We start from the raw sequence: 138,687 nt of genomic DNA on the forward strand, positions 1-138,687 counted from the left end.
CCCAACAGGGAGCACAGAATTCACAGGGATTGAGGGATTCTGAACCACCTAAATCCCAGCAGAGGATCCTGACAGGGAACACAACAGAATTCCCGGGACTGAGGGGCTCTGAACCACCTGGAAAATCCAGGACAGCCCCTCCGAGCCTCAGGGTCCCCACTGGGACACCCCAGGTGCCACCGAGGTGACAGCAGGGAGGTGGCACGGCAGGGACAGCGGGGACAGAAGCTCCCACCTCCCACCTCGGGCTCCTGGCACGGCACATCCGCCTCGCAGCGCATCAAAGCAGGGAAAAGAAATGAAGATGGAGAGGATGCAGACACCCGGCCGCCTGAGGGGTTTGGGAGGTGAGATTTATGAGGCTCTGTCTTGCAGAACCTTCCAGGGAAGGGAAAAAAAGAAAGGAAAAAAAAAAAAAAAAGAAAAGAGAGTGAGGAAAAAACTCCTCCTTCAGGTGGCTGGAAATGTGAAATGTGTCTGAGAGCAGAGATCTGATCCTGCCACTCTGCACTCAGGAGGGTCTCCTCTCCTCCTCTCCCAGGATGGGCAGAGTCCTTGGGAAGGGCTGCAGGGCTGAGAGTGCTGGCTCTGCTCATTCCCTGCGAGTCCCAAATCATTCCCTGGGTGTCCCAAATCATTCCCTGGGTGTTCCAAACAATTCCCTGGGAGACCCAAATCATTCCCTGGGAGTCTCAAATCATTCTGTGGGAGTTCCAGCTCTCCCTGCTCATTCCCTGGGAGTCCCCAAATCATTCCCTGGGAGTCCTAAGGAGTCCCAAACAATTCCCTGGGAGTCCCAAATCACTCCCTGGGAGTTCCAGCTCTCCCTGCCCATTCCCTGGGAGTCCCAAATCACTCACTGGGAGTCCCAAATCATTTCCTGGGTGTCCCAAACAATTCCCTGGGAGTCCCAAATCATTCCCTGGGTGTCCCAAATCATTCCCTGGGAATCCCAGATCATTCCCTGGGAGTTCCAAACTCATTCCCTGAGTCCCAACTTATTCCCTGGGAGTTCCAGCTCTCCCTTTTCACTGTCTGTGCACCCCAGCTCTCCTTTCGCAATCCCTGTGACTCCCAGCTCATTCCCTGCGAGTCCCAACTCATTCCCTGTGAGTCCCAACAATCCCAACTCATTCCCTCTGAGTTCCAACATTCCCAGCTCATTCCCTGTGACTCCCAGCTCATTCCCTGTGACTCCCAGCTCGTTCCCTGGGCACCCCAGCTCTCCCTGCTCATTCCCCAGCTCACCAAGAATGGAAGGAAGAAAGAGCAAAGCCCGGAAAACTCCTTCCCCATCATATTTACTGAACTGCTCTGAGTTATGACTGGAGGCCAAGATCTGGCTTCAGGCGATTGCCTAAATCATTTAGGAGCTGACAAGGCAGGGAGGGGGGGAAATGTTCTTGTAATTCTTCAGTCTGAGGTACATTAAGGAGCCATAAGCCATGTCGAGAGCTTGAATTACATTAGAGAGATTATCCTGTTACAGTTCATAATCCTGGATAATATAGCATCCCGCAGCACACCTGCCAAGGATAAATCTCACCCTGTAATGGGGCAGTCGTGACCCAGAGCCCTCCTGGCACTCCCAGAGCCCTCCTGGCACGGAGCAGCAGCACCAGGCACACGGATGGAGTCAGCAGGGAGCAATAACAGCCTGGCACAGCGGGAAATTCATGGTTCTGCCTGGGCTGGGAGGCTCCAGGCTGCAGGTGTGGGATGGGAGGGATCTGTGGGGAAGGACAGCTGAGGTCTGAGCTCCTCTGAGGGGCTTTGCCCCACTCCAAACCCCAGGGAGCAAGGAGGGGAGCCTGGCAGGCAGGTGGGGAGCAGGATATCCCCCCAAAAGGGGATTTCTGGCACGGAGTATTTTCCAGTGAAAAATGGTCATGAGGGAATGGGGAGGGACAGGGTTGAGTCCCAAAGGGATCAAACAGCAAACCAGCCCTCAGAGCAGGGCCCAGCCCCTCTGAAAAGGGGAGCAGAGGGTGGGATTTGCAGCCTGGACACCCCAGGGGTGCTGGCTCTGGCAGGGCACTGCCTCTGAGCCTTTAACCTGGGAATGAGGAGCTGTGCCGGGGGCTGCTGCTCCAGAGGACATCCTAGGGCATCTTAGGGCATCCAAAGAGCATCCCAAGGACATCCTAGGGCATCCTAGGGCATCCAAAGGACATCCTAGGGCATCCCAAGGCATCCCAAGGGCATCCTAGGGCATCCAAAGGACATCCTAGGGCATCCCAAGGGCATCCAAAGGACATCCTAGGGCATCCTAGGGCATCTTAGGGCATCCAAAGGACATCCAAGGGCATCCTAGGGCATCCCAAGGGCATCCCAAGGACATCCTAGGGCATCCCAAGGGCATCTTAGGGCATCCTAGGGCATCCTAGGGCATCCTAGGGCATCCAAAGGACATCTTAGGGCATCCCAAGGGCATCTTAGGGCATCCCAAGGGCATCCTAGGGCACCCAAGGGCATCCAAAGGGCATCCTAGGGCATCCTAGGGCATTCCAACAGCATCCAAAGGACATCCTAGGGCATCCTAAAGCATCCTAGAGCATCCCAAGGGCATCCAAAGGACATCCTAGGGCATCTTAGGGCATCCTAGAGCATCCCAAGGGCATCCTAGGGCATCCTAGGGCATACCAAGGGCATCTCAAGGGCATCCTAGGGCATCCCAAGTGCATCCCAAGGGCATCCCAAGGGCATCCCAAGGGCATCCCAAGGGCATCCAGGGGGCTGTAGGTCCATGGGATTTTGAGCACTGGGTTCTCCAGCCCTGCTGCCTTTCTCCAGCCTGGATAACACAGAACTGTGGAGCCCAGAACCCATCCTCCTTTCTCTGTGCCAAAATCCTGCTGTAACCTTTCACAGGAAGCTCCAGGGCTCCTCAACCTCCCCTCCAACTCCTTGGCTTCCCCCCTGCTTGCTCCCAGCCCAGCCCCACAGCCCTGGCTGAACAAACCCCCATTGTTTCACCTCCCCTCCAGTCCCAGCTCCTCCTGCACCCTCGAGTCCATCAATCCTGGCATTCCCTTGATGTGAAGTGACCACACAAACGTGACCAGGCAGCTCCAGCCCCTCTGCCAGGCAGCCTCTCCCTCTCCCAGCCCTGCACTGGGGACTGCAACTGCTCCATTTCAGACTCCCAGCACATCCCAGGGGAAATTCCCAGGTAAATCCCACCTGCACTCCATCCCCAGAGCCCAAAACCTGCCCTGGCCCCAGCTCTGGGCACTGCACAGTGTAAAGAATCCTGCAGGGATTTGGGGTCTTCCTTAAGGAATGAGCCCCTCTGTCCCTCAGGGATTTGGGATATTACCCAAGGAATGAGCCCCTTTGTCCTGAAGGAATTTGGAGTTTTCCCTGAGGAATGAACCCCTTTCTCCCTCAGGGATGTGGGGTTTCCCCATAAGGAAAGAATCCCTCTATCCTGCAGGGATTTGCGTTATTCCCTAAGGAATTAACCCCTCTACCCAAAGGGATTTGGGGTATCCCCTAAGGAATGAAACCCTCTACCCTGTAGGGATTTGGGGTCTTCCTTAAGGAATGAGCCCCTCTGTCCTGCAGGGATTTGGAGTTTTCCTTGAGGAATGAACCCCTCTGTCCCTCAGGATTTGGGGTATCCCTTGAGGAATGAACCCCTCTGTCCTGTACGGATTTGGGATCTCCCCTAAGGAATGAGCCCCTCTGTCCCTCAGGGATTTTGGGCCCTTCCTTAAGGAATGAGCCCCTCCATCCTGCAGGGATTTGGGATATTACCCAAGGATTGAGCCCCTCTGTCCTGTAGGGATTTGGAGTTTTCCTTGAGGAATGAACCCCTTTCTCCATGGATTTGCGTTATTCCCTAAGGAATTAACCCCTATATCCCATAGGGATTTGAGGTATCCCCGAAGGAATGAACCCCACTACCTTGTAGGGATTTGGGGCCTTCCTTAAGGAATGAAACCCTCTGTCCCTCAGGGATTTGGGATATTACCCCAGGATTGAGCCCCTCTGTCCTGTAGGGATTTGGAGTTTGCCCTGAGGAATGAACCCATCTATCCCTCAGGAATTTGGGGTCCCCCCTAAGGAATGAACCCCTCTATCCTGCAGGGAATTGGGTTATTTACTAAGGAATTAAACCCTCTGTCCCTCAGGAATCCCCTGAGGAATGAACCCCTCTGTCCCTTGGGGATTTGGGGTTTCCCCATAAGGAATGAACCCCTCTATCCTGCATGGATTTGGGATCTCCCCTGAGGAATGAACCCCTCTGTCCCTCAGGATTTGGGGTATCCCCTAAGCAATGAACCCCTCTGTCCCTCAGGGATTTGGGGCCTTCCTTAAGGAATGAACCCCCTCTATCCCATAGGGATTTGGGTTATTCCCTAAGGAATGAACCCCTCTGTTCCTCAGTGATCCCCAAAGGAATGAACCCCTCTGTCCCTCAGGATTTGGGTCTCCCCTAAGGAATAAACCCCTCTACCCAAAGGGATTTGGGGTATCCCCTGAGCAATGAACCCCTCTGTCCCTCAGGATTTGGGGTCTCCCCTAAGGAATAAACCCCTCTGTCCCTCAGGATTTGGGGTCTCCCCTAAGGAATGAACCCCTCTGTCCCTCAGGATTTGGGGTATCCCCTAAGGAATGAACCCCTCTGTCCCTCAGGATTTGGGGTCTCCCCTGAGGAATGAACCCCTCTGTCCCTCAGGATTTGGGATCTCCCACGTGGCCCCTCTGGACACTTGACAGCGCCTCTTCTCCCGGGCTGTGTGTTTTGTTGAAGTGCTCTGAGATAAAGCCCTTTTATCCCGATAAGAGCCCGGTTGCCCTGGTTTCTTCCTCTGGCCTGAAGGCCATTCTTCTCCTCCCTCTTGTTTTTGACCTCAGGTTCAAGAGTGCCAGACCTCCCTGGTTTGGGGCAGACCTCGGCGGCCGCTGTGGGAAAAGGCAGGGCAGGGGTTGGAGAGGGCTCCAAAGGCTCAGGAGCAGCTCCCAAACCACTGAGGAAAGCTGGAAGGGAAGGAAACCCAGAGCAGAGCCCTCCCTTTTGTCTCATTCCCTCCCTACTCCCTTTTATTCACCCCTCCATCCTTCCTCAGCCCTTCTCCCTCTTTCCCCTCCTTTCCCCCTTTTTCTCACCCTTGTTTTGCTTTCCTTGCCTTCCCTCCTTTCTCCCTCTCCCCCTTCCCCTGCGGCTTTGCCAACTGCCAGCAGATGACATCTCCTTTCATGTTTGGGGCTGAGCGAGGCTCTGAATGTTCGTTTGATTCCGTTAAGATAATAGCTGGTTCACTGTCAGACGCAGACTGATCAGTTAAAACCTTAATCACTGCCTGTCTACTCACATGGCACTTATTTTTTAAGAGATTAATCCCCTAAGCACTGCACCAGCATACATTGAGGCTCAAAGAAAAGGGTGGGTTTTTATTATTATTATTTGATGCGTTTACTGTTTCTTTTTTTTTTTTTTCCCTCTCTTTTTTTGGCTCTTTTTGGAAAAGACGCCTCCTCCCCACCCCGCCACCTTTTTGGAGCTGATGCTTCAAAGACACCTGAGCTTTGTCCCCTCTCTGTGCCTGTCCCTGGCACCGGGGAGGGAGGGAGGGAGGTGATGGGAGCAGGTGGGAGATGGAGCTGGTGCCACTCGAGGGCTCTGGGAGCTGAGATGTGCAGGATGCCCTGGTGGGCTCTGGATTAAACCTGGTTGGGCTCTCAGGAGAGATGGGCTCCTTCCCGTTCTCGTTCCCCTTCCTTCCCCTTCCCCTTCCCGTTTCTCTTCCCCTTCCTTTTCCCTTCCCCTTCCCTTTCCCTTTCCCTTCCCTTTCCCTTTTCCCTTCCCTTTCCCTTTTCCCTTTTCCCTTCCCTTTTCCCTTTCCCCTTTCCCCTTCACCTTCCCCTTCCCCTTCCCCTTTCCTTTTCCCCTTCCCCGTGCAGGAAGCAGCTCTGGATAAAATCACCTCAAAGCCAGAGGGGAAGTTCCGTGCCCACCTTGCACTGGGATTTAGGCAAAGCTGCTTTAAATCCCCTCTTAGCCCCTTAGAAATGCAGGCTGAGCTGGCCCAGACGTGGGACATCACCCCAGGGTGTCACCGTGGGTGCCACCACAGCCCAGCCCTCCCAGCCACGTCCCAAAAGTGCTGCTGGCACTTCCAGCCCATCCTGGGGTGACAGCCAGCTCAGAACTCCTCCTGAGCCAGGTTTGAATGAATGGAGAGCAGCACATCAGCCCAAACCCTGGGATGGGGACACGGAGCATTTGGCATTCCCAAACTTCCAATCATCCCAGAGAGGAGCTCATCCCCAGCCCCACCTCCAAAGGAAGGGGAGAAACTCCTTTACCTCAGGTGAGGGCATCTCCTGCAGGGGAGGGCAGAGCTCTGTTTCACAAACCATCCACAGCACTGCCAGGTAAGAGGATCTTGGAGGTGCCCAAATTGCAAACCCAAACCATTCCAGGAGTCTGTGATGCTCCTTCCCTCCTGCTGCCAGCCCCAGGGCAGCCCTGGGAGGGGGGTTTGTTTTACTGCTTCCAGCACCAGAGTGCCCAAGGGTTGTGAAACTTCTCCTGCATGTTTGACTTGTGATCAAAGAAGGAAGAGCAGTCACATTCCGGGGCTCGGGGTTTGCTTTTGCACTTGTGAGGAAAGTTCCAGAAAAACCAATGTTTTATCACCTCCTGGTTAACACTTCCAGACTCCAGTTGTTTGTGATGGCCGTGAGAAATGAGAGATTCCTGCATCCCACCCACATCCCACTGATCCTGCATCCTGCATCCATCCCACTGATCCTGCATCCATCCCAGTGATCCTGCATCCATCCCAGTGATCCTGCATCCATCCCACAGATCCTGCATCCATCCCAGTGATCCTGCATCCATCCTATTGATCCTGCATCCATCCCATTGATCCTTCATCCATCCCACTGATCCTGCATCCATCCCACTGATCCTGCATCCATCCCATTAATCCTGCATCCATCCCAGTGATCCTTCATCCATCCCACTGATCCTGCATCCATCCCACTGATCCTGCATCCTGCATCCATCCCACTGATCCTGCATCCTGCATCCATCCTATTGATCCTGCATCCTGCATCCATCCCACTGATCCTGCATCCATCCCACTGATCCTGCATCCTTCCCACTGATCCTGCATCCTGAATCCATCCCACTGATCCTGCATCCTTCCCACTGATCCTGCATCCATCCCACTGATCCTGTATCCATCCCATTGATCCTGCATCCATCCCACTGATCCTGCATCCTTCATCCCACTGATCCTGTATCCATCCCACTGATCCTGTATCCATCCCATTGATCCTGTATCCATCCCACTGATCCTGCATCCTTCATCCCACTGATCCTGTATCCATCCCATTAATCCTGCATCCCACCACATCCCCGAGTCCCCAGGCCTTGGATCTGCCTCTCCCTGAGGTCCTGGCTCTGTTTAAGTGTGGGGAGCTCAGACCCAGCTCAGGGGGGGTTCCCATCCCTCACTGTCCCCTCCACAGCAGCTCAGCCAGGGGCTGTTGTGCTCTCCCTACAAAACTTCTCTCCCTGGCACAAATCAGCTCCCAGCAGCTCCTCTGGGAACACAGGTGAGGTTTTGCAGCCCCAACCTGTGCTGGACACCTGGACAGAGCCCTCAGTTCCCTGTCCTGCTCCTGACCCCACACCTGCAGCTCCAGCAGAGCAGCAGCAGCTCCTGGATGGAAGAGGAGGAGCTGGGACTCAGGGTTTGGTAAAAGAAAATCAGGAGAGTGTGAAAGGGGTTTTGTCAGCTGCTCTCAGAGTTTCCTATTGAAACTGAAAATGGAGTGAGAGAACAGGCCCTGAGTGTATTTTGGCAATTTTTTGGTGAAGTAAAACAAAGCTGTCAGAAAGATCTGGACTTGAATGGAGAAGCAGAGTTCACCTGCAGGCCTTGTTCTGCTCATTCCCCGAGCGATTCCCGAGGAGCTGGAACAAAAACAAAGACAACAAAACCACGGAAATTGAAATAAATGATCCCCAGAATCACGGGGATGGAGTTTTAAGCAAGCTCACAGAGGAAAGGGATGCAAAATTCCTCGCTGCAAAGGGATAAAGCAACTTCAAACTAATGGAGATCAGGAAGAGCCTTTCCCAAAGGATTGGTTATCCCATAAATTAATGGAATCTGTGGTGTCACAGCCCTCAGCCACACGGTCCTGAGTCATTGCCTTAAGTGCTGTGAGGGCAGAGCACCCTGTCCTGGAGCAGCTGGGGCTGGGCACTCCTGCAGATTGAATGAGATCCTTTTTATCCCACTGTTCTGTCCCAGAAATCCAGGGATCCTGACAGGGACGCCTTCCTCAGAGATCTCTGCTTTTCCAACATTAAACCTCACAATTTTAGTCAGCTTTTATGACAACAAGGGAACAATTATCCAATGGATTTGTTGTTATTTATTACTGGAGCTCTGGCTGTGCTTATTGCTCCACAGCAGCAGCTTTGTGGTGAGGGTTGATATTAATAAATGCTAGCCAGGAATTAACAACAATTCCTTAATTATGGATGTGATCTCCACTCCAGGGCCTTTCCTGGGCTGAGGAGCTGAAGGAAATTGCTGCCAAGCTTCCCAGGGCCATGGAAGTGTTTGAGTCCCACTGGAAATGCCAATGGCTGCAAGGCTTCAGCCTCAGAGCCCAAACTTGCCGTGGATTTGGGAATACAGCACTTCCTCAGGAGATCCTTCCTTCTCTATCCCAGCACCTCAAAACCATCTAAAAGCCTTGAAAATAAAACTGATGAAAGAAGGGGCTGTTGCTGCTTCTCACAGGGGCTCCAAGGGACACGAGGGAACCCCACAAGGTCCCGTTCGTTTTTTCTGAAATCCCAACGCCTGCCCCTCACTGCCACCCCAGAGCTTTGACCCCCAGCACCATCCCTGCTCTCTCAGCAAATGGAAAAGGGGGCAGGCTGTGACAGATTGAGCAGCAGAGCTTCCTGGATGGATTTCCCACAGATTGCTGCCGGGCCCTACAATGGGAAGCGATAAATATCCCAGCGGGAAATATACGGCACCTCACCTCCTGGAAAAGCCCTTTTCCCTTGCAGGGGATAAATCCTTCAGCCCAATCCTCTGCTGGGAAGCAGAGAAGGAGCAGCAAACCCTGTGACCCTGCCTGGAGTCAACAAGTGGTCAAGCAGAGGTCAAGGGGGCATTTTGTGCCCATCCCATGCGCGGGCAGAGCACCCCAAAGGTGCAGCACGGCTCCAGGCTTGCCTGCTCCTTCCCCCAGACAGTAGCAATTATCATAATCAAGCAGTTGACTCCAATTACGCCGTCCTCTCCTCGCAGCCCGGGGATGGACACAGCCCAGGGAAAGTTCGCAGCCGCGTCGCCTTTGCATATCTTAATCTGAAATGACAGGGTGTGACACGGGGGGCCGGTGACCCTGCCAGCCTTCAGCTGCTCGTGTGGCAACAATTTCCAGCCCCAAATTACTCCCAGGCAGGGCTTGATTGGAGGTTCAAGGCAGCAGGAGAGAGAAGCCATTTAGGGGACTGAAACATTCTTCACAGCCCTATTTAAATACAATTTACATTCCAGGCTCTGCTGTTGGTGCACTGTTAATTGCACCTTGTACCTCAGTTTATTTTGTACTTGAAGGGGGTTTTGCTTTGCTGTTGTTTTTCAAAGGCCTCCTTTGCCTGCTTTTTTCTCTTTTCCTAAGGGGCTGTTCTCAGAATACAGTTCCAGTTCTTGGAAGGGAAAATAGATTAGTGGATTTAAAGGCCAGAAGGGACAAACAGATCATCTCGGTGACCTCCTGCAGAAGACAGGCCAGGACATTTTGCTCAGTAATTCCTTTGTCTCCACTTGTCCAGACTTAACCCAATCCCCTGCAGTGACCAGAGCACCCTTCCAGAAAGGCTGGCTCCATCCAAAGCCAGGGAATCCCCGGGAATCAGGGGAATCTCCAGCTCCTGGGGCAGCTCCTGCAGTGCAGCATCACCTGGAGCACTCACAGGGGGAGATCTGGGCACTTTGATGGTGGCATCTCAAATCTGCTCTGAAATCAGGTCCCTGCTGTGCTTGGGGCTGGAGAGAGGGGACAGAGCCAGCCAGGAGTGTCACCAGCACGAAGGGACAAGGCAGGCAGGACAAAGCCAACTGTGGAGGCCAAGTCTCATTTTCCAGCATTTCTGTGGCACTGCTGTTTGTTGCCTCACCTGAGGTTAATTCCAAGTGTGGACAGAAAATCCTACACTGAATTCTGGGGGTGCAGACATTTATTTCTTCTCAGACCTGACCAAAGGCTGAATTCTAACAATGCAAAAATCCTTCCAAAATCCCTTTTCCTCAGCCATGCAGAAAGGGTGAGCAGAGAGATGGAAAATGGATTTGGAATTTCCCAACGTGGGTGGAATTTCAAACCTCAGCTCTGCTTGCAAAAGAAAAATCAAAACCCAAACAAAACATCTGCTGGGGAACAGAAGGGTAAAACACTTCAGAACTTCCCACTCCTCTTTTTTCCAACTTGTTCTGCTCTTGGGTTGGAAAAGCCAAAGTCTGTCCAAGTGCTCGGGATCATTTGTGACTGAGACTTCCCACCAGGCCAAAAGCCAACTTTGGATCCTGGCAGCTGGAGCTGGGATCCAGGAATTCTCACTTTAGGAATGCCCTGAGAGGTCCAAATGTAGTTTGACAAGTGAGATTGTTCAGTCTGGGGAAGAGAAGCTTCAGAGTGACCTGACTGTGGCTGGGGGAGCTGGGGGAAAGATGGAGAGGGAATATTTGAATATTTACAGGGGATGGAGAGACAGGACACAAGGAATGGCTTCAAAGTGCCAGAGGGCAGGGATGGATGGATGGATGGATGGATGATGGATGGATGGATGGATGGATGGATGGATGGATGGATGGATGGATGGATGGATGATGACCTGGTTTGGAGGACAGGTGTCTGCTGAGAAAGGCAGGAGCTTCTCTTTGAAATGGAGAATGTAAACCCCCTCCCTCCAAATTATTGTAATTTTGAAATCAAGGGGCTCTCAGGCAAAGATATGGGAATTAGGAATAACAGTTCTGTACTAGGGAAATTAAAATAGAAATACAGCACTACAAAGAACAAACCCCAAACCCTGACACAGTCAGAGTACAGCCTGACACCCGTCAGGCAGGGTGTTGGCAGCAGTCCCATCCCATGGTGGCTGCATCCTCCTGCAGTGACAGATGTGGCTCAGCTGGAGCAGTGCTCCTGGACAAGGTGCAGTTTCCCTCCGGAGCTCCAGTGGGGATGTGGAGAAATCCGGTTTTCCTCTGGAGTCCAGTGGAGAAAGGGGCTCCCTTAGTGTCCCAAACCCTCTGTTTTTATCTTGGTAAGAAATGTTGGGCTCTTCCCCCTGGCTGGAGCAACTCCCAATGGGATGCAGTAATTTTATCAGTCCCACAGTGGGACTCAATGGCTATGAGCAGAAAATGACTGGCTGGAGGAAGCATGGGTTGTGAAAAGATAAAGAACACTGCCCCAGCTGGTTTATAAACCATGGCCATGAACAGGAGATATCCCATGAGATAAAGAACACTGCCCCAGCTGGTTTATAAACCACGGCCATGAACAGGAGATATCCCATGAGATAAAGAACACTGCCCTGCCTGGTTTCCATGGATGCCCATTAGCAGAATATCTCCCACAGAGATCAGGATCACTGCCCCACCCTCAGCAGATGCTGATAGAACAGATACCTTTGATCACATCCTGTGTTGTAACCCAAGACAGATGGATGGATGATGGATGGATGGATGGATGGATGGATGATGGATGGATGGGTGGATGGATGGATGGGATATTGGGGATAAATCCTTCCCTGTGAGGGTGGACAAGCCCCAGCACAGGTTCCAGAGAAGCTGTGGCTGCCCCTGGATCCCTGGAAGTGTCCAAGGCCGGGTTGGACATTGGGGATTGGAGCAGCCTGGGACAGTGGGAGGTGTCCCCATGGCAGGGGATGGAAGGAGATGAACTTGAAGGTCTCTTCCAACCCAAACCATTCTGGGATTCTCTGAGTGCTGTGCAGGTGGCAGAAACCTTTCCCCTGAAACTCCTGCCCCCAGGACAGGTCTGGTTCCGCCCCAGTGACACCCAGCAGCACTGCCAGAGCTATTTTGGCATTCTTTTCTTTGAGCCCCATCTGCTGGAGTCCCACAATTTCGTGACACATTTGATCTTTCCCTCGGTTTTTTTCCCATTTCAAAATCCCCCTGTGAGCTTTGCAGCCAAGGGCAGAAGCCATAAACCCCAAGAAATGAAGTAAAACAATCAAACTGAGGAATTTCAGGACAGCCCCAGGACTCCTGAGTGCTGCTGGCTGGGAATCCCTGGTGCTGCCAGCGCTGGAAGGAACCTCCTGGGCCTGGTTCTCATTTCCATGGATCCCCTTCCCGTGGCTCTGGCCACGCCGGGAGCTGCTGTGACATAAAAAGGTGTCGGTGTAAATGACAGCTAAGCCCACTTGACCCCAGCCTAATTTACTCCAGCTCTGGGGAGGTCTGGCTCAAAACTGGACGTAGAGAGACAGACAAATGTTCTCCAGTGTTCTCCCCAAGCTGCTGCTGCTCCAGAGGCCTCGGATTATCCCGCTGATCTCACTCCTCCCTTCCTTCTCCTCTCTCCCCCTTTTCCCACCACGTGCGCTCTCGCAGCACACGCACGTCCTCCTGCGAGGGGGAGAAAAAGCAGAGGAATGTGGAGGGTTTGGGAGCCCCCTGAGAGCAGGTAGATCCATCTGAGCAGCGCCTGCCTCCTCCGAGGCGGGAGCAGATCGGTTTACATAAGTGCTTTGCCATATGAAGGAATAATTCAGCGGCATTAATAGAGGTTAAAGTTTCCCAGGAATCCCAGGCAGGCCCCGCAGACACAGGTGGGTTCTTTCACTGGCAGGGATGGTGGGCAGTAACACAATTCCTGCTGGCAGTGGGGCTGGGGGTGCCCATGGGTGGTGTGGGGGTGACACCAGAACCTCCACAGGGCTGTGGGGACACAGGGAAGGTGCTGGGTGCTCACAGAATTGGTTGGATCATCCCATTCCATCCCTGCTCCCACCATCCCAGGCTGCTCCAAACCCCGATGTCCAACCTGTCCTGGAACACTTGCAGGGATCCAGGGGCAGCCACAGCAATCCCAGGGCTTCACCTCCCTCACAGGGAGGAATTTCTTCCTTTTATCTGATCCAAACCCGCTCTCCTTCTTATCTGCAAGTTCCAGGTCAACCTTGGGATCAGGGAGGGCTCTGTGTGTGGGACTCTGGAGGGATGATGTTCATGGTGTGTCCCATGAATCCCAGAACCTCTGAGGATGGAAAAGCTCTTCAAGGCCGTCCAGTCCCCGCTGTGCCCAATCCCAGAGCACTGAGTGGACATTCCCACTTCCTCAGACACCTCCAGGATGGGCATTCAAACCTCCCTGGGCAGCCCCTTCCAGTACCTGACCACCCTTTCCATGAGGAAATTGGGAATTTATGCCAGGTGGAGCGGGCTGGGCCAGTGCCACACTGGGAAATTCACTTTTCCCAACCTGAAACCACATCCTGCCCCAGCTGGTGGCACGATCCAGCTCCTGGAGAGGTGGCTCCATCCTGACTAAGAGGATAAACCAGCATGGAGCACAGAGAGGGGGGTACAAGGAGAGCCCAAATCCCCCTTGGTCTGGATTAGGATCCTGGATAACAGAGCTTTTCACAGCCCAGCGAGTTTTACACCACCCCAAAACCAACCATCCCTCAGATCCCCAGTGATTCCAGAGCTTCCACCCTGCAAACACAGCCAGGACCAGGCTCCAGCCCACCCTACCTGCACTCTGCTGCCTTGCACGGATTTGGGATTTGGCCCAGAGCCTTGGGATCACAGCCCTGCCCGGAACATGTGGCGGCTGCTTTGCCCCAAAAGGGACTAACAAAGAAATAAGAATATTTGTTAATTTTTTTTTTTCCACTGCAAAGCAGTTAAACCTCCTAAGACACTTTTTCCAGACATCTAAATCCTTTAAAAATATTCTCTAGACTCCATAAAACTTACATTTTCCCTGGGTTCTCCTGTGAGTTATTAAAAAGCTGAAGTCCCTACCTTAAGAGCTTAGAGCTTGGTCATGAGCAGAAAACCAACAAGGTGGAGTGGCAGCTCCTGGTGCATTCAGAAACACGGCCCAGAGGTGGGGAAGAGCAGGGGATGCAGAGAACAGCCCAGCCTGGGCATTTTTGGGGTATCCAGGCTGAGGCAGGGAGGGATGAGTGTTTGGGATCAGTGATGGATACCCTGGGTGGGCACAGCAACGTTTGAGGCTGTTGGAAAATTGTTACCAGTGTTTGGTCTTTCCTCAACAAAGTTGGATTTTAATGGCATTTAATTTGATTTCTACCAAAATTAAGTCTTATTCTACCAAATTAAGTTTTATTCTCAGGAGCTCTTGATATGCAGGGCCAGAAGAAAGTTTTTGGATGTTGTTGTCTGTCCATCCATCCATCATCCCTCCATCCCTCCATCCATCCATCCATCATCCATCCCTCCATCCATCCATCCATCCATCCATCCATCATCCATCCATCCCCAGAGTGCTGTACTGACAGGACAAGGGGCAACAACTGAAAAACTGGAAGGGGGGAAATTTAAATCCATGGATGTTTAAATCCATGTATGTTTAAATCTATGGATGTTTAAATCTATGGATGTTTAAATCTGTGGGTATTTAAATCCATGGATATTTAAATCTATGGATAATTAAATATGTGGATATTTAAATTCATGGATATTTAAATCTCTGGGTGTTTAAATCCATGGATGTTTAAATCCATGGGTGTCCCTGTGAGGGTGGCAGCCCTGGCACAGGTTGTGGTTGTCCCATCCCTGGAATGGACAAGGATCCACCTGGGATATTGGAACATTTTAGGGGTGGGACTGGAAGAACTTTGAGGGGCTCACTCAGAGCAGGGTGAGTTTTCCATCACTGATTTCCCAGCCCTGAACTGTGCTGGGATCAAAGGGATCCAAACCCTCCCTGCTGGCCTTGAACATGGATTTGTCTGGGCCGTGAACTCTGCTTGAGCAGCTCCCTCCAAGTGCTCAGCTCTCACTTTTCCCTTCTTTTTCCTCCTTTTTAATTTTTTTTTTAATTTTTTAAATTTTTTTTTATTTTTTTTTAAGCTTTCCCTCCCTGCTCTTCCCTCCCAGAAGCTCCGGCGTGTTTTTAACCCAGGCATGAAACAAGCCCAGAGCCGCAGATTGTGATGTTTCAGATAACATACGGAGAATGTAAATCCTGTCAGCAAGTGCAACAGCCGTAAAAGGCTAAAATGGATTCCTGCGGATTAGAAATAAAGCACAGAAAGGGCCCTGTTCTCTCACTTTCCTCATCCCACAAACTCCTCCACCCCCCTCTCCTCACTCCCCTTAAAAAAAAATAAAAAAAAGAGAAAAATCGCCTGGAAATACAAGGGGCGGAGTTTAGTTTTTTTATTATTTTTATTGTTTTTCTTTTTTTTTTTTTTTTCATCAACTTAAAAGAAAAATAAAATACATTCCAGGAAAAGGACTGCTGCTAAGAAAACTCAAACCAGAAAATGCTTAAAGATGTTTTAATGACTTAAACACAGGGCCGGGATTGTGCCTAAAAGTTTCCACATTTAAAAACGAAAAAAAAAAAAAAAAAAGAAAGGAAAAAAAGGGGGGAAAATTGAACACGAAACGTCCCTCACTAGCAGTGCTGCCGGATTTCTTGCCGGATTTACCTCCCAAACCACCGGATTTAAGCCGGGTCTTGTTAAACGCGTCCTGTTTAAGCGCAGTTTACGCTTCTGTTCCAAACCCAAAAAAAAAGAAAAAAAAAGAAAAAAAAAAGAAAGAATAAAAATAATGAAGGCCACGTGAGCGCGGGTCCGAGAGCTGTTAACAAGCAGCTGACAAGTTTCTGCAGCAGGAATTAGCCCCTCATTTAGGAGGAGATTAGCAGAAATCTTCCTGCTCATTACGGAGCGAGCCGCGCTCGCTGCGCTCCGGGCTGGGGTCAAGGGCAGCTTCAAAGCCCGAGGGGTCCCCGCTGAAGCCACCGCGGGTAATTGGGCACGACTGGGCTGGGCAGGGCCCCGGGGGCTTGGAGGGCACGGCCGGGACCTGCGGCGGGGTCACGGCCCCGGGATGGGCTGGGATGGGACTGGGGCTAAACTGGGATGGGGCTGGGGATGGAGCTGGGATGGGACTGGGTTGGAACTGGGACTGGGGCTAAACTGGGCTGGGACTGAGCTGGGATGGGACTGGGACTGAGCTGGGATGGGACTGGGACTGGCTGGAATGGGACTGGGACTGAGCTGGAGCTGGGATGGAGGTGGGATGGGACTGGGGATGGAGCTGGGACTGGGACTGGGACTGGGGATGGAGCTGGGACTGGGACTGGGACTGAGCTGGGATGGAGCTGGAATGGGACTGGGCTAGGGCTAAACTGGACTGGGACTGAGCTGGGACTGGGACTGGGACTGGGGCTGGAATGGGGCTGGAATAGGGCCGGGATAGGGCTGGGTTGGGTTGAGTTGGTTTGGGCTGAGCTGGGATGGGTTGGTTTGAGCTGGGCTGAGCTGGGATGGGATGGTTTGGGCTGAGCTGGGACTGGGACTGGCCTGGACTGGATTGGTTTAGGCTGAGCTGGGCTGGGGCTACCGGAACCTGGGCGTGCTCGAAGGCACTTGGGGCAAGGACTGGGCTCCAGTGCAGGTGTGAGCAGGGGAGAGAGAAACTCTGCTCAAACGACCCCGAAAGAGAGACAAACTCGGCTAAAACAGCTCCAAAAGGGAGCGAGGAATCCATCTCGAACAGCCTCAAAAGGGAGAGACAGACCCAGTGTAAATGGCCCCAAAAGAGGGACAAACTCAGGCTTAATCAGCCCCAAACGGGAAAGACAAACCCAGGTCAAATGGCCCCAAAATAGAGCCAAATGTTGGCTCAAACGACCCGAAAAGGGAGAGACAAACCCGGTTTAAATGACTCCAAAAGAGAGACAGACACGGCTCAAATGGCCCCAAAAGAGGGACAAACTCAGGCTCAAAAGGGAGAGTTAAACCTTGCCTCAAACAGCCCCAAAATCAAGGGACAAACCCAGCTCAATCAGCCCCAAAAGACAGAGAAAAACCCTGCTAAAAGAGGGAGAGACAAATGTGCTCAAAGGGCTCCAAAAGGGAGAGACAAACCTGGCTTAAACAGCCCCAAAAGGGAGAGATAAACCCAGCTTAAACAGCCCAAAACCAGAGACAAACCCAGCTCAAACAGCCCAAAACCAGAGACAAACCCAGCTCAAACAGCCCAAAACCAGAGACAAACCCGGCTCAAACAGCCCAAAACCAGAGACAAACCCGGCTCAAACAGCCCTGAGCCATCCATGGCAGCTCCATCCACATGGCACAGTTTTGGCACAGCTCTGCCCCAGGGAGCAACTCCTGAAGTGTCCTGGGCAGAATGAAACCCCAAATCCTTTGACAAAAAATCAACCGGGGTGAGTTTTGCCTGTTCCTGATGGAATATCCCCTGTTCCTGGTGGGAATGTGGGCACACACAAACCCCACCCAGTGCCTGGGAATGCAGGATAGGGAACTCTGCAGTGCTCCAGAGCAAAAACATCACCTGGTGGGACCCAAAAAATTCCCCATGTCCTGGCTGGAGCCAAATGTCTCACCCTGCTCCCACATCCCCCCTGCACCACAGCACCTCTAAAGTCAAACTTTGTGAACCCAAAGCTCTTCCCATGGCTTTGAGTGGGGGAAAATTCCTCTCCTACAAGGATCCTCGGTGAAAATAAACTGCTGTGGGACAGGGGATGGACCAAACCTGAGCTGAGAGCGACCCCACTGCTCTCCACCCCTTCCCAAGCCCAGAACAACTCAGCAGCTGCTCTGCCACCTTCTCCCCTTCTTCATCCAAAAACCTCATTTCTCTTTTCCACTCCTTGTTGGGGAGGGCTGGGTGGTTGTTGGAGTATTATTGTTATTATTATATTATTATTATTGAACGTGCAATCGTGTTTCAAAGCCCAGATTTCCATCCAGAAGAGCAGGAGGCCGTAGTCAGACTTCCCAGACCACAAAGACTCGCAGCTCCGTGGCTTTTCCAGCCAGAGTTTCCATTGTATTCTTCCCAGCTGAACTTTTAAAATGTGTGTGTGTTATGTGTCAGTGTGTGCACAACTGTGCGTGGTTTTACCTCTCTTAAAAATAAAAAAAAAGACTGAAAAAGAGAAAAAAAAAAAGAGTGAGCAAGTGAGGCTTTCAGGAGGTTAATCACTGACCTGCTGCCAAGTTGGATATGTGCATGGAAGGGGGGAGTCAAGGGTTTAAATCCCAGTTTTTGATAAATAGAAGACATTCTAGTCATAATAAAACGTGTTTTACACTTGAGGGGAGGAATAAGGGGGAGAAAAAAGGAAAGTTTTGGCCAGGCACGGCGAGCTCCTGAGCCCAAACAATGAGCTTCAGAAACATAACTGTAACGCATTAGTAAATGGACAATGAAATTGCAGTTACTTCACCGGCTCTTTATTAAACAAACACAGCCCGAAAGGGACCTGTCTGCCCCGGAGGTATTTGCAGAGGGTTCACGTTACAAACCCAGCAAACACATTCCCTGCGAGGTGGGGCTGCCCTGCCTTCTCCCCCTGTCACTTTTTCCTTTTCGTGGCGATCTCGGCTTTTAGAGCGGCTGGAAATCCCTTTTTGGTGGGTTTTACAGTGGCTGGAAATCGCTTTTTGGTGGCTCAGGACGGGGTGGGCAGAGGGGGTTTGGGAATGGGGCATTGCTGGAGCAGCTCTGAATTTCCTTCCCATCCCATCCCAGCTCCTGGGGGTGTTCCCGACCCTTCCCACTGAATCCCAACAACAAAAATTCCCCCACCCCATTCAGTCAACCCCCCTTGTAGTGACAGCCCCAAGCAGGGACCAGCAGCACTTCCCACTCTGCAGCTGCACAAAAGGGGCTTCCAACAACTTCTGCATCCCTGTCCTGCTCTGGATGGGTCTCATCCACATTGCTGAATGTGGTGGTTTGCAAGGGTTTGTTGGAATTTCAAATTTCAAATTTGAATTTTTGAACGTTTTACAAACATTTTTTAATTTTTTGAAATTTCAATTTAATAAAAAACCCACTAGGTTTGCTTTGCCAGGGCTTTACCCACAGCCCTGGGATGCTGCAGCCATGAGTGGAACCGAGATCACCCAGCAGAAACTTTGGGAGGAGCAGCTGCAGCTCCCACACTGGGGTGAAGTGGTGAAGCCACTTTACAAACCCCTACAAACCCTAACCCTGATCCTTACAAACCTTACAAACCCTACAGACCTTACAAACCCTAACCCTAATTCTTACAAACCCCTACAAACTCTTATGAACCTTACAAACCCTTCACCTGCAGCTCCACCTGACCCTTCCAGCCAAATCCCAGCCCCACTCCAGCAGGGAACTCAGGGTAATTTATCCCCACATATTATACAAACCCTTCACCTGCAGCTCTGCCCAAATCTTGACCCCATTCCAGCAGGGAACCCAGGATAATCCATCCCCATACACACTTTACAAACCTTACAAACCGTTCACCTGCAGCTCCACCTGACCCTTCCAGCCAAATCCCGACCCCATTCCTGCAGGGAAGCTGGGATAATCCATCCTACAAACCCTTCACCTGCAGCTCTGCCCAAACCCCAGCCCCATTCCTGCAGGGAACCCGGGATAATCCATCCCCACCCACACACACACATCCTACAAACCCTTCACCTGTGGCTGTACCCAAATCCCAGCCCCACTCCTGCAGGGAACCTGGGGTAATCCATCCCCACATATTTTACAAACCCTTCACCTGCAGTTCTACCCAAATCCCAACCCCACTCCTGCAAGGAACTCAGGGTAATCCATCCTACAAACCCCTCACCTGCAGCTCTACTCAAATCCCAACCCCATTCCAGCAGGGAACCCGGGCAATCCATCCCCACACATCCTACAAACCCTTCACCTGCAGTTTTACCCAAACCCCAGCCCCATTCCTGCAGGGAACCCAGGATAATCCATCCCCACACATTTTACAAACCCTTCACCTGCAGTTCTACCCAAATCCCAACCCCACTCCTGCAAGGAACTCAGGGTAATCCATCCTACAAACCCTTCACCTGCAGCTCTGCCCAAATCTTGACCACATTCCAGCAGGGAACCCAGGATAATCCATCCCCACACATCCTACAAACCCTTCACCTGCAGTTCTACCCAAATCTTGACCCTATTCCAGCAGGGAACCCAGGATAATCCATCCCCATACACACCTTACAAACCTTACAAATCCTTCACCTGCAGCTCCACCTGACCCTTCCAGCTAAATCCTGACCCCATTCCTGCAGGAAACTCAGGATAATCCATCCCCACTCACACACACTTTACAAACCCTTCACCTGCGGCTCTGCCCAAATCTTGACCCCATTCCAGCAGGGAATCCAGGATAATCCATCCCCACACACACACACACATCCTACAAACCCTTCACCTGTGGCTGTACCCAAATCCCAGCCCCATTCCTGCAGGGAGCCCAGGATAATCCATCCCCACATATTTTACAAACCCTTCACCTGCAGTTTTACCCAAATCCCAGCCCGATTCCTGCAGGGAAGCCAGGATAATCCATCCCCCCACACACACACATTTTGTGAACCCTTCACCTGCAGTTTTACCCAAACCCAAGCCCCACTGCAGCAGGGAACCCAGGGTAATCCATCCAACAAACCCTTCACCTGCAGTTTTACCCAAACCCCAGCCCCATTCCTGCAGGGAGCCCAGGATAATCCATCCCCACACATCCTACAAACCCTTCACCTGCAGTTTTACCCAAACCCAGCCCCATCCCTGCAGGGAACCCGGGATAATCCATCCCCACACACACACACGCCGCAGACAAAGCAGCGTCGGCGCGCTCAGCACCTTGCGAGGCCTTGAATGGCTGCCAAGGGCGTTTGGAGAGGGGCCAAGGCCGTCCATGAGATGTGAGGGATCGGGATTCTCAGCAGCCCATGGGGTCTGGAGCAGGCTGTGCTACTGTTGGAGCCTGGTCACGACACGCTCGCCCTTGTTCTGGGATGTACCTCCTGTGGAGGCGGCTTTCCCCCGGCAGGAATTCCATCCCTGCCTGCCAGGAGCAGGGAAAAGCCTCTGCTCCTCTTCCCTGCAGCACCACAGCTCCAAGAAGGGGTGGGTGAAGTTTTCCTGCTCTGCTGTCATCGAGGGATTTGTGGGGAAGCATCAGACCCGCACGAAGGTGGGACACAGAGAGGGGAGGATGTGGAGCAGGGAATTTACCTGGCACCAATTCCACCCAGCCAGGCTCCACCTGGACTTCACATTTCCCCAGCTCGAGGCTCATGTTTCCAAACCTTCCTGCAGAAGTCTGAGGTGATGGAAAACCACACCAAAACTCCCTTTTTTTGGGGGTAATTTCTTCAGCACCTTCTCCTCAAAGCTGAGCCTTGGAACAAGGGTGAGGCATCCCTGACACCCCCAGGTGTGTTCCTGCAGGAGCAGCCAGGGGGATGAAGAGGAATCCCCAGCCAGAAATGGGAATTTCAGCACCATGGAAGATAAAATTGGCATTTTTTGGTTGGGGAAGTCAAGAGGTGAGAGCTCAGGGCACTAATGTGGCTTTACACAGCTCTGTATCAGGGGTGGGGATGCTCTGCACCTAAACTGGGTGTAAGGACCACTGGAGGGTGATTATCTGCTTCCCTCCTCTTTGTCCCATCCCCTCAGGTGTCTCACTGCTTTAAAATCCATCAGCATCAAGCTGACACCAAGTGTTTCCTTCTCCATCCTGTTTTTCCACAGGAGCCAATGTGGTGTTGGCACATGGAGCCTTTGGAAGGGCTCAGCGAGGGGGGAGGCAGCGAATTCCCGAGGATTTTGGGATCTCAGACAGGCTGGATGTCTGTCCCTGGGAAATGATGCTGTGGCTCCAGCAGGGAGTGCCTGGTGGGGATGGGCAGGGCTGAGCCCAGCTGCTCCAGGGGATTCCTTCAAGGATCACACACGGCCCCTTCCCTGCCAAAAGCAGCTTTTGTTTGGTGAGTGAGTGAAAAGCAGAGCCTTCCACTGAGTCCTTTCACTCCTACAGACTGGTGGAGTTTCAGACTTTTTTTTTTTGTTTTTTATTTCCTCCCAACTTGGTGCAGCCCCCGTGAAAATTCCATGGTTTTGTCTGGGAGTTGCCTTTTGCAGAGTGCTCAGGTGCAGCCTCTCTTCAAAGGGGTTCTGACCTTTTCCTACCTGGGACTGGGGTGAATTTCCTAATCCCACTTTAAGAAACCCACACTCACTGTGGATTTGCCCTTTGTGGGCCGGGCATGAGGCAGAGAGACTGCAAAACAAAATTCCCAGCGAGTTACACTCTGCAGTTCCCATCTTTCCCCATCCAGGTGGTTCCAAGCCTCGTCTCTCCTCTCAGAGATCTCTCCTGGATTTCAGAACCTTCCCCTGCCCCATTTTCCAACCCTTCCTTTGCCATCTGGCACAGAGGGCTCCAAGCCACCCTGCAATGAAACCTTACCCTGCCTCTTTTTCCAGAACCAGTCAGCTGTGGGACTCAGCACCAGCTTCAAACAACCCCCCAGTCCAGCAGGTCAGGCCATTTTAGCATCTGTACCTTTTATTTGTAGCAGACTGTTAATAATTAAGTGATGCCTTTCATACAGACATTTACAATAATTTAACCTTGCCCTTGCTGTGTAATTTATTCTTCGCAGAAGCCAATAAAAATAAAGGCCCCATATTTCGTCTCCCTCGCTCATTCTCTGTCCATATATATAAATATATACACACACACACAGCCAGGAGAGTGTAATAGGTTTCACATATTGTTCCATAGGTATCATTAGGGTACCAGAGCCAAGTGTCTCAGTTCATATGACTCTTTATAGGTGCCTTATAATCCACATAAAATTGAGTTTATGTTTCCTTTCCATCTGCTGATTCTAAAACAAGATGAGGAAGGGTTTTCTCGCTCTTTTTCTCTGTTTTTTTTTCTCTACTTCTTTCCAGTCCTCGCTGCACCAAATTCCAAATTTAAAGAGGAACAACAATCTCCAAACTGGGCATCCCTTACTGTGATGTCTTATCTCGGACCATGACAAGCATTAAAAGCTCCAGGAAAAAGGTTGGAGCAAAGACAAATATCAAAGCTCCTTCCCAGGGGGAAAACCCTTCCCAAGTTTGCCATGGAGTCATTTTTCCTGTTTCTAAATCCACAGAACAGAACCCAGCAGGTAGATGGAATAGAAGCAAGGGAAGGGACTAAAACCCGAGATTTATTTCTTCTCCAAAAAAAACAAAAAGAGAGGGGAAAAAAAAAAAAAAAGCACAGGACAGGGGAAAAAAAGAGCCAGAGCTCAAAGTATTGGCTGCACTTCCACAGCAAGTCCTAAAGAGGCTACGCAGAGAAACAAAAGAAAAATATTTTCCCCTAAAGAAACATTCGTAAAAACGCATTTATTAAAGGCCCAAAAATTCCACAACACTTCAGAGCCCCAGTGCTGGGCTGAGCACTGGGGCTGCCCTGCAGGGCCTCCCAGTCTGCCCAGTCCAACCCACCCAGAGCCTCCCAGTCTGCCCAGTCCAACCTGCAGGGCCTCCCAGTCTGCCCAGTTCAACCTGCAGGGTCTCCCAGTCTGCCCAGTCCAACCCACCCAAGGTCTCCCAGTCTGCCCAGTCCAACCCAGCACAGCACAGCCTGGCCTGAGCCCCATGGGAGAGACCCTGGAACCTCAGCTGGGCTGGTCCTGTGCTCCCAAAAATCCCTTTTGGTTCCTTCCTGCTCTCCAACCTCTGCTTCAGGGATTCCACCTTTGGAAGGGGAAACATGGCCTGGGACAGGTTGGACATTGGGTCTTGGAGCAAGATGGGAGAGTGGGAGGTGTCCCTGTCCATGGCTGGGATGGGATGGGATGGGATGGGATGGGATCCATGGGATGGGATCCATGGGATGGGATCCATGGGATCCATGGGATGGGCTCTGAGCAGCTCTGCCCAAATTCCCACCTGGAATTCCCATCCTGCTCCATTCTGCATCCTGCAGGATCCTGGCCTGGCTCTGCTTCAGAGCAGGACAATGGGAAAGTTTGGAAAGCTTGGGTTGTGTGCCAGGGGTTGCTGATCCCAGCTGGATTTGGGGCCCTTTCATGAGCAATTCCCAATTTCTGATGGATAAGGGGATTTATCCAGATTTTTCTGAGTCTCATCCATGGCTGCAAAAATCCTCCCAGGCTGGACTGGAGGGGTTTGGAGATGCTTCCCACAGTGGGGGGAGGAATCCTGCTGCTCCCTGGGATGGGATGGGATCTATGGAATGGGATGGGATGGGATGGGATGGGATGGGATGGGATGGGATGGGATGGGATGGGATGGGATGGGATGGGATGGGATGGGATGGGATGGGATCCATGGGATGGGATCCATGGGATGGGATCCATGGGATGGGATGGGATGGGATTTAAGGTCTCTCCCAACCCAAACCAGGCTGGGATTTCCTGTTGGAGAGCCCTGGAACCTCTGTGCCGCATGGAGGACCTGTTTCCCCTGGTAACACTGCCATCCCAACCACAACATTTTTCCCAGATCCTCTGGAGCAGCAGCTCCATGAAATCCCCCTCCCTTGCTCTTGCTGCTGTTTTCCAACAGGAGGGAAGGGAAGGACAGCCCAGACCCCATCCCTGGGGCTGTTCCATGGTCCCTGTGAGGTGATGGAAAACTTTCCCCACATCAGGTGTTGCTGCTGAGTGTGAGCTGCTCCAGTCCCACCCCGAGCAAGTGTTATAAACACACAGGCACAATCTAAATATTTATGGCACATGAAATCTCCCGTCTGCTGTTGCTCAGCAGAGGAGGGAGGGGGAGTTAAGAGGTGATTATTGTGCAGGGCCTGTAAACCCGAAATGTGGATTGAGCTGTGTCCAGTGCCCTGCAGTGGTCACTGCACAGGACCAGGTGTCAGCTCAGCTCTCAGGGGTTTGTCACTGCCTGGGCTAAGCCCCAGCCTGGCTTTGGTGGGGGAGCAGCAGATGGAAAACACGGCCCTGCCTTTGTGGGCTCCTTTTCCTCTCAAGCAGCTCCTGAGAGAGCTCCAGCTCGTAAAACCTTCCTGGGGCTGGGGAGGAGGAGCAGAGCACGCCGGGCAATTATTTCCCTGGCCTGGAGAAAAATTATGATAGAATTTGTTTTCTTATTCGTGCTGGTTTTTGCTCAGATCTCTGGGGGTTTTGTTAAAAGTTGAAATAAAATTTAAAAAAAGAAAACCCAATGAAAACATGAGACAACAGAAGGAGGGAGGCAGGCTGGGGGAGTTCCATGTGTTTCTGGAACAATTGCCCACTGATCCAGCCTGGAAAGGATCTGGAGGTGATAGGACTGGCTTGGCAGCAAGAAGCGGAGCTGCTGGAGGAAAAATTCTCCACTTAGCAAAGTTTGTGGAGCTGGTGTTGCCCAGAAAGGCCACAGCAACCCAAAAAAAAGTGATAAAATACTGGAATGTTCTGCCCAGGGAGGTGGTGGAGTCACCATCCCTGGATGTGTTTAAAAAATCCTGGATGTGGCACTGGGTGCCATGGTCTGGTTGAGGTGTTGGGATGGGTTGGACTTGATCAACTTGGGCGTCTCTTCCAACCCAAAATTCTGTGAATTCTGTGTGAATTCTGTGAATCCTGCCTGTGCTGCTCTCTGGGCCCACAGCAACTCCCTCAGGCCACCAGAGAGACCTGGCAGTGAGCGATGCCCCCAGCAAATCCTTCCTGTCCTGACATTGCTGCTGCTCCCAGGGATGTGGTGATGCCCACCAGGAAAGGTGGAGCAGTGGGAGTGATGGGATTGATGGGATTTCTGGGATTTTAACTCCTGGTTTTGGTTCCTGGCTGGCACAACCCAAGTGGGAATTCATTCACTGCTCTGCTTTCCAGGGAGTGGGGTCAGCTGAGCCCCCAGAGTAACTCAGCACCAGGGATGGAGCAGAAGGCTTTGATGATTTTTCTGAATGAATCCCAGGGCCAAATTATAAAATCCAGACAATTTCAGCTCCAGCTGGGAATTTATAGAGTTTCACTTTGATTTTTGTAGGTGATGTGAGCAAGGATCAGCAGGACAGGCGTGGGTCCCTCTGGGGTCAGCTCCACCAACCAAAACCTCCTTTCCCCAAAACCCAGCCTCGTTTTATTCCCAGCCCTGCTCTGCAAAGCCTCTCTCACTCCAAGGAAACCCTCCAGGACCTCAAAGGGAACAAAAAGGGCAAATTCCACATCCCCTGGGAATGGGAGTGGGCCATGGATCACTAAAGAGTGACTGTGGAGCACAGGCAGGGCACATTGGGCTTGGCACTGCTGGCTGGGCTTGGTCACTGGGTTTGGCACTCCTGGCTGGGTTTGGAACTCCTGTCTAGTTCTGGCACACTTGGCTGATTCTGGCACATCTGGAACATGCTGGGTTTGGCACACCTGGCTGGGTTTGGCACACTTGGCTGGTTCTGGCACACCTGGCTGATTCTGGCACACTTGGCTGGTTTTTCAATGCCTGTCTGAGTTTGTCACTCCTGGGTGGTTCTGGCACTCCTGGGGCACACTGGTTTTGACACACCTGGCTGGGTTTGGCACTCCTTTCTAGTTCTGGCACTTCTGGCTGGTTTTGGCACTCCTGTCTAGTTCTGGCACACTTGGCTGGTTCTGGCACATCTGGGGCATGCTGGGTTTGGCACACCTGGCTGAGTTTGGCACACCTGAGACAGGCTGGGTTTTGGCACACCTGGCTGCTTTTGGCACATCTGGCTGGTTTGGCACACCTGAGACAGGCTGGGTTTTGGCACTCCTGGCTGGGTTTTGGCACTCCTGGCTGTTTTTAGCACTCCTGCCTCTTGTTTACACCCACACCCACAGCTGTGCCAGCCCCACACCCCGGCCATGGCTCTGCTAGGGCTTCCCAGGCACAGCCCAGTGAGGGATTCTGCTGCCAGCAAGCTGAGAGTGTTTTCTACAGGAATAAAAAGGGCTCTGACCTCGGGAAATTGCTGGGTTTTGTGTTTTAAACAGGTAAAATTGGACATCAGCCTGTGCTTCCATGGCCTAACACACATTCATCCCTAGAATTCAGGGATTCACTGGGGTCAGCAGCGAGACAAGCAGCAGCTTTTGGGAATTTTTCCCTTACCCCATTTCCCAGATCTCTCATTTAAAGCTCTCCTACACCCCAACAAAGCAAATTCCTCCAGGAACAACAGCCCAGCCAAAGGTAAAGCTACTGTGGATGTCCAGAAGCCTCCAGGCTACACCAAGGCTGAGCTCAAGCCTCCCAAAAAGCCAAAACCCTCCAGCTCAAACTAATAGACACATCTGCCAACAACTTCTTTTCGTTTTTTTGGAACCACTCTCCAGATGACTTCATTGCCAAGAAAAAGAAGAGATATTTATGATAGCAACTGGAAAGCCTTGAAATTCCAAGTGAGATGCTCGGTGGTGTAAAGTGAGGCTGCTGCAGTGAGGCAGGGGGCCACTGCCAATTCCCACAGGTTGAAGTGGCTCCCTGCTCTCATCTCCTGCCTCCCCAGGGCAGGGACAACCCAAGGCAGCTCAGGCAGGCGCTGCATGAATATCTGCTGGAATAAATGGGGCAGGAAAGCAGCTCCTTTTGTAAGGCCTTTATTGAAAAATCAGCTTGGGTGGGGAGCCCGAGGGGTTGCGCATGCACCGCCGCTCCCGATGGCCAATCCAGAGGAGGAGGAGGAGGAGCAATGCAGCTTTGTCTTCTCAGGCAGAGCTGGGGCTTCCATGCTCACAAGAATCCCAAAAAAAAAAAACTTTATTCCTAGTCCAGGGGTGTCATGTTGGTAGGGTGCTGCTGAGGTCATGGTGATGGAATCAAAGCAGCTCAAGATAATAAATTCATGTTCTGCACTGTTTTCCCAACTTGAAAACACTGTTCTCAGTTCCAGATACTATCTGGACTCATTGTTTTAAGGGGTTTTTAACTCTGAATTGTGTCCCAGTATCCTTTGCACCCCTTCATTTGCATATAGCTCGATGACATCACCCTCCTCACAGCCACCATTTCAGGGGAGCAGCAGCGGCGTCACCCAACAGAAGGGAAAGGGCCCAGAGGTGAGACAACAAATGAGGCCAAACAGAATGAGGCCAACAATTTAACATTAATATTTTAACAATTAACATGGAAAACGAACAAACTTGGGAACTTGTTCCAACAGGAGCTGCAACTCCAGCAGGAAAACCAAAAGCTGAAGGGACACAGAACATCTGCTGAGGGTGTCCAGAAATCCCCTTGGATGTTTTGTTCTGTAAAGCAGGGGAAGAGATGCGGTTTTAGTTTGAAATGGGGGAAAAGATGCGGCTTTAGTTTGAAATATGTTCACCAGGTTTAGTTTGTGGCAGGGAGAGGTTTCAATAACAAAGGACACAGAGCCCTGAGCAGGTGCCTGGAACATTCTGGAACATTCAGCAGGTGCTGATGGGCAGCTCAGTGAATCCCAAACTTCCCTGTCCTGAGAAATGTTCTTTCCATCAAAAAAAAAAATCCTTTCCTGAGGTGGTTTGGTCCCCAGTCAGGGGTGGATGGGGTTGGTCTCTCTCACCTGGGTTCTGTGTGAGGAGATTTCTCTGTGGATCATCAAGGGTTAAAGAATGGACTTTCTTAGGCTTTGGCATTTAAAAAAAAAAAAAGCAGAATTTGGTCCACAGAAAAAGAAAATACAAACTGAGGTGTGCACCGAACACAGCAGACTGGGAGCAAACATAAACTGGGAGTAACTTTACTCATGGTACCTTAAACTACTCACACTGGTCAAGTCCTGCAGGACCCTACAGAGCATTTGAAAAATTATTTTTAAAATTTTAATTTTTTTAATGCCTTAAAAAAAATAAAAATAAAACACAAACCAGTGGTGAGCTCCTGTCACCCTGGGAGTTTGCACCAGGAAGGAGCTCTTTGTTAGATCTGAATTTAATCTCAGGATGGAATTTCATGGCCACAGCATCACCCAGTCCTGAGAAGGGAGTTTGTAAAGGACAGGATGACAAAATCTGAATTATGAATGGCAGAGTTTTAATTTTAAAGTCACCAGTCCCTCCCAGCAAAGGGTGCTGGAGCCACTGGGAGGTGGAAGGATCCTGGTGGGTGTCAGAAATCTTGATTTTTATCCTTTCACTCCTTGTCAGCCAGACATTTTAAAATGTGCTTAAATATCTGCCTTTTCCTAATCTCAAATTCCAGATTTTGCCTGGGTGTAACTGTTGTGCCAGCTGTGCTGGGTGAGCTCCTTGAAGAGGCTTTTCCTTGAATTTGGGATGGGATTTTCCTGCAATTTTGGTGACACCTTGGTTTTTTTTATCCCCTTTTGTTCCATCCCCACTGCAGTGTGGGGATTTCAATTGTGGGGATTAAAAAAAAAATACCCAAACTTTTCCAGTTATTTGGGATTTCATTTTCTTTTTTTTTTCAGGAAGAATAGACACAGAAAAAAATAATAAAGAGAAAATGGAAGGCTGGAAATTACTTGGTTTTGGGGGAAAATATATTTTTGGCATTGAAATGAGGAAAAGCACCAGGGTTAGGGAAAAAAACCTGAACTGAGCACTGAAACTTTACCTTCCTTTAATTATCCAGGTGACATTTCAGACATTTAGTCTGATTTTTTTTTTATCTGCATATTGAAAACACCCTTTTAAAAACACTTTAAAAAAACCCAACAAAAACCCAGCTGCTCCCGAACATTTATTTAGCGAAAAGTAAATCTTATAAAAATTCAATTGCAAAGTAGTTAAGGTATTTGAATTATATATATATATATATATTATTTTTTTTTTTAAGGAAAGAAGAATCCCAAGAAAGAAAGTATTTGATGGCTAATAATCTCATTTCAATATAATAGGACCTTTCTTTTGCAAAGAGCAAGACAGGTTAAAAGATATAATTATGACTTTGCAAACTCTCCCAAGTGCTACGAGATCATCTGACAGTTCTGATCCCGGGCTCAGCTCTCAGAGGGGAAAAGTCTTTGTCTAGTTCGAGAGTTAAAGAGACAGGATCCCTATTCCACCCTCTGCCTACATTGCAATTTAACTGTCAAAAAAATCCAAGCTGCAGAATTGTCTTATTCCAACACAGCGCAAGGAAAGAGAGGTTTGAGAGTGACCTGTCAAACGCGCCCTCTTTAAAAATGTATAATATATTTTAAACATTTTTTTCCAGAGGTACTTAAAGGTTAAAGATGTGCCAAAGAAGGAGGATGGATTTTTTTTTTTCATCCTTCTCCCCCCTTTTCGCTAAAGCTTTTTAAAACAATTAAAACCAAAAAAAAAAAAAAGAAGGAGAGAGGGGAGGAAAAAAAAAATTCGAAATTAGGGATCATCAGTGTAAAAAATCCCCTGAAGATCAAAAGGAACACATTAGAATCACATTAATTCTGATTTAAAAAAAAAAAAAAAAAAAAGAAGAGAGAATAAATCCCCTCTTTCAATGGGAAGAGAAACTTGGAGGACATTTAAATGGTGTTTCCATTGTCAGGATGTGCAGGAAGGTGGAGCAGAGTGTCAGGGAGAGACAGAGCCCAGCAGAGCCAGAGCTCTGACACTCCAGCCTAGTCCTGGGCTTTTTAAAGCTTGGCCTTTTTTTGTGTGTGTGTGTTTCAAAACAGGGAAAGAAGGAGAGGAAAATATTTTTCCCAAGTAACCAAACAAAAGGAGCCATTTCCACGGGGGGGGTGTTTCCAAGGAGCCACAAACAAACAATTCCCAGGCATTTTTTGACCAAATATAGATGGCAAAGGAGCAGCTGGACATGGCCAGAGGCTCGTCCTGGTGCCACCACTGGGCACGTGGCCGTGTCCCCACACAGCCCCTGGCACTGCAGGGACACTGGGAGCTGCAGGGATGCCAGCCTGGGATCTGGGAGCACAGGGTTGGGGTTGGACTGAGGGAATCCTTTCCTTTTAATCCCTTAAAAATCATTTTATGCCACCCCCCCTGCTAGGGCAGAGATATTTCCACCATCCCAGGCTGCTCCAAACCCTGCCCAAGCTGGCCTTGGGCACTTCAGGGATCCAGGGGCAGCCACAGCTTCCATGGACAATCTGTGCCAGGGCCTTAGTGGGAAAAAATCCCATTATTCATCGTGCAGCAAGTCAGGAGTGAGACCCCCCAGGTGATGAGTGAATTCCCTGGAGACAGAAACCAAGTTCAGGTCCATTGTCCTTCTCCATCCCACCCCAGCAAACTGGGAACTGGAACTGGAGTCCCTCAGGCCAGCAGAGTGTTTGGAGTCTTGATTTCTATTTTCTGTATTTCTATTTTAATTTCCTTAGTACAGAACTGTTATTCCTAATTCCCATATCTTTGCCTGAGAGCCCCTTGATTTCAAAATTATAATAATTTGGAGGGAGGGGGTTTCCATTCTCCATTTCAAAGAGAAGCTCCTGCCTTTCTCAGCACACACCTGTCCTCCAAACCAGGACAGGATCTCACCCAGGCTCTCCTGATCTTCCAACCAAAGGCTGCCAGGGAGGGGACAAGTCACAAGCTAAAATCCATTGAGGACTGAGAGCCAAAGGACAAAACTTTGGGGATTTTCCCAAATTCTTGAAGGTCAAATAGTCCCAACCCAGCAGCACCTGCAGACTTGTATCCCCTGCACAGCTGGGCTGATGTTTCAGGCACTGATTCCCTTGGATTTTTACAAACACCAAGGCTGTGTGCACACCCAGTAAATCCACCCTGAATGGTATCAGCACAATCCAAGATAACCTGGCACCAGGCTGATAAAGGGCAGGAAAATCAACCCACCCCTGTGCCAAATTCCTGCCTTCCCAGCCCTCCTCATCCAGAGTTTCCAGGTGGGTGGGGAAATCCTGGAGTTTTGAGACATGGGAGTTTGGGAGCAGGGGAGAACTGTGTGCTTATCTTCAATATTTAATAGATATCAGCCTCTGGTGAGCTGGGGATGACCAAAAAAAAAGAAAAAAAAACAAAAAACAAGGATGGGGATCTCCTTAAAGCACGCTGGTGAATGGATTTGTCCCCAGTGCCACGCTGGGAAGGGTCAGCACAGCCCTGGGACCCGCAGGGTGAGCAGGATTTGGGGATTACTCACTGAAAATGAAAGCCAAACTGGACTGCTGCCCCAGGAACGGCGCCAGATTCCTGCTCTGAAAGGAATGATAAACCTGTGGGATGCAGGATCAGGGGTGGTTTGGGATGAAATGGCTCCAGTCCCACTTCCCTGCCCTCCAGAGGAGCAGAACCCAGCAGGGAGAAGGCAGAGAGCTCCCAGGAGCTGCTCCTGTCTTCCCAAAAAATTACAAAGCTTTCCTCATCCTCTCCATCCCAAATTCTCCTCGGTTTCAGCCCTTCCAGGGATGAGGTGGTGATGGTGTGGAGCAGGATCTGGGTGTCCTTGGGAAAATCCTGAATTTTCTGTGGAAAGCTGCCAGGATTCTGCCCACAGATGAACCCCAAACTCGTCTGCTTTGCACAACTTCCCCTTAATCCAGCCCAATTTCCAGCTCACCTCGGGATGAGTTTGGAAGGATTTGTCCCTCTGTGACAGGGGCAGGCTGGGAGGGAATTCCAGCAGTGAAAATCCTGGATGTAGCTCTGAGGAGACAGGGACAGTGGGGAGTGAGACACTGTGAGTGTCACCTGGTGAGAGGACAAAGGGGACACAGAGATTCCAGGAGCACCCCAAAGGGGAAAGGGAATCAGCAGGAGAAACCCCAAGGAATGACAGATTAACCCCAAAAAAATTTCAGATTAACACCAAAAAATGACAGATTAACCCCAAGAAATGTAACCCCAAGAAATGACAGATTGACCCCAAAAAATGACAGATTAACCCCAAGAAATGACAGATTGACCCCAAAAAATGACAGATTAACCCCAAGAAATGACAGATTAACCCCAAAAAATGACAGACTAACCCCAATAAATGTAACCCCAAGAAATGACAGATTAACCCCAAAAAATGACAGACTGACCCCAAAAAATTTCAGATTAACCCCCAAAAATGACAGATTAACCCCAAGAAATGACAATTAACCCCAATAAATGTAACCCCAAGAAATGACAGATTGACCCCAAAAAATGACAGATTAACCCCAAAAATGACAGATTAACCCCAAGAAATGTAACCCCAAGAAATGACAGATTAACCCCAAAAAATGACAGATTGACCCATCCACATGTGGGTTTCTCTGTTAAAATCATGGCATGGCTGATCCATGAGAAGCTGCTGCTCCAGACTTTTCTCAGGAGGGGAATTCTGCAGGGGAGATGAGGCTGGGGGTGACAGTGCCACCCTGTCCTCGGTGTCCCCACCCCTGGGTTCTGTCCCTGTCCCTGTCCCCCTCGGTGCTCAGCCCTGGTCTGGTTTGATTGATTTTCTAATTGCTCCTTTAATTGAACAGTTCCAGCAACACTGCCAGGGAAAGGTTTCAGGGCTGGGAAGGGAGGTGGGAGGGGGTGGGGGTGGAAGGGGAATTGGAGCTGGGGAAAGAACAAAATGGGTTTTTCCCTGTTCCTCAAGCTGCAAACACAGGGAAGAGGCTGGGGATGAGTTGCTGAGGAGGAGGAGAGCTGAAAAACAATAAATTACAGGAGGAGGAGAAGAAAAATGAGAAGTGGGTTGAAAAGTGTGGCAGGGCCAGAGGGTCCCAGGGACTGCTCAGCCTCCGACTGACATCGGCTTCCTGCAGGCTGGGAGAGCTGGGATGAGGAAAATGGGCCACCAAGAAGGGGAGAGGGGAGCTGGGAGGGCTGGGAGGGGGAAGGAGCAGGACAGGGTGGGAAAGAGCTCGGTGAGAGGTGCAGGAGCAGGGTGGAGAGGAAGGGAAAGATCCCGGTGTGAGAGAGAGGAGAGGGGAGCAGAACAGGTGAGCTCAGGAAGGGACAGAGGGACAGGGACAGAGGGACAGAGGGACAGAGGGACAGAGGGACAGAGGGCAGGGTCACACGGATTTGAGGAGTTGTTCCCTGTTGGGGGGAGGCTCTGGCACAGAATTCCCACAGAAGCTGTGGCTGTCCCATCCCTGGGGATGTCCCCTGGACGGGGCTGGGAGCGCCCTGGCATGGTGGGAGGTGTCCCCACTATGGCAGAGATGGCACTGGTGGCTCTGAGAGGTGTCCCTGATGTGGCAGGGTGGCACGGGGAGCTGTGGGAGGTGTCCCTGCCATGGTAGAGGTGGCACTGGTGACTCTAGAAGGTGTCCCCACCATGGCAAGGTGGCACTGAAGCTGTGGGAGGTGTCCCTATTGTAGCAGGGTGGCACTGGGAGCTGTGGGAGGGGTCCTTGCCATGGCAGAGGTGGCACTGGTGGCTCTGAGAGGTGTCCCCACCATGACAGGGTGGCACTGGTGGCTCTGAGAGGTGTCTCTGCCATAGCAGGGTGGCACTGGAAGTTGTGGGAGATGTCACCACCATGGCAGGGTGGCACTGGTGGCTCTGAGAGGTGTCCCTGATGTGACAGGGTGGCACTGGGGTCTCTGGGAGGGGTCTGTGTTGTAGCAGGATGGCACTGGGGTCTGTGGGAGGTGTCCCTGCCATGGCAGAGGTGGCACTGGTGGCTCTGAGAGGTGTCCCTGATGTGACAGGGTGGCACTGGGGTCTCTGGGAGGGGTCTGTGTTGTAGCAGGATGGCACTGGGGTCTGTGGGAGGTGTCCCTGCCATGGCAGAGGTGGCACTGGTGGCTCTGAGAGATGTCCCTGCCATGGCAGGGTTGGCACTGGAAGCTGTAGGAGTTGTCTCTGTTGTAGCAGGGTGGAAATGGTGGCTCTGGGAGGTGTCCCCACCGTGGCAGAGGTGGCACTGGGGGCTCTGAGAGATGTCCCTGCCATGGCAGGGGTGGCACTGGACCATCTTGAAGGTCCCTCCAACCCAAACCATTCCACGATTCCTGTGTTAACCCGTGGCGTGCCCAGCTGTGCCTGTGCCAGCTGTGCCAGCTGTGGCAGTGGCAGCTGTGGCAGTGGCAGTGGCAGTGGCACCCCCAGCCCCTCGTGGGGCCGGGGTGAGGCAGGGGCTGCCTGGGAGCGTGTCAGGAGCAGGACAGGGGAATGCAGCCGGGGTCAGGGGGGAAGGGGCACGCAGAGGCCACGCTGCAGCTCCACAGCTCAGGTTTCAGGAGAGCCTGGAGCCGGGGCTGCAGGGGGACAGGAGGTGGGCTCTGCATTCCCTGGCAGGCAGCACAAGGCAGGTTTAAAGAATATCCTTCCATTTAGGAATTTGTTTATTATTCTTAACTGAGCGGCTCAGACAGGCAGCACCGCATCCACGGCGGCTCCCCAGGAAGGGAGGGACAGGAAGGCAAATTTCCAGACTGGGGGCAAAGGGATTTGTGCCCTGCTGGGTGAGGGAAGGGGGCAAAATGCTTTGCCAGCTATTTAGGAAAAGTGTGGAGAGACTCAGCTTTGGGATGTCAGGGGTGGGGTGGAACTGTCCCAGAACCCAGCAGCAGCTTTGGGGGGCTGTGACACCAGACCTTGAGACTTCATCTGAAATTCCTCAGAGCCTGGGGCAGAGAATGAGAAGTGATCTCTGTCCTGTTAAAATCCACTCATTCCTTGAGGAGTCTCAGGGACACAGAACTGCCCTCACCTGGCAGGTGTGTCCATCCTGAGGGGTCAGGGCACATCTCCCAGCTCTGCATTCTGAATTTCTGCACCGTCTGGAAAGACTTCAGCTGCTGCAGTGATGGCCAAGAACACCAGGCCAGGTTGGAAATTGCTCTTTGTGAGGGAGGTGAGGCCCTGGCACAGGTTCCAGAGGAGCTGTGGCTGCCCCTGGATCCCTGGAAGTGCCCAAGGCCAGGCTGGGATGGTGGGAGGTGTCCCTGCCCATGGCAAGGTGTAGAACTGGAAAAGTTGTGGTTTTCAGCCCAAATCTTCCAACATCCCTGAGCCTGGTGTGAGGGAAGTGCTGCAGACAGAGGGAAGGACAAACTGCCCTGCCCAGTGCCCTGTGTGCTCACAGTGCTGGAAATGAGGGCGAGGAGGGGCCCTGGGGAGAAATCACAGCCTGTGGATGCCAGGGAGGTGAGGAGAGCAGGAATGCCACATGTGGGGGAGCAGAAAATCCCGGGAATGGGAGCAGGGAAACGGTGGCAGCCAGAACAGGAGGCAGGAAAGGTCCCTCAATCCTGGCCATAAGCAGGGCTGGGTGTTAAATCCCGGGATTATCCTGCCCCAGAGGCAGGAGGGCTCCACACCCCCGGGCTGGCTGACAGGAAACCTGGCTGGAATCTCACTGCAGAATGTCTCACTCCTGCTGGAAATGTGTTCCCCATGGCTGGAGCATTGCTGGGAGCGGAGCAGCAGGCAGGGGCTCTCCCCTGGGCACCCAGCAGGGAGCAGAGAGCCTTTGTCACCTCCTGTCACCTCCTGTCACCTCCTGGCACCCCTGCCAGCCCTCAGCCCTCCTTCACCACCTCTCCACTTTCCTCTCATCCCTCTCTTTCCATCTCCAGGGCTCCCAGACTGGTCTCACCTGTGCCCACCAGCAGAGCTCAGCACTTTTCTCTGGTGGCTCCTGTCGTGGTCACTCCTCCCTCAGCTCGGACAGAGCCTCCCTCCCTCCCTGCTCCCATCCCCCTCCTCTCTCTCTCCCTCCCATAATATTTTCCATATGAAGAAGCCTTGCTGAAGCCTCACACTGCCCTCTTGGCGAGTCTTAGGCGGGTTAGAGGAGACCCTGGGAGCCTTTAATCCTCTCTCTCTCGCTTTCATCCTCAGCCACAGCTGGACGCCCCATTGATGTGGAACAGACCAAACACCAGGCCCCTCACTAAGCTGCTGCTGTGGGGCCTCTTCTCCTCCAGAGCTGAGCCCTGAGCCCGTGTCCAGCTCTCTCTGGTGTGTCCCCACCGTGCACACCCCCCTGGCTGTGCTCTCACTGCCAGGACATCCTGAGATCCCAGAGCTGGGGGGATTCCCCACAGCCCCTGCAGAGCCTGGCTCAGGGTGAGGGGCTGCTCTGTGCCCGTGTGCTGAGGATGGGGCTGGTGGTGATGTCCCCAGGGCTGGAGGGTCCCCCCAGCCCAGCAGTTGGGTGAGGGGCTGCACAGGCTCAGAGTTTTGGGGAGAAGCGGCTGCTAAAGCTCAGTGCAGGTGAGGTGAGAGTGTCCGTGAATTGTGGGGTGGTTTGGGTTGGAAGGGAGGGGAAAAATCACCCAGTGCCACCCCTGCCATGGTGGGGACACCTCCCAGAGTCCCCAGTGCCACCCTGGAATGGCAGGGACAGCTCCTAGAGACACCAGTGCCACCCTGCCATGGTGGGGACAAATCCCAGAGCCCCCAGTGCCACCCTACCATGGTGGGGACACCTCCCACATCCCCCAGTGCCACTCCTGCGACAACAGGGACCCCTCCTACAGCCCCCAGTGCCACCCTGGAATGGCAGGGACAGCTCCTAGAGACACCAGTGCCACCCTGCCATGGTGGGGACACCTCCCACAGCCACCAGTGCCACCCCTGCCATGGTGGGGACACTTCCCACAGCCTCCAGTGCCACTCCTGCCATGGTGGGGACACTTCCCACAGCCTCCAGTGCCACCCTGGCACAGCAGGGACAGTGCCTGGAGACACCAGTGCCACCCCTGCCATGGTGGGGACATCTCCCACAACCACCAGTGCCACTCCTGCGACAACAGGGACCCCTCCTACAGCCCCCAGTGCCACCCTGGAGGTGTCCCAGCCTGGGCTGGATGGGACTTGGAGTCACCAGGGCTGTAGGAGGTGTCCCCACCATGGCAGTGGTGGCACTGGTGGCTCTGAGAGGGGTCCCTGCCGTGCCAGGGTGGCACTGGTGTCTCTAGGCGCTGTCCCTGCCATGCTGGCGTGGCACTGGGGGCTGTGGGAGGGGTCCCTGCCATAGCAGAGGTGGCACTGGTGTCTCTGGGCGCTGTCCCTGCCATGGCAGGGTGGCACTAGTGGCTCTGAGAGGGGTCCCTGCTGTGCCAGGGTGGCACTGGTGTCTCCAGGCGCTGTCCCTGCCATGGCAGGGTGGCACTGGTGGCTCTGGGAGCTGTCCCCACTGTGCCAGGGTGGCACTGGGGGCTGTGGAAGGGGTCCCTGCCATGGCAGGGTGGCACTGCTGTCTCTAGGCGCTGTCCCTGCCATGGCAGGGTGGCACTGCTGTCTCTAGGCGCTGTCCCTGCCATGGCAGGGTGGCACTGGTGTCTCCAGGCGCTGTCCCTGCCATAGCAGAGGTGGCACTGGTGGCTCTGAGAGGGGTCCCTGCTGTGCCAGGGTGGCACTGGTGTCTCCAGGCGCTGTCCCCACCATGCCCGGGTGTCACTGGGGGCTGTGGGAGGGGTCCCTGCCATGGCAGAGGTGTCACTGGTGTCTCTAGGCGCTGTCCCTGCCATGGCAGAGGTGTCACTGCGGGTCCCGGTGTCCCCCCGGCTCCTTGGGGACGCTCCGGTGCCCCCGCGCTCATTCCTGAGCCTCCCGCGCCCCCTGGCGGCCTCGCTCCGCCACTGCCGCCCCCGCTCCAAAAACCCCAAAATCCCCAAAACTCGGTATTTCCAGAAAAGTCTCACCCGGGGAAGCTTCTGTGGGTGTGACAGCATCCAGAGTGAATGAACAGCCATGAACTGCAATTCCAGCGTTTTCTGGAAGCAGCAGAAAGGGGATGGCTCCATCCTTAAGCTCCAAAGGAACTTTGGGGAATCCAGGGAGACAAGGATTGATAACAGAGTTCAGAGAAAAGGGGGGAAAAATGATCCGAGCTGCCAGCAACACTGAGCTGAGGAGGGAAAACCAAAATATTTTGAGATGCAACCGTCTGGAGTCGGTGTGGAGTGACAGGGCTGAGGGGAGGAGGATGGGAATGATCTGATCTCTGGGGTACAAAGGCTCCAAAGTGGAGCAAGGCATGGAAGAGCAGGGAGAGGCAGAGCTGGGAGGAGATGGGGCTGGAGCAGGAGAACGCTGCAACCTCAACTGCTTACAGAGACCTTCAGAAATGGCACGGCCAGACCTGATCCTGCTGCCACTGGGCTGGGTTTAGTGACCTCCTGAGCAACATCCATCTCCTTTGCTGTGATTCTAGAATTAAAACCGTGTCAAACCTCTGTCAGAGGTGTGGGGAATAAATTCCCAGATGCAAGTTTTTCTCCACCCAGTTAAGTAGAGCTGATGTTTGTGTTGATGTCTGTCCATCCAGTGTTTGTGTTGGCTATTTGTTGTTAAGTTTTATGTCTTTATAAATTGTTATTGTTCCTAGCTGTTTGTCCACGCCCACTTCCACTGCCCCCTCCAAAACTGCATGACAGCAAGTACTCATGGGAACCATTCAGTGGTAAAAACCCCTAAAAAACAACAAGTATAACATCTAAGACTAAAAAATGGAACTCCCTGATGGGGAAAACAGTGGGGAAGATGAAATCACCAACCAGAGCCTTTTTGCCTTGTCGCAGTGACTTCAACAGCACTCAGTTGGCATGACACCCCCAGACCAAGAGCCAGCAGTGATTTCCTGGGGATTCTTGCAGGGATGGAAGCCCCAGCTCTGCCATCTGGCAAAGCCAAATTCTTCATTGTGCTGTCCAGTAGGAACAGTGGTGGTGGACTCAAATCCTTGGGTTCGTGTCTTGGGTTACAATACAGGATGTGATCAAAGTATCTGTTCTGTCAGCATCTGTCAGACCAGGTGGGGCAGTGATCCTGATCTCTGTGGGAGATATTCTGCTAATGGGCATCCTTGGAAACCAGCTGGGGCAGTGTTCTTTATCTCATGGGATATCTCCTGTTCATGGCCATGGTTTATAAACCAGCTGGGGCAGTGTTCTTTATCTCATGGGATATCTCCTGTTCATGGCCATGGTTTATAAACCAGCTGGGGCATTGTTCTTTATCTCATGGGATATCTCCTGTTCATGGCCATGGTTTATAAACCAGCTGGGGCAGTGTTCTTTATCTCATGGGATATCTCCTGTTCATGGCCATGTTTATAAACCAGCTGGGGCAGTGTTCTTTATCTCATGGGATATCTCCTGTTCATGGCCATGGTTTATAAACCAGCTGGGACAGTGTTCTTTATCTTTTCACAACCCATCCTTCCTCCAGCCAGTCATTTTCTGCTCATGGCCATTGAGTCCCACTGTGGCACTGATAAAATTACTGCATCCCATTGGGAGTTGCTCCAGCCAGGGGGAAGAGCCCAACATTTCTTACCAAGATAAAAACAGAGGTTTGGGGACACTAAGGGAGCCCTTTCTCCACTGGACTCCAGAGGAAAACCGGATTTCTCCACATCCCCACTGGAGCTCCGGAGGGAAACTGCACCTTGTACAGGAGCACTGCTCCAGCTGAGCCACATCAGTCACTGCAGGAGGATGCAGCCACCATGGGATGGGACTGCTGCCAACACCCTGCCTGACGGGTGTCAGGTTGTACTCTGACTTTGTCAGGGTTTGGGGTTTGTTCTTTGTAGTGCTGTATTTCTATTTTAATTTCCCTAGTACAGAACTGTTATTCCTATTCCCATATCTTTGCCTGAAAGCCCCTTGATTTCAAAATTATAATTTAGAAGGAGGGGGTTTACATTCTCTATTTCAAAGAGAAGCTCCTGCCTTTCTCAGCACACACCTGTCCTCCAAACCAGGACAGTTCCCTACCAAAGCTGACCTTTAATAAAGGCCTTAAAAACGAGCTGGTCTTCTGGCCCATTGCTTTTAAGAAGGACCAACCTCATCCCACCCCTGCTGCCCCACGGTGCCAGGCCCTGGACAGGCCCCTCCTCACCCTGTCCTGCCCCACAGAGCCTCTCCCCTGGGCCAGGACCTCCCATGGATGCTGCAAACACCCTGGGAAGGGCTGAGGAAAAGCTCCTGGCTGGGTTTGGAGGCAACCAGTTGCAGGAACTGAACTAATTGCAGGCTCCTGGGATTTGTTCTCCGTGTTCCCCCTTCTCGTTACCGCGCATCGAGCGCCTGATGAGAGAGGGATTTGGGGACGAGACAATGCGCAGATATCTAGCACAAAATGATTAGCCAGAATGTATTGTTAATAAGCTGCTTATTCATATAATTGGAAATTCTTTGCAGCCGGGGTGTCAGTGGAGCTGTGTGTGCTGGAGCGGGGCAGGTACCGGCCCAGGGGACGGCGGCTCCTGCGCTGCTCTCGCTGCTTCAAGGGCAGGGAAGGACACAGGGAGGGGAAGGGAGGCTCAGCCAAGCCCTGCTGATGTGGGACACGATTCCCAGTGTGGAGCAGAGGGAAGCTCAGGCCTTCTCCAGCACCCAGAGAAAGGCCAGGGAAGGTGGGTCTAAAGGCAAATCAGACCTGACTCTGCTCCTGCTTCCCAAAGCAGCTGTCTGGGACAGAACCAGGTGTGGAAGAGCGTGAGGGAGTCCCCAGAGCTGGGACAGCTGTCACCAAAGGGGACTCTGGGTGTGGGATGCACACACAGCAGCTCCAGCACTGACCTGGAGGATTCCACAGGTGGCTTTGCAGGAATTGCAGGAGGTTCTTCAGGAGCCTGAGGGAAAGGAAAAGCGACAGAAGCCGTCCCCTGTTCCCTCTGCCAGCCCTGGGTGCAGAACTGGCCACAGAGAAGTTTACGTGACACCAAAACATGGAACACTTCTCTCCTACCAGCCAGGGAGGAAGAGGAACCAGGTGGGTGAACCTCAGCACAGGCTGGGGGGGACAGCAGGGTGACAAAACCGATGCCACCAGCCAGGCGAGAGCAGCAGCAGCCTTGGCCCTGCTCTGGGCTCTGCCACTTCCCCAAAAGCACCCTGAGATTATCATCATATTAATGATGAAACAAAACATGGGGAGGCGTTTCCGCTCGAGGCAAGAGCTCAGCACTTCCCCCAGCTGTGTCACTGCCAGCCAGGAGGGCTCAGGGCACCCACACCGGCACAGGGCACAGCAGGCACCTCGGGGTGCCCCTTCCCTTCCCTGGGGCATGGCCGTGGGGCTGAGAGCCCTGATCCTGCTGCCCCTCTGCTTCCCAGGTAGGAGAAGGGCTTGGTGTGTCCCTGGGGACAGGACAGGGATGGGGACAGGGACAGGGCAGGGATGGGATGGGATGGGATGGGATGGGATGGGATGGGATGGGATGGGATGGGATGGGATGGGGAAAAGGACAGGGACAGGGACAGGGACAGGGACAGGGACAACATCCCGCACTTCCTGCTGCCCAGGGAGTTCCTCCAGCCCCAGCTGGGCTCTGCTCTGGGCAGCTGCTGCAGGGTGGGAGGGAAGGGCAGCCCCAGGTCCACCACACAGCCCAGGCTGCTCCATGCTGGGAGCACAGAGCCTTTCCCACCTGGCTGGCCCTGCTCAGCTCCTCTGATGGCAGCCCTGGGTCAGGGCAGTGTGCAGGGCACCACGAGTCCCTCACCAGCCCTGCAGGGAAAACAAAGCTCCCAGCTCGTGGTGGGTGGGGAATGAATCACAGCCAGCACAGCCTGGAGCCCCTGGCATGGCTGGGGATGTGCCCAGGAGCCCCTGGCATGGCTGGGGATGTGCCCAGGAGCCCCTGGCATAGCTGGGGATGTGGCCAGGAGCCCCTGGCATGGCTGGGAAAGTGGTCATGACCTGCTGGCATGGCTGGGGATGTGGCCAGGAGGTGCTGGCATGGCTGGAGATGTGGCCAGGAGGTGCTGGCATGGCTGAGGATGTGGCCAGGAGCTGCTGGCATGGCTGAGGATGTGGCCAGGAGCTGCTGGCATGGCTGAGGATGTGGCCAGGAGCTGCTGGCATGGCTGAGGATGTGGCCAGGAGCTGCTGGCATGGCTGGGGATGTGGCAGGGGGAGCTCGTCCCTGCCCTGGCTGCTCCCCTCTGCTCCTGCCCACCACCCCAAACACAGCCCCAGGGTGCTGTGGGCAGGGCTTGTCCCCGTTTGCCTGCAGGGAGCAGCAAGGACAAGGGGACAGCTGTGGACACTGTGTCACACATGGTTTGAGGGCCCAGCACCTCGAGCACCCTGTGCTTGTCTGTGGGGTTTAAGCCACAGCTGCAGCCCCAGCTCAAATCTCAGCGCTGCCCTTCCCATTTCCAAGCAGGTGAATTCAGCATGGGGAAGGGATTTGGGGTTTTGGAGTTCTTTAAACCACCTGTGCCCATGGGGGAGGTTGGAGGCAGAGTTTCCCTGTGTTCCTCCCTGTGGGCAGCCCTGCACCTCTGCAGACTGGATGTGACAGTGATTGCCATGCTCTGGGTGACAGGGTGGTGGTAGGACATGGGTTGGACTTGGTGACCTCAAAGGTCTTTTCCAAGCTTATTGATTCTGTGCTTCTGCAATTTTGCAATTCTGTGATTCTGTAATTCTGTGATTCTGTGATTCTGTGATTCTGTAATTCTGTGATTCTGTAATTCTGTGATTCTGTAATTCTGTGATTCTGTGGTTTTGTGATCAGCTCCCCTCTCCCCTACCACATCTGATCCTTCCAGGTCTCCAAGGCCAAAATTCTGAAGCCCAGAGACGACGGGAAGGGGGCACTCTGTATATCCAGTGTTCTTATGCACGGAGGGTTGCTGGTAGGGATACAAAATACTGGTGCCTCCTGAAAGATGGAGGCTGTGAAAAAATAGTGAACACATACTCTGAATACACGCGACAAAACAAGGATAAGAGAACTCAAATAAGTGATGACATCACTAATGAGACTGTGTCCATCACCATGACTGACCTCAAGGCAGAAGACTCAGGCACGTATTTCTGTGCTTACTATGATTACTCCTATGGATACATACCAATAAGGACGATCTCCCTGAATGTTTTCAAGGGTGAGTACCTGTACCCCACCTGTACCCCACCCAAAGCCAAGCCTGTCAGGAAGGAACCTCATCCCTTCCCCTGCTCTGCCCCCTTCTCCCCCATAGCTTCCCCTGATCCCCCCAGCCCCCTCCCCAGCCCCACTCTCTGCTTTTCCTCCCACACGGGGAGTGAAGGAGCCCCACAGACCTGGCAGGTCCTGCTGGCTCCCAGGTCCCTCGTGTCCCCAACCCCCCTGCCCAGGGCATGGTCAGCCCTGAGTGTGTGCCCAGCCCTGAGTGTGTGCCCAGCATTGACTGTGTGCCCACCTTTGGTGTTTGACAGAGCTGCTCATGTGGGAGTTGGACACTCTGTCAGTGCAGTGCCCACAGATTTATGGCACAGCCTGGTGCCGGATGGGGCAGACTATGCAGTGCACAAAGAGACAAACGTCCTCATGGAGGAGTGCATCTAAATCCCTGCAAGACAGAGTATCAATTGAGACTAATGCTCAAAGGATTCCCATTGTCACCATGAAGCAGCTGCAGATCTCAGACTCTGGTGTGTATTGGTGTGCAGGGGGCTCTGGGCTCACCCGGACGTTGGAGGTCGTGCTCTCTGTGTTCAAGAGTGAGTACCTGACATGTTCTCAGTGCCCAGGGGTGGGTTCCTGCTGCACTCACTGCCCAGGGGTGGGTTCCTGCTGCCCTCTCACGGCCCCTCCTGGCAGCCAGGTGTGCCCAGGTGACACCCATCTCTCCCCCTGCCCATCCCTCCAGCACACACAGTGGCAACTTAGCCACAGGACCTTCGAGCCAAAGCTCAGGCCTGGCCCTTCATGCTCTGTCTGCTGCCAGCAGAGGCTCAGGGGAGGTTCCTGTGGGTCCCACAGATGGGGCTGCTCACCCCAACTGCTTCCCACAGAGCCAGACCAGCACTGGTTCCCACTGGGTGCTGCTGGGACCCAGCCCCATGCCAGGCACTGCTCTTGCTCTGACCCCACAGCCACCAACCCTTCCAGACCCTATGGAATGAATGTCCCATCCTGAGGGAACAGAGGGGGACAGGACCCCAAATTTATGGCACCTCTGCATGGGGAATCTGGGTGCAGCCCCCTTCTGCTTAGGGGAGGTGTGGAGGTGGAGGTGTGGAGGTGAAGGTGGATGTGGGGATGTGTGGATGTGCAGAGGTATGGAGGTGAAGGTGGAGATGTAGGTGTGGAGGTGGAGGTGTGAAGGAGGTGGAGGTGTGGAGGTGGAGGTGTGGAGGTGTGGAGCTGAATGTGGATGTGTGGGTGTGTAGAGGTGTGGAGGTGAAGGTGGAGGTGGACATGTGGAGGTGGAGATGTGGAGGTGGAGGTGTGGGGGTGAATGTGGATGTGTGGATGTACAGAGGTGTGGAGGTGTGAAGGAGGTGGAGGTGTGGAGGTGAAGGTGGAGGTGGATGTGGATGTGTGGAGGTGTGGATGTGTGGAGGTGGAGATGTGGAGGTGGATGTGTGAAGGTGAAGGTGGATGTGGATGTGTGGATGTGCAGAGGTGTGGATGTGTGGATGTGTGGAGTTGGAGGTGTGGAGTTGGAGATGTGGAGGTGAAGGTGAAGATGGATGTGGATGTGTGGATGTGTGGATGTGTGGATATGTGGATGTGTGGATGTGTGGAGGTGAAGGTAGAGGTGTAGGTGTGGCAGTGGAGGTGTGGTGGTGAAGGTGGAGGTGGATGTGTGGATATGTGGATGTGTGGAAGTGGATGCAGCTCCAGGTAATCCAGTGCTGGGGAGGGGCAGCCTCTGTGGGATGCACTTTGGGATCAGCACACCCCGGGTGTTTTGCAGGGACCCAGCAGCTCTCAGCCAAGGTGTCAGAAACCATCTCAGTCCAGTGCCACTACAAGATCACAGACTACGGCGCTGTCACCAAAGCCTGGTGCAAAATGGAGGGGGAAACGTGCAACGTGCTGGCCACCACCAGCTCAGAGCCCTCAGCAGAGAACAGCACAGCTCGGGACAGTGTCAGGATCCAGGATGACAGGCAGCAGGGCATTGTCACTGTCACCATGCAGCAGCTGCAGCTGCAGGACTCGGGCGTGTACTGGTGCGCGCTGCAGGAGCCCTCCGCTCTGTCCCGCATGGAGGAGGTCACACTCAGCGTTTCCAGGGGTGGGTATGGATCAGGACCCCTCTGTGGATTCCAGACTCCTTGGGCATGGATCTGGCAGGACCCCTCTGTGGATTCCAGACTCCTTGTCCAGCTTACCCCACCTCCCACCTTGCCTGTGTTTGCCTCCCCAACCCACAAGGGTCTTCTCATGGCCACCACCCTGTGGAAGAGCAGCAGGGATGGGAGCAGATCCACATCGGTGCTGTGCTGCTCCTCCTTAACCTGGGAGCAGCCCCAGCTGTCCTGAGAGGGGTTTGATAGCTCAGTGTTTGATATCAGTTCTTTAGAGGCACTTTGTAGCCCCTTTAGTGTGATTCATCCTTTGGCTTTCAACGACCTCCGTTGGGTTGTCAAGGGAACGACTTTAGACTCGGATTTTATAGATCTGTGACTTCTGGGCTCTCTTTCAGACAATGTTTTAATGGTAAGGGAAGGCACTGAGGCCCCTGGTCATGGCAGAGCAGCACCAGCTGCAGCCTGGCTCTTGCAGAACTAAGAACAAGCAGTGCAGAGGATGGGAGGGGACACTGGGATGCTGTGGATAACTCAGGGGCTCAGGGCCCTGGGATGATGGGAGGTTTCACTGGGATGTTTTGGATAACTCAGGGGCTCAGGGCCCTGGGCACAGGAGGTTTCAGTGCTGATGCAGAGCAGCCCCACAGTGACCACTCCTCTCCTCATGTCTGTGTTTGCAGCACAGCCTCAGGGACGTCTTGCAGACACTGAAAATAAAAGTCAAGATACTCTTGTGGGTGAAGCCAGGTAAGGCCTAAGAGGAGTCTCTGAGCCTGAGCACACACAAGATGTTTTTGTTGTACACCTGGCAGCACTCTGGCTGCTCCTGTAGAGGAATTGGAGCTGGCAGGATGCTCACCAAAGGTGGCCTCTCCTCTCCTCTCCTCTCCTCTCCTCTCCTCTCCTCTCCTCTCCTCTCCTCTCCTCTCCTCTCCTCTCCTCTCCTCTCCTCTCCTCTCCTCTCCTCTCCTCTCCTCTCCTCTCCTCTCCTCTCCTCTCCTCTCCTCTCCTCTCCTCTCCTCTCCTCTCCTCTCCTCTCCTCTCCTCTCCTCTCCTCTCCTCTCCTCTCCTCTCCTCTCCTCTCCTCTCCTCTCCTCTCCTCTCCTCTCCTCTCCTCTCCTCTCCTCTCCTCTCCTCTCCTCCCCTAACCCTAATTCCAGAGGAAGAGGCAGATTGGTAAAATCACATCACAGCCTTCTGCAGGTGCCTCTTTATCCTCCTCTCTTTGGGCTCTGCACTTCACATGAACAGAACCCCCAGATTCTGCCCCTCAGCCTCGACTTTGCTCCCTCCTGTCTGAGTATTTAACAATGGGACAGCTCTTGGCTGCTATTATTCCTTTTGCCAGTTAAATGTACAGGATTTTCCCCCTTTGCACATCTGCTGGCATCAATGGTGCAGCAGCACCTGAGAGCAGAATCACCCCTGCTCCAGAGAGCCTGGAGTTGTGCTTGGAGCTTTGAAGAGTGTCTTGTGTTTAAAGCCTGGGGAATGGTTTAGGAAAAGCTCAGAAGATGCAGCCAAGTAGAAAAATCAAGAGTCAGGAGCCAGGGAAGGTCCCCAGTTATTGCCTTGTGGATCAGCAGGGATTTGAGCAGCCTCACAGATGGAGGAGCCTGCAGGAGATCTTGCAGGAGAACCAGAACCTTCCAAGTGCTGGAAGCGAGCACACCAAACCTGTCCCTGGTAATTCCCTTCCTCTCCTCCAGGTGCAGTGACAGCACCTTCATCATCGTGACCGTGGTGCTGCTCCTCCTGCTGCTCCTGTCCCTCGTCACCTCCACAGCCCTGGGTGTCAGGCACTACAAACTCCTGCTGAGAACAGGTAGGTGGGGTGGGGCTGTCCCAGCAGGGCCATCCCTCCCTGCAGCCCAGCTCAGCTCCCTGCAGTCCTGAGAGGCTCAAGGCAGGCTCTTCTCTGCCTCCCCTCGAATAAATCACAGCCAGGTTCCTCCAGAGCCTGCACAGGGGTGCAAACAGCACAGAGGAGGAGTAAAGGGAGCAAAGAGCTCCCCAGGACAGAGGCACATCCCTTCCCTGTGGATGATACAATTCCTCCAAAGCCATCTTCCCTTGGCCCCTGGAACTTGCTATAATAGATACGGTACCCTAGATACCAAGGTTGAGCCAAATTCCTGAAGAATTTGGTCACTCTCCTAACACTTTGGAAGATAATTGGTTAGAAATTAGTTTGTGTAATTGGTCAGTTCATCTTTAGAACTTCTCACTTAGATTGGATGCTGTTCTTTGTATAAACTTTTATTGGTTGTAGTTTGACTCCCCCCTGAACCTATAAATGTGAGTGTCTGCCCTTTGTTCTGAGAGAATCCTGCTTGACCACCCTTGGCATGAAATAAAGATTCTTGTGGAATGGATCAAGTAAGGCCTTTGGTCTTTCTCTGCTGGCTAAATGTGAGCTTTTCTGAGAGACAGCTAAATGATTTTAGCACTCTCTGCTCCTGGTAAATACCACCAGGGACCAAAAAAAGAAAAGCCACACAGTCCCACAGCCTTTCCAACCCTCCTCAGAGCTTTTCATGGACTTCTCTTCATCTAAACTCTCTGATTTTGCTCATTCCAAAGGTAACAGAGAAGCAGAGGACACCAGAGACAGAGCACAGGGCACAGCACAGGTAAGGAAATAAAGGAAATAAAACATTTCCCACACTGTGCCAAATCCCTGAGTCTGGGAGGAGCTGTCAGAGCCACCTGGTGAGGAGCTTGGAGCTCAGTTTGGTTATAAACAGGAGAGAAATGGTATTTAATGTCAGCAGGGAGAGGAATATTCCTGGCTGGAGGGACAGGGGGGGAATTAATGCAAGGAAATTCCACCAGGAACAAATTCTGAGAAGGGACTCAGGAGTAGCAAACAGGGTCAGAGCATGAGGTTGTCACCTGTATCCAGGTGAGGGTGGAAAAAAAAAAAAGTTCTGTGTTCTGTCACAACCAAAGGTAAATTTTGTCACAGCTTCTCCTTTCCTTGGGGGGAAATCTCCTTGTGCTGGCAGCAGCTGTGACTGGCACTGACTCATGAGAGCTTTCCCTTTCCTTTCCCAGCCTGGCAGCACTGGGAGGAGGGAAAGTTCTGACAGCAAAGAGTCAGGATACATCAACCTGGATGTGCAAACCCAGCCCAGCCCCGAGGATCCTCTCTACTGCAACGTGGAGCCCAGCCAGGCTCCCAGGAACCCCCAGTGTGTGGAATACGCCGTCATTGCCTTCAACCAGTCCCCCAGGAGCACCAAGGAATGAGGAACAGAGCCCCAAACCAGCCAGAAATGGGGGAATGAACTGGGATAGAGTGGGAATGGGGAGCAGGAGGTGTGTGCATGGATGAGCTGTTTTTGATGAGCATTTTCAGCCCTCCCTCCTGTTTCAGCAGAGGTTTTGCCACACTCAGGTGGGGCATTCCCAGGATCTCTTGTACATTTGCTTTTCCAGTTCCATTAAAGTGCAGTCTTGGAGGGGCAGGTGTGGAGGCCTGGCCTTGTGAAAAGGAGCAGTGTGGGCACAGCTGGCTGGGCATTCCAGCTGTGTCCCCCTGCAAACCCTGCCCCAACCCCAAAAATTCAGTTCCTATGCCCAAGCAAACTCATTCCAGTGCTTGAACTGGGGCATTCCAGCTGTGTCCCTGTACAAACCCTGCCCCAACCCCCAAAATTTCAGCTCCTGTCCCCAAACAAACTCATTCCAGTTCTTGAACTGGGGCATTCCAGATGTGTCCCTCTGCAAACCCTGCCCCAACCCCAAAAATTCAGTTCCTGTCCCCAGGCAAACTCATTCCAGTGCTTGAACTGGGGCATTCCAGCTGTGTCCCTGTGCAAACTCTGCCCCAACCCCAAAAATTCAGTTCCTGTCCCCAAGCAAACTCATTCCAGTGCTTGAACTGGGGCATTCCAGCTGTGTCCCTCTGCAAATCCTGCTCCAACCCCAAAAATTCAGCTCCTGTCCCCAAGCAAATTCATTCCAGTGCTTGAACTGGGGCATTCCAGCTGTGTCTCTGTGCAAACCCTGCCCCAACCCCAAAAATTCAGCTACTGACCCCAAGCAAACTCATTCCAGTGCTTGAACTTGAACCTTGCTGTGCCTGGGTTCATTTTTGATGCAATGGGCTGGGGATGGAATCCAGCAAGTGCTGGATTTTAAGAATAAGCAGAACCAGTTCCTGCACTTCCCTGTCTCTGCTGGAAATGCTCCAAATGACACATTTTATTTAGCAGTCATGTGAGGAGCAACATGAAATGGGTTTATGGGGCTCAGCTCCATTTCTCCAGGAGCTCTGGCTCCTGATTTCCCCAAGCCCTGCTGGAGGTGACAGACCAGCCCTCATTCCCAACCCAGTCACATCCAACAGGCTTCTCTTGCCAGGGCTGCACCAAATGGAAAATTTTTTTTGAGATTTTTCAGAGTTGACCTGACAGAAAGAAAAAGAAAATTGTTCTGGAAATGGTTCATTCAGCACAACATTCCCCTCACAATTTGCTCTTCGTGCAGCTGCACTGGGCCAAGCTATGGAAGAGTAATAGCAAAAAACAGTGGAGTGGATGAGAGGCATTTTGGGGAGGATTCTTGAAGAGAATCCAGATTTGTGCTCACTGGAACAAGAAGGAACAAAACCTACAATCAGTCACCTGACAGAGAATTCCTGGTCACTGTGAGGGACCATTTCTTAATCCCTGACTCCAGGAAAGGCACATTCAGGAGTGGCCAGGCCTGCAGGTTTAGCCCCACACCAGTTTAGAAACCATGGAAGACCTCCAAGGAAATAAATCCCCCCAAAAATGAAAAACCAGCAGCCCACCCCCACCAATCTGATGTTCTGGGGTCTGTGGCTGCATTCCTGTGGCGTTGGCTGGCTCAGATCAGTGTCCCCACAGAGCCCCTGTGTCCCTGGTGCCAGGTACAGAGCACAGCTGGCTCTGGGCTGGTTTAAAGCACGGTTTAAAGCACAGTTTAAAGCACAGCTTCTTCCTCCTGAAGGGCCAGGGGTGATGTCCTTGTTCTCCTTCTCCCTCAGGATTCTGCCAGAGCCACCATGAGAGCCTCCCTTCCAGCTTCCCAGAAATTCCCCCCATGCACAGCTCCTGTAAATAATTTATCATGGTTTATCACCATCCCCAGCACAAGGGGATGGCTTCCCACTGATGCTGCAACAGAGACCAGGCAGGGTAAAAGGAATAAAATCAGTATTTATTGGAAGGATCCACCTTGGGCAGTGCAAGAGCCCGGTCAGGGCTGCACCCAGGTGGAAGATGGATCCTGGTCATGAATTTTTACATTTTTAAAAGTTTTGGTTCATCTACAAACTGGGGTTAATTGTCCAATTACAGCTTCAGGTTGTGAAGTCTCAGCCCCTGGGCTTGCCCCCTTTCCCTCACTTTATTTATGATTTTTGGGGACTCTGTGTCCTTGATTCTCCAGTTGGGAAGGAATTGTTTTGTCCAACTCCCTTGTGAACAGAACTTACTGACACTCACATGGAGTTTCAGAGTTACACACCAACAACAGAGAATCTAAAAAACATAAAAGCTCAAACCCAAGGCATCACCACTACCACAGGGATACCACAGGGATATTGGGAAGGAATTGTTCCCTGGCAGGGTGGGCAGAAAAGCTGTGGAAGAAGTGTCCAAGGCCAGGCTGGACAGGGCTGGGAGCAACCAAGAAAGGTGTCCCTGCCATGGCAGGGGTGGAGCTGGATGAGCTTTAAGGTCCCTCCAAACCAATCCATTCTGTAATTCCATGAAATCCATGAAATCCTGAAATTCCATAATTCCATGACATCCTGCTCTGCTGGGAGCAGCCAGCCCACCCTGTGACTTCAGACCACCACGTGCTGCTCCCCTCCAGGCTGACTGAGCTGTGGCTGCCACTGGCCAATGCTGATGCCTGAACTTTCAGCCCACAAGAGAAATGCCTGTCCCTGAAGAATTGCTCAATGTGCAGGATAAAAAAGATGCCAAGTTCCTGTGCTCCTTCCTTCCGGCACAGGCAGGAGGGGGAGAGGAGCTGCCCATGGGCAGAGCCAGCCTTGGTCCTCTCCAGCTCCTCTCCAGCTCCTCTCCAGCTCCTCTCCAGCCTTGATCCTCTCCAGCTCCTCTCCTGTTCCCTCCCTGCTCAGCTCCATGGAGAAGCTCCTGCACCTCACCTTGGTCTTCCTGGCAGGTAAGAACTGCTCGTGGCTCTGGCTAAAAGGATAAATGATTGGGGCAAAGCTTTGTCTCTCTCTGAAGGTTCCATCCTCAGAGTTTTCCCTTTTCCCTTTATTTCCTAAAGGGCCACCCATCAAAGGTGATCCCAGTGCTCCCAGGTTTCCTCACATGGATCCCTCTGAGTCAGAACAGAACCATTGATGAGAGAGGTCCTGTGGGCAATGTGAAATTGCAAAATCCTGGGTTGTGTGCGTTAGCAAATGGATTTACATAGATGCAAATGACCTCAGGCAGGGCTCAGGGGGAGGGAAATAAAACCCAGTGAAGGCACAGCTCTGAAATGAGGGACACCTGGATTTTCCAGCTTGGAATGTCCATCTGAAATAAGAATTGAGGTACAGAGCCCAGCTGGGGCTCTCTGCAGCGCTTTGGGATCCCAGATCCTCACAGCAGTGCAGGGAAACAGAACAGATTCAAGCCTTGGGAGCACAGGAACCTGTCCCAAAAATGGGGATGAGTTTGGGAGGAGTTCACTGTGCTGTGCCCAGTGGCACCCAGGAAGGGATGAGGAACAGCAATAGTTTATGAGCTGTCAGCAGAATTGGTTGGAGAGAGAATGACACAACATTTCCAGAGGGACACCAGGGAATCTTCCAGTGATTCTGCTGGAGAGGTGTTTGCAGGGCTGTGGGAATTCTGGGGCTGAAGGGGCAGAGCTGGAGGAAAGAAGTGGGACAGGAGAAGCAGTTAAAGAATTTTGGAGGGATTGAACAGGACTGGACTGGATGTTCCATGAGGTAAACCCTGACTGGAACACCTGAGTGGAGAAAATCATCAGGATAAAGCCCTGTAGGTGTTGGATACTTGCAGAGCACAGATCCATTTTAGGTTTTCTTCCAGTCAAGCTGAAAGGACTTCATATTTTTTAGTTTACAATTCACTTAGAATTGTTGAAATCATTGTAAGAAGTGTTATTAAAAGGCTCAGCCAGCACAAAGTCCTAACAAGAGCCTATTTTTAAATTTACTTCTGTTTTATCATTACTTATGGTCTCACAGAAGCATTTGCCTGTGACTTTCTCACTAGAAATAGAGATTTCCACAAATACCACCCTGCACTTCTCTCTGGAAGTATTAATAGCTCAGACTGTCCCCTCTGCCTCTGCTTGTCACCAAGAGGAATGGAAATTAGAAATGAGGAACCAAGACAATAAAAAAATAAAAGTCAAGCAGACAAAAACCAGTTGTCAACATGGTTAAAATTAGCAAGGTATTAAAAGATAGGGTGGAAAAAAAATGTTAAACTGGATTTGAAAACTGGGAGTGGGATTCAGAAGGAACCAGTGGACAGGGGACACCCTACAGGTGACAAGCCTGAGGGTGACACCCTACAGATGACAGTCCTGTGGGTGACACGAGTGACAGTCCTACAGCTGACAGTCCTACAGGTGACTGTGGGTGACATCCTACGGGTGACATCCTATGGGTGGCACCCCTACAGACACAGACCTACAGGTGACAGCCCTACAAGTGACAGTCCTAGAGGTGATAATCCCACAGGTGGCAGTCCTACAGATGACAGCCCTACAGGTGATGCCTTATGGGTGACAATTCCATAAGTGACAGTTCTACAGGTGACAGCTCTACAGGTTACACCCTACAGGTGACATCCCTATGGGTGACAGTTCCACAAGTGACAGTTCCACAGGTGACAGCTCTACAGGTGACAGTCCTGCAGGTGACATCCCTATGGGTGACATCACCAGAGGATGAAAATGATGTTCAACATCCCCACAGTGAGGGATAGACCTGGAAGAGCCTTGGTTCACCTGTCCCTCTGTCCTTCTGTCCCTCTGTTCCTCCATCTCTCCATCCCCCCGTCCCTCTGTCCCCTTGTCCATCTGTCCCTCCGTCCTTCGGTCCATCTGTCTCTCCATCCCTCCATCCCTCTGTCCCCCTGTCCCTCCATCCATCTATCTCTCCATCCCTCTGTCCCCCTGTCCCTCCATCCCTCCATCCCTCCATCCCTCCATCCCCCTGTCCCTCCGTCCCTCCATCCCTCTGTCCCCCTGTCCCTCTGTCCCTCCGTCCCTCCATCCCTCTATCCCTCCGTCCCTCCATCCCTCTGTCCCTCTGTCCCTCCATCCCTCCATCCCTCTGTCCCTCTGTCCCTCCATCCCCCTGTCCCTCCATCCCTCTGTCCCTCCATCCCTCTGTCCCTCCATCCCTCTGTCCCTCTATCCCTCCATCCCTCCATCCCTCTGTCCCTCTGTCCCTCCATCCCTCTGTCCCTCTGTCCCTCCGTCCCTCCCAGCACCCTGTGCTGCAGAGAACGTCACCGTGGTGGCCGCCGCCGAAGGGGACACCGTTTCCGTCAACTGCTCCTACGACCCGCGGCAGTGGTGGTGGTGGAAGAGCTGGTGCCGGCAGCTGGAGCAGGGCGGGTGCCAGCAGGTGCTGAGCGCTCCACCTGCCTGGCTGCCCTTCCCCCGGAGCAGGAGGGGCACCACCAGCCTCAGGGACAACGCCCGCGCGGGGCTCCTGACCGTCACCATCCGCCAGCTGCGCGGCGAGGACGCGGGGCTGTACCAGTGCAGAACTGAGTTCCTGGGAGACACCAGGAGCCTCAGGAAGGTGCAGCTGGAGGTGCTGGCAGGTACGGCCCTGGGCACCGGGTTTGGGGGTTCCTGATGGGATTTCAGGGGTTCCTGTTGGAATCTCATGGGTTCCTGATGGGATTTCATGAGTTCATGATGGGATTTCATGGGTTCCTTATGGAATTTCATGGGTTCCGGATGGAATTTCATGGGTTCCAACCAGAATTTCATGCGTTCCTGATGGGATTTCAGTACTGGAATTTCATGGGTTCCAACCAGAATTTCATGGGTTCCTGTTGGAATTTCATGGGTTCCTGATGGAATTTCAGTATTGGAATTTCATGAGCTCCTGATGGAATTTCATGGGGTCCTGATGGGATTTCATGGGTTCCTATTGGGATTTCATGGGTTCCTGATGGGATTTCATGGGTTCCTGATGAAATTTCACTATTGGAATTTCATGGATTCCAACTGGAATTTCATGGGTTCCGGATGGAATTTCAAGAGTTCCAACCGGAATTTCATGGGTTCCTGATGGGATTTCATGAGTTCCTACTGGAATTTCATGGGTTCCTTCTGGAATTTCATGGGTTCCTACTTGAATTTCATGGGTTCCTGATGGAATTTCATGGGTTCCTGATGGAATTTCAGTATTGGAATTTCATGAGCTCCTGATGGAATTTCATGGGGTCCTGATGGAATTTCATGGGGTCCTGATGGGATTTCATGGGTTCCTGATGGGATTTCATGGGTTCCTGGTGAAATTTCACTATTGGAATTTCATGGATTCCAACTGGAATTTCATGGGTTCCTGATGGAATTTCACAGGTTCCTGATGGAATTTCAAGAGTTCCAACCGGAATTTCATGGGTTCCTGATGGGATTTCATGGCTTCCTGATGGAATTTCATGGGTTCCAACTGGAATTTCATGGGTTCCTGTTGGAATTTCATGGGTTCCTGATGGAATTTCAGGGGTTCCTTATGGAATTTCATGGGTTCCAACTGGAGTTTCATGGGTTCCTGATGGGATTTCATGGGTTCCTTATGGAATTTCACAGGTTCTTACTGGAGTTTCATGGGTTCCAACCAGAATTTCATGGGTTCCAACCAGAATTTCATGGGTTCCTACTGGAATTTCATGAGTTCCTACTGGAATTTCACTACTGGAATTTCACATGTTCCTACTTGAATTTCACGGGTTCCTGATGGAATTTCACGGGTTCCTGATGGAATTTCATGGGTTCCTATTGCAATTTCACAGGTTCCTGATGGATGTCTTCAGCTGCCACGCGCCCACTTCAGTCCACACCTACTTTTGTCTCACTCTAAGGAGGTTCTGTGTTTCATAGCCTCTTTTTGTTCCTGGTTTACAGCAGTGTGACCTCACTGTCAGGGGGTATCTGACACGTCACCCCCTTGTTGTTCCCAGTGCCCCATCCCACCAGGGTTACCTGCCCAGCTGAACATCACCCAGAAACATCTGCAGACTAACCTGTTGTGTTTCCATCAGCAGCTGACCTGGTGACCCACGTGCCAGAGGAGCCCAGAGCTGTGCAGAGCATCTCCAGGTGAGCCCAAAACTCCTCGTGCTGAGATCTCTAATCTTCCTAGGACGACAAGAGATTTTCTCAAGTTTCATCCCCTTCAAGGTTGCATTTCTGGCTCCCCACAGGTCCCCTCCTGATGTGAATTTCACTCTTTTCTACATCCTTGCTGGATTCCTGGTGGCCAAGTTCACGGTGGCTGTGCTGGTCTGTGCTGTTGCCCACAGCAGGAAGAACAGGGAGAGAGAGCAGAAGCCAGGCCTGGGTGAGCAGCAGGGGCTCCCATTCCCTGCTGACCTTGGACACGATGGAATTGGCCTCTCCTGGGAGAGCTCTGCATGAGCCCAGCCAGAGGGAATCCATGGAAAAGGAAATCAGGTGTTTGCCACCTGCCATTAGAAAAAAATCGCTACTAAACACAGTCTGGAAGAACCTGTCACTCTGGAGAGGGAACGTCCCCATCTTCTTCATCACCTCTCCCCAGGCAGTTATTCCAGACATCATTCCCAGACCATTCCATCAGGGTCTGAATGACACAGGTGACAGATTCTGTCCTTCCAAGGTGAGGGAGAGCAGCTCCCAAAAGCTGCTTTGGACAGTGGGGATGGCTGGAGGAAATCCCCGTGGGAAGGTGTGAGGAACTGCAGGATACACCAGGAAAGGGATGTGGTGTCACAGCTCTGAGCCAGCTTCTCCTCTCTGCAGGGACTTTGTGAGCACAGGAGCTGTCTCTCTGTTGTTCTCCTGTGTTTCCTCTCCCATGTGATGGTTGTTCCTCCCGCCCCACAGCGCGGCTGCGCTCGGCTCTCCCACCCTCCAAACTCACATTCCTATTTCCCTGCAAAGCTAAATAAAATCCAGCTGATTCTCTGGCTTGGTGTGGATTCCTGCAGGACACCAGGTGACAGTCATGTCCCAGAGCAGAGGGGATGCTTGGAGCACCCTGGAGTGTTTGGAACATCCAGGGACATCCACAGCCAGCTCCATGCAGGAGCAGCAGAGCCCAACCTCTCATTGCCCTGAAGCAATGACTGAAATATGCTCATTTTAATTACAGTTTCGCTTCTCATTTTTAAAGGAGTTCTGTGTTTTGTCCAGAAATTGAAATTCATGGTGGGACATCTGGCAAACTTTGTCCTTCTGAGGCCTTTCCCTCCCACCACTGTGAGGTTCTCAGTCTTAAATCAGCAACTTTTGGGGAAGGAAATCTGTGTTTGTTGCTCTCCTGGTCCAGGCAGGTGAGCTGCTGCATGACTTCATCCACAGAGAGGAATTTGCCATCTGAAATAAAATATTTCCAAGGAAATACAAATAAATCAATCAATAATTTACTGATTACCATCAAAAATAATGGATGTAATTTGGTGGGATTGTGTTGATCAGACCCAAATGGGTTTGGGACAGAAATCTTTCTGGGGCTGGTTCTGTCCTTCCCTTCCCCTGTTCTTTGTGCTGACGTTGGCTCTGTTCCTGTGCTGGGTGTCCTGGACATCCATGGGGTTGTTTTTTCCTGTCTTCCCCGTGATGAATCACAACTCGAGGTCCATCAGAACTTTTGGGGCTTTTTGCAAAAAAAAAATTTTAAAAAAAAGGAACTCCCTGTTCCTCAGTGCTCCCATCCTGTGAGAGCCAACAGGAAACTCCAACCCCGTGTTTGGTGCAAAATTCTGTCCCAAATTCAAGGTAACTCTGTTCAAAGTCTCATTAAAGCAGGAATGACTGGAATGATGAATGAGTTCTCATGGAATATGATTAGAGTGCAGCTGAGAAAGCTCCAGCTTAATGACTCAGGAGAAAATCATCTTGGGAGCCATTTCCAGGGCAGAAACAAACCAAGGAACGACATCAGGCTGGAAGTTTGGGCTGAGTTCATCAAAGAATGAATGATCTTCTAAAAGTCAGCAATTTCTTACTACTTGACAAGAAAGATTACAGGTCAGTGCTAAAGAGCTCTCTTTGGAGCCTGGAAATTTCCTGAGGCACAGATAATTCCTGAATTTCTTTTTTTTTTTAACAGATTTTTGATACATGCTAATGGGATAAACAAATTTAAGCCAACTGGTGGAGGAGGGAGCCTGGCTTGGCTTCATTGATAAATGAAATTTTATATTTATACCAACAGATGGAACAGGCTCTGAGCAATCTGAATCCTTGCAGGAGGAAAAGTTGCTGATTTTTCAGTAGCAGAAGAAATCCCCAGGGATGGATGGATGGATGTGGGAAAATCACCTCCTCTTTGTTGCTGCTGTTTTCCAAGGGGAAGATCAAAGATAGACCCTGGATAGGGTCAGTGCATCCCAGTGAGGGATGGTGGCACTGCAGGAAGGGACTCTTAAGTTCCTGGGGATTTTTTTGAGCTCTGGTGGCACTGCAGGAAGGGAATCCTAGCTCCTGAGGGAATTTTTTGAGCCCTGGTGACACAGCAGGAAAGGAATCCAGGCTCTTGAGGGAATTTTTTTAACACTGATGGCACTGCAGGAATGGAATCCAAGATCCTGAGGGATGTCCTTGGATCCTGGTGGCACTGCAGGAATGGACTCCAAGCTCCTGAGGGATTTTTTGAGCCCTGGTTGCACTGCAGGAAGGGAATCCAAGCTCCTGAGGGAATTTTTTTGAGCCCTGGTGGCACTGCAGAAAAGGGATCCAAGATGTTGAGGGATGTCCTTGTACCCTGGTGGCACTGCAGGAAGGGAATCCTAGCTCCTGAGGGAATTTTTCAAACCCTGGTGGCACTGCAGAAAAGGGATCCAAGCTCCTGAGGGAATTTTTTGAACCCTGGTGGCACTGCAGGAGGGGAATCCAAGATGTTGAGGGATGTCCTTGGATCCTGGTGGCACTGCAGGAAGGGGATCCAAGCTCCTGAGGGAATTTTTCAAACCCTGGTGGCACTGCAGTAAAGGAATCCAAGCTCCTGAGGGAATTTTTGAGCCCTGGTGGCACTGCAGAAAAGGGATCCAAGATGTTGAGGGATGTCCTTGGACCCTGGTGGCACTGCAGGATTGGACTCCAAGCTCCTGAGGGAATTTTTTTTGAGCCCTGGTGGCGCTGCAGGAGGGGAATCCAAGGTCCTGAGCCTTCTCCAGGCCTCCTCCTCTTCCTCCTCCTCCTCCTCCTCACCCTCTTGCCTGGTTTTCCTGCCCCTGCAGCTTCTCATCCCACAAACGTGGGGTGTTCATGGCAATCCCTTGCTCAGGGAGGCAGGGATGAGCTGGGACTGAGCCCAATTTAAAATGAGCAGGTAAAGGTAAATTTTATACTCAAAAGAGTTTCTGTCCTTCATGGCTGGAAAGGGGATGGACTTTGGCAGATCCCAGGCAGAAATGTTTGGTGTTTTATGCTGGTTCACCACTCCAGGGGATTGATTATCCAACAGTTCCATCCATCATCCATCATCCATCATCCATCATCCATCATCCATCCATCCATCCATCCATCATCCATCCATCCATCCATCCATCCATCCATCATCCATCCATCCATCCATCCATCCATCCATCATCCATCCATCATCCATCATCCATCCATCCATCCATCCATCATCCATCATCCATCCATCCATCATCCATCCATCCATCATCCATCCATCCATCCATCATCCATCCATCCATCCATCCATCCATCCATCCATCCATCCATCCATCATCCATCCATCCATCATCCATCCATCCATCCATCCATCATCCATCCATCCATCCATCCATCCATCCCCTCTGGGCATGAGGTTTCTCCTGGAGCTCCCAGGTGAAATCTGCCTGGATTTGTTGGTTTGTGGCACCTTCTCCAAGGCAGACACAAATCATTTGGTTGGTTTGAGGAAGTCCCAGCCCTTCTGCTTTGCAATGGGGTGGTGTTATTTGCACCTCTTAATTAGTGGCTGAAGTTTTTTCTGTCTTCACCCAGAGCCAGGATTAAAAAACACAAAGGAAATGAATTTTCTCGTGTTTGGGCTTGGTTGTTTATTAAATCTTATCTAAAGTACAGAAAGTTCAGCAACACTTCAGCAACCAGCTAGAAGTGAGCAAAATGGAGCTGAATCCAGCTGCTACAAGGTCTCTTAAAGCTAAACAGTCCAATAGAGAATTAACACCTATATTATTTATCCTTTTGACCCAATAACCAAACTCCTGTGACCCACACTGCAGGATTTTCTATCCAACCAAAAGCTACTGCCTGAAACTAGGATGAGGAAGGGAGAAGACAGAAAGAAACAACACCCAAAATCCTCCATCTTTATTATTATTATACTATAAAAACTTCAATTTTAAAACCCTTCACCATGTGAAAACACACACTTTTATTTACCTACACACTTGTGATTTTAATTTCATCACTCAAATTTGGAAGCTTCTCCAAGGCCTCAGGTGAAAAGCTGTGTTCTCTGAGGGTCAGAAAGCACAGAAAGCTCAAAACTCCCAGGTTTGTGGGACCCAACACAATTCTTTCTGCTGGTGGTAATAACAGAAACACTCAGTGCTGATCATTCACTGCCCTTGAATCTGCAGGAACATCAAATCTTCATTGAGCTTTGTACCTGCAGTCACCCCAAATATTTCACGTGCTGACTCTGCCCAGTCCCTCAAACCTTAGGAAGTGCAGTTTGTGCAAGTTTCCTGAACATCTCTGAGCTCACATTCCCTTTTGGCACACATCCCCTCTGCTCTTCCCCAATTTCACAGGACAAGGAGGAAATATTTGCAGCTGTAGATGAACCAAGGCTGGTATTGAGAAGCCAAAACCACTGCCTGTAAAAACACCCAGCTGGGTTTGTACCCAGCTGCTGAGGGAAAGGAGACACCTGGGTGTACAATTTATGTACAATTTCCCTGGAAAATAAGAAAATAACTGCACTTTTCTAACAGCACAGCACCTTGATGGGCAAACCCAGAGGAAAACTGTGATGCATTTGCTTTTCCAAATTACTTTATTTTTAAATAGCTGCAAACCCAAATAAAGGAACTGGTTGAGTCTGGCAGCAGCTGATACAGCAGCACAGCCAGGCCAAGGGAGCTGCTTCCTCTGGGCTTAAATAATCACAGAAAAAGTGAAGTTAATTACTGCCCATTCTGGTAAGATTCTGCAAAGTGGGAAAAATCTGCTTTATTTTAAACCTATGAGCTTTTTCCTGGGCCTCAGAGAGACCAGCAATGCATTTGACATGTTCTAATAAACAAGGGGCTTCTTGGAAAATGTTTGTCTACTTTATAATACAAACTGTCATCAGCTTGAGCTCCTGGGCTGGAATTTACACTCCAAGGTATTGACTTGTTTTACAAAGAAATAACTCTGTATTTCCCTGTTTGTTGTTTATTAACACACACCCCTGCTCCAGGATAAATCTAGCTTGACTTTATTACAAATTACACCCCTGTTGATCCAGCTACAGAATCCTGTTATCACAGTGATGTGAGCAAACCTCCCTCAGGGATTGTGAATAAATCCCCAAATTCAGCTGACTGAGATTTTCCTCTTAATTCCATGAGCTGGAGACTGAGGATGCTGAAAAGGGCACAGAAATTGATTTAATTTTTGGAGATCAAGACTGCAGGAAGAATCCAGCCTGGATGCTGGGTGGCAGGGGAGGGAAGGAAGGTGAAAATGCAGGGAATGCATCCATGGATTGGATAAACTCTGCTCTCTGACAGTTCCTTGTGCAGTTCTCAAGGTGAGGATAGAAAGTAAATTCTGTTGGCTGCTCTGATGTGGCCACAAAATACCAATTTTTTACCATTATATCCCAGATGATTTTATTATTCTACTGCAAATTGAAACAACAACAAAAAGAAAATTACATCATAATGGCTAAAGAAACTGATTTCTGATTTCCTTGTGTTATTGTTCCCCTCATTTCCTGTCCCAACTTCCCACTCTGATCTTACAAAGTCATTTCCTTCCTTTTTGGTTTGTTGGTTTGGTTTGGGGTTTTTTTGTGATCATCACTGTATTGACCAATTCTGGAAAGAACTCATGACTGCCAGCGTTGTGCTCTGGGGGTTTGGAGTTGCTGAGATGTTGGTGTGGAGTTTGTACCATTAACTATTTCTGATATTGCAGTGAGCAATCCTGGCCAGAGGGATCACAGGAGACTGGGAAATTCTTTAAGCTTTCAAAGCTCATCCAATCCTCCTAAGAAGGAAACTTTTTTTGTGCCAAAATACAGAAATAAAGTCATTCTGAAGGTCTTCATTCAGCCATGTTTGGGTTAAAAAATATAATGGCAGGTTGAAAAATGAAGTTTATATTTTTGGTAGATTTTTAGAGGTTTAATAAAAGATAATAAAAGACAAACAATAAAGCAAAAGGTTGTAATGGCTGGGTAGATAAAACCAGCACTGAGAGATAAAAGAAACAATGGGAAGGATTCCACTGATGATGAACAGAAAAAAGATATTTGTCTTTACAAATAAACTGTAGGTTTGCTGATAAATGAAACTGGATATTGAAAGAAGCAATGGGGAAAAACCATGAATTCTATAAGAATTAAAAATTAAAAGGGAAGGTTGGACATTAGAGGAGAATCTCAGGTATCAGTGTTTGGGAAGTCTGTGCCTCTCAAGTGCCTCAGCAATGGGGAAAGAGAGAGGGGTGAAATAAATTGGGCCAGAAGACAGGGCTGTCCATCCATCCCTGAGCCAGGACAGAGATTTCCATCTATCCCTGGAAAAGAAGAGAGCTGTCCATCCATCCCTGAGCCAGGACAGAGATTTCCATCTATCCCTGAGCCAGGACAGGGCTGTCCATCCATCCCTGGGTCAGGGCTGGGCTGTCCATCCATCCATCCATCCATCCATCCACCCACCCCTGGGTCAGGGCCACCCCCAAGCTCCCCCTGCCCTCCTCACACCCCATCACAACATTCCCAACAAAAAGAAGAGTAAAAGCTCCTCAGTTTATAAATTTTATTAGCTGGAGAGTGTACACAGTACTTACAATTGCATCTATTAAAGACCAAAATACACTTGAAAAAATGCATCATATAAAAAAAATTAAAAATTTTGAACTATGTACAAACTTTGCCTGACATTATGTTAAGCTCAGGACCCTCCCACGCCCCTTCACAAAGAAAAGTTTATTTTTCCCCCCTTTTTAACATGCAGGGCCTTAAAGCCATTTAGCATCACTTGAGGATCTTTTTTTTTTTTTTTTCCCCAAATCCTGTTCTTTACACTCCTTTAAATCTGGGTTTTGATGGGTTTGATGCTTCACTGCTCTGGTCAATCAAACACATTTCTCCCCAAGCCTCTTCTTTCATCCTCACCCACTCTTTAACTCACTCCTGAAGTGGAGTTTTTGCTCAAGTGTAGCCAATCTACAAAGAATTCTCAAATATTTAATTACCAGGGAGGTTTGAACTGGTCATGTCTCCAATTTTCAGATTTCCCAGGAATACAAACAGATCTTTTTTGGTACCATGGTGTTGACTGCTGGTTCCAACCTCACCAAATAAACAAAACTTTTCAGCAATGATACACAGAACACAAAACAAATAAAAATATGACAGGAGCACTCAGGCTTTCACAGCACTATTTAAAATATTAACAATAAGACTTTCTAGAACACAAATCTGCATTTCTTCACACACAACCTACAACATTGGATCAGAGAACCTAGATATGAAGGGATATTGGGAAAAAAAAGTTTACAAGTTCTTTAAGAAAAGTAATTACTCATAAAAAAAAGAAAAAGAAACAAAATCTATGTCAGAACAACAATCTTGCTTCCCAAACTTCCAGCTCTCAAAAAGGTGTTTCAGGACAGAGATTTAAGAGCAAAAAACATCCTGGAGAGGCTTTTACTCCAGCACACAAATATTCCACCAACAAAATTTACAGATCCTCCAAAAAAAAATAAAAATATTTACAGTAATGCTGCAAACCCAGCTAAAATCCCTCAAGGAGAGCTGCACATCCCTGAAATGGGGAGATCCCAGCAAATGCTGCAGGAGGAAAAGCAGCAGAGCTGGAGCTGGGCAAGGATTTAAGGCAGAGGCCCTGACAGTGCCACTGATGTTAAAAACGCCCTTGAAATGATCAGAAATAAATCCTAATTAAGAGTTGTGAGCAGAGTGTCAGATTACTGATCTAGCTTAGGACAAAAATTGAAGAAAAGTTGATTTTTCTCCTGCAGCTGCAGGTGTCCCTGAGCTCCTTCCCTCCTCCTGTGGGGAGGGCACAGAACCAGAATTCATTTTGAGATCCAGCTCCAACCCCCTCTGCTGCTCCTTGTCCTTCCTCACACCTGGACAGGCTCCCTCTTTCCTCCAGGATTTAAGGATCCAAATTTCTCCTCCACACTCTCAGGTTTAATATTTTTCTTTCATCCAAAGGAAACAGAATTTTCCAGGCTCTGTTCTTTTTGTATCCTCCCAGTCTTTTACAACTTGCTGATTTTGTTTTTTCCAGTAAATGGGAAAACATGGGAAGGAGGAAATATCATTTTCAATCTGCATTTTTTACTTGAAATCAGCATTCACTGCATTTCATCCAGTCTCATTCATCCTTGGCTGCATTTCCTCAAAAATTCCTCATTCTTCAGCTTCACCTGGCCAGGTTCACTTCACCCAGCAACATTCCCAACCCCAAACTTCACTGCTGTGATCCAGTCTGAAGTACAGGACACAAAAATTGGAAAATTTGGGACTCCAGCAGGCAGATGATCCCCAGAGCAGCTGTGGAACTCATCAAGGTGGGAGGGGACAGGAGTGGAATGGGGAGAAATCACCTGTTCAATGCTTCTAGCTACTGCTCCCATCACCAAAATTCCAATTATAAAACAGCAGGTTTAGAATCTAAATTAAAGCTCTGTTCTGTGGAGATGCTCAGCCCAAAGCCAGCTGTAGATCATGAAAAAATTCTAATTTTTAATGATGTAAGTATTGCTCCTTCACTAAGTGCCACTTTTGCTTTGTTTCTAAGAGCTCAATTTGTAAAAAGCATGAAAGGTTCATCAATATCTGCTGAGTCCTTCAGGTACCTGAGTTGCTGCTGGCCTGGATCATCCATCCCTCACTCTGGGATTGCAGAACTGATTTGGGTTCCCAGCAATGGCCAAGTGCCACCACTGACACTGAGGGTTCCACATCTCCTGGACTTCACTGGCAGGTGAGAAAAAAAAGATTTAAAACCAACAAAAACAAACTAAAACCAACAAAAACAAACTAACAAAAAAAAATCCTTTGGAAGAGACTCACTTAAAAGTTTCAAACCTTTTTATATCTCATCCAGTTTTCTTCCAAAGCAACAAATACTGGCAATAAACATCCAGACCCACCCAGAGACTGATTTACTGACCCAATCCCCCCCAAATCCCACCCCACTTTGCAACAGAGACACAACACATCGAGTCCTGCAGTAATCTTGACTATTTCTAGCATTGATTGGATGGCTGAACCTTTCCCAGAGAAGATTTCTTTACACATTTACAAGGTGGAATTGAAAAGAATCCCCCCCCCTTCAGTTTCTGCCAGGGTCAGAAGTGCAACAGCAGGGCCCAGCTCAGGGAAAACCAAGTCCAAAGGGGTGAGGAGTGGATGGAATAACAAATCTCAGGAGCTGGAATCTGTCCCAGGACAGGGCTGAGCTGCACCAGCCACTGGGATTGAGGTGGGAAAATGAAGGAAAACCAAAGGGATGAGTGCTCAGACTCTGAATTCCCTGTGCTGGATCAGGAGAGGGCACCAAGGAGGTCTGGAAGGTTCTGTTGGTAGAGTTAAAACCTCAAGCACGTCCCCAGCACGTGGTGCTTGCTGTGTGGAAAAGGACAGGTTGTGACATGGAGATTGTCCCACTCCAGGATTCACTGGGCACTCTGGGCAGGCAGGACAGGCTGGCAGCAGGGATGGGATTTCCCTTCAGGGGTTTTTCCCTGGAAGCAGGGGTTAGGAGACTCTGATCATCTGTGTCATCGCTTCCTCGTTGGTTTGAGTTGGATCCTGCAGACACAAAAGGTTGGAAATTCCAGAATTTTCCATGGGGCAGAGAGAACCACACACAATCACCATGAGGAGACACTCCTGCACTTCCCTTCATCTCCAAAAATCTCCTTTTTCCTGGGTTTTACAGGCCAGGGACAAAAAAATCCTAATACTCCCAGGAATTTGTTGTTTCTGGTATTTAGGAAGACTTAGGACTGGTCTAATATTTAAGAATGGTTTTAGTTCAAAATAAGAAACACTCCCTAAAGGCACAGGACTGCTCTGAAGCACTGAGCAACCACAGAACCTATTCATTCTACTCCATTGAAAAATGCCTTGCACCTTTTATGCAAATCAAGATGCAGCTAAGAATCAGACATTCCCATTTTTCAATTTTCCACCAGATTTAAAGATAAGGTGTCTCTACCTTTAATTCATATCCTCAAAGAACACCCAACCAGAAAGGCTGTTTAACAACCACAGAATGTTTGTGTATAAAGTCTCCACATTATTGTCATTTAACTCCTCAGGGCAAACACAAGAGTGATTGGAGGTTTTATCCCCAATGCTTGGAATAAATTTAAAGGCAGAAAAATTTGGAGGCAGGGAGGGACAAGGGTCAGCAAAAACCCAAAGCAGCTGTGGTGTGTGTCCTGACAGGGGATTTGCCCCACTGACCTGCATGTGAGGGCTGTCCTTTTCCTTGGGGGAGAAGAAGCGTCCCCCCTCTCCCCGTTTCCGGGCCATGGCGTGCCGGTGCCGCGACTCGTGCAGGTATTTCTGACAGGGAAGGAGCAGTCAGGGAGCAGCACTCCTTCCACTCTCTGCTTTCCCAGGGGAAATTCCCTGTCCACATCCACCCCTGCCCCACAGACACCCACTTACTGCTTATTCAGAAGAAATTCCTACTCCCCATCCATGTACATGTCCCACAGATTCCCACTCACTGCCTGTCCAGGGGAAATTCCCTGTCCACATCCATCCCCTATCCCACAGACTCCAAATCACTGCTTATTCAGAAGAAATTTCCACTCCCCATCCACCCCTATCCCACAGATTTCCATTCTCTGCTTTCCCAGAGGAAATTCCCAGTTCACATCCATCCTCTATCCCACAAACTCCCACTCTTCTGCCTCTTCAGGGGAAACTCCCTGTCCCCATCCATCCCCTGTCCCACAGATTTCCAGCCACTGCTTTCCCAGAAGAAATTCCCAGTCTCCATCCATCCCCTATCTCACGAACTCCCAATCACTGCCTCTCCAAAGGAAATTCCCACTCCCCATCCACCCCTGCCCCACAGATACCCACTCTCTGCTTTCCCAGAGGGAATTTCCACTCCCCATCCATCCCCTATCCCACAGATTCCCACTCACTGCCTCTCCAGGGGAAATTCCCTGTCCACATCCACCCTCTATCACACAGACTCCAAATCACTGCTTATTCAGAAGAAACTTCCACTCCCCATCCATCCCCTATCCCACAAACTCCCAGTCATTCATTTTCCACAGGAAATTCCCACTCCCCATCCACCCCTGTCCCACAGATTCCCACTCACTGCTTTCCCAGAGGAAATTCCCACTCCCCATCCATGTCCTTGTCCCACAGATTCCCAGTCACTGTTTTCCCATGGGAAATTCCCACTCCCCATCCATCCCTGTCCCACAGACTCCCAGTCACTGCTTATCCAGGGAAAATACCCAATCCCCATCAATCCCTGCCCCACAAACTCCCAGTCACTGCCTTTCCACAGGAAATTCCCAGTCCCCATCCATCCTTGCCCCACAAACTCCCACTCTCTGCTTTCCCAGAGAAAATTCCCAGTCCTCATCAATCCCTGTCCCACAAACTCCCAGCCACTGCCTCTCCAGAGGAAATTCCCACTCCCCATCCATCCCTACCCCACAAACTGCCAGTCACTGCTTTCCACAGGAAATTCTGGAATCCCTGCCCCACTGCTGACAGTCAGTGCCCACTCACACACAACTCCAGACACTCCCCAAACCACCCTAAGGAAGCAGAATTATCCTCAAGGCGCTTAAAAAATCAACTCTGATGCAGCTCACGAACAACAACAACAATAAAACCACTGCAAAACTGAGCAACACCCAGATTCCAACCCTCATTTTCCAGCCCAGGTGGGATTCTCACAGAGCAAAAAATCTGAGTTTTATCCTCACCCTTCTCTCTTTGGGGATTTTTCCCTCTGCTTCCAGCTTGGCCCGTGCCTGTCTCCTCTTCAGGATGCGGTGGTACTGCTTGGCATTGACATAGAGGGGCTCCTCCTCCAGCATCTCTGCTCCAGGCAGAGGGATCCTCTGGATGGCTGGGACTGAGCCAGCTCCAGGCACCATCTGTACACAGGAGATGCTTTAGTTCTTGCAGCTCAGCACACAAAGTGAACACAGAAATGGTACTAAACACAATCAAACCCTCAATAAATACCCCAGTGTTGAAACAGAAAGTGGGGTTGGCTCAGGTGATGCAGCTACTTAAATGAAAAGGAGCAATAAAGTTGTTCTCTAATTTAAACAAATCAATTCTGCTGGGTTTTCCTGATAAAGGTAAAATTTCAGTACAATTCTTACACTGTGTTGCTGTTTCAGGGACAATTAAACAAACAATCCCCTCCTTTTGGATTATCTCTTATTTCAATTATTTCATTTTAGAGCATCTCTAAGCCAACATTGCAGAGCTGCTGACCTCTAGTGGGGATCAACAACATTCAAAAGGATCACACTACAAAGAAACAGGAATTGGCAGGAAAAACCTCCATAAAGGATGGAAACAAATCCTAAGGGAGCCTCAAGAAAACCAGAAGTGACTCAATCTATTTTCACCTTGGCTCATCAGCTCAGTTTGGATTTCAGTTTCTAGATTTCTGAGCTGCTGTGGGAGAGAAAAAATCCAGAGCAAAGATCACAGCAGGATCCAGGCTTTGAAGCTGAAAATTTGTATTGTTTAAAGTTTAAACTTACAGAGAGGACTGACTGAATCTCAGCCAAGAGTTGATCAGGATGGTTTGGGTTGGAAAGGATCTTAAGGATTCACCCAATTCCAACCTTGTGCCATCATTCCACAATCCCAGGGTGCTCCAACCTGGCCTTGGACACTCCCAGGGATGGAGCAGCCACAGCTTCTGGAATTCCACCCCAATTCCCTCCTCCAGCTTAAAGCCATCCCCACCCTTGTGCAAACCCTCCTAGATTTGAGCTCAGCCTGCAGAGGGAATTTCACACCTACCATGACCATTCCCCCTGAATTGACCACGTTGCCAGCCACTGGCAGTGTCACTGTGACCGTGCCCTGGCCACTGCTGGTGGTGTTGGTGTTGGCTCCTGTTTGGACAATCTGGGCTCCAGCCAGGCTGGCTGCAGGAATGGTGATCATGCCTGTAACAGGGACTGTAACTTTAAGAAAGTAGAACACAAAAGGGAAGAAGAAAAAAAGAAAAAAAAAAAGAGAAAAAAAAAAAGAGAGAGAAAAAAAAAAAGAAACAAGAACATGCACACAAAAAGAAGGGAACAGCATTAGTCCCACTTCTGTGTTTTACTCATTCATCCTTCCAAAACATGCAGGAGGCAGGAAAGTGTTGAAATGAGGATTCACTTCCATCAGATTCCTGGTTTTTGCATTCATAACCTCACTGTGAGTAACCATGTACTCCTGAGGTGGAAAAGCAAAATTAAAGGGTTTTATTCCACCAGCCCTTGCCAGAGACAAGGAAAGAACCCTGGAGTGAATTCCTGCAGAGCACACAAACACCTCAATAAATAAAAAACCTCTGCCAGAGGCTCCTCCCAGCCCTCCTACCTTGCTGCAGGATGGTGCCATCAGCATTCACAGGCTGGTACACGATGGTCTGGCCCTCAGCAGCCTGGGCAACCTGCTGGCCTTGCACTGCTATCTGCTGCTGGGTCTGAGCAAAACAAAGAGCACAAAAACGTCACCAAGTGCCCCTTTCCCCAGTGGTTACAATTCCTGAATGAACACATGGTGCTTGAGGTGTTCCAGGTGTTTATTTCTGTTGCCTCATTAGCAGCAGTAAGAAATAGGCAAATACCTGGAGATCAAACACCTGAAGCACATGTAAGATGCTTTTTCCAACAGTTCAAAAATGAAAATAAAAAAAGAAATTCTAGGTTTCCTGTCTCACTATGAACCAGAAAGAAGTGTTCTGCTCCAAAATTTAATTTTGGCCCTAACCAAAAGCATCAGCAGAAACCCCAGGTGTGACTGGACTACTGCACACAATGGCCCAAGTATGGAATTAGCAATGCTTCATGTTTTCAAAATTCAACAAAGAGACAAAAACAACCATGAACCAATAAAATACAGAAACACGATGGAGAGAAACATGCAATCTAATTTGTCTGCCCCAGAGTCATGTATGAAACACTACAAAAACATGACACTCAAGTTCTCCTCAATATTAATAATTCCTTTTTTTATTTTTTTTTTTTTACTTAACCACATCTTAAAGTTTCTCTTCCTGCTCCTCTGCAGAAAAGCCTTTCATGCTGGTGCAGTTACCTGTGTCTGGCCAGCAGTAACTGCAGTCTGGGGCTGCTGTATAATGATCTGCTGGGTCTGGCCCTGCTGCCCCTGTACCTGCACAGCCTGCCCACCTTGAATCTGAATCTGACCTGGCTGGACCAACTGAATCTGTGGAAGAAAGAGTCAGAAAGGAACATTAACTATGCCTCTGATTTCTCCCTCCTCACCTCAGCGTGACCAAGTCATCTCTGAGGGTGATTTAGTGTTGCACAGAAAAAAAGGAAGCAGCAAATCTTCTCTTTTTTCCAGTTGGAAATGAGATTTAATGGATTGCTGCTCGTGACACAGGCACACAGGGCAGAGGGAGCAGTGTGCTGTGTCACCCTGCTCCAGCACTTCTGCACTGCTTACACAATAAATCACTCAGGAGAAATCAATTATTCACATCCACTGGGAACAAATAGGCAGGTGGAAGAGGAGGACTGAGATTTAAGACATCTGTGGGGTGTTAATTATCCAGCACTCAGAAGTACTTCTGGGATATATCAAGTTGTCCTCAGCTTTGCAGAGTCTTTGCACCACTGTGGAACATTCTTAGAGCTGGAATATGGTTTGAAGTTTAAAAACACAGTTATGGATTTTCCTCCACCAACCAGACTGAGAAGAAGCTCATACAAATTACAGTGGTTTTCAACAAAAGGAAATATTAAATAAACCTCTCAAAACACCAAGACATCATTTGCCTTCCTGGACTGTGCTGGATTCCTAAATCCCATCCTGAATCATCAGGACATTTTCATTATGCCATGGTTACAGTTCTTCACCTCCTTATATTTACCAACTGTCTTTTAAACAAGTAATCTCTGCCCAAAAAATCCATTTTCTGTACCTCCTTCACTACTGTGCAACAGGGATGTTTCAATTCCCCTTCAGCCACCACATATCAAAGGGGCTCAAGCACAAGTTAAAGCAAGAAACTTTCTTAAATAATTTTGTTTAAAATCCTCTTTCTGAGCCATAAATTGAACAGGCACCAGATCCCCAGCTACATTGCAAGGGCCAGATAAAATATCCCAACAAACAAAATTCCTGCTCTAGGGAAGGTGGCAGGGGGTGCAACTGGATGAGCTTTGAGGTCTCATCCAACCCAAACCATTCCATGATGAAAAACCCCAAACCAACCCAGCTGTGTTTTAGCATTGATCTAAAAACATTTCCACCAGGCCATAAAACATAAAATCTGAGTTCATAAAGGACTTGCACTCATTCCCACCACACCAGAGCCCCCCATCACCACCTGTGGCTGGTTTTGGGGTGCTGAGCAGAGCCCTGGGTGACATTTCAGCACCCCAGAGTGTCCCCAGGCTGTGCAGTGCCCTCAGGAGTGTTGGATTTTGCCCTTTTCTGACCCAGAGATGTGTTTTAAAAAACTTTTATTCCATTTTCAGTCTGAGACAACACAGATGTTATAATTCACTCCATCACAACCAGAACCCAATTATTTCCTAATTAAAATACACTCTAAGAGTTTCTTGGTCTGTCAGATCCTGCTGTAAAATGCCTTAAAGCCAATTATCTAAAATCACCCCTCATGGGTTCTATTACAATACATCTTTCACAGTTCTGTTTTTCCAAAGAAAGAGTCTTATTTAGTCTGATTTGCAAAGCCATCCTATAAAACTTTTTTCCTAGCTCCACTTCTCTCTCAACACCATCTGCCCTATTCCATGGCATTTCTAAATCAGCATCTCTTATCTCCAAGCTGGATTTTATTTCCCATCCAACATCTCTTCTCTCTGGTTGATGTGTGAGCTTTCTGCCAGGCCCTGAGAGCTCTCCCCAAGCCCATTTCCCCCGCTGCTGGCTCACCTGCTGCAGCCCCTGCGTGCCGGACACGGGCACCTGCATGATGGTCTGGCCCTGGCCCCCAGGCACAGCCTGCACCATGATGGGCTGGCCAGTGGAGGTGATGAGCTGCCCCCCGCTCACCTGCACCATCAGAGGCTGCCCCTGCACCTGCAAGGACAAAGCAACAATGAAAACCCCACCAGAGCAGCCCCAGAGCTCACCTGTGACTGTGTGGGGGCAGAGGAATGGGGGAACGGGCACTGAGATCAAGGGTGGGCACTGAGATCCAGGATGGGCTCTGGGTTTGTGGAATTATCTGCTGTTCTTGCAGTTGAGTTGTTTTACAGCATGAAAACTACATTTTTCAGCCACAAGATCTTCATGCCAAGGACAAAGCAACAATGAAAACTCCACCAGAGCAGCCCCAGAGCTCACCTGTGACTGTGTGAGGGGGCAGAGGAATGGGGGAACAGGCACTGAGATCAAGGGTGGGCACTGAGATCCAGGGTGTGCTCTGGGTTTAGGGAACTATCTGTTCTTCTTGCAGTCCAGTTGTTAAAAAACATGAAAACTACATTTTTCAGCCACAAGAACTATCTTCATGCCAAGGACAAAGCAACAATGAGCAGCCCCAGAGCTCACCTGTGGCTGTGTGGGGACAGAGGAACAGGGGAACAGGCACTGAGATCCAGGGTGTGCTCTGGGTTTAGGAATTATCTGCTGTTCTTGCAGTCCAGTTGTTAAAAAGCATGAAAACCACATTTTTCAGACACAAGATCTTCATGCCAAGGACAAGGCAACAATGAAAACCCCACCAGAGCAACCCCAGAGCTCACCTGAGACTGTGAGGAGCAGAGGAATGGGGGAACGGGCACTGAGATCCAGGGTGTGCTCTGAGTTTGGGGAATTATCTGTTGTTCTTACAGTTGAGTTGTTGTAAAGCATGAAAACTACATTTTTCAGCCACAAGATCTTCATGCCAAGGACAAAGCAACACTGAGCAGCCCCAGAGCTCACCTGTGACTGTGTGGGGACAGAGGAACGGGGGAACGGGTACTGAGTTCCAGGATGGGCTCTGGGTTTAGGGAATTATCTGCTGTTCTTGCAGTCCAGTTGTTAAAAAGCATGAAAACTACATTTTCAGCCACAAGAACTATCTTCATGCACAGCCCAAGAGCAAAGTGGGATAAAAAAATTTCAGTATTCACCTCACAATTATTGTGAGGTTCCCATTGAGAGAGCTCTGTTCTAACAGGGAGGTTCTGAGGAATTTCAGTATTCACCTCAAAATTATTGGTTTTTAATGGAGGTTCCCATTGAGAAAGCTCTGTTCTGAGAAACTTCAGTATTCACCTCACAATTACTGTTTTTTAATTGAGAGAGCTCTAACAGGGAGGTTCTGAGGTGGTTTCAGCTCTCTCCAATTTCATGCCTACAACATTCCCATTTTCAAACTGTCACAGAGCATGGGATGTGCTGAGAGAAACTCTCAGTGGTTATCAAGGGGAATTGTAACTGGAGCAACACAAAATGGAGTTCAGGGAGGGAAAGTCAAAGTGGGATGAGCAGCAACCACTGCTGGGCCCAAAAAGGCAAATATAAATATGAATATGAATATAGATATAAATATGAATATAGATATAAATATAAATATAGATATAAATATAGATATAAATATGGATATAGATATAAATATAAATATAGATATAGATATAGATATAGATATAGATATAGATATAGATATAGATATAGATATAGATATAGATATAGATATAGATATAGATATAGATATAAATATAAATATAAATATAAATATAAATATAAATATAAATATAAATATAAATGTCAGGATGGGCAGGCTCTGGCACAGGTTGCTCAGAGAAGCTGTGGCTGCCCCTGCAGCCCTGGAGGTGTCCAAGGATGGGCTGGGCAGGGTTTGGAGCAGACTGGGATAGGGGAAGGTGTTGGAAGGGGTTGGAAATGGGGGAGTTTTAAGGTCCCTTCCCACCCAAACCAGTGTGGGATTCTGTGGTAACTTTGGCCTGAGAATCTCTGGACTTTTGGACCTGGTTTCTCTCTGGTCACTGGGAAAAGAAAAACAAAAGAAAAACCTCTCTGTCTGAACCCCCTCATCTTCCAAATCCCCAAATCCCCCAAACACACCTTGAAAAATGCTCTGCTGTAAGGCCTAAATGCAAAATGAGTCTCATAAACCCAGGGATCACAAAATCTGGTTTGTTTAGGAACAAGAGCATCACAATGTGGTAAAGTCACCGAGTTCCTGGGGGTGAGGAGCCAAATCCTGCCCTGGGAATTTGAGTTTCCAGGTGCCCACTCTGTCCCTCAGCCTGTCCCTGCTCCATTCAAAGCCCTCACCCCTGGGGCTGGATCACACAGGGAGGAGCATGCTCAGCTCAGCACAGAGAAGCACAGGCAGCAGCACAATATCCAAGAAGCAGAAAGGACAACAAGACATTCCAGGATTTTTGTTAATGAGTCAGAGCAAGGCAAAATAGGAAAAAAATAATAAATAAATGGTGGGGAGAACATAACAAAAACCAGAGGCCCCAGTGAGCCCAGCAATCCAAGTCAGGCAGCTTTTGAGATGTGAACTCTGAACATAAAAAATGCTGTGTTAATTCTGCACCTGGCAAGGCCATCCCAGCCCCTTGGAACCTCCCTGCCCTGAAGAATTACAAACCAAACCAAACCAGAACACTGAATCCAAAGCTGCCACAGCTGCCCAGGGTCTGAAAAAACTGCTCTACAAAGAGCTCCTGGAAAGCCTGGGTGAGTTTAGGAGGCTGCAAGACAGGAAATACTTCACACTGAAACTCATTTCTTTCCAAACTGTACTTGCTGTTTGGATTCACATGGCTCCTGAGTTTCCCTGTGCTGTTCATAGGTAAATAAGAAATTGGATCTCTCAGTGCTACAGAGGCCAATCTTGTCCCCAGGTGCCCTTTCAGTCACAGGTGAGAAGGTTTCACTCACTGGAACTTGGTTTCACTCAGGCTCTGGCACCACCTCTGTCTCTCTCATGCAGTAAAAGCAGAGCCCTCCTCAAGGAACAGCTCAGAACCCTCATTTCCTTGGAATTACAGGAAAATCTTTAGGGAACAGCTCAGAACCCTCATTTCCTTGGAATTACAGGAAAATCTTTAGGGAACAGCTCAGAACCCTCATTTCCTTGGAATTACAGGAAAATCTTTGGGGTTTCTCCCAACTCTTTTTGCTGTTTTTAACTTTGAAGTCATACTGAAGCCCAATTCCCTTCCAGAATTCCTGGGGAACAGCTCCAATCCCATCCAAACCCCACAGGCAGCACCCAGCAGAGATTCCTGCTCCACATCCCCCTGGGAAAACACAGCATTAGATATGTGGTGCTGGGGAGGCTCATGCAGTGCTCAGAAACACAATCAGAGAGGTCACCACTACCTGGAGGGTCTGGACTTGCTGGCCTGAGGCCGATGCCACCTGGGCCTCAGTCTGCAGCTGGACAGCTGTGACACCTCCCTGCTGCTGGGAACAGGAACAGGGAGAGCTTGAAACATGGAAATGCAAAACACACTGCTGGGACAGGGGGTGGGGGTCATAACACTGCTCCAGGAACAGCAGGAGTGGGAATTCTGGTAAATCTAAGGATGGAGTTGCCTGGAAATGCACAGGGCACTGCCAGGCTCCAACATTGTAATTCATAGAGAACAGGAAGGGAAAAAATTGCAGGATTTCAAGGTTTTTAGTTTTAAAGTTTCAGGCCTTGATATCACAACTCACATGGAAGAGGAGGAACCATTTTTCAGGATTTCAAGCTCAGTTTCAGGGTTTTAAAGTTTCAGGGTTTTAAAGTTTCAGGCCTTAATATCCCAACTCACAGGGAACAGGACTAAAAATTTTGCAGGATTTCAAGGTTTTAGTTTTGAAGTTTCAGGCTTTAATAACCCAACACAGGGAACAGGAGGGAAAATTTTGCAGGATTTCAAGGTTTTAGTTTTGAAGTTTCAGGCTTTAATAACCCAACACAGGGAACAGGAGGGAAAATTTTGCAGGATTTCAAGGTTTTAGTTTTGAAGTTTCAGGCCTCAATACCCCAACTCACATGGAACAGGAGGAACCATTGTGCAGGATTTCAAGCTCAGTTTCAGTTTCAAAGTTTCAGGCTTCAACATCCCAACTCACAGGGAGCAGGAGGGAAAATTTTGCAGGATTTGAAGCTCAGTTTCAGGGTTTTAGTTTTGAAGTTTCAGGCCTTAATACCCCAACTCACAGGGAACAGGAAGGAAAATTCTGTAGAATTTCAAGGTTTTAGTTTTGAAATTTCAAGCTTCAATATCCCAACTCACAGGAACAGGAGGGAAAATTTTGCAGGATTTCAATCTCACTTTCAGGGTTTTAGTTTTGAAGTTTCAGGCCTCGATATTCACAACTCACATGGAAAAGGAGCAACCATTTTGCAGGATTTCAAGCTCAGTTTCAGGGTTTTAGTTTTGAAGTTTCAGGCTTCAATATCCCAACTCATAAGGAACAGGAGTAAAAATTTGGCAGGATTTCAAGGTTTTAGTTTTGAAATTTCAAGCTTCAATATCCCAACTCACAGGAACAGGAGGGAAAATTCTGCAGGATTTCAAGCTCAGTTTCAGGGTTTTACTCTGCTCACTGCCCAGGTTTGGCACTGTGAATGGTCCCAGATTTTGGGCACACTTTTTTGTCCCAACAAAGCCCTTCCTGCAGCACAGTCTGAGCTCATCTCTGCCACCCCTGTGTCAGTGTCTGCCCAGCAGAGACCCTGAGGGACAGTCTGGACAGTCTGGAGGAGCAGACAGAGCTAAAAGTCTTTTCTATCTTTAGCCTCTTTGCTAAGAGTCCCAAAATACTCCCAGTAACTGTGTTAGATGGGGAGATGAAGCACAGCTCCTTCCCAAGTGCTGCAACAGCCTGGGAAAACAAATTATTTTAGCAAAATGTTCCATGTCAGACACAGGCTTTAAGAAGTTGCACTGCAAATGAAAGGCAAGAGGTGGTTTTATCTCCATTTCATCTAGAAAATGTCAATAAACCAACCACATCTTTGGTTATCTGCTGCAAACAGGTATTTTGGATAATCCTTAATATGTTTTAATCTCAAGTGCAATCTTGTTTTGGCTGAAAAAGTCCAGCTAAAGCCAGTGGAAGGATTTGGTCCCTGCTGAGGCCAAAGCAAAGCAGAAAAACATCACCCAGTGGCTCAGCCCTTTGCATGGCAAATCACCAAACCCCCTGAACTAGAACAGAAATGCAACAGAAACTCAGCAGCAGCTGAAAATACATCCCCAAATCTGAATATGGAAAGCTTAATAGCCAAAATCAGTAATTCCTCAAAACTCTGCCCTGGTATTTTGCACATTGAAACATGAACTTCTTCATGGGGTGGATGAGTTCATCCAAAGCTGCATGGTTGGTTGAATTCCTGTTCTGTGTGATTGTTTTGCTCCACCTGTTGCTCTGAAACAAAGAATCTCTGTAAATGTTCATTTGATAAAGCTGGAGGAAACCTCTGTGAGTTTGAACAAAACCTATTTCAACTTTGGGGGAATTTATCTTGTGTACAACTGAGTGTTTCTGTTAATATCCTGTTTCCTCCATTTTCAGAGATGTGTTAATATATTTTTATATATCTTTATATTTTACTTTCCCTATGTCCCTACCATTTTGCAAACTCCCTGCTACACTGAAATTTGGTCACTTGTACAGTTTAAATTTAATTTTATATAATTTTTTTTTAATTTTTAAAATATAGTAAGTGCATTTTTAAAACCACATTTACCATCAGTGCCCAGGTGACAAAAGTCAGGTGAGCAGGTACCCAGGGGGATCAGGACTGTGCTGCTGTGCCCCTCTGAGGGTTACAAACCCCACACCCCCACATTCTGTACCTGCTGCTGGATCTGCCCTGCCTGCACCACGATCTGCTCCGTGGAGCTGCTGCTGTTGGCTGTGTACTGCTCCATGGTGCCTCAGCCCCTGCAAGACAAGCAAAAATCAGGTGCTCTGCTGTCCCCAGGCTCAGCAATTGCCCTTCTCCCCCTGCCAAGCCAAGCAAACCAGGAGCTGCCCCAGGGCAGAGCTGCTCCATGGCACTCCAGGCACATCCAACCTGAGTGAGCAACAAAACCACCTCAATTCTGGCCCAGATTTCATGGACTCCACCAACTCTGAGCCTGCACATCCTGGGCTGCAGCCAGGTGCCCACACAGGGGAGTGTGTGTCACTGCTGGAAAATCTCAGGAAATGCAACTTCTAGGCATGAAACCAAACTGCACTTCAAAAATTCAGTTCCCACTACACACCACGCTCTCATTTTTCCTCCCTCTCCTCCTACTTCATGGAATGGTTTGGGTGGGCAGGGACACCTTCCACCATCCCAGGCAGCTCCAGCCTGGCCTTAGACACTGCCAGGGATCAGGGGCAGGCACAGCTCCTAACCCTAACCCTAATCCCCATCCTCACAGGGAGGAATTTCTTCTCTAAAGAACTTCTTCTCTACTCAAATATATCCTTCATGTATTTTGGGAACCACCAGCAGATTTCCCAGCACCTCCATCCTCTCGCTGCCTCTCATTCCTTGGCCCTTTCCCTGCACTCATCATCATTTCTGTGCTGAAATAAAAACACTTTTTCCCTGCCACTGCTCCTCTCCTCACTGCTCCAACAACAGCACAACTCCTGCTGTAGTGAGGTGTTCGATTTATGCCCCGACTGAACAAGTTCCTGCTACACTGCTGAAAGAAAACACAGCTTGGAATGTTAATTTTCCAAATCTAAAGCAACAAAACCTCTGGCTCCCTCAATTTTTCAAGGAATGCTGACAGGATTAAGTCCCAGACTCTCTGTACCCGTTGCTGTGGTTACTGCTGCTGTTTGAGCTCCATCCTTTGCCCATTTCCTGACACTTTTTCACAGCCAGAATAAGAAGATAAATATTCTTTCTGAAAATGCTGCTGTCAGGTTCTCATTTCAATTTCACACCAGATACTTCATTTATGCCTTAAATTAAAATCTTTAATTAAAACATTAACAGCTCTGTAATCCCAATAAGTTCTGGACAAGGTTATACCAGTGCTGGCTCCTCACCCTCCAAGGGATTATCTCATCCCCTTCATTAAACACAGAGCAGCCAAGTTAAATATTAAACATCAGGGATCCATCAGTGGCAGAGGATGGCAGCTCCTCTGTGAGCTCCTCCTCACCGGGAATGCTCTGGGAACCACGGACTGCTCCAGATCCGGTAGCATGTATTTATACAGACACTATATATATATTTATATTAAAAATATACTGAGATGTAGGGGAGTCATTAGGATCATCAGATTCCTGGCCCTGCACAGCATAGCTCCAAAATTATATACAAATAGTTATATATATATACACACATATATGATTTGCATTTATACAAATATAGCTGCACCAGGAACACTTCCCTCAACAACCAACCCACACCAAAGGCAAACCAGAGCCGTGAGCAGCCCGGGAGCTGCGAGCATCGCTGGGAGCGTGTCCAGCCCGGAGCGAGCCCGGGCCGGGCACAGCCGGTCCCAGCGGAGCCGCAGCCACCCGCACCGGGCCTGAACACCGAGCACGACCCGCGGAGCGCGGCTGAGCTCCCGGCTCCTTGTGGAAGCCGGGATAACCCGGGATAACCCGGGACTGTTGGCTCAGTGCGGGAAGCCCCGGCCCAACCCCGCTGCCGGAGCACCGCGTGCCCGGACACATCCGAGAGGCGGCACCGGCCGGGGCAGCGCGGGCCCCTCCGCCAGCGGGGAGGCTCCGGGGAGGGCGGGGCACCGCGGGGCCGCCGGGGGAAGCGGCCGGGCCCCGCTGCAGCGCTCGGCCCCGCGCCCCCGGCCCAACCGCGCAGTCCCCGAGCCCGCTGCTCGCAGCCCCGCCCGGCCCCGCGGCCCCAGCGCGGCCCGGCCCCGGTTCCCCCCTCAGCCCCTGAGTGGCCGCGGCCCCGCCAATCCCGGCGCGCGGGGGCTCCATATTGGCCGCTCGCGCTCACCGTGCCGCGCTGCCCGGTCCGCGCCCCGCGCTGATTGGCTCCGCCGCGGGGCCCCGAAGCCCAATCAGCGCCCGCACTCGCCCGCCGCGCAAAATGGCGCCCAACCGCGGACAAAGGGGGCGAGGGGCGGGGCCCCGCCCGGCCGCGGCCGCCCAACCGCGCGCCTCGCCCTGCCCGGCGCCGCTGCGCCTGCGCGGGGACCGTGGCGCGCAGGTGCGGGAAGGGCCCCGCCCAGCCAGGAGCTCCGCCCCCTGGCCGGAATTCTGCGCGGGGACCATGTCGTGTGGGGCGCGGGCGCCATGTTGTGTGCGGCCGTGCCGCCATGTTGTGTGCGGCTGTACCGCCATGTTGTGTGCGGCCGTACAGCCGTGTTCTGTGAGAATTTACTGCCGTGTTGTGTGCGGTTTTACCGCCATGTTGTGTGCGGCTGTACCGCCATGTTGTGTGCGGCCGTATCGCCGTGTTCTGTGAGGGCCATACCGCCGTGTTGTGTGCGGTTTTACCGCCGTGTTGTGTGCGGCGACACCGCCGTGTTGTCTGAGGACGATGCGCCAAGTCCCCGCGAGGCGGATCCGCCATTTCGCCGTGAGGCGGTGCCGCCAAGGCCCCCCTGAGGCGGAGCCGCCGCGCCGGCTGAGGCGGGGCCGTGTGGCCGTGAGGCGGGGCCGCCCTTGCGGCTCGGCCGGAGCGATGTGGGCGTTGCTGGGCAGGCTCGGCGTGGCGCAGGCCGTGGGCCCGGCCCGGTTGATCGCTGTGCGCCCCGCGGGTGCGGCGGCCGAGCGGCCCTGAGGGGTGGGAGGGGGAGAAGGAGGAGGAGGAGGGTGATGATGGTGATGAGGAGGAGGGCGGCAGCCTGAGGGCGCCCATTGTGCGGTGACCCAGGGCTGGGGCCTCCTCCCGGGCCAGAGCTGTAGGCGCAGTGGGACAGGGTCAGGGGCACTGGCATCTTAGGAGGTGTTATAGTTGTCCTGCTGTCACAGATCAATTAGGTTTACCCTCGCCCCCTAACACACTCTTACTGCCTAGCTTGAGGTTCCTAATAATTGTTTTTCTCTCATCTTTCCAGCCGCAGGAGCCTTCTCCATACCCCACGTTACCATGGCCACCCACATCTCCAAGGATCAGGAGGAGAGAGTGCGTAGGAAATGAGTTACATGGGATATTATTGTGTGTGCAAAGAGCCCTTCCCCTCATCGCAGCCCTGACAGCACGGCACTGCCTGCATCCTGCAGCTTTTGGGAGCAAAGTGGCTGCCAGTGCTGAATTCTATGTGCTTTTTATGTGTAATGTCAGTGGGGCAGATGCTGTGCAGCAGCACAGAGCTCACTGCCTGCCTGAGCACCTCCAGACTGGTGCTGCTGGAGGGGTTTCACTAATCCAGCCGTGCTCTCTGTCATATAATTACCCTTTTAAGCTTTGAGTTTTTAAGATTACCTGCTGAGCTGGCACGTGATGCTCATAAGTGATCTTGTTGAGGTGTAGTGGGTTTGTAATTCTGTCTATGGGATGTGCAATTCTCTGTAGTGGGTTTGCAATTCTCTCTAGTGGCTTTGTAATTCTCTATATTGGGTTTGTTAGTCTATGAGTTTGGGTTGTAATGCTGGGAGTTTGGTTGGTAATTCAGCCTGTGGGGTTTGGAATTCCACATGTGGGGTTTGTAATTCCCTCCTGTGGGTTTGTAGCCCGTGCCAGCTCACACACTTGCGCCCTGCACAGCAAACTCAAACCCTGCGCCTCTTGCTGCCCAGCCCGTGATCCCCAGAGCCCTGTGTGCCCAGGTGTGCTGTCTGAGGAGCTTTTGTTGTCCCTGCTGTGCAGATCAGGTGTGTGAAGGGGGACCTGTTCTCGTGCCCGAGCACGGATGCCCTGGCTCACTGCATCAGCGAGGATTGCCGCATGGGCGCCGGCATCGCCGTGCTCTTCAAGAAGAAGTTTGGAGGCGTCCAGGAGCTCTTGGATCAAAGTGAGTGGTGCCTGAAGGAGCTCCTGATTTCCAGCAGGGAGGGTGATGGAGCTGTTTGGGTTGTGGAGTGTGACTGTTTTAAAAACTTGATTTTTCTCTTTAGAGAAGAAGACCGGGGAGGTGGCAGTTCTGCAGAGGGACGAGCGGTACATTTATTATCTGGTAAGGGCTGGGGTGGCCCTGGGACACCTCCCTGGAGCTAAACTCTGTCACATATCTGCCATTAACAGCTCTGGGGGTTTGGTCATGTTCATGGAATCAGGGACTCACAGAATGGTTTGGGTGGGAACGGATCTTAAAGCTCATCCTGAGCAGGGACACCTTCCCCCATCCCAGGGTGCTCCAAGCCCTGTCCAGCCTGGCCTTGAGCACTGCAGGGATGAGCCAGCCACAGCTGCTCTGGGGCTTCCCCACCCTCACAGGGGGCAATTCCTTCCCAATATCCCATCTAAGCCTGCCCTCTGGCAGTGTGAAGCCATTCCTGTTGTCCTGTCACTCCAGGCCCCTGTAAATAGTCTCTGTCTTGTTGGCTCCCTTTGAGCACTGGAAGGGAGTTTCTGGAATGTTCCTCTCAGTAAGAGATGTGTCCTCAGACACTGCTGGTGAGGAGCAGCCAAGCTGTTCTGTGCATCTGCATTTCACCTTTACATGGCCAGAACTGGCTGCTAAATTAGAGTGTTTTAAACTGAAATGTTAGTTCTTTGCTCAGGTCTTTCCACAGAGGCAAGTTTGGGCATGGAGTTCTGGGATATCAGGGAATGTGTGTTTTGTAACAGCATTTATAACAGACAGAAGTTTGCAGAGGTCATGCCTAAGGCACTGCTGAGCTTTTCTATTTTTCTGCAGATTACAAAGCAGAAGGTTTCTCACAAGCCCACGTATGAGAGCATGCAGAAGAGTTTGGAAGCCATGAAAGCTCACTGTCTGAACAATGGAGTCACTGACATCTCCATGCCCAGGTGAGGGGCTCAGGAGCTGCAGTGCCAGTGCTGTGAAACAAGAGTTCAAGCATCCACCCCCAGCCAACTCCCCTGTTCAACTGAGCAATTTTAATTTGCATTTCCCTGTGCATTTCAGCAGTAGCAAAGCACGTTGGAGTTGTTTCCTTGTTCTCCCTGTGTTCTGTGGGTTTATGGGGGGCCACCTCAAAGTGCAGCTGTTTGAGGGCTGGTTGGGCACAGCACAATGCTCCATCAGCTCTTCTGGTGCTTTCTCTTCCAGGATTGGATGTGGACTCGATGGCCTGCAGTGGGAAAAGGTGTCAGCCATCCTTCAGGAAGTGTTTGAGAACACTGACATCAAGATCACAGTTTACACCCTGTGAGCAGAACAAAGATCCCCCATTTCCCCCGATTTTGGAAGCAGCACCTGTGAACTGACAAGGGAGCACGTTCTGCATTCGGGTGTCACTTGTGTGACAGTGACAGGGGCTTCCAGCAGCAGCAAGCTCCAGAGAAACTCATTTGGGGCTGTTAATTAGCAAACCCTGGGGGAGCTGGCAGCGTGTGCTGCAGCCACCAGGTGTCACTGGGGCTCCACGCAGCCACACGGAGCCGCTGCCTCGCGGCTATCGGGGCTTTCTGCGGGCTTGGTGCTGCTGAGCTGCCCCTGGCAGCGCTGCCACCTCTGCTTTGTTCTCTTTGCCACGTCCTGCCTGGCACTCGGGTCACTCACCCCTTCTCACAGGTGGAACTGTTTCATTTCTCCCTTCCGGCCACAAATTGGGTTTGTTGAGATGGTGCTCACTCAGGATCATGGTGTGATGTTGAAATAAACAGTGCCCTGCTGGTGGATTGGTACTGTGGCTGTTCTGGGGACAGGCTGGGAGTGAATACACCTGCTGGGTGTGTTTTATACATCAAACAGGTGGGTGTGCTCTAAAAACCCACAGGATGGAGTTTAAGGCGGGATTTTCATGGTTCTTTGTTTGTAGTTCAGGTGTTACACATAGGTTGGTGTTTGTTACCCAAAACAAAAGCAAATCAGCACCACCCCTGGTTCCTGAGATCCATGGAAAACTGATTTGGAAGAGTTTGTTCCAGAACTGAGGAACTGCCACAGACATTTCCTTCATGTTTGGTTTCCCACCCTCCCACAATAACAAATCTTTTGGACTTCTCTCATTCTGAATGGCCAGAAAGGTGCCAGGTGTGTTGAAGAAATATAAAAATGGGACATGAGAGTTTGGAATTTTGTAGCATGACAGGTTTTCCTTGGGAAGGGACTGGGTTAGTCACTGGGGCTGTTTTGCTGCTGTTTTCTCCCTATCCTTACTCTCCCTGTTCCTTGCCCATGTTTTGTAAACCTGTTTGCTGGGGAATTGCTGTAGCTGGGAAAAACAACCTTGGACAAAGAGGAATTTGGAGCAATGAGCTGATCCAGAGCAGGCACTGAGGCTGCTCATGGATTCAGTTTTTCTCCTTGTTTGTGTCTGGGTTTTTGTTCTGGTTCCTTACTCATGGCATCCCCATGAGCTTTGTTTTACATGGAAAATGATCCTGCTCTCCAACACTTGTGTGTACTCTGGAAATTTTTTTGGCATTTAGTTCTCCCTTCCCAGCTACAAAATATTCCCTGTGTGGCTGTCCCGGGATGTCCTTGAACTCAGACTTGTCAGGTTCAATTTAGGATTCTTGCAAGTAGAGGAGAAGGAATAAACAGTGCTTTGGTTTTTGCAGTGGCTTCCCATTTTATTTCACTTTGCTTTTCCCAGGTTTATATCCCAAACATCATTGTTTGATACCGAGTTCTTGGGCTCCATCGTGATTTGGAAGGGAGCTGTTGGCCCTGAATTAAATCACAGCTCTGCCTGTTGAGGAGAACAGAGGGAGAAATTTTCTTTTTCACCTTAAATCCCTTTCTTTTCCCCTTTCTAATGCATTTATCTAACCAGCAGCTTTGTTCTAAGATCTCTTCCCATGAAACATTCCCAGAATGTGATCCCACAGCCTGCCTGTGGATCACTGCCATCCCTTTCACCACAGCATGGGTTTGGTTGGGGGGCAGGGAGGGGGAGGAACAAAAAACACCCAAAAAATCCCAAACACCAGAGGTCTGTGTTGTGTGTGTGTGTGTGTGTTTGGAGTCCCACAGAGCCTTGTCTCCCAGAGGTTGGTTCTCCATCCTGCTGGAATCAAAGCTGGGGGAAGCAGGACTGTCCCAGGTGTCCAGGTCTGTCACATCTCTTCATGGGTCCTGTCTGTTCCTGGAGAGGGAAACAGAGACATCCTAGAGACTGAGAGGTGACCCTTCAGTACCCCACAGAAAAGGGAATTCTGCACCAAGTGGGGCTCCCTTTAATGCTGTTTTTAGGGTTAGACTTTGGGGTGTGAGTAAAATCCCCTCCAATCTCCATTCCCCTCCCTGTTGTCCTGAGCTTCATCCCTCTGGGGAGTGGCCCTGGAACCTTTTTATTCTTTATTCCTGGGGGAGCAGGGAGGTTCTGGTGGCCCTGGAACCTTTTTATTCTTTATTCCTGGAGGAGAAGACAGAAAAGCACTGAATCCCTTGGGATGTGCTGTGGGGGAAGCCCCTGGAAGGGGAAAGTCACTGCCTGGGATTGTCAATGTTCAGTAACGCAGGAAGAGAAATTGGGACCTGTTAGAAGTGCATGACACATTGTTGGCTTTTCACAGCTATTAAAATAAATGCTCTATCTGTAATGTTAAAATAGCTTTTCTGTATAAATACAAATTTTTCTTCTAATAGCAAAAGTTAGATATAAGTTTTTTAAAAATACTATGCTTAAACTACCCACTTAATTAAAATAATAGCCCATAATGTGTAATAAAAACCCTAAAAACTAACACAACAATTATCAACATTCACCAACTGCATAAAACCAAAACCACCACCCAAATTAAAAAATAATAATAAAAAAATTAAAACCACAAGCCAAAAAATACGCATGCTCTAAAAAAGCAAACCCAAAAAGCAACCATGCTAAATAGTTCCCAAAAATTTTTACTATTAAAAAAAACCTATAAATATGCAACAAATTAATGTATTGTAAAGTGTATTTAAAAACAACCCTGTGTGCTCTTAACAACTTGCCAAGCACCCAACCATTTTAACCCTTTCCTTTATGTATATCTCCTATTGCCTTTTTATTAAATTTTTAAATTTTACATGTTTTTCACACCCAAATTAAAGAGAGCTGATGAGTGACCCCCTCACTCACCTGAGCCTCAGTGCAAGATCTCAGCCAGCTTCTCCTCGTAGTACAGAAAATTCTCCTGAATATCCTCCCAGGGCACGAAGGACTTGGCCTCCTCCCCTTCCTCCTGCTCCACAAAGTTCTTCCAGACATACTCAAAGTCTTGAGGCTTCATAATCCTCAGCTTGCAGCCGGCCTCCTTCATGCTCCTGAGGGCCGCCTGCATGTCGGGTTCCTCCCACATGAAGAGCCTGCCCACCATGATGGTGAGGCGCAGCCCCTTGTTCTTGCGCAGCGCCTCGCAGATCTTCTGGGCGCAGGCGACGCAGGGGCTGGAGGACACGTACCTGCAGTGACATTGGACAAGTCAGGGCCTTGGGCATGGCCAAACAAGTCCAGGCCACGCTTTGGGTGGTGTGCACCAGCCAAACTAAATTTACAGCGATTTCACGACTATAAGGTGCAACTTAAAGCCGAAAATTTTGAGCGAAACCTGGAAGTGCGCGTTATATATGGACAAGATCGGAAATTTGCCGACAACCCGGAAGTGCGAGCCATGAGCCGAGCAGTGAGCAGCAAGCCGAGCAGCACCGAGCCGCGAGCCAAGCCGTGAGCCGTGCTGAGCAGCGAGCTGAGCAGCGACGAGCCGCAGGCTGCGAGCTGAGCCATGCTGAGCTGATAGCTGCGCCAAGCTACCATGAACCACACTGAACTGTGCTGAGCTGTGCCAAGCTGCGCTGGGCCATGCCAAGCCAAGCCACGCTGAGCCCTGTGCCATGCCAAGCTGTGCTGAGCCGAGCCACGAGCTGAGCTGTGAGCCGTGCTGAGCCGAGCTGCGAGCTGCACCAAGCTAGGCCGCGAGCCGAGCTGCGCCGAGCCGTGCTGAGCTGCAACGAGCTGTGCGCCGTGCTGTGAGCCGCGCCATGAGCCGTGCCGAGCAGCACCAAGCTGCGAGCTGTGCCAAGCCATGCTGAGCTGCGAGCCATTCCGCGCCGAGCCATGCTGAGCCATCGAGGCACACCACGAGCCGAGCCGTGCTGAGCCGCGAGCCGTGCTGCGCCGAGCCACGAGCCACGCCGAGCCGCGAGCAGCCCGGCACTGGGGCGAGCCAGCGCAGTGCTCTGGGGGCTCCGCCGCTCGCCAGGAAACTTTCCTGCCTGCAGCCCCCGCCACCTCCCTCAGCTCAGGGTGGCAGGAGGATGCAGCCACCATAGAATGGGACTGCTGCCAACACCCTGCCTGACGGGTGTCAGGCTGTACTCTGACTGTGTCAGGGTTTGGGGTTTGTTCTTTGTAGTACTGTATTTCTATTTTAATTTCCCTAGTACAGAACTGTTACTCCTAATCCCATATCTTTGCCTGAAATTACATTCTCCATTTCAAAGAGAAGCTCCTGCCTGTCTCAGCAGACACCTGTCCTCCAAACTAAAACAGCAACTTTTCGTTCTTTGTCCATATATAAACCACACCTGATTATAAGCCGCACTTCGGGTTCGGACCAAAATTTTAGTCAAAATGGTGCGGCTTCTACATAATCCTATTGATTTGGAGTTCAGAAGTCCCTCACGCTCTCCTGCACGTACCAGGTGACGTCGTGGCGGGCCCCTGGCTGGCAGGTGGGCAGGATGGTGTTGAAGAACGCCATCTCCGCGTGGGCGGCTGCGTGCTCGTCCTCCAGGTAGCCCCGGCTGGGCTCCTTGCCCTGCGTCTCCACCACGTAGCACAGGAAGGTTTTGTTCCTGCCCGAGCTGTATTCCACGTTCCTGAACTGGAATTTGAAGAAGATGGCAGGGAGGCGTTCGCTGGTGTGATAATTGATAAAAGATTGGTGTTAATTATAAAAGTATTGGGGTTTGTATAAACCAGAATAATGAGGTCTGAAGTGAAGCATGGACACTTGATAGAGGAAAATATATGATTAAATCATTCTGTTTTAAATCCCTCTGTTATGAATATTATGTTTTCTAAATAATTTGTATCTACTACCAGTTTGTAAAATCAGACTCTCTGATAGTCTGATAGATTTTGCAAAATCAAACTTCCTGCCTTTGTTTTATCAATGACTGCCCATCTACAAAGACCAGAACTTCCCAATTTCTGCCGGTTTTATCTACCCAGACCAGATGGTATCTATGAGACTGACTCCCAAAGACTTTACTGATGTTTATTCGCCCACCACTGCTTGCCTGGCAAAATTATGACAGAAAAAAACCAAAAATAATTGATGACAACAAGGGACCATGCTGTAAGAAGAGGCTGCAAACCAAGCGTGGAGTGGGCAGTGACCCCTCACGTTCCCCAGCCTGCTTTTCTCTGTCTGTATAAAATAAAGCAATCTGAATTTTGCTGAATATCGAGACTTTTTGTTTCTCATTTATATCACTGGGAGCAGAGCAGAGAGGCACCTTTAGGGAAGGGTCACACTCATGGCTCAGCCCTGTGTGGGACCACAAATCATTGCCCTGCCCTGCATTTCTGTGTTCTCAGGTTTAGGTTATAAAATATCCAGGATCAATCAGACTTTGCTGTGAAAATGTGGATTTCCTGCTGATAAACTTCACCCTGGGAATGGAGCAGGGAGGGGGCTCAGAGGCAGATTTAGGGCTCCACATATTAGTGGATGGTTTCTTTTTTCCTCTGCCTTCACTCAGAGTCAGGACAGAAGCACGTGAGATGGATTTTCTTGTTCAGACTCAGTTTATTAATTCTTACCTATAGTACAGAGAGTCTGCAGCATTCCAGCTAACAAAATAAATGTTGGTAGATCTTGTTTGTTACAAGGCCTTTTAAAGCCTTTATTAATTAAAAACGAACACCTCTATTATTTATACTTTTGCCCAATGACCAAACACCTGTGACCCACACTGTGGGATTTTCTAAGCAACCAAAAACTACTCCCTGAAACTAAGAAGGAGAAGAAGGAAGGAGAAGGAAGGAGAAGGAAGGAGAAGGAAGGAGAAGGAAGGAGAAGGAAGGAGAAGGAAGGAGAAGGAACAAGGAGGAACAAGAAGGAGGAAGAAGGAACAAAGAGGAAGAAGAAGGAAGAAGAAACAAAGAGGAAGAAGAAGGAAGAAGAAGGAAGAAGGAACAAGAAGGAACAAGAAGAAACAAGGAGGAACAAGGAGGAATAAGAAGGAAGAAGAAGGAACAAGAAGGAACAAGAAGGAACAAGAACCAACACCCAAGACCCTCCATCCTGTCCCATACCTATTACTGTATCCTAAAACCCCAAATTCCAAACCCTTCACACATTTCTACACAAACCACACCAGTGATTCCTACTGCATCACTCAAATCTGGAATCCTTCTCCAAGGCCTCAAGTCAAAAGCAGAGCTCTTTGAGGGTCAGAAAGTTCAGAACTCCCAGGTTTCTGTGATCCAGCAGGGAAGGGTCACACTCATGGCTCAGCCCTGTGTGGGACCCCAGATCCCTGAATTATCCTACATTTCTCTGGGTTCTGATGTTTAGGTTATAAAATATCCAGGATCAAATCAGACTTTGCTGTGAAATTGTGGATTTCCTGCTGGAGTCCCTTCTGATAAACTTCATCCTGGGAATGGGGCAGGGAGGGGGTTCAGAGGCAGATTTAGGGAAGTGTCACAGCAGTGGGAGTTTTGCAGCACTCAATGAATGGTTTGTCTTGGTCTCTTCTGCCTTCACTCAGAGCCAGGGTTAAAAAATACATGAAGAAAACGGATTTTCTCATGTTTGGGCTTGGTTGTTTATTAAATCTTATCAAAAAGCACAGAGTGTTCAGCAGGACTTCCAGCTACCTGCTAGAAGTGAGGAAATGGGGGAAGATCCAGCTGCTACAAGGTCTCTTAAAGCTAAACTGTCCAATAGAGAATCAACACCTATATATTTATTCTTTTAACCTAATAACTAAATTCCCATGACCCTCAGTGTGACACTGACTGATCAACCACAAACACTGCCTGAAATCATGAAGAAGAAGGAAGATGAACACCCAAAGAGACACCACCCAAAATCCCCCATCTTGTCCCATATTCATTACTATATTATAAAAGCCTCAGATTTAAAACCCTTCACCATGTGAAAGCACACACTTTTATTTAACTACACACTTGTGATTTTAAATTCATCACTCAAATTTGGAAGATTCTCCAAGGCCTCAGGTGAAAAGCTGTGTTCTCTGGGGGTTCAGAAAGCTCAGAAAGCTCAAAAATCCCAGGTTTGGGGGATCCAGCAGGGAAGGGTCACACCCTTGGTTCACCCCTGTGTGGGACCACAAATCACTGCATTGCCTGCATTTCTGTGTTCTCAGGTTTAGGTTATAAAATATCCAGGATCAAATCTGACAGTGCTGTGAAAATGTGGATTTCCTGCTGGAGTCCTCCCTGATAAACTCCAGCTACTCTTTTAATTTATTGTCCACATCTTCCCTTCTGCGACTCAAAGATCCCCTGGTGATGGAACAGCTCATGGGATGGCTCTGGAGATGGAAAAAAGTGGGAAAAAATGCACATGCCTCCAAGAACAGCACTTTTCCTGCTTGCTACCTGGCTAAGGATTCTATAATTAATGATTTTTGGCTAAGCATTCTGTAATTAATGATTTTTTGAAGGGCAAACATGACACACCCGTTCCAGAGCCATGCCTGCAATGAGTGGTTTCACAATAACATCAGCTTTTTAAATACATCAGAGGCACAGGGAATTTCATCCCTGCTTTGACTCTGACAGCAAAGGGGTCACAGCAGTGACGAGGTTGGCTCTGGATTTTCATGGAACAGCTGAAGCAGCAGCAAGGATGGATTGACTCAGCCTGGATTGACTGGGAGCTGCATTTGGCCAGCCCTTCCAGGTGGATTTTATTGCTTATCTCGGCGTGTGCCTGAGCTTAGCTGGGATGTTCACCTCCCTTCTGCTCCCAGCAAGTTGGAATCTGCATTAGTTCAATTAATGATGTTCCAATCAGGAATAGAAACAACACTCAGAGTCCATTTCAATGCTTGGCAACCCTTTCTGGGTAGAAATTCTCCCTGATGTCCTCCCCTGGCACAATTTCCCCTCATCTTGTTGTCTGGGGGGTGTGGAGAGTGAAAATGTTTATGGAAAATCATTTAAAAACTGTTCACAGGCACTCAATTCCCCAATATTCCCAATAAAACTCCTTGCTCTGACAGCAGGCAGGGGTGGCACAGCTCACCTGAGGATATCAAAATTGAAATCTTCCCTGAAAAGCATCATTAAATGGCATTTTAGGGATTTCTAAATACCCCAACCTAACTTTTTCCCTGGGTAGCAAAGTGATAGATCATATTGAGACAAAAAAAAAATTGAAAATTTGAGGCAGAATCTGGGTTGAAGTTGGTGAAATCTGGAGGAAATTGCAGTTACCCAGTGTGACCCTGGCACTGCCACACAGGAGAGAAGGAAAACATCTAATGAGGGAATAAAAACATGGATTATCTAAAAGAATAACAAGGAATTATTCCTACAAGGAGCCTCATTTACCCCTGGGGAAAATGGAAATCAATGTGGCAGGAAATGCTCCCAGATTGGGATTACAGGCTGTGTTCAGCCAAAAAAAAAAGGGATAATATTCTTAAAGAGAGTAATTGGCTTCCCAGCGATTCCTGGAAGCCAGACTCCTCCTGGAGCTGTAAGAGCTGAGTGAGAACTTGGCTGGGAGTCCTGAGATGCCCCTAATCCGAGGGCTAAAGCTGAAATGCAACATAATTGGGTTTAAGTGCTTCTTCCCTGGCTGCAGTTGTGTTTCCTCATCCCTCCCTTGCTTGGCTGGGAATTTGGAAATCATTGGGAAAACCCAGGGCAAGGCCTGGCCTCATCCCCTGCTGCCCTCCCTAAAATGAAAATTAAAAATCCTTGGGGTTTCTGTTCCTCTTTGGGATTTCTGCTTGGCTTCCTCACTCTGCAGGGTGGAAAATCCTGGAGCTGTGGCATTGCAAGATTTCATTGCAGGATGGTGCTGTGAAGTTTTCCAGCCATGGGGAGCTTTGTGCTCAGCAGGGTTTGGAATCCTGCCAGTCCCTCAGCATTTCCTCACCAGGCTCCAAGGCTGGAATACCCAATTTCCTCATCAAAATTATCTTAAGTGTTCAGAACTTGGCCCAGTGGTTTTTATCCACAAGTCTGGTGCCTGAGCTCCATTCCCAGCAGAGGGATGTTCTTTCCTTAAAAGCCACTGCAAATTATTTATTTCTATGATCATGTGTGACAGAAACCACCCTATAAAGGGATTTTTAAAATTTTTTTTTCACAGCAGTCACACTTTGAGAAGAGAATGGAGATTTTCCCTCCCCAATTTTGTGACAGGGTGCTGCCCTGCCTCACTCATCCTGCTCAGAACAAGCAGCCAAATTTCACCTGCAGAGCCCATGGCACAGGCAGGAGAATTCCAGGGGATATTTTGGAGGCCTGAGCTGTACTTTGAAGTAGCTGGAAGAAATTCTAGTTTGGTTTATTTTTATTTTTATTCCTTTGGTGGCTGAGAAGGGAAATGTGAGGGGAGAAGGACTCACCCTGCTGCTCCTACAGACACCAAGGGCTTTTCCTCCTTGCAGCTGTCAATTATGGCTGAGTTCAGCTCCCCCAGATCCCTGTGATATCCCAATTTTCCAAAGGCCAGGCTCCCTGCTGCCCTGCTGCCTTCAAAACTGCCTCTTGTTTTGGAGCCTTTTCTGCAAGTTGGGCTTTTTGGTTTCTTTATAAAAGTCAGGTTCCAGCTGTGGATGTGGAGCTCTTGAAAATGTGAACCTTTAGGTCTCTTGAAAAATCTGTCCCTCAGGCCCATCAAGCCAATCAACCATAGCAGGGGGGTTTTTCCTGATCCACAGGTGGAGAAACTCTCAGACAAGAGCCATTGATCACAGCAAGAAATCAATACTGAGCTCTCATCAAAGCCAGCCCCTCCATCCCCATCCCATCAGTGGGGCTGGGAGGGAACCAGAGCTGTTCCTATAAAACAAGTGCACTCCTGTGCCTGCCTGCTGGGAGCCCATCCTCTAAAAGTCAGAAAAACTCAGAACAAAACCCACAATAAATCCCAACCACGTCAAACTCTTCAGAAAAGCAGAAGATGCTGCTTGTGTTGCCCGACCTCAAAGCTGAGACAGAACTCTCTGAACTCCCCCAACTCCACATTTCAACCCCAATTTCTTACCCTGTCACAATCTCAAAGGGTGGCAGGTCCTCCCTCTTCACCTTCTTCTTCTTCTTCCCCTCTCCCTCCTCAGCATTGTCGGGTTCTCCGTTCTGGGCATTGCTGGGCTCCTCCTGCTTCTCTGCCATCTTCTCTGGGACAGAGCTGGGAGAGAGAAGGAGCAATTTCTGAGAGCTCTGCGAGCTGAGGGAGGAGGGAAAACAGAGCTGGGAGTCCCAGCCCCAGGCACAGTTGTCAGGAACTAAATATGGAACAAAGCGGCGGCGGCAGGGGCTGGATGGGGTTGGGTGTCCCAGGGCTCTCAGGTGTCACCTCCTTCCTCCAGCTCCTTTCAGCAGCCCCTCTCGCTCCTCTTTTAATTTCAAACCAAGTGACAACTTCACAGTGGGTGGGATGAGCCCATCATTTTCCCTGATGGAAATTCCTGGAAGCTCGAGTGTGTATCCATCCCCTGGCACTGGGATCCTCCTCTCCACAGCCTCTCCCTCCATGGCTGACCTTGGAGGACCAGCTCAGCCTGGCCTGCCTCAGCAACAGGGGAAGGGCTAGTGGCTGTTTTGCTGGAAAATCCTGGTTTTGCTGGAAAATCCTGGTTTTGCTGGAAAAAAAATCCCTGGTTTTGCTGGGTTTTCCCTGGATCACCTGGAGCATCCCAGCAGGTTCCTCCCACCCTGCCCATGCTGGACTCTCCTCCTTGGAGCTGTAAATCCAAGCCAGAATCTTCTCCCAAATATTTGAAAGTCCAGCTGGAATTCCCAGTGCTGCTTCTCCCATTTTTCTGTTTCCCTCCCCGTTGCTGAGTGTTCCATAAATTCCCAGTGCTCTGGGGTCTGTCGGCTTGGAGGGGTTTCCTCTCTTTTTTGCTCCCTTCAGGATTTTATGAAACTATCCCAGCATCTCATTCTCAATTTCAGTCCTGTTTGGATCAATCCTGCCTGAGCTGAGTTTAATAAAAACCTGGGTGAGCTTTTCCCAGGGACCAATCCATGGTGGGAAATGTGGCTGTGCAGGATTTTGGAATCAAAGCACGCTGGAAATCAAACCTCCAGTACTGTGGGCTCTGCACTTCACAAACTTGGAGTAAATATGGAATATTCAGCTCTGTTTGATGGAGTATTCAGTCAGTATGGTGGAAAAAACTCAGTTTGAGGAGGAGAAGAGGTATTCCATAAAAATCAAATCTGCTTTGGAGCCAACAGCCTTTTTGCTGTTAAATGCAGCTCTTAGAGCTGTGAGATGAGGCTGCACCATCACAAAGTGAAATAAATCCACCCCATCAGGCAGGTCATTTATCATCAGAGATAATTAATAACAAATAATCACAGATAATTAATTGTGGCTGCTCTCCCTAGCCCCCTTGCCATCACCCTGCCTTGCTGTGCTGGGTGTCCTTTGTCCTTTTCCCCAGTGCCACCATGGGTGCAGCTTTTGGGGACAGATGAGTTGTTGTTTAGGTGTTGTTTAGGTGACAAAGCTGGCAGTGGTGACAGCCCAACCAAGGATTTGAGAAATTCCAAGACATCCTATCCGTGGAACATATATCTTCCACGGTGCAGGATTTTATTTATTTCTAAGCCTGAAATACTTTCCTGCAGGCCTCCTGTGTGGTGACAACGCTCAAATTCCACCTCCCCTGTCCAATTTCTGTCACCTCTGACATTTCAGGGGCTGTTTTTGGGGTGGGAATCCTCTCCCAGTGACTGACAGCTCATTTCCTCCTAATCCCCATATTTTCAAGCAGCATCTCAGCCCCTCTCCAACCCCTCTGACCCACTCTGCTTTATTTTTGGAAGCTCTTCATGGCTGGGGTCCCAATTTTGCTGCAGCTTTAGCCTGGCCCCTGCCAGAGCTGAGCTCTAATCTAATCTGGGGAATGTGGCACCGAGGCTCCCCCTCTCTCCAGCCTTTCCCAGCTGCTCCCCAGCTCCTTCTAGGGCAGTGCTGGGAACAGCCAAAAATATAAAAGGGAGCTGCAGTGTTGGAGCTGGGGATGGGTGAGGGCTCTGGTGGCTGCTTGTGACCCCAAATGTGTCCCCAGGGGGTTCCCAGCAGCACTCAGGGGACCCCAAATTGTCAGAGTTTGTATTGAGGCTCCCCTCCAGCTGTCCCTGTCCCCACTGATTTCATGTTTTATCTGAATTTGTTCATAAAATCCCAGGATCACTGAGGTTGGAAAATCCCTCTGGGATCACCCAAGCTGTGCCCAATCCCCACCCTGAGCACCCAGAGCCACCTCCAGGGATGGGCACCCCAAACCTCCCTGGGCAGCCCCTGCCAACCCTTCCCATGAGCAAATCCCATCCTGAGCTCCCCTGGCCCAGCCTGAGGCCGTTCCCTCTCCTCCTGTCCCTGTTCCCTGGGATGAGATCCCAAATCCCCCCCGGCTGCCCCCTCCTGTCAGGGAGTTGTGCAGAGCCACAAATTCCCCCTGAGCCTCCTTTGCTGCAGCCTGAGTTCCCCTTCCCCTCAGCACCTCCAAACCCTTCCCCTCTCAGATCCTCCAAATCCTTCCCCATCTCCCTCAGGATTCCTCCAGACCCTTCCAGCTCTCAAACCCTCAGACAGGTCCCTGCCCTGGGGACACACAGGACAGGACTGAGGACAGCCTGTCCTGGGAGAAGCTTCCAGGCTTTGCTGGATTTGGATTTTGAGGATCCTGCATCCATCCAAGTGCAGAGCAGCTTCTTCAGTGACTTTAGAGGCACCTTGGAGCGCTTTTATCTCCAATTTTTTTTTTTTTTTTAAATCCCCAAACAGGTATCTCTGCTGTTTCCCTGGGCCAGTGTCCCATGCAGGTCACAGAGTGCTGTCCCTGTCCCTGTCCCTGCAGCATTAATTCCTGGAGTTAACCTGGCTGTTCCCTTCCTGTCACCCACACCTGCCTGCCACAGCCGTGGGAGCTTTTATGGCATTGTGGGGCCGGGGAACATTTTGGGATAGATGTGAGAGTGAAATAAGAGCCTGGCCGGGTGAGTCACGGCTCAGCCGTGCTGTCCATGCCGAGGGGACAGCTGGTGGCACTGACAAACGTGTCCCTGGAGACACTGTCTGGCAGCCAGCCCCTCCTGCTTTTTCCAGCTGTAACTACGGCACAAACAAATAAACACCGACAGCCTTCCTTCCTTCCTTCCTTCCTTCCTTCCTTCCTTCCTGGAATCCTTCCTTCCTGGAATCCTTCCTTCCTTCCTTCCTTCCTTCCTTCCTTCCTGGAATCCTGGAATCCTTCCTGGAATCCTTCCTTCCTTCCTTCCTGGAATCCTTCCTTCCTTCCTGGAATCCTTCCTGGAATCCTTCCTGGAATCCTTCCTTCCTTCCTTCCTGGAATCCTTCCTTCCTTTCTTCCTTCCTTCCTTCCTTCCTTCCTGGAATCCTTCCTTCCTGGAATCCTTCCTGGAATCCTTCCTTTCCTTCCTTCCTTCCCTGGCCCTCTCCTCCTGCCTCAGACCCAAAAGGAGGGCTGGAACCCCTCCTGTCCCACCTGGGCAGTGCCCAAATCCCAAATCCTGTAGGAGGATGCTGCAGCAGTGCTGAGCCCCAGCTGATGGAGGGTCTCCCCTCGGTCCCTGCAGACCCTCCCCGGCTCTCGGCTCCCAGCCCGGCACAGGGGGAGCCTCGGAAGCGCTGCTGCCTCCCCAATTAATTCCAAGCCCAAGTGGGAGTTAATGACAGCTCCCAGCAGGGCTGGAGCTCCTGAGAGCAGCTCTGGGGGAATTAGAGCTCCAGCCCTGCTGTAGCTGCTCCAAGCACAGGAATTTCTGTGCAGGGCTGGCAGGGCGGATGTGTCACCTGCACGGAGGTGACAAACCCTGGCTGGCACCTCAGGGGGTGCGGTCACAGCTCCAGGCAGCAGCAGGGGAAGGGGAAGGGGAAGGGGAAGGGGAAGGGAAGGGAAGGGAAGGGAAGGGAAGGGAAGGGAAGGGAAGGGAAGGGAAGGGAAGGAAGGGAAGGGAAGGGAAGGGAAGGGAAGGGAAGGGAAGGGAAGGGAAGGGAAGGGAAGGGAAGGGTTGATTGTGCACAAATCCCCTCAGTTTAAGGGGAATTTTCTCCATCTCCTGCAGAGTGGCTGAGTTTGGAGAGAGGCTCTGAGTGCCACAGCCCTGGGGTGGGACCGTGCCCATTCCAAGGGCAAAGCTGAGCTTGGGGCTGGACTGACGGAGTTATCCTTGGGATGGGATGGGATGGGATAGGATGGGATGGGATGGGATGGGATGGGATGGGATGGGATGGGATAGGATGGGATGGGATGGGATGGGATGGGATGGGATGATGGGATGATGGGATGGGATGGGATGATGGGATGATGGGATGGGATGATCCTGAAGTTCCCTTCCATCCCAAACCATTCCAGAATTCCAGGATTCTGTGAAACCCAGGCTGCTTTGGGGCTGCACTGCACAGTCTGGGCAAGAAACCCTGCAGATGACTTTGAAATGTCATTAAAGTTATTTTTTATGCAAGGGGGTTCAGTCTATCTGTTTAAACAGCAAATGCACCAAATGATGCTTTAAATATTAATACAGGAGGGTGTCTCACTGAATTTAATTTTCCCGATTGATTTCAAGCTGCTCTGGATAGCACAGGGAGAAACATTTGCTATTTTTGTTGCCTGTGAGAAGATTCAGGAGGCAAAGAAAAGCTCCTTCTGTACTCCCAGGTAGGCTGGGAGGAAGAGAAACTGGATGGAAAACAAGAACAAGGCAGCCAGACCCAGCAGCTGGGAAAGTGGGGAGGGCAAACGTGGAAAAAAAATCTATTAATCTTAATTTCAGATTTTCCTTTGCCTGCAGAAAAAAGTGGGAAGAGGAAATAGACCCAATTTATGAAAGCTGATCAAATATGCATTCATCTATTTAATTGGAAATGTTATTAAAGAGTTGCAGGTGTGAGCCAGACCTAGAGCCACCAATTTAAATGTGATTTAAATAATTCTCTCCCCTTTCCAAAAGGAGATAAAGGCTCCTTTGATCCCTCCTGGCCTTGGTGGATGGCCCTGCTCATCCCTGTTCCCTCAGGACAGGGTGGGCAGAGCCAAAATCAGCCTGGACTCGCCCAAATTAACCAGACCCCACCTTCATTTGGGGGAAAAATCATTTACATTTGTCCTTTGGCACGAGGGAGAGACACAGAAGCTGTAAATAAGTGCAGTGACATCACAGAAAAGAGAAAAGAAAGCCCTGAAGTGTTATAGGATTTCTTTTTTTATTTCCTTTTTATTTTTTCCAGCAGCTTTTGATGTTGCCAGTGCTGGCAGGGTTTTGTGGAGCTGCTCCTGCTCCCAGCCTCAACCTTTTCCTGCAGCTTTTCCTTGGGACAGCACAGCCCTGGGGAAAGGAGCCAGGGGGATAAATAATGAATCAAGAAGAGAGAATTCCCGAATTTCACCAGGAAATGCAAACTCCAGGAGTCGCTTCTCAGCTGTGCTGAGCCCCCAGCTCTGCCCAGGCTGGATCCAGGAACATTCAGCATCTCCCAAAACCCAGCTGGGGCTGACTCAGGGAGGATCCCAGAGCCAGGAATTGTCCTGCTCACCTCGGGCTGGGGATGTCCCCAGGGGAATGGAGCTGGATCCCACAAATCTGGAATTTTTTTGATTTTTGTGCTTTCTGTGCTTTCTGACCCCCAGAGAACACTGCTTGTGAGCTGAGGCCTTGGAGAAGGATGTGATCAAAGTATCTGTTCTGTCAGCATCTGTGAGACCAGGTGGGGCAGTGATCCTGATCTCTGTGGGAGATATTCTGCTAATGGGCATCCATGGAAACCAGCTGGGGCAGTGTTCTTTATCTCATGGGATATCTCCTGTTCATGGCCATGGTTTATAAACCAGCTGGGGCAGTGTTCTTTATCTCATGGGATATCTCCTGTTCATGGCCATGGTTTATAAACCAGCTGGGGCAGTGTTCTTTATCTCATGGGATATCTCCTGTTCATGGCCATGGTTTATAAACCAGCTGGGGCAGTGTTCTTTATCTCATGGGATATCTCCTGTTCATGGCCATGTTTATAAACCAGCTGGGGCAGTGTTCTTTATCTTTTCACACCCCATCCTTCCTCCAGCCAGTCATTTTCTGCTCATGGCCATTGAGTCCCACTGTGGCACTGATAAAATTACTGCATCCCACTGGGAGTTGCTCCAGCCAGGGGGAAGAGCCCAACATTTCTTACCAAGATAAAAACAGAGGTTTTGGGACACTAAGGGAGCCCCTTTCTCCACTGGACTCCAGAGGAAAACCGGATTTCTCCACATCCCCACTGGAGCTCCGGAGGGAAACTGCACCTTGTACAGGAGCACTGCTCCAGCTGAGCCACATCTGTCACTGCAGGAGGATGCAGCCACCATGGAATGGGACTGCTGCCAACACCCTGCCTGACTGACGGGTGTCAGGCTGTACTCTGACTGTGTCAGGGTTTGGGGTTTGTTCTTTGTAGTACTGTATTTCTATTTTAATTTCCCTAGTACAGAACTGTTATTCCTATTCCCATATCTTTGCCTGAGAGCCCCTTGATTTCAGAATTATAATAATTTGGAGGGAGGGGGTTTGCATTCTGCATTTCAAAGAGAAGTTCCTGCCTTTCTCAGCAGACCAGGACACACATGGCGGAGGGTTTGGAATTTGGGGTTTTTAGGATATAGCAATAGGGGCAAGATGGAGATTTTTGGGTGTTTCTCTTTCTGTCTTCTTCCTTCTCCTTCATGGTTTCGGGCAGTAGTTTTTGGTTGGATAGAAAACCTCACACTGTGGGTCACAGGAGTTTGGTTATTGGGTGAAAAGGGTAAATAATATAGGTGATAATTCTCTATTGGACTGTAATTAGCTAAATCCAGCTCAGTTTTGCTCACTTTTAGCTGGTAGCCACAAGTGTTGCAGAACTCTCTGTACTTTAGGTAAGATTTAATAAACAACCAAGCCCAAACACGAGAAGTTTGTCTCCTTTGTGATTTCAATGCTGACTCTGAGTGAAGACAGAAGCAAATGAAGACAATGCACTAATTAGGGGGTGCAGCTTTTCCAGGGGGTGTCAGAGGGACCTTGGGGACATTTTGGCTTCCCAGGGATGAATCCACCTGTGGGGCCATCCCAAATCCCTTCCCTTGACCCCTTTGGGAGCCTCACCCCAAACCAGCACAGCGAGAATAACTCAGATTTATTTATTTATTCTCAAAATAATAAAAAAAAATTTAAAAAATGAATGGCTTGTTTTATTCAAAGCAAATACAATTTATGTTACAGCCCCAGCTGAGCCCTCCCACCCCCAATTCCAGCCCCAATTCCAACCCCAATTAATTAGAGCCAGGAAGATGATCCACATCCTGTTTACACTTAGGGTTTTAGTAATTAAAAATTGTAAATTATTTTAGAATAAGAAGATCCACATCCTGTTTACATTTAGGGCTTTTAGCAATTAAAAATTGCAAATTCTTTTAAAATGTAAATTCTTTTAGAATTTGGAGCCAGATTTGTGCCTCTAAATCTGAAATCTAAATTCTTTCAGAACCAGAGCTCAGGTTTTGAGGAAAAGGGAAGGACAAGGATGAATCCATGCACCCTTGTGCCTGATTCCATCCCATTCCTTTGGAATTCCTTTTCTTTAATTAATTTAACCTTTCCTGATTAATAATGGCATGGAAATGCTCCAGGGTGAGGCACTTAATTTAAAGATTCTGCCTGGGGCTTTTTGCCAATTTTATCTTTAATTACAACTTTGGAGGCAGTGGCAGCAGGCTCACAAATTTCACAAATTTCACAAATTTCACAAAATCTCTGTACTTAAAAAAAAAAAGAACAAAATGAATTGTTTTATTCAAAGGCACTGGTGTGAATTTTTCATTTCTGTGGAAGGGAGGAATTTCCTCTTGGGTGAAGAATTTGGGAAGGAGGGGGATGCTCCCCAAGCAGGGATGCTCCAGATCAGGAGCTAAAGCACAAACCAGGACATGCAGGAATACGAAGCAACAGCAAAGGGGGAAAAAAAATAGAAAAATTTATTTTAAAAAATTAAGTGATGTAAAAAAAAAAGTAGTTAAAAAAAATCAAGTAATTAAAAAAAATCAAGTGATTTCTTTTAAAAAATGAGTAACTTCTTTTAAAGATCAAGTAATTTCAAAAAGAAACCAAGTAATTTCCTTTAAAAATTCGAGTAACTTATTTTTAAAAAATCAAGTAATTTCAAAAAGAACCCAAGTGATTTATTTTTTAAAAACCAAGTAATTTCTTTTAAAAAACCAAATAATTTCTTTTATTTAAAAAGTAATTTTTAAAAATATCAAGCAACTTAAAAATTTCTTTTAAAAAATCAAGTAATTTGTTTAAAAAATCAAGTAGCTTCTCTAAAAAAATGAGTAATTTCCTTTTTAAAAAAATCAAGCAATTAAAAAAAATCAATTAAAAAATTCAAGTAACTTCTTTTAAAGAATCAAGAAATTTCTTTTTTAAAAAATCGAGTCATTTCTTTTAAAAAATCAAGTAGCATATATAAAAGATTGAGTAATTTCTTTTAAAAAATCAAGTAATTTCTTTTAAAAAATCAAGTAACATATAAAAGATTGAGTAATTTCTTTTTAAAAAATCAAGTAATTTCTAAAAAAAATCAGGTAACATATAAAAGATTGAGTAATTTCTTTTTTAAAAATCAAGTAATTTCTAAAAAAATCAGGTAACATATAAAAGATTGAGTAATTTCTTTTTTAAAAATCAAGTAATTTCTAAAAAAATCAGGTAACATATAAAAGATTGAGTAATTTTTTTTTAAAAATCAAGTAATTTCTAAAAAAATCAGGTAACATATAAAAGATTGAGTAATTTCTTTTTTAAAAATCAAGTAATTTCTAAAAAAAAATTCAATTTTTTTTTAAATCAAGTAAGAGGTGTGTTTGGTTTGGTCCCAGCAGAGCAGGAATTTGGGTGTGTGACCCAGCCCTGGGGGAGGGTGGTGGCAGTGGCGAGGAACGCCCAGCCTGAATTATTGCAGCTCATTTCCCTGCTGGAATTTGGATTTGGTACCATGGAGGGAACAGGAATTGGGACTGGAACGAGCCCCAAACCCGCTGGAGAAAATCCAGGATAAAGAGGGAAAGGTGCAAACCTCTCATGGTGGGAAAAACCCAAAAAATGAAAACCCCAAAACTGAATAAACTCAGCCAGAACTGCTGGGTTCAGGTTTCTGTTGGGAAGGATGAGGATTTGACAGAAGGGTCTCACAGATATGTGTGTGTATAACAGAAATATCTTTGAATATAGAATTTGAAGAAGGAATAAAAATAATAGCAAGTTTTGATATAGAATTGATATTTTGATAAAGAATTTTTGAGCCAGTCTTACTAAGAGAGCAAGAGAGTTGGAAAGGGCTTTTATACTCTGAGCAAAGGATAAATCCATCTCAAACAAAAGATATTTTTACCAAGCAAAAGGATTTTCACAGACAAACAAAAATTTCATGTTGCAAGTAAAGACCTCAGAATTTTCCACTGAAAGAAAAAACATTTCTAGCTTAAACTGTAACACACTAACCTTTTGTGATTGGAAAATAATGACATTAATATAGGGAATGTTAGCAGTTGTGATGGACTATAGGTGATGGAAAAGGTGTTGGTTGGTTGTGATGTTTTAAGATGATGTACAATGAAAAATAAATAATGCATTGGAACCAGAACTAGATGAAGATTTCAGAGGAGTTTTAAGATGATGTACAATGAAAAGTAAATAATGCATTGGAACCAGAATTAAATGAAGATTTCAGAGGAAATCTGGCCCCCACCAGCCGTGAATTGCTGCATCATTTGGACACAATAAACAGCATTTTACAGAGCCTGTCCGGAGCTCCGCACCCCTATTTCAGGCTCTGAGGGGTTTCAGTCGCTCTTGCCGGGCTTGTGCTCGGGGTTGTCCCTCCAGATGCGGATGGTCAGGCAGGTGGCCATGGCCAGCCAGCCCAGGTAGGGCAGCAGCAGCAGCGCGGCCACGCGGTTGATGCGGTACCAGGAGCACAGCGTGCCCACGGCCAGCCCGTCCAGGCACAGGATGTCAACCAGAGCCTGCAGCACACACACACACACAGTTGGTGATTCCCGGCTCGGCAGAGCGGCACCGAGCTGTGCTGACTGCCAGGGTACACCGGGGAGCGGGGAGATGGGGAGGGGTGGGGGAGATGGGACAGGAGTGACACCAAACCCAGGATGGGAGATGGGACAGGGATGGGGGAGACGGGACAGGAGTGACCCCAAACCCAGGATATTGTAGAGGTGAGAGATGGGACAGGAATGGGGGAGATGGGACAGGAGTGACCCCAAACCCAAGACGAGAGATGGGGCAGGGATGGGGGAGTTGGGATAGGAGTGATCCAAACCCCAGGATGGGAGATGGGGCACGGGTGGGGGAGATGGGACTGGAACAATCCAAACCCCAGGACATTGTACAGGAATGGGGCAGGGATGGAGGAATTAGTGCTGGAGTGACCCCAAACCCCATGACATTATAAAGGGATGGGGGAGCTGGGATAGGAGTGACCCCAAACCCCAGGACATTGCACAGGTGGGAGATGGGGAAGGGAGGGGGATGTTGGCACTGGAACAACCCCAAACCCCAGAACATTGTACAGGGATGGGGGAGTTGGGATAGGAGTGACCCCAAACCCCAGGACATTATAAAGGGATGGGGGAGTTGGGATAGGAGTGACCCCAAACCCCAGGACGTTGTAGGGGGATGGGGGAGTTTGGACTGGAACAATCTCAAACCCAGGATATTGTACAGGTGGGAGATGGGGCAGGGATGGGGATGTTAGTGCTGGAGTGACCCCAATTCCCTGGACATTGTACAGGAGATGGAGCAGGGATGGGGGTGTTAGGACAAGAGTGACCCCAAACCCAGGATGGGAGATGGGGCAGGGATGGGGATGTTGGCACTGGAACAATCCAAACCCCAGGACATCGTACAGGGATGGGGCAGGGATGGGGGAGTTATTGCTGGAGTGACCCCAAACCCCAGGACATCGTACAGGGATGGGGGAGTTGGGACAGGAGTGACCCCAAACCCAGGATATTGTACAGGTGGGAGATGGGGCAGGGGTTGAGGAGATGGGACAGGAATGACCCCAACCCCCAGGACATCGTACAGGGATGGGGATACTGGGACAGGAGTGACCCCAACCCCCAGGACATTGTCCCCGTGCTCCCATCAGCGACATCTGAGTGTGTCACACCACCAGCCCACACTAATTAATGTGCTTTTCTCCGCTCATTATCGAACCCCGCAGATTAACACCCTGCTCATGGCGAGTGTCCCCTTTGCTCACACAGAGCCTGCTCGTGGTGGTGGCCACTGGACAAACTCTCCTTTGGCCCCCAGAGTGACAAAATTCCGGTGGGAACGCCAATCCCCATGTGATCCTGTGCCACCCCAGCCCTTGGCAGAGCTGGTGGCCCAGCCCGGGTGTGGCCGTGCCCAGCCGCCCGCCTGTGCCCGATAAGCCCCCGGGAGTTGCCCCCCATCCCCCAGGGATGTCACAGCGCTGTTGTCACCCAGGGTGTGACCCCACAAAGGGCTTTATCTCCCAGCGCGGACCCTTAACTGGGGGTGCAGCCCTGGCCCCGCATCCCCCGCCCCAGGCTGGACCGCTCCGATACCATCGTGTGCGAGCAGGAGCGGCTCCAGCCAGGCTCAAATTCCCTGCACAACCACACAATCCCCCCCAGCACAACCCCAGAGTGTCCCAAAGCCGGCAGGGAAGCCCCATTACCATGTTGAGGTTGCGGGCACCGAAGAACAAGGGGGGCCATGCCCAGTTGAGCAGCAGCTGAGCCCCGTAGAGCCCCAGGGGCACGATGGCCTTGCTGCTGCAGCCACCGAGGTCGTTCCACACCAGGTACGAGGCGTAGCTGTGAGGAGGGACAGCGTCAGTGCCCGCAGCCAGCCCTGCCAGGGACACCATCCCTCCTCCAGGTGTGCTCTCCCCACCAGGGATTTGTTTGCACCACAGCAGGGTCCGCGTCTGAGCTGCTCTGTGTGAGCAGGGACAGCTCTGGGAGGTTTGGGATGGAGATTAGAGAGCAGGAGGAGGTTTGGGATGGACATCAGGGAGCAGGAACTGTTCTGGGAGGTTTGGGATGGAGAGGAGAGCAGGGAGCAGGGACAGCTCTGGGGAGGTTTGGGTTGGACATCAGGGAGCGGGGACAGCTCTGGGAGAGGTTTGGGATGGAGATCAGGGAGCAGGGACAGCTCTGGGAGGTTTGGGTTGGAGATCAGGGAGCAGAAACAGTTCTGGAGAGGTTTGGGTTGGACATCAGGGAGCACGAGGAGGTTTGGGTTGGAGATCAGGAGGCACGAACAGTTCTGGGGAGGTTTGGGTTGGAGATCAGAGAGCAGGAGGAGGTTTGGGCTGGAGATTAGGGAGCAGGAACAGCTCTGGGAGGTTTGGGGATCAGGGAGCAGGAAGAGGTTTAGGTTGGAGATCAGGGAACAGGAACAGTTCTGCAGAAGTTTGGGTTGGAGATCAGGGAAGGTTCTCCCCCCACAGGGTTTGGGGCACTGCCCAGGCTCCCCAGGGAATGGGCACAGCCCCGAGGCTGCCAGAGCTCCAGGAGGGTTTGGACACCGCTCCAGGGATGCTCAGGGTGGGATTTGGGACAGAGCTGCACTGGGTGATCCCCTCCCAGCTCGGGCTGTTCCATGATTCCATTCCATAATCCCTCATCCCTCACTCCTCCCAAACCTCCCCTGTCCCACACCCGAGTGTCCCCTGCCCAGTGCCACGGCTGCCTGTGGCACCTCCCCTGGCTGTGTCTGTGCCAACACCGTGCCAGGCTCACAGCTGGCTGTCCCCAGATCCACGGGAAGAGCCTGCCAGTGATGCCCTGGCTGTGCCAGGCTCACAGCTGGCTGTCCCCAGAGCCCCCAGAGCCCCGGGCAGAACCTGCCAGGGTCACTCTGGCTGTGCCAGGCTCACACCCAGATGTCCCCACAGACCCCAGAGTCCCAGGTAAAACCTGCTAGAGCTGCTCTGGCTGTGCCAGGCTCACACCCAGCTGTCCCCAGAGCCCCCAGAGCCCCAGGCAGATGCTGCCAGTGATGCCCTGGCTGTGCCAGGCTCACACCCAGATGTCCCCAGCTGTCCCCAGAGCCCCGAGCAGTGCCTGCCAGGGCAGCAGGGCAGGGACAGCAGGAGCAGCACTCACCCCATGCCCGTGTACAGCATGGTCCATGCCACGGGGAACACTCTCCGCGAGGGGCACCACGAGGGTTTCTTCAGCTTCTCGTACCACGCTGGGATCTCCTTCCTGTTGAGGAACCAGCCGAGGAATCCTCCGACGTGGGGCAGCACGGTGAAGCCCACGGTGTAAGCCCACATCTCTCTCAGGGGCTTGAAATCGCTTTTTTTTTTTTCCTGCTCTAAGTTAAAAATGAAGTCACAGCATCACTTTTAAAGGATTTTTTTTTCTCTAATTCTATGTCCCTCTTCAGCCCCCAAGGCAGGAAATGATTTAATGTGTTCAGCCCTCTCTGAAATGGGGATTGTTCCTGTCTGGGATGTTTTCCCCCTGATTTTCTCACTCTTTCACTGCAATATTCCTCTGGGGTGGGAGGATTTTGATCCCTGCTCCTGGGGCTGCTCCCCCTCCTCTGCTGCCCGCAGGATGAAAACCCAAACTCCATTCAGACTTCCCCATGATTTTTTACCGTGGATTTCTATTTTAATTCCTATTTTAAAAGAGGTCTATGACAGAAAAATCCTACAGGAACCCACATGAGAGGGGATCTCACCTGTGCAAGGGGGGAGTGGGGCACAGGGGAGGCTCTGAGTTTTGTTCACGAATTTATTTTGTATAAAACCAAGAAAAAATTCCTTTAACAATAAAAATGCTCCCACACAATGCAGGGTAACACCAGGACACATCCAGAATTCAGTGTCAGTCCTGCAGAGCTCCAAACCTGCCACTCTTCCGTCCTCCCCAAATTCCCCTTTTCCCTCTGGGTGCATCCAGGAATTAAATCCCGATTAACATTCCTCAGGAATGTCCCTCCAAAAGCGCAGTTCTGAGCTGTCAGCACAGCACAAAATGCACCTGGGAAGGTTCGGGGTTTAGGAATGCAGGAGGAAGGAGCAGAGCGGGCACGGAGCAGCCCCTGAGCCTGGGAAATGTCCCCGAGCCCGGGGAATCCGGGAATTGAGGATGGGACTGACCTGAACAGGCTCTGCTCGGGATTTCAGGTCACAATTAACAAATTAACACCCTGCTGCACGCTGAACTAATTGTTATTATTGTCAGCACAGCCGATTCCCCCCTCAGCGAGGAACAAACACTCCGGACAACAACTCCAACAACTCCTTCACCTGGCAATTTATGGCACTCTCAAAATACCCACAGAACCAGTGGGTACTGAGGAAAAAAAAAAAAAAAAACTGAAAAAAAATTCATTTCTGCTTTAAGTGCGAGTTTTCCCCACACGCACCGCAGGAACGGAATATAGAAAAAGCGGATTTTCCCCAATTCCTTTGCCACTGCAGAGGTGAAGAAGGGTTGAAAAATTTTCTTTAAGCTCGCAGCTGCCGCCCCGGAGCTGCCCGAGCCTTACCTGGGTCAGCGCCTGGCTCCGCCTGGCCGAGGGAAGGGCTGCGACATCCAGGAGCGGTCCCCAAGTGCCGCGGGTGGCACCGGGGTTTGACCCAAAAAGCCCCAAACTGGGCGGTGCGGTGGGGCTGCATCAGATTAAACCGCGAGCTCCCGCTGGGGACAAGAGCCAGGAGTTTGGGGTGGTGGAACCCGGGGACAGACATCGGGAATTTGGGGTGGGGAGACCTGGGGACAACCATCGGGAATTTGGGGTGGGGGAGATCTGGGGACAGCCATGGGGAATTTGGGGTGGTGGAGATCTGGGACAATCGCTAGGAATTTGGGGTGCTGGAGCCCCGAGACAATTATGGGGAATTTGGGGTGCTGGAGAAAATCGCTGGGGTTTTGGGGTGGTGGAGCCCCGAGACAATTATGGGGAATTTGGGGTGGTGGAGCCTGGGGACAATCAGTGGGAATTTGAGGTGATGGAACCCAGGGACAATTGCTGGGAATTTGGAGTGGTGGAGCCCAGGGGGCAATCACCCAGAATTTGGGATGATGGAGTCCTGAGACAACCATGGGGAATTTGGGATGGTGGAATCCAGGGACAATCACCCAGAATTTGGGATGGTGGAACCCGGGGACCATCACCCAGAATTCGGGGTACTGGGGGCCCCAGGAACAATCACCCGGAATTTGGGGTGGTGAAACCCCAGGGACAATCACCCAGAATTTGGGATGGTGGAGCCCAGGGGACAATCACCCAGGAATTTGGGGTGCTGGGGCCCGGCAGGGGCGCGGTGGCTTTGGGGCTGTCACAGCGGGAGGGACCCGGATCCACGGCCGGGTGACCCCAGCTGAGGGCACAGCCCTGAGGGCACGGGGTGGGCACGGGCAGGAGCGGGGAGTGCCTGGCACCTGCATGGGGCGGCACTGTCACCTCCAGGGGTGTCAATGTCACCACCAGGGGTGGCACTGTCACTTCCAGGGGTGTCAATGTCACCTCCAAGAGTGGCATGTCACCTCCAGGAGTGGCACTGTCACCTCCAGGGTGGCACTGTCACACTCATGGAATGTCATTGTCACCTTCATGGGTGTCACTGTCACCTTCATGGGTGTCACTGTCATATTCAGGGGTGTCCCTGGCACACTCACGGGGTGTCAGAGTGTCCCTGCCATGTTCATGGGGTGTCCCAGTCACCTCCAGGGGTGTCCCTGGTGCACTCATGGATGTCCCTGCCACGTTCACCCCTGTCACACTCAGAGGTGTCCCAGCTGTATGTACAGGGTGTCACTGTCACACTCAGCGGGTGTCCCTGAGTTCACCCATGTCCCTGTCACACTGATGGGATGTCACTGTCACACTCACAGGTGTCCCTGCAACACTCATGGGGTGTCACTGTCACCTTCATGGGGTGTCACTGTCACATTCATGGGGGGTTCCTGCCACATCCACAGGGTGTCCCTGTGAAATTCAGTGTGTCCCTGCCCCACTCATGGTGTGTCACCGCCACAGTGACAGGGTGTCCCTTCCAGGGTGTCCCTCGCAGGGTGTCCCTGCCCCACTCCTGTCCCACCCTCCCCGTGTCCCCAGGTCCTCATTAACACCCCAGTAATTACCAGGTGCTCCCAGGGCCACTCTTAGTGTGACCCTTTGGCCCTGGCAGGTGACAGGAGCTGCTCCAGGGCCGTGTGACACGGCAGAGGGAAAAGGCAGAAATCCATTTCCATCAGGGAGCTGGCTGCCAGGCCTGCCAACAGCAAACGCTAATTCCCAGCAGTTCTGGGTCATTACCTGCATTTCATGGAGGCAGGAGCTGGGCTGGCTCCTCACAGGCTGCTGCAGGAATCAGGAAAAATCTCCTCTTTCACTGGGTTCACAAAGAAATAGTTTATTTTTTTTTCTCTTCTTTTTTTTTTTTTTTTTTTTTTTTTTAATGGGAGGAGAAAAAAAAAGGGAGAAAAAACCACTGTAAAAATCCAGATTTTCAGCCAGCCTGAATCCTGCCCTGCCATGGGCTGGACCAGTGCAATTCCCACTTCCAGTGCCAGATGCAGCTCATTTATCACACCCCAGCCCCCTGCATCTCCTCCCAGAGCCTGTTGCTATTTGTGACTGGAAATTTGTGTCATGGAACGATGCAGCTCCTCAAAGAGCCCAAATGGTTTCCATCGGAGTCAGGCCCTGCTGTGCTGCACAGCTCAGCCCCTGCTGCCTCCACAGCCCCCAGAAGCTCTGGCAAAAAGCACAAAATGTGACAATTTTCAGCTGGAGATTTTTCTCCCCCTGGGCATCAGCCCAATCCTGTTGCTGGATGGCTTGGCAGGAGTGTGCCCAGGCTGGTTTGGAATTTAATGTGCTGGAAAAATGAGAGGCTGAGGGACAAATCCCAAAGATCTGTGAATCTGGGATGCTGGGAATGCTGCTGGTGATGGGGGAATAGAAATGGGAAGAGGGAAAAAAATAACAGGGGCAGTTCCAGGCCTAGGAGTTGTGTCTTTGCTGAGTTTGGGGACAAAGAGAGGGATCAGGGAGACACAGAATGGTTTGGGTGGGAAAGGAGCTCAAGGATCACCCAGTGGCACCCCTGCCATGGCAGGGACACTTCCACCACCCCAGGGACACTTCCACCACCCCAGGGACACTTCCACTATCCCAGGGACATTTCCACCCCCCCAGGGACACTTCCACCACCCCAGGGACACTTCCACCACCCCAGGGACATTTCCACCATCCCAGGGACACTTCCACCCCCCAGGGACATTTCCATCACCCCAGGGACACTTCCACCACCCCAGGGACACTTCCACCACCCCAGGGACACTTCCACTATCCCAGGGACATTTCCACCCCCCCAGGGACACTTCCACCACCCCAGGGACACTTCCACCACCCCAGGGACATTTCCACCACCCCAGGGACACTTCCACCACCCCAGGGACACTTCCACCACCCCAGGCTGCTCCAAGCCCCATCCAGCCTGGCCTTGGGCACTGCCAGGGATCCAGGGGCAGCCACAGCTGCTCTGTGCCAGGGCCTTACACCCTCCCAGGGAATTCCCTCCTGGTTCATTCACATGGAATGGACACAAAAATGGGCTGAGGTTTGGCCAGCAGGTTCCCATCCCCCTGGGCACGAGGCTGGAGCTGGGCAGAGCCTCTGTGCCAGTGGTCACTGGGGGTTGATAGGGCTGAGATTTGGCAGAGGACAGTGAGAGGGAGGCAGGAAGAGCAGGATCAGGTTTGGGAATTCTTTGGGGGCAGTGTTGGAGCCACAGTGGGTTTATGAGACACAGATCCATGCACACCCACCTCAAGGGATGTGTGTGATGCCTTTGGGTTTCTCCTGCCCTGGGCACATCCTGGAGCAGGAACAGCCCTGGGAACGCTCTGGAAATGTTTCCTCCAGTCTTTCCCCTGCTCCCATGGATTTACCCCTCAATATTTCTGCAGCATTTCTGCCAGGCTGTGCTGAGGCTGCTCTGGGGTGGGACCTGTCCCCTCCCATGTCCACCCCACGGTTCATTTTGGGAATTCTTTGGATGCACCATGGGTTCTGGAGCCAGCCTGGATTTACCTGTGCCACAAATCCATGCACAGCCACTCCAAGGGATGTGTTTTGTGCCTTCTGGGCTCCTCCTGCCCTGGGCACGTCCTGGAGCAGGAACAGCCCTGGGAACGCTCTGGAAATGTTTCCTCCAGTCTTTCCCCTGCTCCCATGCATTTACCCCTCAATATTTCTGCCAGGCTGTGCTGAGGCTGCTCTGCAGTGGGACCTGTCCCCTCCCAGCTCCATCCCATGCATTTACCCCTCAATATTTCTGTGCTGGATCACTTCACAGAGGCTGCTCTGGGGTGGGACCTGTCCCCTCCCAGCTCCATCCCAGGGCTCAGGACACTCCGGATTTGGGATTCCCAGCCCTGCTGCCTCCCTGCAGAGCGGGACCCAGCTCGGTTACACAACGCTGTTTGTTTTCCTCCTCTTAGCAACCCCCGCACGTTGTCCCCGGAGCTGCCCGCTCCGTGCAAGATTAATTGCTCAGATAGAAAGGCCCTGTTAACCTGAATATATTATTGAAAACCAGCATATTTCAATCCGCCCTAGATTTGAAAATAGAGATGCCGGGTCAGCTCTTGGCATAAATCTGCAGAGCTCCTGGAAGGCGGCGGAGCTTCCCTGATTTACAGCGGCAATAAAGAATAAAGGCGGCTCTGCGGGACGGGGACTCGCCTGGCTGCCACCAAGGACGTGCCAGGGGACAAGCAGGACACTCCAGCCCCGACAAAACAAAAACAAACAGCAAAGCACCACCCTACTTTTAATTTTTTAATTTTTTTTAATTTTTTTTTTTTTTTTTTTTTTTTTTTGTGATGCTGACATAAAAAATCCTGGCTCATCCGAAGGGATGCAGGAATTTCCAGCTGGCCCCAGTGGGCTGGAGCCCCTCTCAGCCTTGCAGACTGGATGTGGCATCAGCAGGGAGATGGATTTGCAGCTTCTCCCCGCTAGAGGGAATTTTTAAACGGATGGGTTTTGGGGATGGAAGTTCAGTTTGGGTGTGTGCTGAAAGCTGGGATTGGAAAGGGCTGGAAAGGGAGAGAAAAGGGATGGAAAAGGGGCATGGGAAGGGGAGATGGAAAGGGGGAATGGAAAGGGGGGGATGGAAAGGGAGGGAAAGAGGGGATGGAAAAGGGGGGAATGGAAAAGGGGGGAATGGAAAAGGGGGAATGGAAATGGAGAGGTGAAAAGGGGGGATGGAAAGGGATTGGAGCTGGCTGGAAGGGGTTTTAGGGAATAGAAGGTGAGGGTGGAAGGGACTGGAGAGGACAGACAGGGACAGAAAGGGGCTGGCAGGGGACACAAAGGGGCTGGCAGGAGCTGCCCAGGGAGCAGGAGCTGCCTCGTGTGATAACACCGGGCCGGGGCTCGCCCTTCTCTGCCCGCAGGAGCCGCCCCTGTGTGGCCAAAGGACAGAATTCCGAGGGCTCCGGGAATTCCAAGGCTCCTCTCCATCCCCGCTGGCACTGCCGGCTCTCACCGGATCGCATCCCCAAATTAACAAATTAGCGCGTGCGGCTCAGCCCCGCTAATTAACGGTGCACGGGACAGGAAATATTCAGATTTCGACTCCTCTAACCGGTAATACCTGCCCTGTAATACCTGTCCTGCCCGGTCACACCTCGCTGGGAGCAGCCGGGACAGGGACAGGGACAGCCCCAGTCCCATCCAGTCCCTGACAATTCTGCCAACCTCTTCCAAACCCTCCAAACTTTCCACCTCTTCCACTGCCCCACCTGCTCTCCAGATAATTTTGGTCACATTCTGTATTGTAACCCAGCTCAGAGGATGGAAAACCCCCCTGGTTCAGGGCAGGGATGCTGAATGTGTTCTCTGAGGATTCTGCTGCTTCCAGAGGGGTTGATCCCGGTCTGGGACAGTCCCAGGTTGGTGTTCCTGGGATGGGAGGCTGAGCTCAGCTCCTGCTGCACATCCCAGTTATTTGGGCAGCAATAAAATGTGGGATGGATGGATAGGAAAAAAATCCTGGGGAGGGAGGGGATCCTGCCGTGGGATCCCAGGCAGGGCTGAGGATTCCAGGGATGTGCCAGGGAGGGAAACGTGCCTGGCAGGGAAGGATTCTGCTGGAAAAAGGGAAATTATAAAAGCAGGAGTGTTCTCCCATCCCCTGCCCGTTCCCATGCACTTGTGTCCTGGAAATCACCTGGGAAAAGCTTTATTCCCACAAAACTCAGATATTTTGGGGTTTGAAAAACCTTTATTCCCACAAAACTTGGGGGGTTTAGGGTTTGAAAAACCTTTCTTCCCACAAAATTCGTGTGGTTGGGTTTGAAAAGCCTTTATTCCCGCAAAATTTGGGGGGTTTAGGGTTTGAAAAGCCTTTATTCCCACAAAACTCGGATATTTTGGGGTTTGAAAAACCTTTATTTCCACAAATCTTGAGGGGTTTGGGGTTTGAAAAACCTTTATTCCCACAAAACTCGGATATTTTGGGGTTTGAAAAAGTTTTATTCTCATAAAACTTGGGTGTTTTAGGATTTGAAAAACCTTTATTCCCACAAAACTGTGGGGTTTTGGAGTTGAGAAAACCTTTATTCCCACAAATCTGGGGGGGTTTGGGGTTTGAAAAACCTTTATTTCCACAAATCTTGAGGGGTTTGGGGTTTGATAAACCTTTATTCCCACAAATCTTGAGGGGTTTTGGAGTTCAGAAAACCTTTATTCCCACAAAACTCGAAGGTTTTGGGGTTTGAAAAACCTTTATTCCCACAAAACTGTGGGGTTTTGGAGTTCAGAAAACCTTTATTCCTACAAATCTTGAGGGGTTTAGGGTTTGAAAAACCTTTATTCCCACAAAACTTTGGCATTTTGGAGTTCAGAAAACCTTTATTCCCACAAAACTCGAAGGTTTTGAGGTGCATGACCCAGTTTTAGAGACACTTGACTCAAATTCCAGCTCCAGATCCTGGCTCTGCTTTGGGGTCAGTCCCATCTGAATGGCCAAAGGCAAACTCTGCAGTGATAATGTGACCTTAATTATTTTTTTGGTGATTTAATTAGGAGCCGGATCTGGGTTTGGGGCAGGGCACAAAGTGGATTAGGGGAGCAGCTGCCTCTTTAATCAGGGCCATTTCTGCTCCCTTTGTGTTCACCCTTTGCTCTCCCAGCTCTGGGAATCCTCTGGAATCCCAGAGATCCCGGACTGGCAGAGCTGGGGGGAGGTTATTTATATCCCCAGGGCCTGGGGGTAAATATTTATTTGGATTCCAATCCTTAATCTGCTCCTGGCGGATTCTGTGGAAAGCCTGAGCCCCCCACTCCTCCTGCAGCCATTTATATCCAGAGGCTCCTTCTCTGCTCTCCTCCCACTGCCCCAAACACATTCCCAGGGATTCATTCAGCATTCCCAGGGATTCATTCTGTACAGAAAGGGTTCAGCATTCCCAGGGATTCATTCAGCATTCCCAGGGTTTAATTCTGCACAGAAAGGGTTCAGCATTCCCAGAAATTCATTCTGTACAGAAAGGGTTCAGAATTCCCAGAGATTCATTGAGCATTCCCAGGGATTTATTCTGCACAAAATGGGTTCATCATTCCCAGGGATTCATTCAGCATTTCAGGGATTCATTTTGCACAGAAAGGGTTCAGAATTCCCAGGGATTCATTCATCATTTCTAGGGATTCATTCAACATTCCCAGGGTTTAATTCTGCACATAAAGGGTTCAGAATTCCCGGGGATTCATTCAGCATTTCCAGAGATTCATTCAGCATTCCCAGGGTTTAATTCTGCACATAAAGGGTTCAGAATTCCCAGGGATTCATTCAACATTCCCAGGGTTTAATTCTGCACAGAACAGGTTCAACATTCCCAGGAATTCATTCAGAATTCCCATGGATTCATTCTGTACAAAAGGAGCTCGGAATTCTCAGGGATTCAGAACGGCCTCAGCATTCCCAGGGTTTAATTCTGCACAAAATGGGTTCAACATTCCCAGGGATTCAGAACAGGTTCAGCACTCCCAGAGACTAATTCTGCACAGAATGGGCTCAGCATTCCCAGGGCTAAATTCTGCACAAGAATGGGTTTGGCATTCCCAGGGATTCAGAATGGGTTAATCATTCCCAGGAATTAATTCAGCATTCCCAGGGATTCATTCATCATTCCTAGGGATTCATTCTGTGCAGAGAAGGCCCAGAATTCCCAGAGATTCATTCAGCATTCCCAGGGATTCATTCTGCACAAAATGGGTTCATCATTCTCAGGGATTCATTCAGCATTCCCAGGGTTTAATTCTGGACAGAAGGGTTCATTATTTCCAGGGATTCATTCTGTACAGAAAGGGTTCAGAATTCCCAGAAATTCATTCAGCATTCCCAGGGATTCATTCATCATTCCCAGAGTTTCATTCTGCACGAAATGGGTTCATTATTCCTAGGAATTCATTCAACATTCCCACAGTTTAATTCTGCACAGAACAGGTTCAACATTCCGAGGAATTCATTCAGCATTCCCAGGGTTTAATTCTGCACAGAACAGGTTCAGCATCCCCAGGGATTCATTCAACATTCCCAGGGATTCATTCTGCACAAAATGGGTTCATCATTCTCAGGGATTCATTCAGCATTCCCAGGGATTCAGGACAGGTTCATATTCCCAGGGATTCATTCAGCATTCCCAGGGATTCCTTCAGCATTCCCAGGGATTCAGAGTGGGTTCAGCATTCCCAGGGATTCAGGACAGGTTCATATTCCCAGGGATTCATCCTGGGCTCAGCCCCTGTGGCTCCATCCGTGCAGGAATCCTGCCCTCTGTGTGCCCCTGTTCCAGCCCCTGTTCCTGAAACCCGAGCCCAGAGAGCCCCGGGGTGCTGGCACTGCCCTGGGGATGGATGGATGGCTGTGGGGACAGCTGTGGGGACAGCAGAGCCACCCCCTGGGGCAGCCACCTCGTCCCACAGAGCCCCTAAATCCCAGCCTGGCTCTCAGCCAGGACAGCTCCTGGCCCAGGGGCCGTGGAAGGGCTCCCAGGTCTGCAGCACCCATGGATGCTCCAGGGGCTCAGCACGAGCCTGGGCCCCACAGGGAGCTCCAGCCCGGCCCCAAAACTCCCCCAGAGCAGAGCAGGACAGAGCTGGGGTGGCTGCCAGGGCTCAGTGACAGGGGACAAGTCACTGTCCCAGCCCAGGCTGGCTCCTGCACCTCGTGGTTTTCCTGCCCAGGACACCTTTCCTGCAGTGTTTTATGGCAGAGAACCGGGCTGTTCCTGCCCAGGACACCTTTCCTGGAGTGTTTTATGGCAGAGAACCCAGCTGTTCCTGCCCTGGGGTGGATTTTTTTCTTTGTTATTTCCTGTCCTTGTTGTTTCCTGCTTGTGGGGGTGTGGACACATCAAAGATCCTCAGTTCTGGGCAGGTGGAGCAGAGCCTCACAGCCTCTCTTCTCCATCCCTAAAACCCCCTCTGTCCATACCAAAAACCTCCCCTCTCCATCCCTCAAGGATTTCCCCTCTCCATCCCCACAATTTCCCTCTCTGTCCCCAAAATCTCCCTCTCCATCCCCCCCAAAACTCCCCTCTTCCACCCCCACAACCTCCCCACTCCATCCCTAAAACCTTCCCTTTCCATCCTCACAATGTCCCCCCAACCCATCCCAATTTCCCTCTCTGCCCCAAAAATCTCCCTCTCTGTCCCCACATCCTCCCCTCTTCCTTCCCACATTTTTCCTTCTTCATCCCCAGAATCTTCCAGCCCAATTTCTTCTTTTCCATCCCCACATTTTCCTTTCTCCATCCCCAAAATTTCCCATCTTCCACCCCCACAATTTCCCCTTTCCATCCTGAAAACCTCCCCTCTCCATCCCCACAATTTCCCCTCTTCCTTCCCACATTTTCCCTTCTTCATCCCCAAAATCTTCCAGCCCAATTTTCCCTTTTCCCTCCTCACATTCTCCTTTCTCTATCCCCAAAATCTCCCATCTTCCACCCCCACAATTCCCCCTCTTCCTTTCCCACCATCTTCCCTCTTCCTTCCCCACATTTTTACTTCTTCATCCCCAGAATCTTCCACCCCAATTTCCTCTTTTCCATCCTCACCTTCTCCTTTCTCCATCCCCAAAATCTCCCATCTTCCACCCCCACAATTTCCTCTCTCCATCCTGAAAACCTCCCCTCTCCATTCCCATATATTCTCCTCTCCATCCCCACATCCTCCCCTTTTCCTTCCCACATTTTCCCCTCTGCATCCCCAGAATCTTCCACCCCAATTTCCTCTTTTCCATCCCCACATTCTCGTTTCTCCATCCCCAAAATCTCCCATCTTCCACCCCCACAATTTCTCCTCTTCATCCCCAAAACCTCCCCTTTCCATCCCCACAATTTCCCCTCTTCCTTCCCACATTTTCCCTTCTTCATCCCCAAAATCTTCCATCCCAATTTCCCCTGAAATGGAGGAGGCAGCTGAGGCTGGAGAGCTCTTGGAGGGAGGAGCAAAACTCCTGGAAACTTCTGGAAGCACACAGCCAGCAGATGAGTTTGCACTCTGTGTACCATTTTTATTTTGACATAGATATAGATTTATATATATTACATCATTTAAAAACAGATTATTTGTAAAAACAAATGGTTTTGGTTTGGGTTTTGTTGTTTTTTTCAGGTCAAAGCCACCCCAGTGTGTCCCACACAGTCCCAAGGTGACCTGCAGGTCCCTCCTTCTGGGACAACCTGTGGATTTCCCCTCTTGTCCCCATGGAAAAAACAAGTTTTGTGTCCTTGTCCCACCTTCCCAGAGCTCAGGGCTGGCTCAGGAAGGGCTGCAAGGGCTCAGAGAGGTGGGACAGACTCCTCCATCCATGAGTGGGATCGAAAGCCACCCTCAAATAGGCTCAGTTGGAGTAAAGAGAGGCTCAGAAGGTGTAAAAATGGCTCAAGAGGAGGGAAAACAATCCCAAGAGGAGGAAATGAGATTCCTTGGGGGTCTCACCCCTTTTCCATGCACCACCCCATCCTCCTGGGTGAATTCTCCTGGAAAAATCCCTCCTGAATCAATTCCTCCTGGAAAAATCTCCCTGGGTGAATTCCTCCTGGGTGAATTTTCCTGGATAAATCCTCCAGGGTGAATTCTCCTGGATAAATCCTCCTGGAAAAATCCTTCCTAGATAAATCCTCCAGGGTGAATTCCTCCAGTGTGAATTTTTCCTGCATAAATCCTCCAGGGTGAATTCTCCCAGATAAATCCTCCAAGGTGAATTCTCCTGGGTGAATTTTCCTGGATGAATCCTCCAGGGTGAATTCCTCCTGGGTGAATTCTCCTGGATAAATCCCTCCTGGATCAATTCCTCCAGGGTGAATTCTCCTTGATAAATCCTCCAGAGTGAATTCCTCCTGGGTGAGTTCTTCCTGGATAAATCCTCCTGGAAAAATCCCTCCTGGATCAATTCCTCCTGGGTGAATTCCTCCTGGATAAATCCTCCAGGGTGAATCCTCCAGGGTGAATTCTCCCAGATAAATCCTTCAGGGTGAATTCCTCCTGGGTGAATTCTGGATAAATCCTCCAGGGTGAATGCTCCAGAGTGAATTCCTCCTGGATGAATCCTCCAGGGTGAATTCCTCCTGGATCAATTCCTCCTGGGTGAATTCTCCTGGATAAATCCTCCTGGAAAAATCCCTCCTGGATCAATTCCTCCAGGGTGAAATCCTCCTGGATAAATCCTCCAGGGTGAATTCCTCCTGGGTGAATTCTTCCTGGATAAATCCTCCTGGGTGAATTCCTCCTGGGTGAAATCCTCCTGGATAAATCCTCCTGGGTGAATTCCTCCAGGGTGAATTCCTCCTGCCAGCCCTCCAGGAATTTCCCTCCTGGCACCAGGAAATGTCCCGAGGCTCTTTCTCCTATGGCCATGCAGGGCTGGGGCACAGTCCCAGTTCACCACTCCCACAACCCCAATTCCAGCTTTTTTTCCACCCAGAAAGCACAGCCAGGAAGAGCTGAGAGCAGAGGGAGGAGAGGCACTGACACCCTGAGAGACTCCTCCTCCTGCAAATCCCCTGAGAAAAACGGATCAAGTGGAATTTTTCCTTTGTGCAGCACCTATTGAAAAGTTCTCTCCTGTGTTCTGGATTTCACAAGGTTCAATCTTTTCCCATAAATCTGGAAAATATCTTTTATGGCCTCACAGCTGCAAGGGGAAGCTGGGAAATGAGAATAGATGAGCACCAAAAGCTCTCCCTGATCCACTGGAGTTCCAGGAGTGTGGCTGAAGTAGTGAATTAAAGCTGATTTTTATTTTTTCCAAGGACTCTGAAAAGTCCTGCTGGACACACAAGCCCAGCAGAGAACCGATGGTAATTTGTCAATCAAGGGGCTGATTAGCAGAAAAAAGGGAAATAACGTGAGTGGCTCGTACCCATGGTGGGCAAAAGGCTCCATCTGGTGGTGTTTGCACCCAAAAAGGAGCTGGGGAGGAGGGGGAATCGTACTGGTTCAACTGGTTCAACTGGTTCACAGCACAGGAAGGGCTTGAAACTCGAAATCCCAAGCTGGGAAAAGGGAATTTTGTGTGGAGAAATGCACCTGCAAGAGGGAAAAAGCAGCCAGGGGGGCTCAGGTGAGCCAGCAGGGCCACAAAACCTGAGCTGTGGCCACAAAAAACTGAGTTGTGGCCACAAACCCTGAGCATGGCCAAGCTGTGCTGCCCTGCACGGGGCAAACACGTGCAAGCAGGAGTGAAAATAAAGGAAATATTTTAATGCTTTTCTCTTAAGCACAGCCCAGAGCATTGCAATCAGGGAGAAGGGATCCTGCAGGAACAGCCAGGAGCAAAATGCCAAGCTCAGTTATGGGAGCAGGCTGAAAAGTTCATTATTCTGTTAAAAAAAGAGGCAGGGACAGGAGAAATGTGAGTGTTCAAAAATTCAGGCTGGTCCTGCTAAGAGGAGAAAAAGGAGGAATCCTTTATCTGCAGCTTGGGCAGGACAGGGAATAATTCCCTGAATTCTCTGGTTGGCAAAAATCAGGAAGGTTTGGGATGGGGGAGAGGAGCTTGCTCCCCTCCTCACCCCAAAATCACTCAAGCATTGGTCAGGAACAGAACCAGGACAAATCCCTGCATGGGCTGCTCCAGGCACGGCTGCAGCTCCAGAGCCTCCCAGTGAGGGCCAGGAGCCCAACTGGGGGCCAGGGAGGGCAGGGCCGCTGAATTTAGTGCTGGGATTCCCAGGGAGCTCCGGGAGAACGCCGGGCTTTGGGAGCTGCAGCAGCCACGAGTGGGATCCTCAACCACGGGGGTGCGGCTGCCAGGGGTGGGGAGGGGCTCTGCTGCTGCCCCAGGGGCATTGTCACAGGACATTGTCACACAGTGCCACTGGGGCATTGTCACAGAGTGTCACCGGGGCATTGTCACACAGTGTCACTGGGGCATTGTCACACCCTTCTGTTCTTGCCCCAGGGGCATTGTCACAGGACATTGTCACACACAGCCACCGGGACATTGTCACACCCTTCTGTTCTTGCCCCAGGGGCACAGGACATTGTCACACAGTGCCACTAGGGCATTGTCACACAGTGTCACCGGGGCATTGTCACACCCTTCTGTTCTTGCCCCAGGGGCATTGTCACAGGACATTGTCACACAGTGCCACCGCGGCATTGTCACACAGTGTCACTGGGGCATTGTCACACCCCTCTGTTCCTGCCCCAGGGCACAGGACATTGTCACACAGCGCCGCTGGGGCATTGTCACACCCCTCTGTTCCTGCCCCAGGGGCACAGGACATTGTCACACAGTGCCACTGGGGCATTGTCCCAGAGTGTCACTGGGGCATTGTCACACACAGCCACCGGGACATTGTCACACCCTTCTGTTCTTGCCCCAGGGGCACAGGACATTGTCACACACTGCCACCGAGGCATTGTCACGCCCCTCTGTTCCTGCCCCAGGGGCACAGGACATTGTCACACACTGCCACCGAGGCATTGTCACGCCCCTCTGTTCCTGCCCCAGGGGCACAGGACATTGTCACACAGTGCCACTGGGGCATTGTCACACCCCTCTGCTCCTCCAGAGGAGCTGGCAGTCCCAGAGATGTCCCCTCCCAGAGATGCCTCATCCCAAAAACATCCCAACCCAGAGATGTCCTCATCCCAAAAATGTCCTCATCCCAAAAATGTCCAATCCCAGAGATGTCCCCATCCCAAAAATGTCTCATCCCAAAAATGTCCCCTCCCAGAGCTGCCCCCTCCTCAGCAGCTTTTTGAGGCACCAAACACAACAGAGCAGAGCCCCCCTGTCCCCAGTCCTGTCCTGGGGGTGCACAGACCCCCGAGCCTGCAGCAGGAGGGTGCCAGCCCCAAGCCACGCTCTGTCCTGGAGGTTCCTGGGGGTGTGGGCAGGGCGGGGGGTGCTCGGTGTCCCTCAGGAGGGGAAGAAGCGCCGCACCACCAGGTGTCCCAGCAGCACCACGGCTGCCACCAGCACGAACTTGATGTAAATCTCATTGTAGCGGCGAATCGCGGCCGCCTGGGGGAGGGACACGGTGGGGTCAGTCCTGACAGGGCCCCCGAGCCCCAAACCCCAAGCCCCAAACCCCGAGTCCCAAAAGCTGAACCCCAAACCCCGATCCCCTGACTCTTGTGATCCCCAGTCCCTGACTCGCTCAGTTCCCCTGGCCCTGCTGACCCCAAGCCCTCATCCCCTGACCCCAAACTCCTCTGACCCCAAACCCTGACTCCCCCACTCCCCTGGCCCCTCTGACTCCCAAACCTGCCCCCCCGACACAAACCTGACCCCAAACCTGTCTCCAGCCCCAAACCTGCCCTCCAGCCCCCAAACCCTGCTCCCTGACCCCAAACCTGGCCCCTGCTCCAAACCTGCCCCTTGACCCCAAACCTAACCCCAAGCCCTGCTCTGCTGAACCCCAAACCTACCCCCCAAGCTGTCTCCTAGCCCCAAACCTGCTCCCTTGCCCCCAAACCTGACCCCAAACCCTGCCCCCCGACCCCAAACCCTGCTCCTCTGCCCCCAAACCTGATGCCAAACCTGTCCTCTGACTCCAAACCTGACCCTTGCCCCCAAACCTAACCCCAAGCCCTGTTCCTCTGAACCCCAAACCTATCCCCCAAGCTGTCTCCCAGCCCCAAACCTGTCCCCCGACCCCAAACCCTGCTCCTCTGACCCCAAACCCTGCCCCCAACCCCAAACCTGCCCCCAAACCTACTCCCCTGTCCCCAAACCTGCCCCCAAACCTGCCCCTCTGACCCCAAACCCTGCTCCCCTGACCCCAAACCTGCCCCTTTCCCCCAAACCTGCCCCCAAACCCTGTCCCCCGACCCCAAACCCTGCTCCTCTGACCCCAAACCCTGCCCCAACCCCAAACCTGCCCCCAAACCTACTCCCCTGCCCCCAAACTGCCCCTCTGACCCCAAACCCTGCCCCCAACCCCAAACCTGCCCCCAAACCCTGCTCCCCTGACCCCAAACCTTGCTCCTCTGCCCCCAAACCTGACCCCAAACCCTGCTCCCTGACCCCAAACCCTGCTCCCCTGACCCCAAACCTGCCCCTCTGACCCCAAACCCGCCCCTTGCCCCCAAACCCGCCCCTTTCCCCTCAAACCTGACCCCAAACCCTGCTCCCCTGACCCCAAACCCTGCTCCCCTGACCCCAAACCTGCCCCTCTGACCCCAAACCTGCCCCTTTCCCCTCAAACCTGACCCCTGCCCCCCAAACCTGACCCCAAACCCTGCTCCTCTGCCCCCAAACCTGACCCCAAACCTGCCCCCTTGACCCCAAACCCTGCCCCAGCCCTGCCCCGAGCTCACCCATCCTCCCTGCTGCGCGATCCAGCGGGCGATGCGGTGGTGCAGCATGAATTCTCCCAGGAAGCGCGCGATGCGGCGCAGGAAGCCGCCCAGCCCGCACTGCCACACGTGCATGGCCAGGCGGTAACCAAAGGCCAGCAGGGCGATCACACGGCCCCAGTTGATGCCGCTCTCGAACAGGCTGCAACAAAGCCCAGGTGATTCCTGAATCCCAGACCAGAGCAGATCCAGCAGTGGGGTCAGGGTTGAGGAAACAGCCCCAGATTGTGGCAGGAAAAACTCAGGTTGGGTGTAATGGGAATGGTTTTTAATTTTGGAAGGGTTGTCCAGCTCCAGCACCAATGCCCAGGCTGGGGGATCTCAAGTGACATGATCAGGATTGAGGAAATGGCCCCAGATTATGGCAGGAAAAGCTTAGGCTGGGTATTCTAGAAATGTTTTTTTCATCTGGAAGGGTTGTCCAGCTCTGGCACCAATGCCCAGGCTGGGGGGTCTCAAGTGACATGATCAGGATTGAGGAAATGGCCCCAGATTGTGGCAGGAAAAGCTTGGGTTGGGTATAATGGGAATGGTTTTTCATATGGAAGGGTTGTCCAGCTCTGGCACCAATGCCCAGGCTGGGGGATCTCAAGTGACATGATTAGGATTGAGGAAGTGGCCCCAGATTGTGGCAGGAAAAGCTTGGGTTGGGTATAATGGAAATGGTTTTTAATTTTGGAAGGGGTATTATGGAAATGGTTTTTAATTTTGGAAGGGTTGTCTAGCCCTGGCACCAATGCCCAGGCTGGGGGATCTCAAGTGACATGATCAGGATTGAGGAGATGGCCCCAAATTGTGGCAGGAAAAGCTTAGGTTGGGTATTATGGAAATGGGTTTTTCATCTGGAAGGGGTGTCCAGCCCAGAGGAGCTCAAGCAATATGATCAGGATAGAGGAAACAGCCCAAAGTTCTACCACAAAACATTTAGTTTGGGTATTAGGAAAATCTTTTCACTGGAAGGGTTCTCCAGCCCAGGACATCTTGAGCAATATGATCAGGATTGAGGAAATGGCCCCAAGTTCTACCACAAAATATTTTGTTTGGATATTTGGGAACATCTTTCCAATGCAAAGATTGTCCAGCCCAGGAGATCTCAAGCAGTGTGGTCAGGACAAGAGGAAATAGCCCCAAGTTCTATCACAAAATATTTAGTTTGAATATTTGGGGAAATCTAGTCACTGGATTGTCCAGCCCAGGGAATCTTGAGCAGTATGATCAGCACAGGAGGAAATGGCCCCAGGTTCTACCATGAAACATTCAGTTTGGATATTTGGGAAAATCTTTTCACTGCAAAGGTTGTCCAGCCCAGGGGATCTTGAGCAATGTGATCAGGATTGAGGAAACAGCCCCAAATTTAATTTACCTGAGCAGGACAGGAACAGGGACAGGGGTTAATTTATTTTTCCTGACTGGGACAAGGATTAATTTAATTTACCTGTGTGCGTTGCCACCTCAGCCAGCGCTGCTTCCCGGACAGGGGAGCAGGAAAAGGACAGAAAGGAAGGAGTTAGACACAAACACTGGAGAAAAGAAGGAATTAGACACAAACACTGAGCACAGGCCACAGGGATGAGGCTGTCACAGACAGAGATGCTCAGAGGAGTGACAGGAACCCAGAGACAGAGACCCAGAGTCCTGTCCTGCCTGTGCCAGGGGCTGCCTGAACATTTCCCCTGCAGACAGAACCCCTCGGTGCCTCCTCGATCCTTGGGAAGTCCTGGCAGGAAGGTTTGTCACTGTGCTTTGGGTGGCTGTCACCTGCATGAGGCTCTGTGTGTCCCCTGTACCAGGCTCTGTGTGTCCCCAGCATGAGGCTGGCTCTGTGTGTCACCTGCATGAGGCTCTGTGTCCCCTACCCTCTGTGTGTCACCTGAAGGCTCTGTGTGTCCCCTCCTGGCTCTGTGTGTCACCTGCACCAGGCTCTGTGTGTCCCCTGCAGGCTGTGCCAGCCCATGTAGCTGTCCCCACCCTGAGGTGCCAACGAGGACCAGGTTGGATGGGGTCTCTGAGCCACCTCTGAGGGCAGGGGTTGGAATGAAATGATCTTCAAGGTCCCTCCTGACCCAACCATTTCATGATTTCACTGACCACCCTGTGGCTGGGGTTGTTCCCTGGGCTGTCCCAGCCTGGAGCAAGGGGCAGCAGGAGCAGCAGCAGGGGCAGGGCTGGTTGTGCCCTGTGGAGACAGATAAACCTGCCCCAGCCCAGCCCTGGAGGGATGTCCTTTGAATGAGCTGTGATTAGCTTATCTCATCCCTTCCCTGGAGAGATGTCCCTCAGGTTGGCACATCTTCCGTTATCCAGGTGAGCTATCCCTAAAAGCATCAGTGATCCCACCACACCTTAGTACCCATGGTAACCCATTGGTCTTTCCCCCTTGGCACCACCCTTGCTTTCCCTCATAAAAACCCCAGTTTTCCCCATTTCTCAGGGAAGTTGTCATCCCTGAACCTTTTACAGAGCTGCTGGACAATAAAGGAATCTCTGTGGAATTGCCACAAGATGTTTCTGTCTCTCTGTCCCTGAGCTGGCCTGGGATGGCCCCACAAGCAGAGCTGAAATCACTGAGCTGAAATCACTGATCTGAAATCACTGAGAGCTGAAATTACTGAGAGCTGACCACTTGTGGCCACCTTGCTGAGGTTTATCCAGCAGCCAGACACCTGCCAGAGACCCCTGGCAGACTTTCCCTCGTGGGCCCCTCTCTCTGGGAAGGTCACAGCATCCCAACAGACTCCTGGCCACATCAGTGCCCCTGAGGGGGAGCTGGGCCAGGTGTCCCAGGGACATCCCCTGAGGGACCCCAGCCTGCTGGGGATGCCTGGGAGGGGACAATGACACGAGCAGTGCACAGGAGGAGCAGACAGGCAGAAAACACAGGAACCATCCCAGGATGCTCGCTGGGAGCTCAGCCAGGACTGGAGAGTAAAGCCTGAACAGAGTGTGGGTTTAACCTGACCTCCCCTCCCCTTGTCCTGCAGGGAAAGCCCCCAGGCCACGCCAGGAGCCCTCGAGGCTTTACCTGGAGGCGATTTTGGTGAAGTTCTCGAAGGCGTTGTCGCGCGTGGGCTGCAGGCTCTCCAGCATGGTGCGGAACTCGGCCTCGTAGCGCCGGCAGATGTCATCGCCGATGATGGCCAAGCGGTGCCCCACCTCGCTGCTGGTGCTGCCAGGGTGAGAGGAGAGACAGGCCCGGCTCAGGAGGGCCAGGCCCGGCTCAGGAGCACGGCTAGGCCAGGCCCTGGAGCACGGCTAGGCCCGGCTCAGGAGCACGGCTAGGCCCGGCCCTGGAGAGTCAGGCCCAGCTCAGGAGGGCCAGGCCCAGCTCAGGAGCATGGCTAGGCCCAGCCCTGGAGAGTCAGGCCCCGCTCAGGAGGGTCAGGCCCCGCTCAGGAGCACGGCTAGGCCCGGACCTGGAGGGCCAGGCCCAGCTCAGGAGCATGGCTAGGCCCAGCTCAGGAGCACGGCTAGGCCCGGCCCTGGAGAGTCAGGCCCAGCTCAGGAGGGCCAGGCCCAGCTCAGGAGCATGGCTAGGCCCGGCCCTGGAGGGTCAGGCCCTGCTCAGGAGCACAGCCTGGCTCGGGGTGAGGGGTGGGAGCGGAGATTTACCTGTCCAGGTCCTGCTGGATTTGCTCGATCTCGGGGTCGGGCAGCAGCTCTGCCCCTCGCTCGGCGCGCTCCTGCTGGTAGCGGTAGAAGGCGTAGCTGCGGAACACCTCCTCGGCCTCCTCCGCCACCCGGCCCTCTGCAGAGCCACAGCGTCAGGGCATGGCCCTCCTCACCTCCACTCCCATGAATGGAGAGGCCAGCCCTCATTGTCACCCTGAGGCCAGCCCTCATGGTCACCCCGAGGCCATCCCTCACTGTGACCCCGAGGCTGGCTGTTTGTGTTAACGCCAGCCCAGCCCTTTATGGCAATCCCCAAACAGACCCAACATCAATGAGTCCTCACTGAATTAATTTGGAATCCAGTCAGGCTCGGTACTCCAGGAATTCTAGGTCAGATGGGAATGTGCCCATCTGTGACAGCTCCAGACCCACACGTGTCCCAACACCCACAGAACCATCTCCACACCCACAGGAGTCCCTGCACTCTCACAACCTTCTCCAGACCCCATACATTTGTCCTTGTCCCCACATAACAGCTCCAGACCCACACATGTCCCTGTGCCCACAGAACAGCTCCAGACCCACACACACCTTTCCAGACCCTCACTTGTCCCCACACAACCTTCTCCAGATCCACACCCATCCCTGTGCCCTCACAACTTCTCCAGACCCAGAGATGTCCCTACACCCACAGCACCATCTCCAGACCCACACGTGTGTCCTTGCCCCCACACAATTCTCTCCAGACCTACACAAACACCCCTGCTCCCACATAACCTTCTCCAGACCCTCACACATCCTCTCAAAATTCTCTCCATACCCACACACATCTCTGCACCCTCACAACCTTCTCCAGACCTCATGTCCCCTCACAGCCTTTTTTAGACCCACACATGTCCCTATGCCCACTCAACCCTCTCCAGCCCCACATGTCCCCACCATTTCCATTTCCATAACCATTTCCAGACCCACACGTGTCCCTGTCCCCTCACAGGCTTCTCTAGACCCACACATATCCTCACAAAATACCCTCCAGACCCACACAATTGTCCTTGTCCCCACAGATCCATCTCCAGCCCCACACTCATGTCCCTGTCCCCACAGTCTCAGGGACACAGCCAGTGTCCCCCCTGCAGCAGGGAGCCCCCAGAGAGGTGTCTCAGCCCCACTGTGACCGATCCCTCATCACACACATCCCATGGCTACAGGGACAGCACCCCCTCTGGATTTGAGCTCGGTTCCAGCTGCTCCAGAAGCACCTGGAGAGGGACAGTGGCTCCCACAGCCCCACTGAGTGACCCCACTGCCCTTCCCAGGTTCTTTCCCAAGATAAAAGCTTGTTGAGGACAGGAGTGGTGGGGCAGATCAGAGCTCAGCTCCTTTCACAGAGTACCCAGACACCTCCAGTACAGGAGTGGGGGATCCTGCAGGACTGTGGGTTTGGGGGATCTCCCCATCCTTGGGGGACAGCACCTCCAGCAGCAGCTCCACAGCAGCCAAACCCTGTCCCACCATCCCATAAATCCAGAATCTGCATTTCCAACCTGAGATCTTCCTGCCCACGCCTGGGAAATGAGGGCACAGCTGTGCTGGCAGTGCTGCCCCACAGACCCCATCTCAAAATCCCCAAATCCTCCTCACAGGGTTTTCCAGCTGGTCCCACCCCCTGTCCCATGCTTCAGGTCACAGCAGCAGAGCAGAAGGGAAAGGACAGCTCCTGTCACTGTTTCCAGAGGTTGTTTTTGTTTTCAGACACGAATTTGTTTGGTGGCAAACAAATCCTTCCCTTTCTGGGAAGCCGGAGTCGATGACGCTCCGGGGAGAGCCAGAAAACGAAACCAACTGAGTCAGAGTTTCAGGGAGAGGAGGGCAAACACTCGGCCAGACGGAAGAGGAAATCTCTGCACAAAAATAATCCCTGGGTTTGGTTACCTCAGGAGCTATTTTTAGTAACACCAGGACAGGGGGACAACCCCCCCTGCTTCCCACAGGTGCTACCCCCAGCACACATGGGATTGTCCTGGGATCTCTCCCACTCAAGGATCTGGACCAGGGTTTGCCTGGTGGATTCCCAGTGCCAGCAGTGCCCAGGGAGGTTTGGAGCTGCTTGGGGATCTCTGGGAGGGAGGAACTGCTCCGTGTTTGCTCCACATCTGCTCTGTGTTTGCTCTGTCTGCTCCACCCCAGCTCACCCAGCACTGGGGTCTGCAGCACAGGCAGCACTGCCCAGACCCAGAGAGCCCCAAACATCCAGCACTTGCATTTCTGTGTGAGATCCTGCATTTCTCACTGCTGTGGGATAAATTGGCAGCTCTGGCCAGGAATCTCCATCAGCCCCAAACACCCAAAGAATCACCACAGGGCCTGGTGAAACCTGTGAACCCCATCCCCTGGAGCCCAGGAGACAGGGATCAACTCCCTGCACAGAGGGAGATTCCAGCCTGGAAAGAGAAAACAGCCCTGGGAAGTGAGAGGAGATTTCTGCCCCCAGGGAAGCCCAGCTCACTCCCTGCAGCTGCAATTTCAGTGTGGGATGAGCAGCTGGCTTTGGGGTGGATCCCAGCGAGCTGGGCAGCCCCTGGTGGTTCCTATTGTCCATTAACAGCGATTCCATGAAGGATCCAAGGGTGACTCTGCACTGTGCTGGTGTAATCCTGCTGGACAGCAGAGATTCCAGGCAGGGGGAAGGACACCTGCCATGCCTGAGGAATCTGCACAGCACAAAACATTTCCCTCTGCTCTTTAGGATCAGCACCTTCCCAGCCTGAGGAGGAGCAGCATCCCCAGAGTGTTCTCTGCAGAGCTGAGCTGTGAGACAGAAATTCATCCCTCAGAAAGGAAGATTTGCTGCTCCAGGTCCTGCACTGGGCCCAGGAAAGCTGCTGTGATTCTGGTGCTCATGAGCAGAGCTGCTCCTCCTCCATCACACACTGCCAGGAGGAGGAAGCTCCCACCTTCATCCTAAAAACACCAGGAGAGGAAGGTGCCCCCAGCCTCGGCACAAACAGCAGCACCTCGGCCATGCCCAAGCCCTGGGCTCACAGTGATGCCCAAGCAAATCCCTGAGCAGGACAGAAAATCTCTGCTGCATCCAGAGGCAAACAAGCAGAGCCCCAGATGAAATCCAGCCTCAATCCCTGCCACAAAGCTCTTTCCACCCCTCAATCCCACAGTGCAAGCTGCATATCCCTGCTCCCACTGGGGCCCAGAGGCTGCTGCCACCTCCAAATTCCAAAGGTGGAATTCCTCCCAATTGCCCATGAGTTTTGGGAAGCAGAGTGATGCTGAGTCACTGAGTATCTAAAAAAACAGGAACTGGGACTGTGACCCAGCATGCTCAGAGCTCAGGGCCTGATTTCTTACTGGTTTTTACATCAGCATCTCACTGGCCTCAACAGGAAATCAGCAAAGAGCTGCTCCTGTTTGTGGATTTTTTATCTCCTGGACTCTGGCATGGCAAGGATGGGGTATTTTCTTTCCAGTGCCACCACAAATCCTGGCACTGAGAGAGGGAAAGGAGCCTAGGCAGGAGCAGAGCAGAAATCCCATTGTGAGGGCTGAGCCCTGAGCTGGGCCCTGAGCTGGGCTGAGCCGAGCTCTGAGCTGAGCCCTGAGCTGAGCCCTGGGTCCTGAGCTGAACCCTGAGCTGGGCCCTGAGCTGAGCCCTGAGCCCTGAGCTGAGCTGTGGGCCGAGCCCTGAGCCCTGGGCTGAGCCCTGAGCCGAGCCCTGAGCTCTGAGCCGAGCCCTGAGCCCTGAGCTGAGCCCTGAGCCGAGCCCTGGGCTCTGAGCTGAGCCCTGAGCTCTGAGCTGAGCCCTGAGCTGAGCCCTGAGCCGAGCCCTGAGCCGAGCCCTGAGCCCTGGGCTCTGAGCTGAGCCCTGAGCCCTGAGCCGAGCCCTGAGCTCTGAGCCAAGCCCTGAGCCGAGCCCTGAGCCCTGAGCTCTGAGCCGAGCCCTGAGCTGAGCCCTGAGCTCTGAGCCGAGCCCTGAGCCCTGAGCCGAGCCCTGAGCTCTGAGCCGAGCCCTGAGCCGAGCCTTGAGCCGAGCCCTGAGCCGAGCCCTGAGCTCTGAGCCGAGCCCTGAGCCCTGAGCCGAGCCCTGAGCCCTGAGCCCTGGGCTCTGAGCTGAGCCCTGAGCCCTGAGCCGAGCCCTGAGCTCTGAGCCGAGCCCTGAGCCCTGAGCTGAGCCCTGAGCCGAGCCCTGAGCCGAGCCCTGAGCTCTGAGCTGAGCCCTGAGCCGAGCCCTGGGCTGGGCTCCCCTGCCCCAGTCCCGGTGTTGACAGAGCTGACTCAGCTGATTCACCCTCCCTCACCTGCCCAGCAGCACCAGGACTCACATTTCATCCTGCTGGGATGAGCTGGGAGCTCAGGGTTTTTCCAGCTTCCTGTGGCCCCGTTCCCAGTTTCACCCATTAACCAGGGCAGGGCTGGGCTGGGCTCACACAGGGACACAGTGACCCAGGGCACACAGGACCTGATGTCACCCCGAGGCCACCCAGACTGCCTGAGATCTGTGCTTTCCTGTGTGATTTAAACCCCAACACCTCCTGTTTTCTCGTGCTCAGGAAGGAAATACCCAACAGCAGGCAGCTCCCAGCACTTTGTTCTCCCCTCTTCCAATCCCACCTTGCTGCCCACCCAATGCCAAGCACACAATCCTCGATTATTTTGGATGGAAAAGAACCTTAAAGCTCACCCTGCTCCACCTCCCACCAGACCAGGATGCTCCTGGCATCTCCCAGAAGCATTGAGCACCTCCCAGTTTGATTCATTACAGAGATGATTTGTTATCCCAGCCTTGCAAAAAGCCCTGGAGACAGGAAATCCCACCTTGCCATAGGAACACGGCAGGGCAATGAATAAAAATCAAGGTTTGAAGCAGCTCCCTCCCCTGAGAACCTTTTACCTGAGCTGAGCAGGAGGCTCCCCCGGTGTCCCTCCAGCTGTGGAGGGTCCCCATCATTCCCTGAGGCCATTGCAGAGAGGTTTGGGAGTGGCAGCTTCACCTGCAAGGGTGATGGAGATGATGAGTGACTGGAGCCCTGTCACAGCCCCAGGAACCCCCTTTGGCAGAGCCCACTGCTCCAAAAAGCTGCTTTTATCTCTGCCGCAGCAGGCTCCTCCCTTTCCTGGCTCATTCTGTACCCACAGCACAGTTCTGTGTGCACTGGCTCCACTCCCCCCTGCCTGGACTGCCCCTCATCTCCAAAGAGAGACCCCACACCTCACATTTCACACACGTGCTGACCGACTTCCTTCCTATTTTTGCTCCATCCTGTTCTGAGAGAGGTGTGGGCTGCACCAGCTCTTCCTCAGCCCAGAGCACAGAGCTTCATAAAAGGCTGAAACAAAAATTCCAGCACCTCTGTAACTCTCTGGCTGTGACCACACATAACATCTTCATGAGATGAGCCCTGATTTCTTCCAGGACTCCAATTTCCTCTAATTCCCCTCAGTAATGTAATGTAATGTAATTCTTTACATTTCCCCTCTCAGAAAATCAGAAAATTAAATGAGCACTGAACACAAAGCTGATATTTCCCCTGAAGTTCACAGGTATCCTAAACCTGCAGTTCAGGGTTCATCAGAGCTCCTTCACCCCAGGGGTTTGGGAGTGACACCACGAGGTTCCTGCCAGGATTAACGGGATCAGGGCAGCTCCTTGCTGCTGGCTGACATTCCAGAGCATATTCCCAGCCCACAATTCCACAGGGCTGAGCTGGGGGATTTCCTGGTTTGCACCGAGCCTGAACTCACAGATTTGACACAATTCTTGACACCCCAAAATTTAAATTGCATCCTGGACAAAAAGAAAGGAAGTGCTGGGTAGGGATCAATAAGCACCCAGGGCTATGGGAGAAGTGCACAAGGTGGTTCAAGCTCATGGCATCACACAGGAGATTGTTGAGAAGGAAAAATAGATGTGAGACAGGAAGTACAGCCCGTTCTCCCTGGGATGGGGCCTGCAAGTGCAAAGCGGCTCCGCCTGGCTTAGAAAACCACGAGGTCCTGGCACAGCTGCACTCGGGAGCCTGAGCCTGGTGACCAGGATGGAAATGCTGCTTTTTCCTGCACTCCAAGGATGGGAGGACTGGGTTTCCTCCTTCCTCCCCAAACTCAAACATCCCCCTGCAAGGAAGAGCTGAGAACGCAGTGAGATCGTCAGCTGGGAGCAGGGGTCAGTCCCTGGGGAGAGCTGCTGGCCACTCACCCAGATCAGCTGCAGAGCTGCCTCTCCTGGCTCTCAGAATCACAGAATTCCCTGCCCAGAGGTGGATGATTCATGACTTTCAACTTGCATTTCATTTTAAGCGCTGCAGGAGCTTTTGTTTTCGGTTTCCTTCTGGGCCCTGGCAGACACAGGACATGTCCCTGTGACACAGAACGCTGCAGCCCTGTCACTGCTGTCCCCAAATGCCCTTGTGGATTCCCAGAAGAGTTCACTGCCCATCTCTGCAGGGGTCAGAGCACCTCAGACCATCCTGTCCAGGTTCCAGAGCTGCTGGCTGTGCTCCTCCTGCTTCCCTGTTCCCCTTTGTTATGGGAACACCACTCTGGAGAACAGGGGAGGTGTGAAGGAGGAGATGACACCCAGAGACAGCCCAGGGCTGCAGGAACCCTCCAAGATTTGAGTCAGGGCTCAAGGGAAGGTGGCAGGGAAGCTGCAGGGTCTGATCCACCCTATGAGGGTCTTGCAGGAGGCTGTAAGGAGTTAAAAGCAGCAGCCAGAATTGGCTGGGATTTGGATTTGGCTGCACCTCCAAGGTGGCACAGGGCTCTTTATCAGGAGCACCTGCCATGCCAAGAACGAACCCTCCTGGAACCCCCAGCCCTCCTCAAACAAAGGTCTTTGCCTCAACTGCTCCTCATTTCCCTCTCATCCCATCTCCTCCTCTTAGAGGTCTCAGACACATTTCCTGCCTGCCTCTAAGTCACACTCTCACTTCTCACAAAGGAAAGTTCCTGAGCCCTGGGTTCAGGGAAGATGGTGGGAGAGGGAAGCAGGTCCATGAGGATCCACAGGAATCCCCATAACCAAGTCCAGCCACAGGGCTCTGGAATCACCCCCTGACATGCCATGAATGCCAGGAAATGGATGGAGCATCTTCTGGGATGAGATTTTGGCAGCTTTGGTGCTGGCAGTGACTCCACGAGGCCTTGCAGGGCAGCGATCCCACCCGGGACAGAGACCCTGCAGGATTCCTGATCCCATCCCTGACTGATCCCATCTGGGACAGAGACCCTGCAGGATTCCTGATCCCACCAGGGACAGAGACCCTGCAGGATTCCTGATCCCATCCCTGCCCAATCCTGCAGGATTCCTGATCCCACCCAGGACAGAGACCCTGCAGGATTCCTGATTCCATCTGGGACAGAGACCCTGCAGGATTCCTGATCCCATCCCTGACTGATCCCACCCAGGACAGAGACCCTGCAGGATTCCTGATCCCATTCCTGCCCAATCCTGCAGGATTTCTGATCCCACCCCTGCCTGATCCTGCAGGATTCCTGATCCCATCCCTGCCCAATCCTGCAGATTCCTGATCCCATCCCTGCCTGATCCCACAGGATTCCTCATCCCATCCCTGACTGATCCCACCCAGGACAGAGATCCTGCAGGATTCCTGATCCTATCCCTGTCTGACGAGTGCAGACCCAGGGCCGCTCCCCCCCTGCCCCTTTGCCCAGTTTGGGGTTTGTGCTCTTTGGGGTTTGTGCCCTTTGGGGTTTGTGCCCTTTGGGGTTTCTGCTCTTTGGGGTTTGTGCCCTTTGGGGTTTGTGCTCTTTGGGGTTTGTGCTCTTTGGGGTTTGTGCTCTTTGGGGTTTCTGCTCTTTGGGGTTTGTGCCCTTTGGGGTTTGCCCACTTCGGGCGTTGCCCACCCAGCACGGTCCCAGGGTGGGCAAACGACCCCCAGCATCCCCCTAGCCAAGGTCCCCCCCAGTCCGTGCCCGGGGGTCCCGTGGGGACAGCAGAGCCACACGTGTCCTGCCCGTGCCAGGGCACAGCCCGGGCGTGGCGGGCCGGGTGTCACCCGCTCCTCAGCGGGGACAGCTCTGCCCGATGTCCCCTCCCCTGAGCCCTTCGGGCCCTGCGCGAGTGATATCGCAGTTCAGCTGTCACCACGTAAAAACCTCAACAGGAAAAAAACTCGGTTTAAAGCGGAAAAATTCCCTTTTTGGGCAGATAAATTCACTTTTTAGCGCAGCGACCCTCCCGGAGCATGACCTCCAATCTTAACCCGGGGCTTTCCTGCACTTTGAGAATCTTTGTCGCTGTCACCCTCCCCGCACCCTGCTGCATCCCTGCCCACCCCGGCCCGGAGAACAGCGATCACCCATCCCAGGAGAGTTTGGGGAGGGGGAACCGGGGGTGCCATCCCCACTCACCGCGTCCCGGCAGCTACCGCATCCCTGCCGGGATCCGCTCCATCCCTCCGGCCGCTCCCTTCCTGCCTCCTGCGCGGGCAAAGGAAGCGCGCGGGGCCGCGGAGGAGGAGGGAAAAGAAGAAGAAGAAGAAAAAAAAAAAAAAATATCACGTAGAAACCCAACCCCGCTGACCATAGATAGAGGCGGGCGCGGAGCCGCGCAGGACTCAGCTCCCTCTAGAGGCACCAACCTCGGAGCGGGGCGGCGAGGAGTACCGGGGGATTTTTGGGGGGTTTTGGGGGGCTCAGAGGATGGTGAAGCATCGGCTGGTCCCGGAGTGGTGCCGGGTGTCACCCCTGTGCCACCCTGTGCCACCCCCGTGCCCTCCTTGCCAGGCTCTCCCGGAGATTTTCGGCTCCTTGCCTTCTCCAGCGGTTTTCCCGGAGTTTTTCCTTATTTCTGCACCCTAAATTCGCCCTCTGCCTGCTCCCCGTTAAAGAAACGATTAGAGAGTTTCTGGTTCCTGAGAGGGAACTTGTGTTGATCCAGCAGAAAAGAAAATAAAAGTCACGGGTGGCAGAGGCGGCTCCCACCGAGCGCCTTTGGGAACCGGGAATCGCTGAGATTTGGGGAAATCCCGGCGGCTCCAGGAGAGGCGAGATAGGTTCAGCCCCGGAGGGCTCAGCAATCTGCCCCAGCTGCTTTTCCTCTCCTCGCTCCTTGGGACGCTGCCAGGGGCGCTGCTGGGGCTGGAAAATGCCAGATAAGCAGAGCTCGAGGCTGGACAGACGCCCGGCTGTTGATTATCGCATCACTTGTCTGCCCGCTGGCAGGGGCGCTCCGAGGGACCTGCCCCAGGGAATTTGGAATTCCTGGCTGAGCTTTTCCAGGGAAAAGCGGGGCCCTGATGCAGAGGGTCCTGCTCTGAGGTTTGGGGACATGGCCCTGGCACGCCCTGCTGAGGGTGGGGCTGCGCTGGAGGGGAAAAGCAGCAGCTGGAGGGTGAAATAAAGGATTCCCACAGGGAAGGAAGATCATCATGGGGAGAGGAACCAGCTCTGTGCGGTCTGTGCAGCACTGGAGCTGCCCTCCTCCCACAGTGAAGGTCCTGAGTGGGGATCCCACCACCAGTTTTAATTCTTGGGGTGAGTTTTGGGGGTGAATGGGGCCTGATGTCCCTGACTGGGGGCACCACTGAACCATCCTGCAGGACTAGTCCTGTGCCTCTGCCACCCCCTCACATCAGTCTGGGCTGTTCCTCCCCACCAGTTCAGATTTGGCATCCCCAGGATCACCTGGGGAGAATTCTGCAGTCACAAATCCCATCTCAACCCTTCCTCCCTGCAAACCACTTCCACCTCCAGTGTGCTGCAGAAAACCAGCTGGGACAGAGGCACTGAGCTGCCAAACCCCGAGAAATTCCTTGGTGTGAGCCACCTCTGCCACAGGCAGCTCTTTTTGTGGTGCATCCATGCAGAAGTTTCCAGCTGGAAACCACAATTCCTCTAATAACAGCTCTGACAGGGCTCCTGCTGCTCCCACCGAGCAGCAAAAGGTGTGGGAAAAACGAATTGTGTGGGATTGTTGGACAATTGTGAGTGCAGAGCTTGTGGGGACTCCAAAGGCTGCTGGAGATCCCAGGGATGATGGAAAACTGGTTGGAAAGGAGCAGCTCTGGATGGGAATGGCCAGCACGGACATCAAGGAGTGATGGTGGGGAGGAAACATCCAGGAGCAGCGCTGGGAATTCTGCGTGCAGCCCCTCCCGTGCTGCTGCACAGCCCTGGGGGTGTGGAATCAACAATTCCCAGCTGGCTCTGCCGCCCTGGCTTTGTGATCAGCGCTGCTGCTGTGAAATGTTCCCAGCTTCCACCAGCTCCTCCTTGCAGCAGCTCCTTAGGCTGGTGGGGAAATAAATAAATAAAAAAAAAGGAATTTATTTGCTGGTGGAAATGTGCAGCTGCTGTGAGGATGGAGCTGCTGGATTGGGGATCCTCGTGGATTCAGAATGCACTTGGTGGTGTCTGAATCTGTGCTGGGGGTGGGAAAAGAGGGAAAAAGGATTTGTGCACAGCCCTCTCGAGGTGAGAACAGCAGGCAGAAGCACAGGACACAACCTCAAGCTCACAGGGGAGATGCAGGTTGGATATTAGGAAAGGTTTTTAATGGAAAGAGTGATAAAGTACTGGAATGTTCTGCCCAGGGAGGTGGTGGAGTCACCATCCCTGGATGTGTTTAAAAAATCCTGGATGTGGGTGGGTGCCATGGTCTGGTTGAGGTGTTGGGATGGGTTGGACTCAATGATCTTGAAGGTCTCTTCCAACCCAAAATTCTGTGAATTCTGTGAATTCTGTGAACACCCTCCCCATGGGCAGGGGCTGGGAATGGAGGGTGCAGCTGCAAGGGGGGAGAATCTCAGGTTTGAGCAGCCAGGGGGACACAGCACTTCTAGCCGAGGGGTTTTGAGGGTAAAAAAAAATAAAACATCGTGCATCCAAGCAGCTCCCGAGGCTCCTGAGCCTGGGGAAAGTGCTGGGGCACAGCAGAGCTGAGCTCAGCAGTGCCTGGCAGGAGCCCAGAGCAGCTCTGTCCCTGTCACTGCAGCTCAGGGACACTGTGGGGAAATCCTGCCCTGCCCGAGGCTGCACCCGAGGAAAACACCTCGGGAACGGGGCTGAGGGGCTGAGGGGCTGAGGGAGGAGCAGGTGCTGCTGGCAGGGGACAGAGTTGGGACAGGGACACAGTGCCAGGATGGAGGAGGTTTTATCTCCTCCCTTTGGCTGCTGGAGGAGCTTTCCTGAGCCTTTCTGAGCCTTCCCCTTTCTCCCTCCTTCCTTGCTGGGGGAATCTCAGGGCTCAGCCCTGGTGAGGATTGTGCTGTTGGCTTTGGGGAGGCTTCACCTCTGTTCCCCCCATTCCCAGCTGTGTCCCCCTCGCAGTCCTGTCCCCTCTGTGCTGTCCCAGCCCCTGTCGCTGCCCCAGGGCTGTGCTCAGGGCAGTTTGTGTCCGTTGTGTCCGTTTGGGTGGCTCGGTGGCACCCATGGCCACCC

The 138,687-nt window shown here is 51.3% G+C and overlaps 6 protein-coding genes across 18 annotated transcripts; 3 read left to right on the plus strand and 3 right to left on the minus strand.

Annotated features, from left to right (window-relative positions):
- Positions 1–41,937: 41,937 nt before the first annotated feature.
- LOC117007070 lies at positions 41,938–49,371 on the plus strand. Its single transcript, XM_033079952.1, has 8 exons — positions 41,938–41,986; positions 43,430–43,765; positions 44,079–44,363; positions 45,566–45,889; positions 46,586–46,652; positions 47,615–47,730; positions 48,489–48,538; positions 48,963–49,371. The coding sequence occupies exons 1-8, from the start codon at positions 41,938–41,940 to the stop codon at positions 49,155–49,157; spliced, it is 1,422 nt and encodes a 473-aa protein (XP_032935843.1). The 3' UTR covers positions 49,158–49,371.
- A 2,559-nt stretch (positions 49,372–51,930) lies between these two features.
- On the plus strand, positions 51,931–57,070 carry LOC117007180 (trem-like transcript 2 protein). Its single transcript, XM_033080134.2, has 4 exons — positions 51,931–52,070; positions 54,371–54,712; positions 56,168–56,222; positions 56,327–57,070. The coding sequence occupies exons 1-4, from the start codon at positions 52,031–52,033 to the stop codon at positions 56,538–56,540; spliced, it is 651 nt and encodes a 216-aa protein (XP_032936025.1). The 5' UTR covers positions 51,931–52,030; the 3' UTR covers positions 56,541–57,070.
- A 6,010-nt stretch (positions 57,071–63,080) lies between these two features.
- Positions 63,081–80,585, minus strand: NFYA (nuclear transcription factor Y subunit alpha). 11 transcript variants are annotated; one of them, XM_033080068.2, is made up of 10 exons: positions 80,486–80,585; positions 78,363–78,450; positions 75,886–75,969; positions 72,472–72,618; positions 70,639–70,770; positions 69,919–70,024; positions 69,349–69,515; positions 68,286–68,459; positions 66,787–66,888; positions 63,081–66,126 (listed from the first exon to the last, which is right to left on the minus strand). In XM_033080068.2, the coding sequence occupies exons 2-10, from the start codon at positions 78,435–78,437 to the stop codon at positions 66,073–66,075; spliced, it is 1,041 nt and encodes a 346-aa protein (XP_032935959.1). In that variant the 5' UTR covers positions 78,438–78,450; positions 80,486–80,585; the 3' UTR covers positions 63,081–66,072. The 11 variants fall into 11 exon arrangements, with proteins under 11 accessions (XP_032935959.1, XP_032935956.1, XP_032935957.1 ...); XM_033080065.2 differs by having other exon boundaries at positions 75,886–75,972; XM_033080066.2 differs by lacking the exon at positions 80,486–80,585 and adding an exon at positions 79,908–80,237 and having other exon boundaries at positions 75,886–75,972.
- A 576-nt stretch (positions 80,586–81,161) lies between these two features.
- Positions 81,162–85,125, plus strand: OARD1 (O-acyl-ADP-ribose deacylase 1). 3 transcript variants are annotated; one of them, XM_033080381.1, is made up of 6 exons: positions 81,162–81,251; positions 81,552–81,619; positions 82,304–82,448; positions 82,552–82,610; positions 83,295–83,407; positions 83,670–85,125. In XM_033080381.1, exons 1-6 carry the CDS (start codon positions 81,176–81,178, stop codon positions 83,770–83,772), a joined length of 564 nt encoding a protein of 187 aa, XP_032936272.1. In that variant the 5' UTR covers positions 81,162–81,175; the 3' UTR covers positions 83,773–85,125. The 3 variants fall into 3 exon arrangements, with proteins under 3 accessions (XP_032936272.1, XP_032936274.1, XP_032936273.1); XM_033080383.1 differs by having other exon boundaries at positions 81,203–81,238; XM_033080382.1 differs by lacking the exon at positions 81,162–81,251 and adding an exon at positions 81,255–81,277.
- On the minus strand, positions 84,861–107,112 carry APOBEC2 (apolipoprotein B mRNA editing enzyme catalytic subunit 2). Its single transcript, XM_033080384.2, has 6 exons — positions 106,917–107,112; positions 105,441–105,620; positions 93,752–93,895; positions 88,188–88,406; positions 86,629–86,951; positions 84,861–85,653 (listed from the first exon to the last, which is right to left on the minus strand). Exons 1-5 carry the CDS (start codon positions 107,087–107,089, stop codon positions 86,636–86,638), a joined length of 1,032 nt encoding a protein of 343 aa, XP_032936275.1. The 5' UTR covers positions 107,090–107,112; the 3' UTR covers positions 84,861–85,653; positions 86,629–86,635.
- Positions 107,113–118,338: 11,226 nt separating this feature from the next.
- Positions 118,339–135,766, minus strand: BAK1 (BCL2 antagonist/killer 1). Its single transcript, XM_033080331.1, has 6 exons — positions 135,658–135,766; positions 132,176–132,275; positions 127,273–127,408; positions 126,686–126,829; positions 123,625–123,805; positions 118,339–122,326 (listed from the first exon to the last, which is right to left on the minus strand). The coding sequence occupies exons 2-6, from the start codon at positions 132,243–132,245 to the stop codon at positions 122,222–122,224; spliced, it is 636 nt and encodes a 211-aa protein (XP_032936222.1). The 5' UTR covers positions 132,246–132,275; positions 135,658–135,766; the 3' UTR covers positions 118,339–122,221.
- Between the last annotated feature and the right edge of the window lie 2,921 nt (positions 135,767–138,687).

This window comes from Catharus ustulatus, chromosome 25, assembly GCF_009819885.2.
Source record: "Catharus ustulatus isolate bCatUst1 chromosome 25, bCatUst1.pri.v2, whole genome shotgun sequence".
Classification (NCBI taxonomy): domain Eukaryota; kingdom Metazoa; phylum Chordata; class Aves; order Passeriformes; family Turdidae; genus Catharus; species Catharus ustulatus.

Excerpts from the sequence above, each read along its gene's own strand:
- APOBEC2 (XM_033080384.2), bottom strand. The coding sequence starts at position 107,089 with ATGTGGGCTTACACCGTGGGCTTCACCGTGCTGCCCCACGTCGGAGGA. Across the intron at positions 93,896-105,440 it reads CTTTGGGACACTCTGGGGTT|CTCTGTCCCAGAGAAGATGG; the intron begins GTGCTGGGGGGG and ends TCTCTCTCCCAG. Across the intron at positions 86,952-88,187 it reads GCCCGCCACGACGTCACCTG|GTACGTGTCCTCCAGCCCCT; the intron begins GTACGTGCAGGA and ends ATGTCACTGCAG.
- OARD1 (XM_033080381.1), top strand. The coding sequence starts at position 81,176 with ATGTGGGCGTTGCTGGGCAGGCTCGGCGTGGCGCAGGCCGTGGGCCCG. Across the intron at positions 81,252-81,551 it reads GATCGCTGTGCGCCCCGCGG|CCGCAGGAGCCTTCTCCATA; the intron begins GTGCGGCGGCCG and ends TCATCTTTCCAG. Across the intron at positions 81,620-82,303 it reads CCAAGGATCAGGAGGAGAGA|ATCAGGTGTGTGAAGGGGGA; the intron begins GTGCGTAGGAAA and ends CCTGCTGTGCAG.
- BAK1 (XM_033080331.1), bottom strand. The coding sequence starts at position 132,245 with ATGGCCTCAGGGAATGATGGGGACCCTCCACAGCTGGAGGGACACCGG. Across the intron at positions 126,830-127,272 it reads ATCCAGCAGGACCTGGACAG|CACCAGCAGCGAGGTGGGGC; the intron begins GTAAATCTCCGC and ends TCACCCTGGCAG. Across the intron at positions 123,806-126,685 it reads TTCACCAAAATCGCCTCCAG|CCTGTTCGAGAGCGGCATCA; the intron begins GTAAAGCCTCGA and ends GCTTTGTTGCAG.
- LOC117007070 (XM_033079952.1), top strand. The coding sequence starts at position 41,938 with ATGGCCGTGGGGCTGAGAGCCCTGATCCTGCTGCCCCTCTGCTTCCCA. Across the intron at positions 41,987-43,429 it reads GCTGCCCCTCTGCTTCCCAG|GTCTCCAAGGCCAAAATTCT; the intron begins GTAGGAGAAGGG and ends TGATCCTTCCAG. Across the intron at positions 46,653-47,614 it reads ACTCTTGTGGGTGAAGCCAG|GTGCAGTGACAGCACCTTCA; the intron begins GTAAGGCCTAAG and ends CCTCTCCTCCAG.
- LOC117007180 (XM_033080134.2), top strand. The coding sequence starts at position 52,031 with ATGGAGAAGCTCCTGCACCTCACCTTGGTCTTCCTGGCAG. Across the intron at positions 52,071-54,370 it reads CACCTTGGTCTTCCTGGCAG|CACCCTGTGCTGCAGAGAAC; the intron begins GTAAGAACTGCT and ends CGTCCCTCCCAG. Across the intron at positions 56,223-56,326 it reads GCTGTGCAGAGCATCTCCAG|GTCCCCTCCTGATGTGAATT; the intron begins GTGAGCCCAAAA and ends GGCTCCCCACAG.
- NFYA (XM_033080065.2), bottom strand. The coding sequence starts at position 78,437 with ATGGAGCAGTACACAGCCAACAGCAGCAGCTCCACGGAGCAGATCGTG. Across the intron at positions 70,771-72,471 it reads GCACGCAGGGGCTGCAGCAG|ATTCAGTTGGTCCAGCCAGG; the intron begins GTGAGCCAGCAG and ends TTTCTTCCACAG. Across the intron at positions 68,460-69,348 it reads ATTCAGGGGGAATGGTCATG|ATGGTGCCTGGAGCTGGCTC; the intron begins GTAGGTGTGAAA and ends TCCTGTGTACAG.